Below are 144,179 nucleotides of genomic sequence, written 5' to 3'. Positions count from 1 at the left end.
TTTTTGTTCACTTTGATAGTTATTAAACATTATCTTTGTTACATGTGTGTGTCTTAAAGAAAACTACTGTACAGTACGTGGTGGCTTTGTCATTGAGGTGCTGAGATGTTTTGGACCTTGGTTTTTATTGTGAGAAATGTGTATGTGTGTCATTGTAATTGCAGGCATCAGTGGCTTTTTATATTGGTGTCCGAGGAACCTTGGAATTCTCTGCTGTGTGTGTGTGTGTATGTGTGTGCATGTGTGTGTGCACTTGTGTGTATGTGTGTGCTGTATGGAGAAAAAAGGGCTAAGCAGCCAGGTGCAGCAGAGTGTATCCATCCTGTCAGGGTCCAGAGAAGACAGCGGGATAAGGAGTGGTCAACACTAGGGACAACAGCTGCAGTTTTCCTCACTTGGCCATGCCTCAGTAGACTTGAGCAGTAGCCACATGGCTCCTTGGGAGCCAGTGCTGGCCTAGCTTCCTTTTGCGTCTTCAGTGAGACAGTCTGATAACTAGTAATAGCTCAGAACCTACCTATTAGTTCCTTTGTTAATATGTCATGAGGAATTACGTATGGACAAAAATATTGCTCTTGAGTGAAGCCCTTGATCCTCAACTGCATGTGAGGTACCATGCGATTGGCTCTCTCAGTCCAACTTGCTATAAAAATTGATCATTTCCAAATAAATCTCCAGGAGAAAAACTTTTAAAACATTTTAAAATTTATTTGTCTGTTTATGGAGTTTGACTGTGTGGATGCTTTTTGAATTTCCAAGCATTTTGATGTCATCTACAGTATAAATACACATACTATAAAATTCTCTTTTACTGCAAACAAGGTTGTAAAAATGAATAAAAAAATGCTTGCCCTTTATTTAAATAACGGCAAAGCAAATATTTGAATGAATTAATTAATATCCATTACCACTGCAATATATTATTATCAGATTACATTATTGTTTTATTTTTTATATTATATCCATTTCCCTTTAGATATATGGTATGTTTTAAAATATAGTGAAAGCATTTAAATGATATTTAGAGAGATTAGATGGATTGGTTCTTTAGGGCAACATTTTACCATTAGTAAGTACATATTATGCCATATTATGCCTTTTCAGGTGTGCCATGACCAAATATAGCAGCTAAACATAACTGTAAAATAGTAATAACATTCCACTTATACGAAGCTAAAAAGTGCCTGAAGAAATTTCAGTGCTTTTATATGACACTAGTGTCAAAAAAGGGTAGTGTTCTGCATGGATAATGAAATTTGTCCCTACAGGCTCTTAACATAGCAAGGCTTTTGTCTTAAAAGAAATGCATGTAATATATTTTATTTTATTATATTGTTTGGAAATGAGAATGTGAATGTGTGTATGCATGAGTGTACCCTGTGATTGATGGGTACCCCACCTTGTACCCTAAGTCTCCTGGGATAAGCTCTAGGCCCCCTGCGACCCTAAATTCAGGATAAAGCTGTATAGATGATGTGATGACTGATATTGATTGGATTACACATATGTACATACATGGTAAACTGCAAAAACAATCTTATTAAATATGTAAAAAAAAATTAAATAATTAAAAGAAGTACAAATACTTCTGCATATATTAAACATGTTGAGAAGCTTTTAATTCTAGTTTTTTTGTGTTTTTTTTCTGTGTGCAAACAAAAGCGCAGTGGAGCAACAACATATTTTTTTAACAAACATTATTTGTTTAACAAAAATAAAGCTAAAAAAAAAAAACACGTCGGTGGCAATACTAAAAACTCCTATGATACAACAGGAAGTACATACTGTACGTAGATCCACCTTCAGCAGCAATAATTTAAAATAACCATTTCCTGTATGACCCGGCCATTAATGTGAGCTTCACTAGAGCATTGCACAGTTTGACCTTGGGGTGAATCTGCTGGGACATCCACTAATGGCAACTGTGTTAAAACACCCCTAAATGTTACGGACTAGAAAACTACTAAAACTTCTGCTTTTTTAGTGGTCTGCACACCTGCTGATGATTAATAAACTTAGTATTAGGTACTTAGTATTGTCTGCATTTTATTATTTAAAAAAAAAAATAAAATAAGTGCCAAAAGGTCCTTCAGGAAACTTGGAGAACTATTCTTTAAGACTGCTTTTAAAAATAGAAGAAAGTCTGACTTTTTTTAAACAAAATTTAAAGAAATGAGGGGACCTTTGGCTCAAGACCTTTGCATAGTACTGTATATATATATATATATATATATATATATATACAGTATATATAACATAATGCTCATGTGTGTGCGTGTGTGTGTCTGTGATTTTGTATTTAAAATTTTCTTAAAAATCAAGATATTACAGTAAGCAATCTGTAAACACATAAAAAAAATAATCCTGAAGACTTTTACTTTGGAATATTACTTTAACTCCAAGTGGTATGGGTTGTATATGATTTATAACATTCTGAAATCTCCTTACCTGAGTGTAGGGAGAAGAGTTATAGTGCCTCCCTCCCTCAGCAGTCCCCTTAAGAGATGGAATGAAACATTAATCAGCAAATTGTGCATTACTTTTCTAATTAACATTCAAGAGGTTTTAACTTTGCAATGTTTCATTAGCTTGTATGCAAATAATTTTGAGTGATTACCTCATTTGGCCAGAGAGCACAAGATGTATTGGCCTGGCAAGGGAGCATTGTGTATGTGTGTGTGTGTGTGTGTGTGTGTGTGTGTGTGTGTGTGTGTGTGTGTGTGTGTGTGTGTGTGTGTGTGTGTGTGTTGTGTGTGTGTGTGTGTGTGTGTGTGTGTGTGTGTATACATGTGTGCGTTTTGGAAAGGGTGACTGCATAGTATGATCAATGGTCAGCTCCTCTATCCCATGGCTCAATTTTAGATGCATTTTATATCAGCGCACAGGAGACATGTTAACTCGGGTTTCAGAGCCAATTCTCCTGTCACATTGTGCTGCAATGATATATGCCTGTACCTTGATTGCTTTCTTTTGCTCTTGTGAGTGGATGTGTATGTGTGAGGTTATAATTTGCTTTCTAAATCAGAAGTTCAGTTTTCTTTTTTTTTTTACCTATGAACCCTATGTCCTTGAATGTTTAGTTGTAGTATATAGCTAGTATTTAGTATTTGTATTGCAGTTGTCACCCCTGTGTGTGGTTCTGGGCATGTAGAAATGAGCCCCAGCATGGCTGACTAGTGCTTTGCAGTGAGTAATGCTCAGAAGCTGAGCAGCCAGCAGATTGTTGGAATGCATCATTAGATGGTGAACTGTGGGGGGGACCAGTTGTGAGCTGTCTCAGGCCCCCTACATTAACCTCAGATGGGCTTTTTGGCACATAAAGCTATAACAACGTTATATTCCTACACAGTCATCATTTGGCGCACCATATTACAAACCTCTTCTTAGAGTTTTCTTCTCTGCCATTTTCTTACTTATCATTACATAATATTCTTCCTTTTTTGCTTTCTAAAGGCCCTACATTGCAGTTTAAATAGCTTTTACATTTTTAGTCTTGTTAGTGTATTTTAAAAGCAAAAACCCAGATCAAGGCTCTGGAATATACTCGATTTTAATTCACAATTTAACTTGTCACTTGTATATAATGTGATTGGGTGCAATGCTTGTCAGGGTCTGAATGTCACAACAAATAAGGAGCTAGTCCTAATGAGAAAGGACAGTTTGCTCAATATTCTTGTTTCTGGCACACATTAAAACTGTGGTCACTTTTTTGGGAAAGTCCCAAAACTGAAAGGTTTATTAAAATAGGAGGATATTAAAACCCATTATGTGCATGGATATGCAGCAAATTCCCAGTGTTATATTAACACCCAGTGTGTTGATCAACAATAGGTTGATTCTTTATGGTATGAAAATTGTATAATATATTGTTGAAACCAGAATTTAACATACAACTTGGCTAAATATACTTACACCCAGTTTTTCCAGACATTCCTGACATTCAATCCTAGTAAAAATTCCCTTTGTTAGGTCAGTTCAGATCACTACTTAATTGTAAAAATGTAAAATATCATAATAATAGTAAAGAGAAAGATTCATTTCAGCTTTTATATAGTGAGAGAGAAAACAGGTTCATTTTCTTTTTTACTTTTACATTATATTCTGTATCAATTATTTTTATATAAATATTTTTGAGTTGTGGAACAAATCACCAAAGTTTTTTTTAATTATTTCTTATAGGGAAATTTGCTTCTATATATGAGGGTTTTGTTATGCAAGCATGATTCTGGAACAAATTATGTTCGCAAAATTATATATATATATATATTATCATGTTATTATGTAGGTCAGAAGATTACATACACTTATTTAGCATTTGTTAATATTGCTTTTAATTTCTACAAGATTACCAAATTACTACATAACTCTTACAATAAATTTCTGGAATTTTACCCCTTTCCTCCTGACTGAACAGATGTAATTGAATCAGCTTTGTAGGCCTATTTGCTCAAACATGCATTTTCAGTTCTGCCCACAGATTTTCTGTTGGCTTGAGGTCACGGCCACTCCAGTAGCTTGACTTTGTTGTCCTTAAGCCATTTTGCCACAACTTTAAAAATTTGTTTTGGGTCATTGTCCATTTGGAAGAACCATTTGTGACCAAGCTTTACTGTCCTGGGTTATATCTTAAGATGTGCATTTAATATGTTCACATAACCTTCGTTGCCTCATGATGCCATCTATTTTGTAGGTATTTTGTACGAAAGACTACTTTTTTTTTAATTATTGACTACAGACTAACAGTTATTAGGGTTTGCAGTATACTTCTGATACTTACTGTACATTATTTTTGTTTAAAGTTAACCAAGACATTCCATTACTCAATCTTCCTGTGATTAGGGCAAAGATGTTACTCTGTTTCGTTCGATCTGTCCTGCATCAATAAAAGAAAACAGTCAAGAATTGCTAAAACGACTAAAATTGGGTTTAGTACTGTCCAACACATTATTAAACCTTGAGGGATAGTGATGAACCATCATCTTTGAGGAAGAATTGTGGACAGAAAAACTTCCTAAATGAGCATGATTGGAGATCACGTAAAAAACCTTAGTCAAATCAAATCTTAAAAAAAAAAAAAAAAAAAAACACAGTAGAACTCACTGCAATATTAATAGTAAAATTAAAAGCATTTACACACATACAAAGTTAAGATAACTCAAGGTGACCACAGTGAGGCTAATTCCACTTAGAAGAGAAGCAAGTTCCACAAAAATTCTTTGATTTTCTAGGGAGCATAAAGAATGGACTGTGGAGCAATAGAAATAGGTCATGTGGTCTGATGAGCCCAGATTTACCCTGTTCCAGAGTGATGGCACATCAGGAGAAGAAAGAAGGTTGAAGTGACACATCCATCATGCCTAGTACCGTACAAACCAGTGGGGCAGTGGTATGATCTGGGGTTCAGGGAGTGGTTCATGGAGCATAAGAGATCTTTTTCACACATGAATTGGCCAGCACAGAGTCCAGACCTTAACCCTATTGAGAATCTATGAGTGTTCTTATATACAAGGTTGCTTCTGAAACAAATTATGTTCGCATAATTATATATATATTATCATGTTATTATGTAGGTCATAATTGACTGAACAGGAATAACTGTGTCAGTTATGTAGCCCCATTTGCTCAAACATGCGTTTTCAGTTCTGCCCACAGATTTTCTGTTGGCTTAAGGTCATGGCCATTCCAATAGCTTAACTTTGTTGTCCATAAGCCATTTTGCCACAACTGAAAATTTGCTTCAGGTCATTGGTAATTTCGAACAACCATTTGTGACCAAGCTTTACTGTCCTGGTTTATATCTTGAGATGTTGCTTCAATATGTCCACTTAACCTTCCTTGCCTCATGGCGCCGTTTATTTTGTAAAGTGCACTATTCACTCCTGCAGCACAACAATCCCACAACTTAAGGCTGCCACTACCTGTGATTGTGTTCTTCAGCTTGCAAGCTTTACCCTTTTTCCTCCAGACATAACAATGGTCACTATGGCCAAACAGTTTCATCAGACAAGAGGATGTTTCTCCAAAAAGTAAGACCTTTGTTCCCATGTGCATCTGAGAACTAAAACTAAAGTTTGGCTTATTCCTTGCAGTTTTGGAGCAGATCATGTTGATATTGGTGGATATACAGTAGATACATTTGTACTTGTTTCCTTTAGAGTCATCACAAGATCCTTTGCTGTTGTTCTGGGATTGGTTTGTACATTTTGTCCCAAAATACATCTCTCCTTCCTGAGATGTATGATGACTGTGTGGTCCCATAGTATTTGTACTTGCTCACTATTGTGTGTATAAATGAATGTGGTACAGTACCTTCTGGTATTTGGGAGTTGTTCCCAAGCATGAATCAGATTTGTGAAGGTCCACACTTTTATTGTGAGATCTTGGCAAATTTCTTTTGATTTCCCCTTGATTTTAAACAATGAGGCATGTTGTTTGAAGATGAAACTTAAAATACATCCATAGATATACATAATTGACTCAGGCAACTGAGTGTATGTAAACCGTTGACCAACTAGATAAATTGAATAATCTACATTACCACTCAACTTTTTGGATACACCAATTTAAAGTTTGCACACAAGTTTGGATTTATTTTTTATATTCTAGAACAATAGTGGATTTTTTTTTAAAGACTAGGAAATAGCAGACATGGATACAGTATTGCACATTATACAGTATACACAGTATTTGATTATGCTTGGCTCGTGGTACAGTGGGAAGCATTGTATTTTGCATGGTCTCCTTGTGCCATGTACAGTAGGTTTCCTCCAGGTTCTATGGTTTCCTTCCACTCCCTCAACAACTGGAAATGTATCCTTGGCCTTCCTAAATTGACCCTGCATGTGATTGTAATAGGGTTTCCTTTAACTGTGCACATATCCTAAATCACACACAGGGTGGATAGACTAAGGATCTGAACACCCATAACAATATAAAGCTGTTAATGAAGATAAATGAGCGACTAAATAATTAAAACCATTAAGTTTTTATAGCAAAGCAACGATATCGGCCGAAAGAGCATAATTTAGTAAAGGGATTGGACTGTTATAGCATCTCATTTTATCAGTAAGAAGTTCAACCACAAAATTTTTGCTTCCTGCACTTTGAGAAATTGTCTTTCATAACCCTATCTCCTAATACTCCCTGCAACCCTCTGGCCTCTGATCTATGCTGAGCACTTGTGCTGGCACCCTGCACTCAGCCAATATCATTACATGACAAGTGCCGATACGTCCACTTTTGTGTGATGCATGAGTGTCTGGTGCGGCAGTGCTCAAAGAGAATGGCTTTTCATCAGAGGCTAAGGAAACGAGAAGTCATTGCTTCCTGACAGTTCTCCAATATGCAAACTTTATGCATTTATTTATTTATTCATTTTGCATTCTTGCCAAGTATTTCTTCTATGAGTGCACATTTTTTTTTTTTATTGAGAAGATTTAAAGTTTACCTTTTTGCTCTTTGTGTACCCCATTTCTCTATGAACTTGAAAATGAATTAAAAGGTACTAAAACTTTCCCCAGGATTTCCCAATTATATTTGAAGTCTAGCTAGTCTAAGTGCTTAATTAGCTTAATTACTATTTTTCTCAATTAAAAAATTTATTCACAGATTAAAATAAATGCAGATTTTACAATAGTACTGTACATGCAACAGAGTTCAATAAAAGAGAACCTGTAGAGAACATGCTTGCTTCCCTGAACCGTCATTAGTATAATGAAACTCAGAAAGGTATTAATTAATTAAATTATTTAATTAATTTATCAATTTATTTATTAATTAATTAATTTATTTATTCCTCCACTCATTCCACCATCAATACTACTTTTTCTTTTTTTTTTTATAATTGACTACAGACTAACAGATTTTAGGCTTTGCAGTGTACTTCTGATACTTACAGTATGTTTAGAGTTAAACAAGACATTCCATTACGTTAAAGTAAGAGCCATCCCACACAAAGTAAAGATAACTCAAGGTGACCACAGTGAGACTAATTCCACTTATAAGAGAGGCAAGAAAAATTCAAATGGATATAACCAACATAAATTAGATATAGATGGTTAAGTCATCCAGACTCCAAGCAACTCTGTACAAAATATTTTCTAACAGCTTGTAATACAATCAGAGATTTGCCAAGCTGTTCACACACACATACTGCAGACACACACAGACTCCATATATATCTCGATGACCAGTGAGATCTCCAATGCTACCTCATTACCATGAGATCAGTGCTGTGGGGAGCATGACAGGATATTAATTTCTACTCGAATAAAGAATAGTAATTAGGGTTCAATTAATTTGTAATTAATATTTGGAATAATTAAAACCGCAGTGGTCAATGGTCTTGATCTTGAGAGTGTGTGTTTGTAGGAGAGAGAGAGAGAGAGAGAGAGAGAGAAAGAAAGTAAATTGCACAGGTTGAAGTAAAAATTATAGCAATCCTCATATCAAAAGTAATCTAATATGAAAGGTAGTTAAGTTCCATAGATGAAGGGAGCTTGAAGATAAAGAGTATCTAATGAAAGCTATAGTAAAAGCAGAGGCCCTATTAGAATTATAACAAATTCTGAAGAAGGAAGGTGAAGAGCTTGCTAATTTACTTAATTCACAGCTATTCCACACTTCAGTGAATTCACTAATTCCTAATTTAACTGTAATGTCATAATGAAGATATTTCACATGGAGTTTTTGAAAATATTTCATATGTAATTAAGTAAATTAAAACATGTTTAATTAGATTAGGGAAAAAATATAAACACTTCCCACCTGTTTGTAAACCTGGAAAAAGATTTTCAATTCAAGGGAGATAGAAACATCTGCTCTGAGGGAGTGAATGGATTTTAATGGGTTTCTTAGAAAGTGGAATTAAATCTCTAAAATTGTACAATTTGTAGTATTATTTGTTTATTTGTTTTACGAGATAAACATTGAAATTACAAAAATTGAAACTCCTTGAAATCCTCAGCTTTCATCTACTGTATGCCCAGAATCACCCACATTTAAGCTCACCTCCTATCTAATTTAATGCAATTTTGGCAAATACGCTCATTTCAGGGAAAAACAGACTCATCCATACACACAGTCTGCAATACAACACAATTAAACTTAATAAAACAAAGTTTTAAGTATTTCCATTTAATTCTAGTTTTAATTATAAATCATAATCACTTTTTATAATTTTGCTTAGAACAGACTATATAATCTACGCAAAAATGAGTACACACTTACTGAAGTCAAATCTGGAATGTTTTCTTAGTGCGTTGTTTTTTCATGAATCATTTTTTTCTCTGACATTTTTCCAGCTTTCTGTCAGTCACTTATATGTTTATAAGATTTGCTTAGTCACGGGTAAAATTGGTTATAGCTCTGGGTTATAGCACATGTTATAGCTCTGCTGTCATTTTTTTTTGAATGGCTTGCCATTGTTAAACTATTTATTTATTTAATTTAGTTTGTTTTTGCTAAATTTGTCAGACATGATCATTTTGAGATAGATGTCATCAGCTGGATAGTATGCTAGCTAACATTGGAAATGTACTAAAAACTAATTTGTTAATTGTTTTGCAGAGTATTAAAAAGAAATGGGTTTAATTGTCAAATTTCTATGCTAATTGAATAATGATGAGCACAGCATTGCATTAATGTGACATTTTCTTAGCTGAGTCATGGCTGCATTGTTTTGTGAGAGCTTCTCTCAGTCTTATGACTTATCCTGATTTGAGCACACAGCAGACGCCTTGTTTGAGTGCAATTATCTCTGTGTAGTAGATGGAGTGTAAATATCACCATGCTTGAGTTGGCTGAGTAGTTGAGAGGAGGTGACACAGGGAGATTCTTGACAGACTGGGCAATCAAAATCTAATGCACTAATTTCACAATCTGCAGGGTGTGCACCAGGCCTGTGCGTCATGACCAATTTCTTTACCCAAGTGGTAGTACTTCAGTAAGAGTCTAATTTAAATGGTGCAGGCTTGCTGTTTTTAATCAGCACGTCTTGCCACATGAAAGAAAGCTTGCGGTTTGAGTTGCTTTCACTTTGCTCACCTGTCAATCCTATGTGGCACCTGAAGAAGCGACCTGAGGGAACGCATTTTAAAAAGAAAAATAAGACATTACAAAAATGTGGCAATAATAAAAAAAGGGTTTTAAATGTTAATGTTTTCATTACGGTATATACTGATCAGCCATAACACTAACACCACATTACATTAACATATTAATGTTTAAAGCTAAACTAGTGAGTGTGGCATGGTTAGCACTATGGCCTTTTCCTCTTGGTGCTCTGGTTTTCTTCAGTTCAAAGGCATGCAGATTAGGCTAATTAACGTGCCCAAATTTCCTATAGTGTGTGAATAAGCATGTGAGTTTGTGTATGTGTGTGCCCTGCCTCATGCCCTAAGTCTCAAGAGATACGTTCCAGACTCCACATTTAGCAGACGCTTTTATCCAAAGCGACTTACTTCTTTTTTTTTATCTAATTATACATCTGAGCAGTTGAGGGTTAAGGGCCTTGCTCAAGGGCCCAACAGTGGCAACTTGGTGGTTGTGGGGTTTGAACCTGGGATCTTCTGAACCGTAGTCCAATGCCTTAACCACTGAGCTAGCCACCAGGACCCTGTATACATACACTGCATATTTCTGAGCATAGAAGTAACAGATCACATAACAGCTTTCAAAGCACCACCCTAGATGCATGTCTTCAAAAATAAGATCGGATTTTTTTTTGGGAGTGTAAGTAATGAATGTAGATTTATTAAGTAACAGCTGTGCTCTCTTATACACAATGCCCTGCAGCTCTCATGCTCTCTCCTACCTGAATGCTGCTAATAACACAATCTATCAAGGTCACCTATAACCCCCTCCCCACAGAATGTTCCCAATCCACAAATGCTGGATGATCAGCAAGATCAGGCTCTCTGATGAAAATGTCAGAACAAATAGGTTAAACCAAAAGGATTTGTTACTGATGATTATGTTGCCTTTTTTTTAAGCCCCTGCTGGATTTTCACTGAAGCAATCAATGAAGGTGAATAAGTAATCAAATAAACATAGTTTGTCTTGATTTGCAGAACCGTACAATGGCAGCTTTGTCTGCAGGTGTTTGTGGGTAATCGTGGTTAACTGGTTGTGAGGTGATGTGCTTGGAGGGCCCAATTCATCCAGCTATCAAAGTGATGGTTAGCCATGTCAAAGTTATTGTGAGGTCGTCTGAGTACACAGGCTTGAGCTGCTCTCCCAATAGACTTGTGTCTGTCACAGCTGGAGAAAGGCCTGTCAGCCCCTTCAAATCTGTTGTGGCCTGATAAACACAGCCCAAAGCTCTCAACCATTTCCTGCCACCAGACTGTCTTTCCATGAATAGATGTGCTTGTGAATTTAAATATACATAAATAGAATGACTTTTATTTAAAAACAAACAAACAAACCAATGAATGAATGAATGAATGAATAAATAAATAAATAAATAAATAAATCTCAGGCAAGGGAAAATTAATCTTGAAGGGCAAAAATCAATTGTATAAATATGTTATCATTACCATTTTTTTCTTTTTCTTCATTTGATGTGTAGTTACTTCACATAACATCCAAACAAAATCCCACTTTTTGCCTTGTGTGAAACAGTACATGTGCAGAAATGCATTTGTACATATCATAGTTGCCAGTGCTACCACACATTGGTATAATAATTCAAATATGGCATGTGTTTTTTAGCTTAAGTAGCTTTCTAAATAATGGTAAACCCCATTTTGTTATAAAAATATACTAAACATATAAAAATGATATACTGTCACTTGAATAAATGGGAAAATCACATGAAGCTTTAAACACAAATTTTTAAATCACAATTCAACTTCAACCAATTGATTAACGTATATTTTTTATTTGCCTTATTTTCCTGTTTCCACTCCCCAATCTTTTTCGTAATCAGAATCTGGAGCTATTATCAGAATCAAAACTTGAAACTGAACACATACTTTAAATATACTTTAAATTTATGCAAAATAAAAGATATGTAATTTAGTTAGTAATTTAAATATACATTATTAAAATAATTCTTATTTTTAAGCAATTTATTGGTTTGTATGGATTTTAAACAATATATATATATTTTTTTTTTCATAAAAAGTACATCAGTGTCATATAAGTATTTCATCTAATTGACTTTGCTTCCTCAGACCATCACTGTATATTTTAATTATGTTTATTGTACATTGCCGACTACTAGAAGATGCTGTCTTCTCCTAAACTGGCATCAAAATTCTTACCACAAATTGTTAGTAATATTGCCACTTCTGCAACCACTTTAGTGAACAGTAGTCTTGACCACAGCCTTTGATGCTCTAGCAAAAATTTCTTAAAAAATAAGCATGCTATGGAAGAATCAGGGCACATCTATCAGGTATGACATTAGCTAGCTAATCTACTGTAACTGACCAGATTTTTTGATGTTTAAACAGCATGAATGCTTTATTTAAACGTAGGATTTCAGGTGTTCTGCAGCACTAAAAATGATTTATTTACAGTATGCACTGCAATGACCTATGGTTAGTGCTCAGGAAATGTGTAAAGGGCATTTCTACTAAATAACTAACTATATAGCTAGAAACAAGCATGAATTAACACAAACTAACTAACAAGCCAGGCAAGCAACTAAAACTGTTAAATAACTAGCCAAATCACATTACCGTTCTTTGTTGTTCACGTCACTATAACTCACTTGGTTATCTATAGATAAAAGTCAACTTGACTATGTATGTATACTCATTCATAGGCTCTTTCATGCTTTGAGGGATCTGGACCAAACTTGCCAAAATAATTTGCCTTTCTCCTGGTCAAAAAATGTATATAGTTTTATCCTCTGCTACTCACTCATTTCCAAGATGGCGGACGAGAAACATTTAACGAACAATAGATAATATAAAAATATTTAATTGACACAATATTTTCCTTATCTATCCACCACAAGATTTCAACTAAGAAAACCACAGAAAATTTAACAATTTAACATAATTGTCCAAAATGCATTCCTCAGATATAAAAGGTTTTTCTTTTACTATTTTCACTACTTCTTAATGATTACTATTGTTGAGTATATTATATAGTTTTAGCTATTTTTATGTATTAATATGTCTGTAAAAGGCTGCATTTAATTCTAAACCAAATTCAGTTTGATTCCATGAGTACATATGAATGTATGTATATGTTTATGGTATTTTAGCCATGTGTCCTTTAGTACCATGATGACACACTCACCTGTGACATATGGATTATGTTAAACATGTTTGTCAGTATTTGTATGAAAATAAATACTCTTTAACAAAATTCAAATAACCTCACTTATTTCTACTTTTCTTGCATTTTTTGCTTCCCTGCATTTTAAGGCCTGCTTGCTGCACCCTGTTTTGGAGTGCTATTTGGATGCATATTTTTGCACGTTTCATGAGAGCAGCAAGGACAAAGAGGCCATTACCCATGCTGCACAGTGAGTGCACCTACAGCAAGGTGTTTTTCTTTCAGTGAAATTGCCCAGATTTCCAGACTTCGAAGTGTGAAGTGACTTGTGAAATGAGGATTGATGTGTCCATTTGTGGTGAGACACAAGTGAGGGGTGTGTCTGCATTTTTTCCTCCTTCAGTACAATACCTGGGTGCCATTCAGTGATGCTGTGGGCCAGTATTAATTACTTGCTGTGTCCACTACAAAGGCAAAGTAGACTTTTCTCGTACATTTTGTCCTTTTGGTCAGGTCACTTTGTATCCTTGATATGACCTAGCTAAAAAGAAAAAATCCTCCTGTGATCCATATAATCAAATAAACATTCCAACTAGGTAAAATACACACGAAAGATGCCTTTTTTATGTACAGTATGTATAATAGGACACCCAAATAGCTTCAATAAAGCTAGACATAACCAGAGACCGGAAGGACTAGTCATAAGTAGCCATTTAGAAAAGATTGTTCTAGCATTATTTAAAAAATAAAAAGGCTTGGCCACCTCGTGAAACACCATTTATCTTAAGGTGCTTCTGGGAGAAAAAGACATTTTTGGAACACTGGAATTAAACATGAGCCTGAAATGAAAGAGCAGTATAATTTTAGAAAGTAGCTTTCAACCTTTAATTTTATCCACCTTCAAAGAGCTCTCTATCTTCCTCTTACAGAGCAGGGCTCTTTACATGACGTTAAAGCCTTGTCTTCCGTCATATTTGATCCAGGTGTACTGTAATTATTCAATCTCAAAGCGTTTGTTTACAATGCTGTGTGTTAAACTGCACATTGGTACATTTTTAACAAATCAAACCAAAGGAAAAAAAAGTACATATTGTTGTAGATTTTCTTTTTTTAAGCACTTTTAACTGTGGGCCTCTCTGCTTGTGGTGTATACAGTATTCAGCACTGTGCACAATTGTGCACTGTATTGTGGTGTATGTCAAAATGACACAAACTATGATTGATTCTAAAGTGCTGTAAAAAAATTCAGAATGGCTGTTCATTTTGATTTGTGGTCAGAGTGGAGAAGGGTCAGATAGTCTGGCCTGAACTGTAATTCATTCTGATTTTTGGTCTCCTGTCAGGATTATAGAGGGAAATGCGTAGAAAGTGGAGGTGTGGGGTGGACAGAGGAAAAAGAGAGGAAGGAATAGAACTGAGCTCAGGTTCAAAAAAGGAATAGACAATGACTGCAGCTCTGCATGATGTTTATTTTATCAGACGGGCACAGGTGGGCTGTGTTCCTGACTTTGGTTGGGGCTGGCAAGGAGATAAGAGTGGTAATGACACCAGGTGGGAATATCTCAGACCACTGAGGGAGAAGACACACACACACACACACACACACACACACACACACACACACACACACACACACACACACACACACACACACTTCCACAGCAATTTCACTACACTGTTTCAGCAGGATTTTGTTTCAGATCATACACTGCTGACTGCTCCTCCCCTGTGGTTATTGTCTATTTACACAGCTTGTGTAGAACAGGAATAAGGTAAATGCCACACAAACGAGAGCCGAATGTTATTGCATTTGAATCTGCTTTGTTTCCATGTCAGAACAGATAGAGCCACTTGAAAAGATTTACAAATAGCAATACTGTTTTTTTTTTGTTGTTTTTTTTTGTGTGTGTGTGTGTGTGTGTGTGTGTGTGTGTGTTCAGACAGTCTTTGAAGTATTAGAATCAGACACAAAAACAAGTGAATCTTTTATGTGCAAAATTCAACATATCATCCTATTTCATTTAAAGGCATTGGTCTGGTATGACTGCTGCACATAAATAAAAAATAAGAATACTAATTTACAAAATAAACTACGTACAACTAATTGCTGTTTGTAAAATTATTTATATATATATATATATATATATATATATATATATATATATATATATATATATATAGATATAAAACAATAGTAATAGTGTTACTAAATCATTAGATCAGGTTATAGGCTTGTATACTTGTCATAATGTAAGTCATGAGTACTTACAGGATTTACTTGTAACAAATAACCAATGACAAATTATAATTAACAAAATACTTTAATCATACAGTATAATAATATACTTACAAAGTCTTTTATTTTGTATAAAAACATTTTTTTCCTTAAAACAAATATTTAGTGACATGTAATTATTTGCAATTTACATTCATGTTGAATGCTTTAATTTCTTCACTCTTTTTTATTTGTATTGTTTTTTTAAGGTCTAAACAAATGATTGAATAAATTTCTACCATTAGTTAAGTGGACGTAATTCTGCTTTTCCAATAAAATTACAGAGTTCTATTCCTCAACGAGGAGCCAGAGCCACAGGAGTGAACATGTCAGTGCACTCTTAAGTGCCAGGCCCAAGCACTATGGGTATGATTGCATCAGGAAGGGCATCTGGCATAAAACTGGTGCCAAATCAAATAAAGTTCGATGTTTGCATCTTTGGCAACCCTTAACAGGAGCAGCTGAAAAAGAACAAACAAGAATGGTGTAGGGGGGCATGGTGTTGCAGTGGCTAGCATTGCCAAATCACAACTCCAGGATCCCCACTTTCATCTTAAGCTCAGGTTGATGTCCGTATGGAGTTTTTTATACTTTTCCTGTCGGTGTGGTTTGTGTGTGCTATTAATTGAATTTGTGTGTGTGTGTGTGTGTGTGTGTGTGTGTGTGTGTGTGTGTGTGTGTGTCAAAACGATGACCTTGGATGTTTCCTGCCTTGTGCCCAATAAGCCACGGAAAGCTCCAGATGCATTATAATCCAAACCAGAAGTCCAATTTCTTACTGATGATGAGTAAATATATTTACAGCATTATGTGTTTTATCCCTAAAATAAAAACAGTAATCCCAATCATGCTGCTAGCTAAACAGCTTTGTCAATACGTTCTAAGACAATTTTAAGTTATTTTAACATCTCAAATCTTTTTTACAATGAACATTGTCACAAAAAAATTTCTGGACATTAAGTGGAAAAAATTTATCCCCTTTAGCTTTTTACTCACTCACTCACTATCTACAGTGTACTGCTTCTTTCTGTATTCAGGGTTGCGGGGGCCTGGAGCCCATCCCAGGAGGCTTAGGACATTAGGCGGTGTACACCCTGGACAGGGAGCCAATTAATTACAGGGCACACATCCACTCACGCACATTCTGCCCAATTAGCTTAATCTGCGTGTCTTTGGACTGTGGGAGGAAATCGGAGTACCCGGGCAAAACCCACCAAGCAAAGGAAGAACATGCAAACTCCATGCACACAGAGGGGGGAATCGAGCCTGGCTGGGAGTCGAACCAGGACCCTGCAGGTGCAAGGCGACAGTGTTAACCACTACACTACTGTGGTGCCTATACTGTAACTTTTTTAATCTTTTAAAATAAAAGAAGCTTTTTGTTAACTCTAATGATGTTTTGAACAGACATTTGTGACTGCTACATTCAGCATGGGTATGCTTGCAAGTTGTTTCGACTCTCCTCTGATGTGTAAATATCAGAACTTAGCTTGATTAGAGCTATGCTCCCAATAAACTATCACTGAGCACCACTGTTCCCAAAGACCAATCAATGATTGTTGCTTTTCTGACCAACTAATAACTGATGACTTATTCTACTCACTGGTTAATGGTGCTTGTCACATCTACACCCTTCATGGCTCTACATTTTAAACGGTCTGTTGTTAGGTAATAAAGGAAAGGTATTCAACTAGTAATGAATTTATTTCATGTCAATTTTTTTATGATTATTCACTACTGGTTCTTCTTTCTATAAGAAATAAACTCTTGTCTATGTGATAAACAATGTTATCAGAATAAAAGTAACAATAACAATTTTAAGTTTCTTCAGAAGAATGTCCTATTGCATGTAACTTATTGTAGTTAATAGGCATGATGTAGTCCACGGTGTCATTAAGTGACATGTGTTAGCTACTTTCCACTGCGGACTAGATCTCAAGTTTTTGAGTCTTTCGTAAAAAAGAGTAGCAACTGTTCCTCTATTGCATTATTGCAGCATTCTATCAGGCACCACTTTACTTATAAGCTACAGGCTCAGTGAATAAACTTGCAAATATGCAATATCAAGATGGTGTATAAAATTATAGCTATAATTTAAGATTGTGTTGGACCACATTAAACACCAAAAATGGCAGCTCTCCAACCAACAAGCACACCTGTCCTATCAAGTCCCTTTAAGATGAAGCTGCTGTAAATATCTGATGGTAAACATTCACTTATTAAAAGAGTTGGCTCTAAGGTTTTAGAGGTGAATTACCTTTTACAGGAATTCTGTGGGTGTGTAATGCGGTTTGAAGGAGAGAGTGTGTTTACAGCTCTGAGAATGACTGCAAGCCATTTTCATTATGAATATGAACAGTGTTTATTTTCTGGCAGCTGACCCTCTAGCAATAATGCAGAGCTGCAGTAAGAAATGATAATGCAAATGCTAACATTTGGAAATGTTGTGTGAATGTGTTTCTAAAAGATCCAATGTAGCGCTGTGAGAATAATTCACGACGATGCAACAGATTGAACAGAAAAAAGTTTCAGTTGATTATATTCTACAGGAACATCCTAAAGTCACAAGCTGCCCCAGTTTGCCAACAGGTCATCATTTACCAAGAGTGTAGATTGTACTAGAAATATGAATAAACATTAGGAGTCAGAATACACAGTTCTGGGTCTCTGTAATGTGCAAAAAAATAAGAGCTTTTCCAGGTAAAATTTAAAATAATTCCTAAAAATATTTCTCATCATTATATGATGGTGTCCGTTGAATAGCTGAATAACATTATTGACTTTTCTATGTAGGATAGAAAGTGAAAAAACATTTTACTAGGTAAAAACTATTTATTTCTAAACAGTCAAAAGCCAGGTTAGTAGGTATGCATTAGTAATAATCTTGACAAATTGGAAATGAGAACAAACATCAAGTTTAATCACTGTATTTTTAAGAAACACGACAGAGTGCTGAGTGCAGCGCTCCATTCTCTTTACTGAATGTAAATTCTTAAACTGTTTATACACAAGACTTGCATTTCCACTACCATACATCACCTTGGGTTTTTATTGACAAATGCATAATACGCTGACACTGAGAGAAAGTGCCACTTTAATCAACCAGGATAATTGCCACATTCACTGAAGTCGCCTTTGTAAGACACATAAAAATGACATGTTTTAGCTAAACTGTGCAATCAATAAATTTAATCCATGAGATCAGGCAGGTAATCACAGAACACTTTCAGTGATGGATCTATGGCATATGTTTTACCATCAGTGACATTTGTAACCTGAATAAGTGACCTGATTTAGATAAAACAGCCTGTTAATCACAAACTGAAGTAAAACAGAAGCACAAAATTAAAGGATAAAAATAAAAGTCCATATTGGGTATAACTTAAGCTGTCTTGTATATTTAAAAGCAGCATTGGAGTAAAAGTACAAGTATTTTACCAGAAAATGACTTTGGTAGACATTATGTATAGTCACCATTTGCAGTATAAATGTAAAAATCATAAAGTATCGCATTTTTACTGTACTTAAGTATCAAAAGCAATTTTTTTATATTATATGTATTTAAGTATTGGAAGTAAAAGTAAAAATGTGGGTAGTTAGAATTCTGGTTATGAATTCTGATTATATGATTATTTTTTGTGCCTTCCATAATACTGTATATCAGATGTCATAGACGTTTTTAAACATAAAGATTTCATTAATTCCAGCAAAATAAAAAAATATGTTCTGTACACACGTGAACAAAACTGTTGATACCCTTAGGTCAGTGAAAGAAAAACTCACAGTGGTCACAGAAATAACTTTAATCTGACAAATGTAATAATAAATAAAAATTCTTTGAATGTTTACCAATGAAAGTCAGACATTTAACCGTGCTTCAACAGAATAAAAAAGAAAAAAAAACTCATGGAACAGGCCTAGACAAAAATGATGGTACTCCTAGAAAAGACTGAACCAAAAGGACAAGTTAATTCCAGGTGTGTCCACTAATTAGCATCACAGGTGTCTACAATCTTGTAATCAGTCAGTGGGCCTATACATGTATATAGGGCTTCAAGTAGACACTGTGTTGTTTGGAGACATCTGTGTAGTTAAAAAATCTTAATTTATTTTCCTTAATGTAGGCATAGGAGACACTTCAGGAAGAATCTTTTTTATTCAACGGGTTGTGGGTGTGTTATGTTATCTTCATGAAGTAAAAGTACAGATAATAATTGGGGCATGTAATAGCGTAAGAGTTGCCAGGAGTATACATAATGTACTAAATAAATCAATACAGACCTTTAAAAATTCTACTTAAGTACAGTAACGAAATATTTATACATTGTATAATTACAACACGGATCATAAGTCAGGTGAAACACATAAAATGAGTATTGATTTGTACTGGAGACACAGTCTGATTGTGACTTTCTTTCTCTAGGGTCGTTCCTAAGCTCATGTTAGTGTGGGTTTCACAAAATTTTTTTTTATGTCTTTGTTGGTTGCTTTTTTCTCCTACCTTTCATAAACATAATGAATGTGGATTGGCTAAGTTGCTTCTAGGCATGAATGTGTGTGTGTGTGTGTGTGTGTGTGTGTGTGTGTGTGTGTGTGTGCGCATTATGTCCAGCAAAGACCAGCCATTCAATTCAAAGTGTATTCCCACACAATGCACACTGCAATCCTATTTTAATCCTAAAATTATTAAATGAAGATGGAATGAATGCATGAATAAATTAATGTATGAATAAATGAATAACCCCACGACATTGTTGGTAAATTATAGTTTGCTGAAGTGCCTTATACTTGATAAATAGACTGCTTGATGATAGATCACTACGTGGATTTATACTGCATTGATTATTTTGCCTGTAGAACTTTGCTAATCACATAACCTGCTTCTATTCCCTTGACAAATATACCCCCTTAACAAGAAGATAATAATCTATGCTATGATAATATTTCCTCCAAACTACAGCTAACACACAAATGCAAGCATAGTCACACTAATACAATCATGTCGGTGGGAATGCATTGTTTTAATGGCTATTGGTGAAATGGGTTGAATAAAAGGGGCAACATTCTTCACTGAAGCTCTCCCTGGGTATTAATTATTGTTGAATTTCAATTAAGCCCTTGTATTTAGTAGCGCAGAGTTCTTACTACAGACTTGTTTTAGAACATTAGGATGACCTGCTGCATTCATCCAACTCGCATCTTCATCTTGTAACTCAGAAAGATGAGATAAATCACCAATCTGTGGAAGCTTTTCACTCTTTTATCTCACTTTATCATTCCCTCTGTCTTTTGTTTTTTTTTTCTCTTTATCTTACCACTACTTTTTTTTACTTAAACCACGCCATTCTTCTTTATTTTTCATGCTCTGTCTCTTGTGGGGTTTTTAGATGAGTATATTTGCATCTTAATAAGGGTTGAATGTTCAATACTTCCATTGTTTAAGTAGCTGAAATGGGGCGTTTGTAATTATTCTGCCATTAACATTCATAGGACACTATTTCCCTAAATCCCTTTCTTAAGTAACTACAGAGCCAAATAGAGTACTGAGGTCCTCTCAGACAGCCATTAGAGACATTAAGCCCTTTCACCACTCAACTTATCACTCCTCTGTTTGTTTCCCCGCTGGTTCTTTACTCATTATCCTCCAGCCAAAGCTCAAATGACTGCAAATATTTTATAGATATTTTGTCGTGCTGTTCTTACTCTTGTTTTCCTCGCTCTGGTTTTGCAACAGCTTTTGTTCGAAAACAAAACATATTTAAATTTATCACAAACTGGCTTGTCCAGAATGTCATAATGGTTTTGGTATAGGTTTCCTTGTTCTCCTGAAGAATACTGTATGTTTGGCCCATGTTTGTATTGGTTCTGAATTCTGGATGATGAATAAAACTTCATTGTGATGCTTATACTACTCAAATGAAAATAATGCAATAATTGGAAACAATCTAATAAATCTCATTTTTTCGTTTGGAGGGTATGTATGGAAGGAGGGTGGTTAAAGCTTACTTTGATTGCCTTTTTTCTGCACCAAAATCGAAAAGAGGCAGAAAATCTTTTGATGATCAGATACACCACACAGAAATGTCCCCGAGTCACATTGTGTCCTTGTCTCATCCATTGTACTTATTTGGATCCTCTCAGCAGCCAATACATGTTCCTTTGTTTCACTTACAGTCAGGAACACAGATCATTATTTCCCTTTATAAAGCTGAGCTTTGCGGATAGCACCACCGTTCTTCACAGACAAATGTCAAACCGTTTGCAGATACTGATTTATAGTTGAGTCTGTACATGCTTGCTCCTGCAGCCAGGCCTCTCAGTTTGCCCTCTGATTGACAGCTCATTTTTGTCATGGCTAGGAGAACATCATTTGTTTGTGGAGTGGATGCTTTTCATCCTGTGAGCATTGCCATACAGTGAGTAAATAAATCATTGTTGAAAAATATTAAAACTCTAGACTCGCCTCCTGGCCTTTGATGGATAAGTCAGGGGTCTGTCATGCTCCTCTACACATTTCTCACCCCTCTCTGCACTACGCCTCTTTGTTTTGCCTCTCTAAAAATTCATACCTTCATATATACTATAAATCGTTTGAAAGAAGCCTACAGTGAAATTCTTATCAGCTGTGAGAAAACTATTTCCAATTAAACAAAGCAGCATTCTTCTGTTCCACTTGTGTTTCTATGATCTGTTATGAAATGCAATTAGTGCCCGCTTCCATCCCTTAACTAACCGTAGTAAACATTATCCTATTTTTGCTATTGTATTTAGACATAGCAAACAATATGTATACAGTATCTCACAAAAGTGAGTACACCCTCACATTTTAGCAACCACATTATTGTATGTTCTCAAGGGTCTCTACTATGGAAATGAAAATTGGATGTACTTTAGGGTAGTCAATGTGCAGCTTGTATAGCAGTACAGATTTACTGTCCTCTAACAATAACTTAACATTTACACTTGTCTAAATAACTGGCAACGAAAATGAGTACACCCTTAGTGAACATGTCAAAACTGTGTCCAAAGTGTCAATATTTAGTGTGAGAATCATTGTTATCTAGCACGGACTTAATCCTCCTGGGCATGGAATTCACTAGAGCTGCACATGTTGTTGCTGAGAAACTCTTCCTCTTCTCCATAATGATATCACGGAGCTGCTATATGTTAGACACATGGCGCTTCACCACCTTCCGTTTGAGGATGTCCCACAGGTGCGCAATAGAGTCCAGGTCTGAAGTAGTACTCGGCCACTGACAAACACATGAACATGGATGAATAGGACATGTGACTTTGCATGGTTAGGGATGTACAGCTGTTATCACTTAGGGTCTACTCACTTTTGTTACCAGCTATTTTGACAATAATGGCTGTATGTTGGGTTATTTTCAGAGGACAGTAAATCTGTACTGTTACAGATAAGCTGCACATTGACTACTCTAAAATATATCCAAGTTTCATTTTTATAGTATTGTCCGTTGAAACGATATACTAAAATGTTTGCTAAAATTACAGGGGTGTACTCACATTTGTGAGTGGGTGCATACGATATTGATAATAAAAGCATGACCCTGTAATGTGCAGTAAATTTGCATACACGTGAATGTTTAAAATCTCAGTGATTCTCCAAACAGGTTGTTCGAAAACAAAACATATTTAAATTTATCACAAAGTGGCTTGTCCAGAATGTCATAATGGTTCTGGTATAGGTTTCCTTGTTCTCCTGAAGAATACTGTATGTTTGTATTGGTTCTGAATTCTGAATGATGAATAAGACTTCATTGTGATGCTTATACTACTCAAATGAAAATAATGCAATAATTGGAAACAATCTAATACATCTCATTTTTTCGTTTGGAGGGTATGTATGGAAGGAGGGTGGTTAAAGCTTACTTTGATTGCCTTTTTTCAGCACCAAAATCGAAAAGAGGCAGAAACTCTTTTGATGATCAGATCACGTGAATGTTTAAAATCTCAGTGATTCTCCAAACAGGTGAGACATCTCAGCTCTTAAATTTAACCCTTTTTTTCTTAATAAAGGTAACACATTTCACATGAAGTTATTTTTAACTAAACTATACTTTCACTCATTAACTCACTCATCATCATCTGTATAATGCCTTATCCTGTATGTAGGGTTGTCGGAGGCCTGGAGCCTATTCCAGAAAACATGAGGCGGAGTACACTCGCTCATTTACATACTTTGGGCACTTTGGGACAGTGGTGGCTCAAAGGGGCTAAGGCCCTGAGTTACTGATCGAAAGATCGGCGGTTTGATTCCCAGCTCCACCAGGTTGCCACTGTTAGGCCTTTGAGCAAGGCCCTTAACCCTAACTGCTCCAGGGGCGGTGTATCATGTCTGCTTTGACCCCAGTTACGTTGGGATATGCGAAGAAGGAATTTCACTGTGCTGTAATATATATGTGACAAATAAAGGCTTAACATTTAACAAATAGGCCAATCAGCCTAATCTTCATGTCTTTGAACAGTGGTAGGAAACCCACCAAGCATAAGGAGAACATGCAAACTCTTGAAACAACTTCCAAAACATGTTCAGAACACAGTGCACAACACCGAATTATAGATGATGTTTAAAAGTTTAAATACAGACCAGGAGTGTGCGGAAAAAAAAAGTAACAAGAGAAAGGGAATGTTGTTGCGGAACCATCAAAAACTTAAAAATACCTGCCTCTAAGAACACATGACCCAAGTGATAGGTGTTGAAGTATTTTTTGAACTTGTTTTAATTTGCAAATTAACAGAAAACTACAGCTATGTCTGTATAGCTACTGTATGTGTGTTAGGCGTATGGGGTTTAAGTTGTTTTGGTGTATTTACAGTCATTGATCTGAGACCATTTGGAATGCTAAGCTCATACTGTACAAGCCAAACAAATTGTATTAAACATTGGAAAAAAGTATTATACTGAGTATCATAGCACATGGCCCTTAATCCTAGCTTAAGTGAGGGATAACACATGACAGGCCATGCAGTTAAATAAAAATACTCCTCCTGAAGTGGATTATTTTTGTATAATACCACAGGCTATTATACAAAAACAATCAACTAGGATTAATCTAAGCCATGTGCTATAATAAACATCGTTCAACAAACTGCATAACCATATTTTTAACTTACAAATTATACAATGTAACTGACCTTTAATTACCGAATGTAACTTTGTTATAATGCAGGATCATATACCAGAGCTCTGTATAAATAAATGTATCATCCATATGTGCATTCCAGAACTGTTCTGGGAAGACTTTCTGATAGGTTTTATAGTCTGGCTGTAGGGATTTGCTAATTCATCCACAAAACATCCGCAAGGTCGGGGATCAATGATGAGTGAAAAGGCTTTGGGGCACAGTCACAAACCCAAAGGTGTTGAAGGGCTGAGGTCAGGACTCTGTGCAACTCACCTGAGTTCTTTGAGTATAACTTTAAATAACTATGACTTTTTATGGTTCTTGCCTTGTCAAACAGGCATTAGCATACTGGAAGAAGACTAAGACCCTTAGTTTATTTAGTACCTTAATAAAGGTAAGAGAAATGTTGGTGCTTTAGAAGGGAAACACCCTAAACAATTGTATGTAAACAGAAGGTGGGTTTGTGAAATGGACACACTCTGAAAACTGTCTCAGGGTTTCATTTCCCCTTTGTCTTTTATTTGAAGCAGTCCTTGAATGGATCCATTAAGTAGAGTATTGATTAGACAGCGAGAACATTCTGTCTTCTCCTTCTCGCTGATTGGAATTTCTCTGGAGAGCCATTGAATCATATCACGGCAATGTAATTGAAAATGAGGCAATGCAAACAGGCACGTAACAACAGGATTGTAGATCTTTTGGATATGATTGCAACTAAGCTGAAACAGGAATTTTCTCATGCCCTAAAAGTTTATGTTTATATTATATAGCCAAGCAGCCCTATGAAAGTCCCTAAAACTGTCATCAATTCTAAATAATCAGTTCTACAATTAATGGTGCATTACTGTGTAGATAAAGAGTAATTATCTTGTCAAAATAAATATTTTGTCAAAGTCTATGGTACATAGATGTTATGCAAATTAGTTTAAAATGATTATATTTATTAACACTTCCAATTGTAAAACTTTAGCATAAGTGTTACATGATGCCAAGCCAGAGTGTCTGGGTTTTGATTTTATTTATATAGAATTTATGGCTCTTTTCCCCAAGTGTACAATCACTTTTTGCATGGGATTAAGAGTTGAATATTGTCACGAAAGTTGTAATAATACTGCATAATCTCTCCTATCAGAAGCAACATATTGGTCAATGGTTGTTTGGAAGTCTTTTGCTCTTCTCTCTCTCTCTCTCTCTCTCTTAGTTTGCATGTGTTTATGCTTTACTTTCCTTCTTGATCTGCTAAAAATTTGCTCATGTTGTTCCTTCAAGACTGATCACAGTAGGTCTGAGCATGTCAGAAAGTGGTTCTCTGCAGGCAGAGCTGACTATTGAATTCCTTTACCACAAACTGAGCCAAGGCCCAGAGTAGGGAAACAGAGTTAATATTACAACTTTCTCACTATGAAAAGTATTGATTGGAACAGGCAGCCACTGTGCTAGTCTAATGCAGCAGGGAGAAAAAGTAATAAATTACTGGATTTTATAGCTGTGGCAAATGGACACTACAGCAGCATGAGGCTGTGCATGGGTAGAATTGCTGCGTACGACAACTGATGAGCATGCATGTCTGCTGAAACAGTATGTTCCACCCAAATTAACCAATTAACATCCCAATGGCATCCCGTTTGTAATGAGAGAAAATTCTGTGGGAGGTGATGGTGAAGAAACCAGCACTGTCACAGTGTGTTAATCATACATGTGGTGTGTGTGTGTGTGCATCTGTGTGTGTCTTTGTGGGTTATGGAGTGAGTGAATGAAAGAAAGTGAGAGAGAAAGAGAGAGAGAGAACTGTCACCTCTCGCCTTGCACATAATGAGCTTCACATGAGCTCTGTTGCAGAAAGGCTAAAACAAAGCTGACAGAAATCCCATCAACCTGTCTAGAACAGTCAGCCCTGTAATTTAGATGTCTACACATTAGAGTTTCGTGTGTGTGTGTGTGTGTGTGTGTGTGTGTGTGTATAAGAATAAGCATTGAAAACTTAACTTTGATTTAAATGTCTGAAAGGCGTACAAGTATAAAACGTGCACAATTTTTTGTAAATAGTTTGTGTGTGTGTGTATGTGTGTGTGTGTGTTTGTAAGTGAGAGAGAGAAAGAAAGAGAGAAAGTGCAATAGGCAGATACATATAGAAAGATTGCATAGCTAAGTCAGGCCTCAGCAGGAAGCACACCTGCTGGCTGAGTGAACAATTACTACATCAATGAGGAGACCGCGAGATCACATGGAGACTGCAGCTTCACGCCTGCAATGTGACACTTGAGAGAGCGTGGCAAAGTAGGAGTATGAGATTATAACATACACGTTCACCCATGAGTCACACACGTCCCTAAACACATCACTGTCTGGAGGCTTCACTTTCACTACAGGCAAGCTCCTGCACAGCTGTATTTCCTCTGCTCAGTTGATGATGCTGTTATAATCAGTAGCAAACTTTTACCATAAATAAATAAACAATAATAAAAAAAAAATGTCATAATTACAGTGTATATGAAAAAAATTGAGAGTGGATTCTCCTTGCCCATGAGCTATTTTTAAGCTCTAATGCAGTAGATACTGAATTTTTAAAAATGTTTTGCAGGCCATGGACAGTGCATGGTTACCGTCTGTATCATAAAAAATTTAACTGGACATTTTACTTTCTATGCCACATGGTGTTCACAAAATATTATTGATACATCATAGTGCTTAAGGGGTGGTCTGGAATCAAACAGATTATTTCATATACTACTTTTCTCTGTTTTTTTTTTTACTATAAACTGAATTATTACTCAAGGTGGCACGGTAGCATAGTGGTTAGCACAGTGACCTCACAACTCCAGGTTGAAGGGGCAATTCCCGTCTTGGGTATATAAGTTTGCAGGTTTTATGTTTTTTCTCTGGATGCTCTAGTTTCTACCACAGTCCAAAGACATGCTGATTAAGATAATTGGCATTTCCCTATTGCCCATAGTGTGTGAGTGTGTGAGTAAGTGTGTGAGTGAGTATACACATGCCTCTGTGTCCTCTAGTGGATCATCACCCATCAAGGGTGTACCTTGCATAGTTCCCCAAGTCCCCTGGGATACACTTAAGGCATCCAGTAACCATGAACAGGATAAACTTAAGAATAATTCACATTAATTACAGCTTAATTATTCTAAATTGTACCACAACAGAATAGTATGAGTCACTATTTGAACTTGCCAATGGATCTGTTCCACGATGTGGACATGAGCAATCTGACTGATGGTGGCTAAGCTTTAGCCCTTTGATCCTAAGCATAAGGCATGGTGGCTGACGAGAAAGGCTGGTCGTCTCTCACCATCCCTCATTGAGCTAAATGTGTTAGGAACTGATATCACTAAGAGCCAAGAGGAACAGAATAAGTGTGATCAATCCAGTCTGCTCTGAACATGGTCCAGCCTTCTGTCCGGCACACAGACACATGGTACAAAGTAACCCTGCATTTGTATGAAATAGACTAAACTAAGATGTTTTAGCCACTTCAGCACAGTTTGACACAACAGCCGTTTGAGACACTAATACTGAAGCATTTATGAATCCCACTTTTATTTATTTTTATTTTAGGAGCACATGTTAGAGGTCAATTAACATCATGTCAGTTGTCTAATCGAGCTCATGCTAGAGATGCTAGTTAATCACTCACTCACCTTGTATTAGCTTTAAAATAGTGTTACCAGTGGCATGTGTGTATACCGATCATAACACTAACACCATTGACAGGTGAATTAAAAACATTGGGGATCAAATATACAGTGGGTACAGAAAGTATTCAGACAGCCATTTGCTAAAATCCTTTAAGTTCTTTTTTTCGCAATAATGTACACACAACACCCCATATTGACAAAAAAACACAGAATTGTTGACATTTTTGCAGATTAATTAGAAAAGAAAAACTGAAATATCACATGGGCCTAAGTATTCAGGACCTTTTGATCTAATACAGCCATGAGTATTTTTGGGAAAGATGCAGTTTTTCACACCTGGATTTGGGGACCACCATGCTTTACTGTTGGGACAGTATTGGACAGGTGATGAGGAGTGCCTGGGTTTCTTCACATACACCGCTTAGAATTAAAGCCAAAAAGTTCTATCTTAGGCTCATCAAACCAAATCTTATTTCCCATCTTGGAGTCCTTTTTAATGTGTCTTGCACTGAGGAGAGGCTTCTGTTGGCCAGAGGTGTCAAGTAACGAAGTACAAATACTTTGTTACTTTACTTAAGTAGAACTACCAAGTAGTAGCCTACTACTTTACTGAAGTAATTATTTTTCAGCCGACTTTTTACTTCTACTCCTTACATTTTCACGCAATTATCTGTACTTTGTACTCCTTACATTTTAAAAATAGCCTCGTTACTCCTATTTTATTTCAGCTTGTCAGCTTGTCATTTAAAAATACACACATATAAACATTTTTTGATTAATCACTTGGATTAATTATCCATTCTGACAGCACTAATGTTTATTGTAGAAAACCATACAAGGGTAATTGTTACTAAGCCTGCCCTGGGTCACTATGTTTAACTACTGTTAAAAAATAGAACAAAAAAACAACAACACATTTTTCTTTTTTTTTATGAGGTGTTAGTGCAGTATATAGGCCTGTGGCACAGCCTAAGCTTTTATCCCTAACGCCCCCCCCCCCCCCCCCCCCCCACGTAACTTTTACTTTTATACTTTAAGTAGTTTTGAAACCAGTACTTTTACACTTTTACTTGAGTAAAAAGCTTGAGTTGATACATCAACTTCTAAAGAAGTCTTTTTAAACCCTAGTATCTATACTTCTACTCAAGTAATAAATGTGAATAATTTCGACACCACTGCCGTTGGCCCACTCTGAGCTCTTCAGGCAGTTCCTTTGACCTCATAGGTCTCATTTGCTCTGACATGCATTGTGAGCTGTAAGGTCTTATATAGACAGGTGTGTGGCTTTCTCAATCAAGTTCAATCAGTATAATCAAACACTATCACTATATATCAAAATATATTAAATATATGAGTGTCACAGCAAAGGGTCTTAATACTTAGGCCCATGTGATATTTTAGTTTTTCTTTTTTAATAAATCTGCAAAAATGTTAACAATTCTGTGATTTTTGGTTCACATGGGGTGCTGTGTGAACCCATTGGCTTGTGGGGACCAAAGGCTAGTCTGTCTGGTCCAATCTCACAGAAAGCTAATGTAACAAAAACTGCTAAAAAAAATGAACCAATGCTGGCAATGATAGAAAGGTATCATAACACCCAGTGCATCACAGCTTGCTATGTATGGGGCTTAGCAGGCAAAAAGTTTAAGGATGTTGATCTGGCCTCCAAATTCTTAAACTGATTGAGCATCCATGGGATTTGCTGGACAACAGGATTGATCCATGGAGGTCCCACCTTACAGGTCTTACAGCACTTAAAAGATCTCTTATTAAGGTAAGAGCTGTGTTGGTGAGAGATCCTAAAACCTATGTAGTTTTAATGTTAATTGTTTTAATATTATGCCTTATCAGCATAAATAAGAAAGTAAACACAGTTTCTCTCTCTCTATCTAGATACTGCTTATCCTGTACAAGGTTGCATAAGGCCTGAAGCCTATACCAGAGTACTCGGGGCAGTAAGCATGATAGATGCTTCCCTCTAGACGGGGTGCCAATCCATTGCAGCGCACAAGAATGCACACACTATCGGTACCCACCAAGTACAGGGAGAGCATGCAAATTCCACTTACACAGATGAAAAAACTCTTGACTCTTGACCTTGGTGGTACAATGTTACTGTATGTTAACCATTATGTCACCATAGGAAAGTACACACACACACACACACGGTTATTGAGGATTAATGGAGCTATGAACAGTAGTGGAAACAATTACTTTCAATATTTGGCCATCATTAGATTGGATCATTTATTTTAATCAGCCTATGTTTATGATGTATCATAATAACCAGTCATGGTGTTTATGCAGTCACAATTTACACTATATTGTTCTGACTTACCATGATCATACAGGTTCCTTTTTATCGTGAGCTATAACGGACACTTGGGCAATGGCCTTAATATTTCATTCATGATGCGTGAAAGGATGTTTGCTCTGCTCTGGTATTTATGCTTTGGTAGTTTGTTGCAATCATTTGGAGCAGTGTCCAGTCTGCTTGACCCTCAGTAATTGTTGTCTTTGTGATTTCTATGTTTTTTTTGGGCAGTTCTTCAGCTACAAAGATTTTTAAAAATATGTTTGGGGTAGCAGAGCATGGTTTCACGTTTGCTATACAGTAGATATTTTATACAGTGCTATTATCTGTATCTAATTAATGCACCATATTTCACAAACAGGAACTGGGTCTTTTTAAAGAATGAAATTTTAGCTGTCCATAAAAGGTACAAAATATATCGAACTTAGTTTGTAAGAATTTAAATCCATACAAATTCACTGTGTAAATGAATAAATAAATTAATCATTTTTATTTTTATTTTTTTACCAATACTGCATGCTGTCTAAATCAAATGCCTTGTGAATATTTCTGGCAAATTCCCCCTTCAAATCTCTTTTGAACACATGATAAATGATTAAATACTTATATTTAATATAAGTTACATCCTGTTTGAACTATAGCAATATGTTTTTTTTTTATTTAACAGTATACTGTATTTAGTGCAAACCCCAGCTGATAGTTATCATGGTGTCTCTTATTTCATATACTATATGAATATATAGTGAAATATATATTTTCCCTTATGACTAATGCACAATATTGACTAGAAATGTCAAAAATGTAACTAGTAATGCACATAGACTTTCTAATAATGCAATAATATAGTATTAGCATAAGTAGCCATCACTGATGGAAAAACAGGTTGTAGAATTAGTTAAAAAGTTACATCTAAAAATAAGCTGATCAGCTTTATTGATTTATTGATATTATTATTTCAGGTTGAGCACACATACATGTCTGCTGTTTTTCTGTAGGGCAAAACAAAACAGCATAAACTTACACCTTGATACCTTGCAAAAATTTTATTTAAGTTGTATTTCTTTTACCTTCAGCCGAATACACTCCCGGTTTGTTAATCAGACAGTGAACCACAGATACAAAATTAATAGCTCGGATCTTGTCTTAAAACTATTTCAGCGCTTTAAAATTCACTTACATCACTTTAGCACTGGTATTTCATGGTAAAAACATTAGGTAATCCTGTTAAAAATATTGGTGATGGTCTTTGTTTATAGCAAGTAGCTTATTTGCTTATTTTTAAAATAGAGTATTAAATCCAGCGCATCACAGTCCATAACATCACTTTTATTTAAAATTTTTATTTCACGTATGGCGCAGGTTAAATTTCAGGCAGTACTGCAAAAGTTTCCATAATTTCTGACATGGCCACAATTTGACACATGCACTGTACCCTGTCTACTTAAGATTTCAATTTCATTTATGATGCAGGTTTAACTTTAGGAAATTACCAAAGTACTACCAAACTTCCAATAAATTCTGTCCAGCCAGCTTTACATGATGCTATAAACTCTCACTGGACAAACAGACAGCCATATAGAAGTACAGACAGAAAATTTTCTGAAACCAATTTTTGGTCCATCAATGTATGAAACATAGATAAGATATAATATAACCAATGTTTGGCCAAAACCTTTCTTTAATTTACTGTATATAAAAGACAATTTTACATTGGGTACAATTTTTATTGGGTACAATTCCCCCACTAGCATTACCATTCTCCATAACTTCTATTATATGCCATATAACCACCAGGTTCAGTAAAAAGGCTATATGGTTACCATTCCTAATTGATTTATGGAATGACAGAAGAGATCTGATTCCTGCTGTAAAACATGGTAGATGTGTCCAACTTACTCTGGTATCTCTTTCATGGATGATAATCTAAGAAACAGAGACATGCATGACATTTATTGGGAGGATATCATACTGATCAGGTGATTCTGAGTGCGGTGGGAAAAGGAAAATCAAAAAGCTTTTTACAAAGTGATCAGGTTTGCATGGTTGCTCACCACATCAAGCTTTCTTCATGTAAAGTAATATCCCAGTAGACTCTTTCAAAATGCATTGTTTCAGATAATGACTAGACCAGGATAAAACAGGGAATCGTTAAATCCCATTCAACTCTGAAATCCGACAGCTTTTCTAAAAATAATCTGTGCTTAAATAGTCAATGTGAGCACTTTAAAGGTGTTGTATGTCTCCTAAGGCTCTTTTTAGAATAGAATATAACATTATTTATTCATGAAGATCAGCTTCATTCTGAATCGATCCATAATCTTACTATCATTTGTTGGTCAGTTGCATTTGTAGTATCTGAAAACAGAGTGTGAAAAATGGTGGAATTGTCAGCAGTATTCTTTTGCATGTAAATGTGCATTTATCACCATAATATAACTCACACTAGCACCTTCATACATGGTTAATTAGTTCAGTAAATCAATCTCAGTCACTCACTGTTGAATTTGAAATCATTGTTGAGGTCATTGATGTCTGGAGTGTTACATTGCACTGCTAAGTGCTATGTTGTACTGCTAATGTTTCTCATTGTGTGCTGTATAAGAGGCAAAGTGATTACATGAATACTTATGATGTAGATTGCTTTTGTAAAGCCTCTATATTGGGGTTTGCACTGATATTATAGCACTATCAGGACAATAGCAAACATGTTTATCTCCCTGTCTCTGTGTTTGTGGCAGACAGTAACAGGGGCAGTGGTGTGTGTTGGGGGGGGGGTGGGGGGGGATGGGATTTGATGTGCTTAGTTATGGGGGGATGGAGAGGGATGTCCTTCATCCTTCACTGTGCTGCTTCTGGTGGCATGGAGACAGAGTTAGTACAGATGAAAGCTATTATAAACTGAGCTCTATTTTGTGGCCAGCTGCCGGAATGGCTTTGTCTCTGTATCTAAGCTAGGGATTGTACCTACTGTATCACCCAGGATGTCCTGCTTATAAAGATCAATTATTGAAAGTAATTTAATAATAAGAAAAAGTGTAGGTTATTTGTTAACTGAACTATAATTTGAATACTGTGACATATAATAGCAGGTAAAATTATTTAAAATATGCGCAGATTCAACAACTATTCGTTATTTATTAATTCAGTTTTATTTAAATCTCAAGATTATACAGTATAAATACTGTCTTTTTTAGACAGTTAAAGATAGGACTAGCTTGGGTCTGATGAAACTTGCTATTTTTGACCTGGAATACAACTGTACTATCAGGAAAGAAAAATAATATTGATTAGATAACCATTCAATATATGCAGGTAGTCAACTGCTTTATTTTATTGCCACATAGCCTTGTTGAGCCTAGACCAGGTTAACTGATGCAACCCTGTACATAACACTGCCTCCAGCGGCCTATACAGAATGCATGCTGTAGGTGCATTACTTTCGCTTCAAGTCTTATCTTGATGCTCCCATTGCTTTGGAATTGGGTCAATCTGAACTCATCAGGCCACATAACCTTTTTCCTTTGCTCCAAAGTCTAATCTTTAGTGTCTCTAGCAAATTGAAGCCTTTCCTCCCAAATAGCCTCTCTAACAACTACTTCTGTTTAGTCCATGTCCTGTAAGTTCTCATTATATGCTTTACTTCTGCTCTAAGTTTTTTTAAATGCCACTTCAATATGTGTTCAAGCGATCTCAGATCATAGACATTTATGATGTTTCTGACTTGATTTCTTCTGTGAAGTTCACCAATACTCATCACTATTCTTGCAGGTTTTTTTTTTTAGATCCTTGTTAAAATAATGTAGATACAATAAGTCTGAGACTGGTGTCAGTTGTCAGTTAGGGAGATCTGAGTGGACAGCACAGTGACATGGTGTTTACTGTTACATCGCACCTCACACAGGATCGAGGATTCAAGTCCCACCTTGGGTCTGTGCATGTGGAGTTTGCATGTTCTCCTAATGCTTGGCGAGTTTCCTTCGGTTGCTCTGGTTTCCTCCCACAGTTATATTCACAGGTGGAACAGGCTAATTGGCATTTCCCGTTCCACAACTGCCCGTAGTTTGTGTGTGTCTGTGTGCTCTGCTATGGACTAGCACCCTGTTCAGGGTGTATTCTGCCTAGAGCCCCAAGTCCTCTGGGATAGGCAATATTTGTGCACGTGAATAGGATTAACAATCCTGTCCATGTGTTTTCATTAAAGCCTGTTAAATAAATAAATAAATAAATAAATAAATAAATACGCAAGCAAGTAAGCAAGTAAGCAAGCAAAGCAACAGACAGTTAATTTGCACTCTGCTGTCATTTTTACTTAATGCTCAGTAGAAATTTCACATATCACTACACACTGAAATTTGCTGATAAGTGACTGAATCAACACATATCTGACAAAATTTTATCTGAGCCATTCAAAAAAAAAAAAACTGCTCAGGCCTCAGCTGAAAAGCTCTAGGCAGTGTTTTGACAGAGACAGAGAAGCTAAAACTGACAGACGATATAGAAATAAACTAAAATGTAGCAAATTCTGCACAAATATTTATGTGCAGTTCATTAATTTAAATGTACTGTTGAATTGGTTAATTAAATATGAATTTAATTTGACAAAGAAAATTCCTTTGAGATAAAATAAGAAATTTATTAAAACTAATAAAAAGGAAGGTAAATATTTCAGGCAATAATAATTTGGTCTACATATATATGAACATTTGTACATGAGAAATGATTTACAGTGTAAAGAAAATATGCAGATGAAGAAGACGAATTAGAATGCAAAATTAAATAAACCCACTCTGGAAGCTTGTGCAAAAGATGCTAAACATTCTTACAGACTGTAAAGCATATTTTGTGCATATTTTCTTTGCATCACAAATATTTTGGCAAAAATGTTTGTTCATATCAGTGTGGATTTTTAATTATTTAGCAAAACAATATAAATTCACAGCATATTAATGTGCATTAAGTATTATTTCGCAAGCCATTATAAATCCCGCCCTCAAGAATATATAATCAGCAAAAAATAGCATGGTTATTGGACATTTTGTGTGCCTATGGACAATAATTTGCAGGATTAGGTGAATGTCTTGACAGATGTTTAAAACCAAATCTTGACAGATGTTTAAAACCAAGCACAGGAAAGTAAAACAGAAATACTTAAGATCGGGTTTCCAAAACATACCTTAAGTTTGGTGTAATAAAGTACTTATACCTCACAACACTACCTATATAACCAAAACAAACCAAGTGGTTGTTCCTTTAACTTCAACATAATGGGAAAGTCCCAAAGCAATCACTGCTGGGATCAGCTTCTGCATGTTGGTGGCTATATTTGTTTAGTCTTTTCATATTTGCTCAGAGGAGCTTATTTCAAATGAGATGCTGTCTTGTTTATTGTTTGGATGGTGAAGAAGAGCTTCGATCCCCAAGGCCAGGAGAATTAACATGGAACTGGCTGCCATGCCTGTCTAATCCAGGATTTTACACAGAGAAAGAAAAAGAATGACAGCCAAAGCAAGGGCAAGCCAAAGATAGCATGGAAGTATTGCCACCTTTTTCTTTTTTGATGTAACTGCCATCTGTTTCTGTTTTTCTTACATATTCTCTAATTAAAAAATAGTACTTTTGGTGTCCTTATGCTTTTTAGAGGACAAGGTATGCCTTTATATGTTGCTGTTTTGAGATATATTTATACAGTATAATATAGACCCATCTATTAAAATAAAAACAAAACAAGTCTATCTATTGAAGGAAATATTATCCATTTTAGAGGAACAAAAATGTATAGTTTCCATGTGTCAGTATACTGTAACTCACATCCTCTTTTCCTTGTGCAAGACTGTTGGCAGTTATGAAGGTTTATAACTCACAAATGTGATAATTCATGCCGAGCAAGTTGTTTTTGAGACTAGTGAGGTGATAATGTCTCTATTAATTCAGAGGTTAGGGCATATGTAGGAGTATTACATGATGAGCAATAGCAATATTATTGTCAGCCTCACTGTAATGAGACCATCATGCACCAGTGAATTGTAAACTATATACAAGAACTGTTATTTATCTGGTAAATAAATAAATGAATAAATTATGTTTTGATAAATGTAGAATTGTAATCAGAGTGATGCTATGATACTTTAAACTAACCTCTATGCAGACAAAATAAAGATTTAAATCAACCATGCTTATTTTGCTTATTTTTGCTGAACACACTGCTTAATTAAAATCATAAGAAAATTCACTTGCAGTCCTGTGCAAAATCTGCTTATGTTAGTCATTGATCACATACCCAGTTCAGCCTGTAATTCTTATATTATCACAGTCTGAATTTATTTTTAAATGACACAATAAAATAGTTGTACTGGACATAAAGAATGACACTGGCAAAGAAATGTTACTGGCCATATATATATATAGGGCAGTGGGTGGTCATTGTGTTCCTCAGTTCATGTTCTTGGAATTGTTCAGCTCAGTCAGGTTTGGCCAGATGTTAATATACCACAAGGGCCTTGCTGTACAGACAGGGATGTACATGATATGATTCACCTGAGTACAAAGCCATCTTACGAATGCAGAGCTGTATGGAGTAAAAAAAAAGGAAATGCCTCTGAATAAATGGTTAGAAAATGTCTTTTTCAGTATAAATTAATGGATGAGAATGTCTTTTGTGAGCCTGTAAAAGAAGAGAAGAAGACTATTTAAACCTTGTTCACTTTTCACCCAATATTCTTTCTCCTAATTTAGTCATAGCCTCTTCACAATGCAGCTGCAACACTTGGAGAAAAATATTAACAGCCCTATCCTGTGTACTTGAGCTAACAGACACACAGAATTTTCTACCAATTACTTTGAATGACAGTAAAGAGAAACAATTATGCATGTTCAGGCCCTGTGCATTCTACTCATAAAGTATACGAGGGAGATTCAAGTAGATTCAACCAGAACTTCTGATTGTGCAGTATAATGGAACAGAGAGAGTAAAAACTACCTTTATTTTTGAAAATATAATACCCTGCTACACTGATACACTTGATGGTATCCAGGCAGTAGTGATACCATCAAGGTACCATCAATGTTTTCTCATTATGCCAAAGCCATGATCGGACTGTTTACTACACGTCTGAAATGCTGGCCTCCCAAGAACAGGTTTAAAAAGCAAAACATGTGGAAATGGCTTGGAGCAAGATCTGGACTGTACAGGGGACAATAACTCCTAGCCAAATTCCTTTAATGCGAAAGTGTTGTAGACAGATGCATCTCCATTGCAAGTTATTTATTGATTTTCATTGATTAGGCATTCCGGCCACATAAATATATGATTTTCACGCAATTGACTCCGGGATTGCCCTTTCTAGATATACAGCCTTCTTTAAAACGTTTGCACCATTCAAAAGTTTTACAGCAGCTAAGCGTCTTATCACTGTCCTCTGCTTGAAGTCGTCTGCAAAGGTCAATCAGGTGTATGCCTTCATTCACAAGAAATTTTACCACAAGTCCTATTTTTACCTCTAGTATAAAGGAAAACATTTGGTGTTGACACTGGAAGTGCCATATAATAATATAAATATCACCCTCACCATGATCATATTAGACAGAATTTTGAGTGATTTTCTCATTATTATAGTTTTACAACTGTGATTATAAAATTGCTAGAATTGAGCCTATAAACATGTACTACCTGCTCTGTAATTGTGTTTTTTTTCTCCCCACACAGTCATTATTTAAAGTGATTTTGACTCCTAGTAAATTACACTGGAGATCTGAAATTATATTTGGTTTGTATTGACACTGCCTTGTTGTTTTAATTTCTTAGTGGCAGAGCAGCATATTGTATCCTAGACTCTTAGTAAATCACTTGAAATTAATTTGTACTGTGTTTTGGATTTTTACAAAGAAACATGATGTCATAACTTGTGTCAGTGCCATTAAGTACTTTGTTAGTTTTCAGATCTTATGATGCCTGACACATATGCCCCACCCAGGTGCCCACTTTAAATAGGAGTCCCTATTTTAAGCTGTGTGATCTCTTTAATATAACATCTTTTTAACATATATAACAAAATGGACCATGAGCACTGCATTTAGGTTTAAATTAGCAGAAGACTAAGATGAATACATTTAATATATACTATAGGGTCAAGAAATTATTTTTTTGTTTCTAAATAAATAGATTAATTTATAAAGGCTGACATCAAGACATCTATAACGTGTAATGAAAAGAAAATGCAGCATATTCCTGTAGTAAAACAGTGCTTTGGATTTTCTACATTTAACAAAAATAGGCTGGAGGAGATATCATCTTTAGCAACAAAACCATATTGTCAGTATTGGTAAAGTTAATTACTGTGAATATGAATTCTCTCTTTAAATGTCCCGTTTTACAACATGATGACATTGACAACATAACATTCCATCCATCCATCTGACTATTGACCATTATATTTATTCCCTTTTTACCATGGTAGGACCTCTAGTCAACATTCTAAATAATCTGCAAGTTTTTGGACTGGGAGGAAAGAGGAGAACCTGGAGTAAAGTCACCAAGCACAAGGGGAATATGCAAACTCCATGCATACAGACCTGATGCAGGAATCAAACTCAGAACCTAGAGGTACACGGTAACAATGCTACCCACTAAGCCACCATGCTGCCACCGCTAACATTCCAATGCTGAAACCAGATTTTTAGCTTGCTGATGGCAAGCACTGAGCTTACTTCCAAATAGCCTTTAACCCTTTGCAATGGACATTTGCTAGTATGCTGTAGAAAGCAGGCCCTAGGATGGTTAGAAAGAAAGAAAGAAAGAAAAAGACGTATCATGACCACGCTTTACTACATCTAGCATCTAGCACATGGGGCACACATTTTGTTTTTGCATTTTGGGTTAATGTGTATGTATGGGAAAATTTGTTCCCATGTTTTGATTAATTTGTGCACATAAGGTACTTATGATTCAGGACATGAAGAAGAATGTCAGACAGGAACACTCTTTATATTTTTCTTTTTTTTTTAAATCGTTTTAAGCATCCATTTTTTTTTTCTTTTAGGACATACAGTAAAGGAACTTGTATGCACATACAGTATCACGTGGATCTGACGTTCAGAGTGAGCACATTTTATTTATTTATTGGAGTTATTTCAGCTATTATTTGTTGGAGTATTTAAAGAGCACAATTTACTTATTACTCATTTTATGTACGTTGTACACAGTTTAAATGGTTTGTGTGCAGATTCCTCTAGTTCATTCGTAAAATTTACTAGATTCCTAATGTTGAACTCCATTGTACTGTATTATCATAATAGAATTCTACATGGGATGGATATGTGATCAAAGCCCCACAGGGGTACTCCTTTATGAGCATTAGGGTTGTACAATTACTGAATAAAAAAAGGGATCAATGATGAATAATTATCTGGGAAGATGGTTTGTTAGAATGTAAATATTGGTGTTCTTTTGTTTCTACTAAAAATGTCTAAACTGCATTCCCCAGTCTATGTTTGCTCACAGTATGCGGTTCATTCTATTTCATTGCTGTAAATATGACAGTTTACATTGACTTCCAGTTCTTTATTTCCTCTGTGCCTTTTTAAGCCATGCCCCGATGGTGCCCTTTGTGTTATAGTTGTATGGTTGAGTATTAAACCAGGAGGACATCTACAGTATCTCCTCTCAGTGCGAACATGTGGGCTCTGTTGACCTTCATAGACGTTCATTGTGCTTCTCATCTCTCAAGGTGGGAACTCTGCTCCTTTATTACACCCACTAGCCTTTGTACTCACACCTTCAACCCCAATCCTCCATACTGATTCTTTTTCTCATCTCCTTTTCTGCTTATTCACCTGTAAAAACCCTATAGATTGCTCTTGTTCATTCAGTTTTTTTTCTGCAAGTCTTGAGCAGTGGAGTTAAAATGGCAGCATCTTTTCCACCACAGAGTCAGAAATGACGTGCATTCACAGTGCCATCTACACAACCTACAATCAACCTTCTTTGGAAAAAACCTTCTTCTTTTAGTGTTTATTAGCCTAACAAAACACTCCCGCATTTTTTCCTTGATTGTGTAATTTTGTTAAACTATTTTTACCACTTAGGGAACTACGAAAAATGTTAAACCATTGATTTTACAGGACCATGCCCTTTCCCCAGTAATGTACCCCCTAGAGAAATGATAATGTATACTTATTTGAAAGCGGTATTTTGTCTTGCCTTAACTGCTCCTGCCCTTAGCTATCTTAAGAATAGTGACATGAAATTGATGTACTCTATCTCTGCTCGACTTCAAATGATCAACATGATCTACGTCCAGTACAGCAGCCCAATTTACGTCACTGCATTTACACCACCATTTCTCCTCATAATGAAATCCTCAGGCACTTCTATTATTTCAGTCTCTCTCCATATCAAGAGGCTTCGCTTTGTTTAATTGCCTGAAGGTCAATGATAGTGTTTAAGCAAATTACCTGAAATCAGATTCAGTGACATTGGGTCAAAGGCTCACATTTTCATAGTTTTCATTTTTGTTTGTCAATTACTGTACATCATTTTGTATAAATTTCACAGTTCACTTAACATTAAACACTAAATACAGCTGAGAATCAAAGTCGCGTTATTAGTGCGTCTGTTGATTTTTATGCATATACAGTTTATATCAGTATAGTGTCTAAAGTATACAGTATGTTTACACACACACACACACTGCACAGCCATATTAACCACCGACATGTTACATGAATAACATTGATTATCTTCATACTGTACATAAGCACCTGTCAGTGAGTGGGTTATATTAACCACCAAGAGAACAATTAGGTCTCAAAATGTATTGGGCGCAAAAAAATAAGCAAGTACAGTATAAGGAGCAAAGGCTAGCCTGTCTGGTTTGACCTACAGAAGAGCTACTGTAGCACACATTGATAAAAAGGTTAATGCTGGCTATGATAGAAAGGTGGCGAAACACAAAGTGCATTGCAGCTTGCTGTTGACTGATCAGACCAATGACCAAGGTCTTTTGCTGAAAGCACCTAAACAGTCATGTGAGGATTAGAATTAAACCATGAAGCAATGGAAGATGGCCAGGTCTGATGAATCATGTTTTGTTTTACATTTTGTGATTGGACTAGAGCGTGTAAGTGGCCTACCTGGTGAAAAGATGTCACCTAGATAGCCTATGAAAAGAAAGCAAGCTAGCAGAGGTAGCATGGTGCTCTGGGCAATCTCCCCCTTTGGATACTGGCATTCATGTGGGTATAACTTTGACATATACCACCTAAACAATATTTGACATTGACATATACCACCTAAACAATATTGCAGACCAAGCACACTGTATTTTAGCACACTGCTAATTACAGTAGGCTCATTTAAGCAAGGTGTGTGTGTGTGTGTGTGTGTGCATGCGTGAGAGAGAGAGGAAGTATAGAAGAAGTATATCATGCCTGCAGGTCTCATTTTCAGGCTCATTTTTCATTTTTAGTTCCAGAGAAATTAGAATCAATCACTTGAGTGAGAGAGCAGGGCACCTGGACTAGCAGGTGTGTGTCCTATTATTGTTACTTTTAGCTACTGAAGACTTCTTTATCTCCTGACAATGGAAAAATGTCAACTCAAGTCCTCTATGTGATTGCCTATGCTTGCAAACACATGAGTGAAACTGCCTTTGACAGCGTTCTGAAATTTGAAGTGAAACAATGCCATGTCTTGGCAAAATGTGAGGGTGTTGCTTGAAATCATTTGCATAGTAATTAATTGCATGTTGTCAAAAAAAATGAAGCAGGCATGTTGGAAAACAATCAAAATAAATTAGACAAATAAAGACAAAACTATCAGCCAACTGAGACATTTATGACTAAATCTCCGACCAAGAAAAAAGCCTGTTGTTTTGACTTACAAATCATACAGCAAATGATTAAAAGGTACTTAATTTATTTGCATAGCGTGACTTTGCAATGCAACAGTTTTGTCATTTAATTATATCCCAATATAATCTGCAATTTAAAATAAGCTTTAAGTAAATTGTGTTTTAGAAATAGTTTTTCATAGATTATTGTCTAACTAAATATCATCTTGCTTGTTTGAAGTAACCATAGCGTCTTTTATTATCCAGTATCTTCACAGCATCATTTTTCTTCTAGTGATAGAACAGTCGATAGGTGCATTTACATGGGCTTCAATATTTCATTAATAATCATATTAATTATTCAGAGTAAAAATGCAACATGTCACTTCAGTCAGATCAATCTTGACTGAAATGAAATTTAAGTGGGTTTGAGAGAGGTGGTGTAAGCCTTTAAAAATCCATTTAATAGATAAATATTAAGCATGTAAATTTTTAAGCCAATCCTTTCTGTCTTGTCGAATAAATAAATACATTCCGCTAATTAACATGATAACAGGTGATGTAACACGTTTCCATGTAAATGTCCATCTTACCATATTAGCATACTTACAGTAGGAACATCTATGATGGAAACCTCTAATCGGAATTTCTTTAATAATTTAACTGAATAAATAATGTCCATGTAAACCTAACTAATGACAGGTTATGTGTATCTATAGTCTAGTTGCGCTGAGAAAACCTGGAAGAAGAAGAAAACAAACAGTGGCAAAGGAAATGCGCAATCCCATCGAGCATGGATTGCCCAGACCCATGATGAAAGCGCAGATGCCAAGACTGAAGGTGAGCAGCATCCTCCATCTAGTTTACTTCTCTCCCTGTCTCAGCAGGTTACATGAGATGGCAGCTTTGCCCAGCAGCAGAAAAAGATGTGCAAAGAAATAGAGGGAAAGGCAGAGAATGGCAATCAGCCTGTGCTGACGTTGTATTGTCTTATTCATGGAGGACTGTTACATTACCACACAGAGAGAAGAAGAGAACCAAGCAATCTCCTGGTGGTGCCCTAAGGGAAAGTCAACATTGTGATGCCATACATCCTCTTGGTGGTCACTTCAGTGTGAAAAAAATAAATTGGAAAAGATCCGAGATCATTTCCACTGGCTGGGCCTCGTAACCAAAATAAGGAACTTGTGCCTGTGGTTCTCAAAGCTGCATTATCATCCATCTGCTTATTGTCAAAGTGCCGGCTGAACGTTTTCCAATGTACCTGACTGACCACTCCCAAGTTCAGCAAAGGGCTACATCTTCATTCCGTTCCGGGAAGCCATTTCTAAAAAACATTGCGAGAGAGCTGATTCTACTCTTTAGCCATGTAGGTCTACCAAAAGAGCTTCTCGCCAACAAAGGTACTATGTATATGTCTAAATTAATTGCAAATATTTGTTGGCTGTTGCAGGTGAAACAGATCTTTACCTTAATATACCATCCCTAAACCGACAGCTTGATAGAGAATTTTAATCATATCCTGCAGATTCTGTGGTGAGTGGTGGATAAAAGCAGCTTCAACTGAGATCAACTGCTCCCATACATCTCCTTTGTCATACTTCTGAAGCATCTACATCCCTTTTGAGCTGTTAGTTGGTCGGAGGCTGCTGCTTAATGTAGCAAAAGAAGCCTGGGAGAAACAGCTCTTGCTACTGTACTATCTCTGCCAAAGTGGCTAAAATGCATTGATGTGGCATTGAGGAGTCCATCCCCATATTCTTAGAGCACAAGCCTGATGGTTCCATAAGGCTCCTATGTATCAACTTTCAGCAACAGAACAAATTTCAGAGTTTGACGTTGTAATGTATTATCATATTGCAAGGTATTATAATATAATGAAAAGATTCTTGTGCCCTGAGAACAGCTCCCTCACTGTGCTTCCTGACTCCATGTGTTAACACATTCTATGGCCTGTATTCAGATGATATACATCTGACTGTTGTTTGCTACAACACTTTTGTTTAACCTGGAGAATGCAAATGTATTTCCTATCGCCTGTCTGTCTCTGTCTTTTAATGAGAGGTTCTGTTGATGTTTGGGACACAGCACCTAAACAAGATCTTTAAAAGTATTCTCTTTGCTGAGAATAAACAGAGATCCTTTGACATCATGCCTGTGTGTGTGTGTTTGTCTTTCCCGGTCCCACCGGTAAGTGTATCAAGGTGTGGCGGACACAACATGCAATAACTTTTCTTCCCTTGATTCAGCTTAAAACTTAATTCAGACACTCTTCTTATTTTTAAACCTTACAGACATGTACCCGCTGCCCCAAGTATGACCTTTTCAAGCAGCTGGGAAAAGCCAGCATAATCACCATGCTGGATCTGACAAATCCAGCACATGCATTTCTACTTGCAATCAACCAAAGCTAAGGAAAAGACTACCTTTAGCACTGAACAAGGTCACTGGCAGTATAGGGTCCTCCGCTTTGGACTACACAGAACCACAGCCACCTTCCAGCAGCTCAAAGACATCATGCCATGCATCACAGAAACAGCTGCCTTTTTGAGGGCCATGAAGCTATTATTGGTGCTCTGTGTCCATCTTCTCCTCTATTGTAGCACTCTCTTGATCTCCACACTTACTAGGGCTTCAAGAAGAGTGTGAGCACTGTGACCTACTCCCAATCAAAGTGCCTTGTGCGCGGCTTGCCTACTTTAAAGAGAAGCCGCGGCGCATTTCTGGGGTTCTTGCATGTATCTGGCAGACGTGCTCGAGACTGATTATCCCCTTCTTTCTCTCGCCGAATCGGGAAATTCCTATGCCCGTTTCTCAAGTGCGCTCTGGCGCTTCATGTGAATGGGCAGGAGAGACATCCTCTCTTGCTTTCGCGGAGATGGAAATAGCCACCTCAGAGCGCTCTTCTAGTGAAGACAGTATGATGAGTTACTCAAAGTAGTAACGTGTGCGGTCGAGCGGCTGCATATCGACTGGCCCCAGCAGCAAGCTTCCCCCAGGCGCTCAAAACTAGATGACAGGTTTCTGTCGGGTGGCCAGGGGCCGGAGCCTTAACGGCGCTCTCTCCCCTTCTTTAGCGACCTCCATGACGAGTTAACTCTTTTATGGAGCAAGCCATATTCATCCCGTGTTTTCGTGCCATCGACTTCGATTTATTCAAATATCGTTGATGTGGAAGCGCAGGGTTATATGATGATGTCCCAGATAGAAGAGACACTTGTGGGCTATCTCTCTCCTGGGACATCATCCTCCCTGAAAAAGCCAACACTTCCTTCCAAGCCGTGTAGACTTTCGTCTTTCCTCGGGGGAAAAGCTTTTTCAGGCAGCAGGACAAGCTGGTGCTGCACTGCACACCATGGCGGTTTTGCAGGCTTACCAGACTGACCTGCTGAAAGACTTAAGCACTGTCGGGGCTCTTGATGATAGGGCATTTTTGAAATTACGCTGAGCCACAGACTTGTCTCTTCGTGCAACAAAGAAGACGTCCCGTGCAATCGGCCGTTCTACGGCTGCTATGGTTTCCGCAAAGAGGCACTTGTGGCTGAATCTTACGGTCATCAAGGATAAGGATCGTCCATTCCTCCTTGATGCCCCCATCTAGTCTTCCGGCCTGTTTGGCGACGCCGTTAACTCAGTCGCCACCAGGTTTAGGCAGGCGAAGCTATACGAACAAGCCTTCGGGAAAATTCCTTCCCTGCCGTGCTCAAGAGTCAGGACTGTCGGCCACCCAGTCCCGACCGAGTCTGACTCTCGCGAGGCTTGAAGCACTGAAGAAGAGTGTTTTGAGCTGGGCACCCCCTCGTAAAGACTGGGGTGTGGCGCGCCGCGCTTTGCAATCTGCCCCAATGAAGTCGGACCGGCGTACTGTCTTCTTAATGAAGAAGAAACCCTCACACTCATTCGCCCAGGACCGTCAGGGTGCGTGGGGGTGGAAGCTACTGCCAAGTATATCTCCTTGGGTACTAAGCACTGTGGAGAGAGGCTACAGAATCCAGTTCTCACATCGCCCTCCGCGTTTCAACGTTGTTGTCTCCACTAGAGTTACAGACATTGCTGGAAAAAGGGGCCATTGAACATGTTCCCCTACCAGACAGAGAGTCAGGCTACTACTGTCGGTATTTCTTGGTTCCCAAGAGTACCCAGGTTGTTGGGGGCTGTGTCCAATTTTCGATCTTCGTGGGTTGAAGCACTATCTAAAAAAATACAGGTTCAAAATGTTGACTGTCAAAGTGATTCATTCTTAAATCCAACCAAGGGATTGGTTTGTGGCAATCGATCTGAAGGATGCATATTTTCACATAGAAATACTGCCACAACACAGGAAGTTCCTGAGGTTCGCTTTCGGGGGTTAGGCTTACCAGTATCGGGTCCTTCCATTTGGTCTATCTCTCACCTCGCACATACACAAAATGCATGGATGCAGTTCTGGCTCCTTTACGACTAGGCCATCCGTATTTTAAATTACAGAGATAACTGGCTAATTCTGGCTCAGTTTCAGAAGCTAGCGCCTCGACATCGTGATGTCCTAGCTTATTTCTGTTCCTTAGGATTGAGATCCAACGGCACATGGGACATGGGACACATGGGACTCTATCGCAATGCGGGCACAGCTGTCTGTCACTCGTGTCGAATCCATTCTCAACACTTTCAAGGAAATCAAGCTAGACCAGATAGTGACTGTTCATCACTTTTAGAGATCCTTAGGTCTCATGGCAGCTGCGTCCACGGTGATACCTTTGGGCCTATGTGGTTCAGACCCCGGTTTCTGACTCTGGTTCCCACTCTAGGTCCATCTTGTTGTCGCAAGATGCTAATGACAGACGCTTCCCTAACGAGCTGTGGTGCAGTCTTGGATGCTGTCCAGACCAAGGGAGCTGGAGAGGTCATCTTCTCGCGTGGCACATTAATTGCCTAAAAATGATGGCTCTATTTCTGGCCCTGAAGTACTTTCTCCAGCATTTGAGAGGCTACCATGTCCTAGTGCGGGTGGATAACACTACGGTAGTCTCGTGTATAAATCACCAGGGGGGACTGTGCTCGCACCGCTTGAACAAGCTAGCGCACTAGGTTCTGCTTTGGGCACAGGACAAACTTCTGTCCCTCAGGGCGATTTACATTTCAAGGCATATGAATGTGGGAGCAGATTTGCTGTCCAGACAAGCTGTGATACACAGGGAATGGAAACTCCACCACAAAGTAGTCAGTCAAATCTCATGTAGCAGAGGTGAACCTCTTTGCCTTGCAAGAGACAGCACAATGTCCCCTTTACTACTCTCTGACTCCTCCAGCTCCCCTGGGTCTGGATGCTATGGCCCATATGTGGCCCAGATTATGCTTTTATGCGTTTTCCCCGGAGTGTGGGTCTTGGATCTAATATCTCTCCTCGACGGCTTGCCGTGGGCGATTCCAGTGAGGAGGGATCTTCTGGTTTAGGCACAAGGGACAATACTTCATCCCCGGCACGAGCTCTGGAACCTTTACGTCTGGCCTCTGAGGGGGACCAATTAAGAGATGCTGGTCTTCCAGCCAGTGTCATTAAGACTATTTAAAGTGCTAGGGCTCCTTCCACTAGAAGAACTTATGCCCTCAAATGAAGTGTATTTGAGTGCATGGCAAAACATGTGTACCCAGTCCACTGCCGAATTGTTTCAGTGCTGGAGTTTCTGCAAGAAAAGTTGTCTTCAGGCTTATGCCCTAGTACTCTCAGAACGTACGTAGCCGCTATTTCGGCTTGTCATGTTCTGACCGACAGGGTTTCTGTGGGAAAGCACCCTTTAGTTGCCCGTTTTATTCGTGGAGCTAAGCAGTTGAGGCCACCCACCAGAGAGACTGTCCCTTCTTGGGACTTATTATGGGAGTTATTGTGCTCGGTTATTGTGCTCGTGGGACTCATTGACACCCCTTTCGAACCATTCAAGTTAGTGCCCGCCAGGCTTCTGACTCTTTTCTTATGGCTATTACGTCCTTAAAAAGATTTGGAGATCTGCAGGCTTTGTCAGTCTCCCCATCCTGACTAGACTTTGCTGCTGGGCTAGTCAAAGCTACTCTGCATCCTTACCCAATCTATCTTCCGAAAGTTCCATTCCCAACCATGCACCCAGTGGTTCTCAAAGCATTCTGTCCTCCGCCTTTTACAGCTCCGGAGTAGGAAAGACTTCACTTACTTTGTCCAGTACGTGCTCTTCAGATTTACGCCCACTGAACTATCCAGTGGCATAAGTCAGAGCAGCTTTTCATATGTTACGGGGGCCGCAACCACTAGACAAACGCTGTTACATTGGGTGAGAGATGCTATTGCCCTAGCCAACGAGGAGCATGGTCACACCTCTAGGAATTAGGGCTCATTCGACCAGGGGGATTGACTCATCTATTGTGCTGGCAAGAGGAGTCCCCTTGCAGGAAGTGTGTGATGCGGCAGGTTGGTCCTCTCCGCACACATTTGTTAGTTTTTATAGTTTGGATGTTTATGCTACTTCAGGCTCACAGGTTCTCGAGGCCGCCTCCCAGAGCTAGGTCTGAGACCTTCTTGGCATTTTGCGCACACGCAACACAACCCTGGGGGTCCAGACACTTGCAGTGCAGTGGCGTTGGTATTCTTGTTCTCATAGCGTTTTCATGCAGCATCGAGTGTAGCTTTTAATCGTCTCGGGTTACTTAGCTGTAACTCTGTTCCCTGAAAAAGCGGGAATGAGATGCTGCGCTCCAGTGCCACACTGCTTGCGTGACTAGACGCCCTTTCAGACAGAAAAGATCTGAGGAATGTTTCCGGTTCACTCCTATGTATAACCTGCAGGTGCACTTTATTAGATGATGTCACCCGACCGAGGTTATATAAGCCAAAAATTTTACCCAACTTTGTTTAAATAATGTGCACCTGACTCTTCACTCTGCTGTTCCTGTGTCTGTGTTCTGGCCTATTGTGTTGCACTGATTTGTGCTAGTCCTTAAAGCCAAGCCTCAACTTCACATTTTTTTTTACTATTTATTTATTTTATACATTGTTATAAATATCTGATTTTTAGAAACAAAAGGGAATTTAGAGGGTTTCTCACTGTTGTTGCATTGTTGAACAATTGTTTCATTCTGTTCCCAAGCACAATTTTTCCTTCTCCTTAATCCCCCCCACAGGCTTGCGTGGACATTATAACATTGGTTTCTGATCCCGGGCACACTTGTGTATTTACATACAGTAATTGTATATAGTAGGTGGCGGTAGATACAGTAAATAGTTAACTTGTCTTCTGTCCAAAAAAAGAAAGAAGAATCAACTACTCAGGTCATAAACAGTGTGAAACATCTGTTAATGTTCTGTGTAGATTTTTAGGACAAAAACCCCCCAAAGCACTCTCAGCAACATTCATACAGCCACATCTTTTGCGCAGCTCAGAGGGTGACGTGAGTGTGCACTGTGCAGATGTGGCAGGGGGCACTGAGGAATGACTTTACAACTACATTCTATAAGGTAAATAACCAGGTGCTTTCTAGATTTTCTTCTGATTTTTACAGTAAAAAAGAAAAAAAAAAGTGCTAATTTAACATTACTTTGTTTGGTCATAGCACAAAAGCGTTATTTATTTATTTTAAATAGTTACCTTTTTATCACAAAAATATAGTGCTTACATACACTGTGAATTATTCATATTCAGTATATGTCCAAAATAAGTAAGTAAATACAAGAAATACAAGTACAGTGAATTACAAGAAATGCTACAAATAAATATAATGCATGCTATAATAAAGGTCAACGAATGGCACAAATACATATAATATATGATAAATATCTTATCAAGTATTTAATGTTCTCCCCAGGATCATTTGGGTTCAAGAGAGGTCTGGTGTGGCAGCATGTCCTGGAAAGACCCGGAATTTTACTATCAAGAATACAACATTCCTAGTAGGCACTGGATCTGTTGAATCTGAAACCTCACCATGCATCAATTGATTTTTTTTGTGTTTAACATGCTTTGTGCAATGTGTTTATATTCTGTTTTTGAAAATAAATATATACTGTAAAATTCAAGATGATTGTGGGTCTTAGTGATTTGAAACAGAGACAAAATACTGGTTAAAGAGTGCAAAATGTTTTATTAAAAAATCATTTAAGTAAAATATTCTTCAATGAGTGTTGTAACACAAAAAGTAGCTGTCAAATACAAGAAAAACATATACATTAAATTGTAGCGTATTTCCATATTTACTCGAACTTGCATACCAAGAAGGTGTGTGTGTGTGTAACTGAAATAAAGACAATGGCAACATAAAATTAAACAGTCTGTCCACAATTTATCAACATTGATTTTCTTAACTCTGCATCTGTAAATTTTAGATTTCATCTAGGCATTAAGAGTCTCCTGCATCCTGTTTTGCCTCTTCCTTTGGTTTGCTCGTCTTGTTCTACTGTCAGAGTTTTCATTCTGTGTCCTCCAGTGCCTGGAGGAAAGTACAGTATAAAAGCAAGAAATTAACTGAAGGTTGCAACCATAGCAGCTTGCGCAAATTAAATTCTTCCGACATCCAAATTTTGTCACAGCAATCACAGGCAACCTGAAATTGTGTGTGGAGCTTATGTGGAACATCAGCATCTCACTTTTCACAAGTTTCTCTGAGATGTGTTTGAGTATAAACAAAAAGGTTCCACATAAAATAATGAGTAAAGAGTAAAATAGTGTAACTGTAATAGCTACATAAGCTCAACACTTGAGTTCATCACATTCTACTTTTTTGCATTTTAAAAAGGGGAAATTATCTGGGGCCCTCTGGGGGATATGAGGAGCATTCAAGCTACCTTTGTTGTAAGCTACATAAAAGGATCATCTTGTATATCTAATTATATGCATTATTACAAGCATATAATCACCAGAAAATGCAGTGATAGGATGGGACTCTCTTCAACAACAGTAATAATATTATTACTTAATATGAACCTGCTGTGTTCACAGGCTCTTCGCTGGACCAGTTTAGATGATAAAGGTAGATGGTGTTGTGGGACATTCTTTCTCACTTCAGTAGTGCACTGCGTGCTGTATGCTGCCTGAGCTGCAGTTTTTTTTTTAGTTCTGCCTGGCATTGCTTAGTGCTGCTGTATGCTTTTATGTACGTTTTTATGTGTAAGTTTTATGTCTGCTTAAATTTCGAGCAAACACTATACTTCAGCATTGCTTTTCACAGATTCTTTGGCAGTCACATTTATTGGTGCACGGAGTCAAATAGTAATTACGTCATTTCCTCTTTTTAGCACAAGTGCGTAAGCACATATGTAAGCACAGGTGCGTACATATGTCCCACCTACCATGCTTGGGAACACATGAATCGTTCCCGAGACCACCTCTGCAATCAGTCTAGTGACTGGTTCCTGAGCTCAGAATGATTGCATGCTCGCAAACAGAAATCAACTGATTTTGGGGCCAAGTGCTCTCGGAAACGGTTCCCGGACCCTAGTGAGAGAATGCCCTAAAGCCCCTTTGGCCCTGATTCCCAGTTAAATTAACTCTGATTACACTCACCAGCCACTTTAATTGGAACACATAAATCAGCTCATTCATTAAATTGTTTAATTACTCAATTATGTGGCAGCAGGGCAATGCAAATACAAGTAAACAGCCTCTGTTAATGGTCACATTAAAACATCCGATCTGGATAAATGTGATCGAAGTGACTTGACCATGGCATGTTTAGTTGATAGATGGGCTGGTTAGGTATATCAGGAACAGCTTCTCTCCAAATGGTTTATACAGGATGGTGTAAAAAACAAAAAACATCCAGTGAGCAGTAATGCTGCATATGGAATTCCCTTTTTGATGATCAAGGGCAAAGGAGAACTATCTCAAGCTAACAAAAGAACTTGTGACTAATAATTTGAGGTTGGTATGCTCCACCAGAAAAAGACATAGATCATAAATCTTGGGTTACAGCAGGCAAATGCTCACATACACCAATACTGACTTCTGAAGAACTGATGCTGGCTGGATTTTTGTATTATTATTCACATAATTCTGCGTAAACTACTGTTGTCATATTCTGCTAGGTGTAGGACTGTAGGCATGGTGTGGAGGCATAGACGCAGAGGGGAATGAGGTGTAACAGTCTTTAATAAACCAAACAAACATGAACAAAGGAAGTTGGCTTGAACTTGAGCATACTATAAACAAAAAACTCAAACATACACAGACTAGGGATTACACATGGTAATATAAAGTACAGACAGGGGATACAAACCAGACGAGAAAAGACACTAAACAGCCTAGCAGACTAAACACAAGTGACAATACATGCAAGGGGCTAAACACACACAAGACAGGCTTGGCTAGGCTTACTAGCTGTTATGCACATTAGCTGCTAAGCTAGCTAGTAGCTAAACAGACTAATTGCTAAACAGGCTAGTAGCTAGAGACCCAAGGGGCGGAGAGACTAGGTACACAGCAGACTAGGTATAAAACAGACTAAGAACTCTTAAGGTTAGTGGCTAAACAGACTAAGAGCTAAACAGACGAGGAGACTAGACAGACTAAGATCTAAGCAGGTTAGTAGTGCCCTGGTCAGTATTTATGCAGACTAAAAACTACACATGCAAAGGAGGTTACTCACATATGAGGGTAAACACACAAGGCTAATTCTCCTAGAGGCTAATCCTGCTAAGAGACAAAGAGACATAAACTAAATCAAGACAGATATAAAATTAACTTAAAGCTCCATAAACCAAATGACAACTAAACAAACTAAAACGGAACATAACAAGACCCACCTAACAAAACTGAAATTAATGTTTGACCCAGTTTCCCAGAACAACCAGCTATTTATTATTTGACTATAGAGCTACCTCGTGTAGGTAAGCGCCCGCATCACCTGACCGAGGTGCCTTCTGGGAAACTGAGTCTAGCAACAAAAACTACAAACCAAACATACTGCCCTCTAGTGGTGAACCCTTACAAACTAGACAGTCTGGCACCAGTACCCGTATAGTCAAGGTGTGAATAATTGTGGATAGTTTTGTCATTGAGTCTATGCTTGTAATTCTAATATAAAAGCCCTGTGAACTTTAAACAACCTTCAGGCATCAGGCTCTACCCTTGGAAATACTATGTTGATTTATTTTGAGAAAGAATGTATTCTGTTGATTTATTGCTTGCATGTCTGTGATGGCAGATTGGGTTTTCTTATTGCTTATTTTTCTCCTCTTTTTTCTCTGTTTTCCTAAAGAAAGAAAACCCTTGCGACTTCCAGTGAAATTAGATGACAGGAAACACGAGAAACAACACATTATAATCCACACTTGTATGTTTGTATTATAATCTACACTCATAATATATAATTTATAATCATTAGGTCTGACCCATAATAGTTTGGCAGCAAGGTAGCTTAGTGGTTAGCACTGTCGCCTTGCACCTCCATATCCTGGGTTCGATACCCATGTCGAGTCTGTGTGAATGGAGTTTGCATATTCCCCCTGTGCCTGATGGGTTTCCTTCTTGTTTCTTCCCACATTTAAAAAAAAAATTATAAATACAGCTTAGGGTAATTGGCTTTCCCAAATTGCCCACAGTGTGTGAATGTTGACTGGAGGTTCTACCACATTTCGTACAAATGGGAACAAATATAATGGTCACTATTGGCCATTGCAGTACTTTTTTGAATGATACTGTTTTCATTTGAATATTGCTGATTTATAAATAACCCTAATAACATTAATGTACATTTATTTTGGGTTTACGGTTCTCTATTTTACCTCTTATTCTCTAGAAGATTTTTTTGCAGTGTAGGCTATTGTTTAAAGTTTAACAAAAAGGAAAAAAATGCAGGCCCTGCTGTTTAAAGATCACAGTCTAAGATTGCAATGTGATATGCTTGTGGTGAAGTGCAATGCATGAAAATTACAAAAGCAAAAAAAATGGTCTGGCTCATCTACTGTGGATAATCTATTTCTACCAATCATAAAGGTTTATGAATTGAGACTCAGTTGATTTGGCATGACCTAAAGTTCATTAAAACTGACATTGACTCTCTCTCCCTCTCTCTTTCAATCTATCTATCTGTGTGTGTGTGTGTGTGTGTGCGTGTGCATGTGTGTGTGTGTGTCTGTGTGTGTTTGAGAGAGAGAGAGAGAGAGAGAGAGAGAGTGAGATCTGGCCCTTCACAGTCTTTGCTCTGGGCTCTTCTTGCTGTGAATTTGATTAAAAAGAGACTGAACCGCTGAACTGAAGTAGTAAGGAATGAAGTCAGCCAAATTCTGTCGACATAATGCTAATATAAATCCCTTTTCGCTCCTCTTGAACTCCCCCAGGCTTGTAGTACTTAGCAATGTTGCAGCGAAAGCGTTTGGTTGAAATAGTTGTGTGGTCCTTATGCTAAGAGGGACATCACAATTACTGTAGTAGGATAGTGTCGGCCTTTGTTCACATCCTCTCTATAGTTTTTCACACATCTGATGTGCAATTAGGCTCTGGGACCCCTTGCTGAAGAGTCCACTAATTCAGGAGAAAGAGGCGCTCACTTCCTATAAAGAGGCCACTTAGATCAGCTTTACCTACAGATCACACTTGTTCCCTTCTTTGGCAGCGCACGTCCCATGGTTTACAGAAATGCACCTGGCTGAAAGCACCATATAAATGGAATTTGTTTCTTACAAAGAATTACACTTTTAAGCATAATAGAAAGACAAAACACTCATTTCTCTTTCTTTCCGAATGGTACACAGTGTGCTTCTTTAATGTCTTTCATTCCGGAAATCTAATTTCTATCTATGGTTAGTTGAACATTGCATCTCATCTATCATGAGAAATCACACTGACAGCTGTCCATATTTCATGTGATAAGTGTTCCAGTTCTGCACAGGTGCAAGCAGCACTTTAAATTCCTCACTCATTCAGCTTGGTTAGTGCTGGATTTAAAATTTTATTTTCTGATTTTTTTTTTGTTCTAACTGTCTGAATGTGGGGAATCCTTGAAGAAAAAAAGAATAAATTTAAACAGGATTCAGTACAGTTCAATTCAACTTGCGTCGCGCTTTAACAATACACAATGTCAAAAACCAGCTTAACAGAAATCCAAATGTAAATTTAGATCCCTAGAAGCGAAAGGCAACACTTGGCAAAAGAAAAAAAAAGTCTCAGAGACAGCAGGAAACCTTGAAAGGAGCCAGACTGGAAAGGGAACCCATCCTCTTTTAGGACAGTGGGATTATAAATCATTACAGTACAATATACACTTATAGACATTAAACTTAAACAGTAAAATGTGGAAAGCAGTCTGAAAAGATGTTCAGTATGGTCATATGATAAATTAGAGTCCTGGGATGCACACACACACACACACACACACACACACACACACACACACCCACACACACACACACACACACACACACACACACACACACACACACACACACACACACAGTGAGAGAGATGCGCACACACATAGAGAGAAAACAAAATGTCCTTGCTGAGATAAGGCTGACAGGAGATCATCACTTTAGCAGGTCTCTTTAGAGGTCTGATTATTGACTAATTAGAATAACTGCAATTATCAATATCTGTCCCCACAAAGCTAGACATCCCCGGGTTCGTCTAATTCTCACAATTAAGTGTAATTAGCTGAATTATAAAATGCTTCTTTTTACATTTAAATGGCTTCTGTGGTTCTCTGTTTGAAAGGAGAGTTGTCATTATACACCCGCTGCTGTTTGTTCTGAGCAGCTGTATGTCTATACTGACTGAAGTATGTTAAATCCTGAATCCAGAATGAGCTTTTTATCACAAGATAGCCAAGGATAATGTATAATTAATTGCCCATTTTACCTGTTCGCTATTTAAGGTTTCATTGAAAAGTTTAATATTTATGCCCGAATCTGGACAGCGAAGTAACACATTCCAATGCAGTCTATTTTTAATCATTTAAAATTTTCCATTCTTTTTTAGACAGCTAAAACTAGTGCAAGTGATTAAAAGTCAGACCTTAAAATCTTCAGAATTATTAATAAATCTTCTCGATTTAAATGCTTGATATCTGCAGGGCAATTCATGTTAGGCACAGAGCCCAGATCTCTCCGCAGGAATATGATGTCACTTGGTGTCTTTTCTCCCAAATAAATATATTTAATTGTAAATGATGAGGATGATGACATTTGGAGCTGCCTATCTCTCTGGCTGTGAGGAGCCGCAGAGCCAGCTCCAACATTGCGCCTGGAACCTCTGCCAAAAATGTGATGGCCGCCTCATTTATCAAACGTGACGGAGATAAATTTCACAGCAGAGAGTCTGGTGTCCTGGCGAGAAGAGCTGACAGCATCAGTGACATTAAATTATTTCATGAAATAATTAGGCTTGTGTGTAGGTAAAGATGCCAAGCTCTTTCCCAGCTGTGGAGAGGGCACAAATACTCCTCTCAAGCAAAAGTTCAACTTTGTCAGGTGTTTAGAAATATCTACATACTTACACACACTTGTTTACAACATGTATACAGTTATAATTTAAAAAGAAACAGGAAACTATATACACAGATCTATATAAAATTTAAAAACATTACAACCACTTAGGATTTGGGTCTCTGGTCAACGTTCCAGTTTGGGTGCCATGGCTTGCAGGGTTGGTCCCTTTGGATTGGACTTATCTCATGGATGCTCAGTTGATATGGAGAGCACACTTTTTGCCTGCTGGGCCTCGAGCATGGCAGGCTGTGGTGCATGTTATATACATGTTATGTAGCGTTAATGTTATGGCTGATTAGTGTATAGAAACATATATACTTAAAACATTTTAAGTTAATGCCTAAAACATTTTTATTTGAAAAATACTGTGGTTCTAGATTATTTTTCATTTTTCTTAATCGATTTTCAAAAGATAAACAAAATAAAAAAGTCCTAAAATAAATATTTACATCCTTTTTTTGTTTAAACAACATCAGTCACACTGTCTGTGTCACACCGTCTGAGTTTATGGTCCATGGGCTTTTGAAATCTATTGCCTTTAGAGTGTGACTGAGTTCCATGTGTATCCCCCTGACCTGTTAAGAACCTATATTTTTAAACAAATTAATGTAGGATACAGTATGCTGACATTGTTACTGCAAAAGTAACATTTGCCACTGATTTTGTTTGTTTACAATGAGATATTTCTAATTAGATTCTAACTAAACTTATTGGTCGTTAATAACTGTAGCAGAATATACAGTACAGTAAAAATATCTTAATGATCAGAACAGCGTTTATTTAAAATAAGGGAAAAAAGTGGAAAAGAATCTTTCTTACATGTACAGTAATAGCTTAAATGCAGAGAGAGGTCACAAACTGGAGAATTATACATGGGAAAGTGCTCCCTGAAGCACAACCTGATTTTATTGATAAAACTGTAAATGTGGGCCAGATTGGTGGGCAAAAAACTTTTTTTTTTTTTTTACATCTTTTGTACAGATACCTGTAAATCCAATGCCACCTTAGCTTTGTCCATATTTATGTCCTTAAAATACACTGCAGTCATTACAGTATAATTTACTTCACTTATTACTTATTACTTTCTGAATGACTGACTCACTGACTTTCTTTCTATCTGAATAGCTTTATGTTCTGAATGACTTACTGACTGCCTGACTTTACTTTCTGAATAAATGACTCACTTTACTTTCTGACTGATTGATTTTACTTCTGACTAACTAACTTTACTTTGATTTGATCACTTTATTTTTTGAATAAGTGATTTCCTTTATGTTTACGGCATTTGGCAGTCGCTCTTGTCTACTCCTGAACAGTTGAGGAATAAGGGCCTTGCTCAAGGGCTCAACAGTGACAACTTGGTTCTGCTGGGGTTTGAACCTGGGACCTTCTAATAACTAGTACATCACCTTACTCACTTAATGACTTACTGACTTAAAAATTTGTGACTTAGAAATTAAGGGGGTTGAACCAATTGACTGACTATTTCTAACTTACAGATAGACAAATTGACATAGTAACTGACTGACTGACAGCTATATGTAAGCTCAGTTTAGCAGCTAAATCACTTGTATAATAATTGCTTTATATATTGTTTGTACTGCATTTAAAAGGTGAAAGGTCCTGGTCGTTTAAAGATTCTAGCAAAAAGCATCAAACGCAGAGACTTGATTATAATATAAACAGGCGTTGTGAAAGGATAGTGCTGGCAGATTGGCAGGATGAATGTTCAGTGAATAGCCTAGGGGAAAGGGTAATTGGAATAAATGAAAGATTTGCATTAAGAAAAGGCAAAGGTGCCGCTTGCCTGCCTAATCGCCTTTTTTCTTTAACAAAGAGCCTCCTTTCCTATTGAGATTAAATTAAGCAGTTAAGTAGGTTGCTGTGTGTCACTGGTGCTCTAACCTCCTTTGCCCACAAGCTGAGCTTCATGTTTGGTGTGCCTGCAACATGCATTCAGCGTTTATATACTAAAGGACACAGAGAGCTAAAGCTATATAAAAAAAAAATCTTTAATTTATTCTTGTTAGATGGATTTACACAGGAATCATAATCTCAGAGAGTAGAAAAACATAGCAAAAAAAAACATAGTAGAACATAGCAAAAAAAAAAAAAAAACGAAAAATATTATGGAAACATGTAATTGTATGTTAGCAATGAATCATGTAATGAATCATGAATCAATTATTTGTTAATCAGTGTTAACAAACCAGTTTAGTTAATTAAATTGGCAGCAATGTTTAATACTGTTCAATACAATCACATGTAACTATGCAGTGGTTAATAATTAAATCTACTATGTACAATAACAATTAAGTCAAGTAACTACTAATGAATGCTGGGTAATTACTTAGTAACTAATAATAAAGTAAGTGATATTTAATTATAAACTGTGCAAAATTCACATAAATAAAGGCTGTTTGCAATTTAATATACAATGCCTGGGTTGGTGTTTAAAGACTGATTTTGCAACTATTCCAAGTAATAATAATAATAATAATAATAATATATATATATATATATATATATATATATATATATATATATCCTACAGTAATTAGAACGGCACAGTGTCACAATAAGTGCCATTGACTTATGACAACTAGTTGGCTCTGAATTAAAACCACCCATTGGTGTAAACTTGTGTGCATGTGTGATACACTGTGACAGAGTGTTGTCTTATTCAGGGTCTAAGCTATTGTTCCTTGGACAAGCATCAGGACAGTAACCCTGACTAAAATGAAGGGTTTATAGAAGATAGATGAATGAATGAACAATCCTTTAATAAATGGGTTGTGCTTTCTTTCGTTCCGGACCACCAGGGTATTTTCATTTAACAGTAATGGAGTACTAGCAAATCTGTCACCTTGTGACCATGACCCCAGGTAGATAGTGTATGCAAAGACCACAATACATCACACTTATACTCTTTCCTATTCTCCGTGTATTTAGTAGTTGATGGAGTGTGTTCAAAGTCACTCCATAGCATTTTAATCCTTTGATTTTGAATCTTGTTTTTGGTATTGCTGTTGTTTCAGTGAATGCACAGCAGCATGGGAAGGCTGTATTCAAAAATGGTGACTTAATTCAAATGTGTATATCAGTATGTATATGGAGAATGCTGAGCATAAGTCAATCATTGATCTATTAACTCATTGGCAAATAATCTATTGGTTAATGAACAGTATAAATAAAGGGCCCAGATATCTTCATGCAATGATTTTTTTTATAATGCCTCAATGTATTCGAAACTCTCAGGATGCCAGTGGACATAATCAAGATAATAAGCAAAAGGCCATAATGCATTAATTCTGAAAACAACTTATTATAAAAATGGCATGCCATATGTACTTTGTAAATATTTACCTTTTTAGAGTATCTGTGTGGTATTTTATTCCATAAATGATGATTCAAATGGCATAAATTCTTGTTCACATGGAAACAAAGTCTGGTCTTTTATATTGAGGCTTTTTTACTGAAACATTCTCATTCGTCATATCATATAATTTTTGCATTATAATATTCAAAGCCCCACTAATGACATCACCCCATCCATACTTTATTAAGCACTGGGCAAAATATCCCAACACATAGAAATGTGTTATTTATTGTTGACTTTATTGTTGGCAAATTTTTACTCCTACGGTTTGTCTTTTACGTCTCAGTTTACATCTCAGTCATGGAATTTTGGATCTTGCTAAGAGAATGAAACACATAAAGCTAAACTGTAGCCCATGGGTGCTAAAGAAGAAAACAATAGAACCTCTATTTCCACCTTACAAAAGGCGCCATAGCTAGAGGGTAGACTTGTATTCCTGATTACACAGCACAGCTCCACTTAACCCCACTAGAGACTCCCTGCTTTCCAGGAGATGGGCTTCTGGCAGGGGGCCTCTTTGATTCCAAACACCGCATATGAGCTCCTGTCGGTCCCTAAGGGCCTCTCTGCACGTCCAGTCCCACTGTGCATCACATATGCCCCTCAAAAACCTGAATTATAGCAACAGTCTGCTGATATGAACACTCTCCTCTAGCGTATTCTTGTTTCATTTCACACATACATGGTTTAACCTTGAAGTAGTTTTGTTTTTACAGGATTGCTCTGCTGATTGACTTACTTTTTAAACTTGGCGTTGACATTGCCCCTATTCCTCTTTTGTCCTTTTGTTTGCATGAACAAATGCAGCATGCTCAAAATATGCATGGTTGAAGTATATGAAAAGAAAACATTACATATTCAGAAGCAGATAGTAATGTGCTCCCAGTTTGTCAAGATGGTTTACCTAGACTTACCTTTTTAGTTTAACCTTTTCATCCAGAACTCAATTCCAGCATTTTAAAAGCAATCATCCAGTAGGTGGTCTGTTTAACTTGCCCACCTGCTAAAGGTCAAGACTGAGTTAGCCAAAAATAGGCTTCCAGGGTAGGCAGGGTTCAAGACTTTTTCTGCTCAATCTTCGATTAGCCTACTCACAGGAGATTAAAACTAAATGGGGACCTAAAATAAGGCAGTCATTAACATATGCTCCTCTATGTTTTTTTCCCCCAGATTAGTTATATCCCTCTGATCAGAGAAAAATTGCAGACTAAATTACTTACTGTCAACTCTATTCAAACAACTCTATGTTGTTATTATCTATTAATCATCCACACATTCTTTTGCAGTCTATTTTTTAGATATTTATTTATTACTGATTCTTCATCTGATTTTAATTGCCTAGTATCCATTTCCAGTCATCACCATTCATCATCTATACCACTTTATCCTGTATACAGGGTCGCAGGGGTCCTGGAGCCTATCCCAGGAGACTTAGGGCACGAGACGGGGTACACCCTGAACAGGGTGCCAATCCATCACAGTGCACACGTTTACATACACACACTCTCATGCTCATTTCACACACTACCGGGACTCAGGGGACACAGACCGGCAAGTATCGGACCCGAAGGTGCAAGGCGACAGTGAGTCATCTAATTTCTTAAGTATTCATTTTGAAAGACAAAAAGCAAGCAAGCAAGCTAGCTGGCTTCAAACAACTTAATCAGTTGCCTTAGTAAATATTGCACAGGTGGCAGGTAACAAGGTTTAGGTTTATTTCAAGTATCTGTAATATACTTGTGTATTTTTTGTAGCAATGGTAGAAACTAGCAAGCTAAGCTACCGAAGCAATGAAGAAGCTAACAATGCCTCCCACAATATGTTTAATTAATGTCAAACTTTATTGCTATCAATCTCTGCTAGACTTGCACATTCATGTTATCAACACCATCGATTTCAGTTGTGTTTAAAATACTCTAAAATATTAATTTAGCTGTAATTTAGTCCAATAAATATCCAGTTTCTTTGTTGAGTATTTGCACTTTTGTATTTAAAGCACAGTTTAAAACATTTACACTTATTTAGGTATAATCTCCTGCCACAACATCATGACACTTGAAGTTTTCTAGAAATCAGTAAATGAGCAGTTATTTTGCTGTATGTGTCATGAGGTAAAAAAATTAAGCAGGTAAGAAACACAGACATGTCTTCATTTATCATACATAAATAAAACAGAAGCGCATATAAAGCTATGACTTGAAATAAACTTGAAATGAGCAATACTGTACTGGGAACTCAACACAGCTACACAGCAATGAAAGAAGGAGATTAAACAGGTGCAAGACATCAAACTGAAGAAAATTGGGCACTTAAATATTATAGAACTACTGGGGAAAAAAAGAGACACGTGAGAACCATGAATGTGAAGAGTAAGTGAGAAAGCAGAACACAGACCTGTCAAAACAAGAGTCTCGGGAAACAAAACCGGACCAAAATGCAAATAAACCACAACAATTAAACATGGCACCCAGACAGTTACCATGTTAACCAAATGTTAGAAATCATCTGGGTTTGAAGAGTTTTATCCAGGTGTAGACATGCATATTACACTTGGTTTCACCCATTGAAACCTATATCACTTGGACAATTTCAGCTAATTTCAGAAAAAGGGTTGTATTGTTATGTATGTTCCCAAATGTATAATCAATGTATCTTTACAATGATCCACTCACAAATGCCAAGAGTTTTACCCTATTATTTTTTAGTGAATGTGTGCAAATCACATTACTATAGTTTTTTTCAGAATGTACCCCATGCACATAATTGCTAATGTTTAAAGGAATTTAAAAGCAGGTTACCATGCAATTGCTCCTCTGTACATTAATTATGTAAAAATATTGCCCCCCCTCTTGACAAGACTAATTGTTAGGTGTAATAATTGTAGTGTATTTTTATTCAAAGAAAATAATTTTGCAGCTAATACAAATGAAAAATAAAATGCAGATTATATGAATAAATAGCAGTTACTTGGACAATCAATATGTTGGGTTCTTTCAGTGGAATTAAATTGAACATAATTTTCTCTCCCTTTGTCTGGTAATCATCAGACATTTATCTAGAATATGTCAACATTCCACCAAGTAAAGGGTTTTCCTTTGATATTCCATGAGGACATAGACAGATGCAGAAGGTGTGCAGTGAGATTAGCTCCTCTGTTAATCCCAGACATTGTGTGCTGAATGTGACACAAGAGAAAGGAAATAGAAAAAGAACTCTATGAATCACAGACTAAAAAATCCTGTCAGTGTCACTGTCATCATCCCCATGTGGCCTCCAAACTAACTAGGTTACCTTTGATCACTGACTCTGCATTCTTTTTGTCTTCCTTTTCTCTCAGTTTTAACATATCATCACCAGGTTGTCGAATAAAAACAGACACTTCACCCATCCCATCTCCCATGAATGCCTCCACTGAGCCCCTTAGCAATGCGCTCAGACACTTAGGGTACAGGAAGTTCGTCTTATCTTTACGTTCCATTGTCATTATTTTTATCTGCATCAAATTAGAGTTGAGCAACATTTCACAATAGGCTTTTGTCTATGAATATAGATTGAGCTGAGACCAAGAAATGGTCCTAAGGGGGTATTCGCTCAAATAGGATATGAAAGCTCTTGTTATCGGCGCTACAGTGTTTTCCCAGATAAGAAGCCTGACTGCTGCAGGGCTTATGTAAAAGGTTAGTGCTATAGTGTATAGACTTGATGTGTGGTATAGGCGTGCTATTCATCAATTCTTGGTGATGTGGTCAAATTAACAGGAATAATTTGACAAATTGTGTGTGTGTGTGTGTTTGGGCGTATCCCTCCTGGTACTCTGAATAATAAAAATATCCCTAAACTGAATAAGTCATAACATTACTTTTTGTCCTGGTTTTCCTCCTGGTCTCCGTGACTCTTCTGTAATTGCCTTGTCAGTATTTGTGGTTCTTCATAAACTACTGGCTGGTAGATGGCTTTTTGTATGCCCTGCCCTGGAAACAGATGTCTGAGTCAGTGGCCTCCATTAGGCTGGCTAACACATGGGGATAACTCATTCCACCAGACCAGCCTCCGGACACCAAGTCCTCACATCTGTTAAAAGAGAGAGTGAGACAGGCGGCAGGAACAAGAGTAAGAAAGAGAGGGGAAGTTAGGAAGGTATAATGAACTGGCATGTTGCCACGTTGCTCCTTTATTACTTACTTACTTTGATAAATCCTCTGCGGTGACATCTTTAAATCTCATTTCGATCATTATTTCCTCACAAAATGTAGCTGTTATCTTTTTTTATTATTATTTTTTTTTACATCTATATATTTTCTCTAACTGTACATGCATGAAATAGTATTAATTTTATCCACTGCTTTCTAAAATAATGTACTTGTAAGAGTGATAAGGATGAGTTCTAATTGCCATTTCCTTTGTTATGACATGGTGTATATAGAGAAGATATGTAGTAAGAATGGGCAATATGTTTTTACAGGTGGAGGAAAATAATATGGCTTTGTAATCACAGTCAAACTGACAGTCAATACAAATAAGGTTTTGTCAGTACATTGTTCGGGACTTGCTCTTTTAATGCTATTACAATGATTTTTAAGCATTAAATGACAAAAACAAACAAACAAACAAACAAACATAAATTAAATCAAAATGTTTAGTTGATTGGAAGTTATAAGCAGTTATGTGTTATTGTTATGTCACAGCTTCTAGCGTATTTTTTTACTCATTTAACCCTATTTCCTTTAAAGTGGGCTATACGCATCACTTAACAGAGCTAATCAAAGCGATAGTTTACTATGTGTACAAAGAGTATGTGGAAGACATAGGACAGATTGCAATGCACCTCAAACCACCAAAAGCCCCCCAAAAAAGAAAGGAAAGCGTGGCACTGCATGGCTTACTGCAAAATCTTTTTACTTATACTATAAAATTGAACCTTTAAAGATGAATAGACAGCTCAATGCATGTTCATTCCTGCGGGAAGATTAAAATCAGTTTGTCTCATATGTTCCAAAACTGTGGCACTAATAAAAAACTCAAGATAAAACATGTGTTATTAAAGCAAACAAAAATCTGCAGCAGTCCGAGGTGAGGACAGGTAAAATACCCAAACTGAGAGCCCAGTGTTTTGCACTCAAATTTAAATGTTGAGTATAAGTGAAGTTATGAGCAGTTATGTGCCAGATCATGTCACAGCATCATGCTTAATTGGCTCGACAGAATTTATGGAAATTTTTGCTGTACTTATGTTTCTGCCTGAAGTTTAACCTGCACCATAAGTAAAATCTACATATTAAGTAAAAGCGATGTTATGATCAGATAGAGTCAGATTTTATAATCTACTTTAAGATATGCTCAATATAACAAACACATTTCACCAATAGATTTTAATTTATAAGTTTTTTATTTATATTTTTGTCATCTGTCATTTAACCTCTGATCACCAAACAGGAAGTTTATTTGGTTGACAACAAAAGAAGTACAACTTAGCAGGAACAAGGCATAACATTTTATTTCTTTGTATGAATAAGTTAGACAGAGAGTTCTGAAAACCTGAAATAATAATATTACCGATCACATTAAAGCTAATCTTTTTATTTTTGTATTTAACTTTTTAACTATTAAAAAAAAATAATAATAATAATATATATATATATATATATATTTCCTGTTATTGATGGGTACTTACACATGTATGTTAAAAAGAGCACACAATATCATTGCTTATTAAGTTAATCAAGTCTATCTGCTGCCCAGACACTGCCCGGGGTGCCCTTTTGGCTAGTTTCCAAAACTTTCTTGTTTGTAGAGTGCTAATAAATGCAAGACAGGTCTCAGTGCAGATGTTCAGACAGTACCGTGGGACTGGGAGCATCACCTTGGCTCATCACCTCAGCCTCTAGCAGTCTGCTCTGTCCACCAGAAGAGTCAAGCCTCAATCAATTGTGCTCTTTACTCTGAGCTGTGCCTCCATTTAATCTAATGCTTGACTTCTTCATTGAGACCGTGATTGGCTAAGGGGTTGGTTCCGGCTGTCATCTGAAGGCACAGATTGTGGCAGATTGAGATGGCGTCATGCTACCTTGCCCCGCTGAGGTTGGCGTGCATGTCACAGACGCCAAGCCTGGCAGCCTAATCTGGCCCCGAAGACAATGTGCCTCTCTGAGAATGCTAATGAGAGAGGAACACCTGTTAGCCACAGACAGCCCCCACAGGGAGCCATGGGACAGACAGAAAGAGATAGAAAGTGTGCTAGCCCTCACCAGACTCTGGGCCCCCATTTGTTCTCCGCTCATTTGTTTTGTGCTGACATATTAGGATGATTGCAGTTCTAGGGGTCTAGGGGAGGAGTAGGCAAGGTCCTGTCTGATGGTTGAAATTTTTTTTTTACTCGTGCAATGCAAATGTAGTTCTTAGTCTGGTTGTGCCTGTTAGTAAAAATATTTCTACTTTTTGTTAGTGATGTCATAACTATACGTACTTGCAGAAGCAATGCAATCCTCCTTTCAGATGTTGCCTGTTGGTTTGACTGGATTGAGGGGTGCAAACATTTTATTAAAGATGTGAAAGGTAATTAAAAACTAATTTAGCCATTAAATGATTACATTATTATTATTACTATCAAGAAAAAGCAAACACAGGGTTTAATCACTGTCCTTTTAGACACCTTTTATTCCATGAAATGTTAAATAAATAACAGAACAACCGTACAGTAACTGTACCTTGCACTATTTGTTTCTTTGTTTGATTGCACTATAGTAGATTATATTATATTATATCTTATAATGGAATAATGGAACTGAATGTGCAATTAACCCATTTCTGTTTCGTCTATGTTCTCTCACAATTCAATCTAATTTACTTGTCAGATATAGATGATAAGTCACTGTAAGTACCTTCATCGTTTCCAGTCTACCTTAGGCTCACCTGATTTCTTTAGGTTGAGAACACATTGCATCAGCTAAGGTGTGGAATTGCTGGAATGTTAATAACCAGATGTCCGGATATGCATGTATGAGTTTGATCTCCGCTCTGATTTTCAAACTTTCTCACCAGCTATGTAATGCCAGCTATTGTTCTGCCACACAGTCTAACACACACACAAACACTTGACTGAACTACTTGCAGATTCTGTGACTCTTTTTTCTATGTCTAAGGCAGACTTTGTATTCAATGAGGTGTCATTTTTCTTTCCCTCACTATCTGCTTTTCGCTTTCCTTAGTTCACTCAATAGTACATTACAGTACAAATGAGGCAATTAATGGTAGTCGAGGCTTTCTTGTCCCTAGACGTGGAACAGGGAGGGTTTGGGTGGAAGCTGTCAGTTAGTCTGGTGCTGTGACAGGACATCATGGATCAACCAATTATTTCACTCAGATCCTTTCATATGTCTACTTTATATGAAAAGAAACATAGGCTGCAGTCAGTACACATGAAATACTTCTCTTATATAAAATATGAAGGATTGCAGAGGATTGCTCTGGTTGAACTGATTCTGAGCGCCCAGACATGTCTCTGAGAATCTTTAAGAGCTTGAAACATGCTGGCAAAATTTTGACATGAGAACATTTAAGAGTTTAAACATGTTGACAAAATAAGGATGCTTTATTTTTCATGTTTATTTTGTCACTTGCTGAAATGACATGAAGCTTTATGGCCCTAGAGATTAATATAATAGTATGAATAAACCCACTCCACCTTCTCTGTCTTGTCTCTGACTTACCTTCACATTGCATTGAATTCCAGTCATTCCTGTATGGTCTGAGAAAAGTCTATAAGACTGGTGTGATTTTATATATTTATATCACCGTCAATATCCAACATGTTTATTAAACAGACACATATAATTAGCCTGTAGTGTGCATTTTTGTGATGTGTTGGGTAATGAGGACTCAGCTGTTGACAGATGTCTTCACAAGCATGGTGCAATGCTGAGACTGATGACTCACTGACAGCTACTGCTCTTCATTCAGCTTGGCAAGAAGGCAGAGCTAGGTGCTAATCTCAACCCGACTGGCATAGACAATGAGATACTTTCTCTTTCATCAGAGAGACACTATCGATAAGACTCTTCAAAATTGCCAGGGACTTCTTTAACTTGAACATAAATTCCATGGACAGTGAAATAATAGATACATAGATTTCAGATTATTTAACTATGATATAGATATAGATATAATTTTATTCTGCCTGTTTAATTTCAGTCATAGATCATTTTATTCCTAAAATCTCCACCAACAAAAGACATTAGATCTAAGTTGATATATACAGTAGGTCAACTTGCTTGCAAATTGGACAAATAAGTTACATAACACACACACGCACACACACACACACACACACACACACACACACACACACACACACATTATATATACAATATATAAATAAAAAACAAATATAAATGACATAATAGTGGGTTGTGATTTCAACAAAGTTTACAACAGATTCACAGACATACTGGCTAAGTTTGCTTAACCCCACTTTGACAACCACTATCTTAAACAATGAAGTATGAAAAAAAAAAATGCATATTAATTACCTTAAAATTGTATGGCTGAATTAAATGTAAAATCACTTAAAATAATTGGTAATGTGAATGGAAAAGTGTTCATTCTTGCCATATTAGTTATTTTATTGCAACAATTTAAAATTTAATACTTTTTTTCTTTTTCCCTTGGTTGCTACTGGTTGCCCCATAATCAGGCGGTCCTACTGGTAACTTAAGCAATTGTCGCGTCTTTACCTGGAACCGGCTGCTGTTAAATAATATTGTCATTTTGCAAACATTTATACATGCGCTCATATCTTCTTTGCTTTTGCAACAGGAGGCATCACAAACATTGAAAACCTCTTAATCTTACTGGCAATATGAGCCAACCTTTTCCCATATGATCAATTTGTCAGAGTGCCAGTAAAAGGAGGGCACCTTGGGGCTGACTGCTGGTCATTTCTCTGTCTCTGACAGACTTCTCACCAGACCGGAGAGAAACAAATGTGTTCCACTCAGCTAGCACCTTTCCACAACCCTGTCAGCACTGCTCATTAGTCAAACACTGCTTCCCAGAAAATATGACACGGATCACTTCTGCCATGTCTGTGGTCAAAACCTCACTCTCAGAGCTGGCTGGGTTTGGCAGTGCTCTCATACAAACTGCTCTCTGTAGACTCTGCAGGGATTTTGAAGAATGGCAAAAGAGAGTCTCAGGAAACAGAATTCATGCTGAGAACTTAAGTCTCCAGGTGTTTTCTAGATGTCTACAGTATGTAAATAAGGAGTGATGCTATTTCATCTGTTGGCATAGCTCCAAGCTTTATGTATTAGGAGGGATGATCAGGCAAACCGATCAATCATTTCCATTATAAGTCTTCAGACATTTTTTCACGTTTACATGTGAGTTTGCAGTTTGTTAAGATTTAATAAAATATTGAAGCAGGTAATACCATACTAAAGGTGTAATCATGATGTTTGGCAATTATATTATACTCAGTGGTACTTGTCTCATAAAATACTCTCATATCTACTTTGAAAAGATGTTTTTTAAAAGTCAAAGCCAAAAAAGCAGTTCATGTTGGTCTCGTTATATAAATCAGCACTGCATTTGTTACAATGTGACATGATTGCCACGGATGAAGGGCATAATTGCAGAGGTTAAGACTTCAGCTCTACACTGCACCTCCCTCAGCTCCAAGCTTTTGGTTGGCGCTGGCACCGGTCTAAGTAAGACCCCCGCCTCCGGACTCAACCCAAGGTCCATGCCAGATGCCGCCATGCCTGCATTCTCCACCAGTGTAATGGGTTCGACCCACGGACGACACCATTAAGCACAAACATGAGGCACGGTCTTACGAGAAGTGGCAGTGCGGACAGCAGCTCCTGCCTCCATCCGGAGAGCTTCTGTGGCTGTTGCTTTCACAATGGAGCCGGATTATGATGATATTCCCGCTGAAGAGAAAAAGGCCGCAAGGAGGCTCACGTCATGGTCCTTGTTTCCAGCCAAGGAAAGCCAGACATCAGAGAGGACTCCCGTCTCCACAGGGAAAACTGGGAGGGGTCGGTCCGGGCATCTGCCAAGTGCAGAGTCAGCGTGAGCGGATGGAGGCAGGAGCTGCTCACCACGCGGGCCCACACTGCCACTCTGCCCTCTGTCCACCGCTCATCAGCCTGTGCCCGCATACCAGTGGGGTACTGCCCAACAGACCTGCATGTGCACAACCTTCCTGCCCTATCTTTCCATCCTTTCCCCTTTAACCCTTTCCTTCCTTATTTACTTAAATAAATTTACCCGTACTTTTTTCCGTAAGACCTTGCCTCGTGTACGTACTTTATGGTCGAACCCATTACACTTACTTACACTGAATTCTTTTGACAGGGCCTTGCCACCCATAGTTGATTGTTTGCTTCAGTTGCACTAACAGGGACTGCAATACTCAAGCTTTTCATGCTGAGTTAATCAAAATGACCACAACTGATTGCAGTTGGATGGTGTGTTTGCCATTGAGAAGGTGATTAGCCATACCTAATTGAGTTTACAAGTCATTTTTAGGAGGGGGTGATGTTTTTCAAATTTTAGTCATTCTGTTTTTTTTCTTATTTATTTATATATATATATTTTCACATGGTGTTATACCTTTCACTTGGATGTATTTGCACAGTGTTTACACTGAGAAAATACAGCTAGATAAAACAAAAACTATATCGGTAACAATATTTGATTATTTTTAAAGGGGTGATTCTTTTCTTTACCCACTGTATAGCCCAATATAGCTGTGAAGTTAATAAGGTTAATCTACACAAAAGTCTTCATACATAGGGGAAATTATATGTCCCAAAAGTCTTCATATGTAGAGGAAATTAGCACTTTTTATTAAAATAGTTCTTGGATTGGTTGCCGAGACCCTGTGGAGCGGCCTCTGAGATTCCTGAATCTATTTCATTTTTACCTGTGGGGGGAGGCTGTGAAGGCTCCCGTGAAAAGATATAGCACAGAGAAAATTTAAAAGACCACATTCAAAGTGCAAGTACTGTATATGCATAACACCAGATTTGTTAACACAAGTTCATCATGTATTGAGAAGGGAGGTAGAGGATGATTTGTAAATAAAGATACAATTTGCTAAAATTGTTGATCTTCTCTGTGGACTTTTAGGACACCCTGTGGTGAGAAGTGATGAGAATCTCTTAAGCATTTCCATCATGTTTTTAAAGTGCCAAGGAACTTGAAGGCTTTGCTCATCTTAACCTGATATGCAATTTGATTTGCTTTGATGTCATGCTGGCATGAGTGTATGGAATCAAAATGATGATAATTGCTGAGCGCAGCCTAAATATTTATATGTACAGTGTACCTGTGCAAAACTAGCTGGGATTTATTATGTGTAATGTTACTTACTTGCTATGTACTATAGCCTTTGGCCATAGTTTTTTTTTTTATTATTATTATTTTTTTTTTCTGTATTAATTTTTAAGTAGTCTAAAAACAATGCATTCAGCACAACTCACAATTCACTTTACAAATCTTCACTGAACTTCTCAGTTATTTCCTTTTTAGTAGCCAGCATTGCAAAATAAATAGGGGATAAATTTAGTATATATGAGGCTAATGATAAATATATCACTCACTCACTTATCTTCTATACTGCTTTATCCTGTATTCAGAGTCGTGGGGATCTGGAGCCTATCCCAGTAGACTTAGGGTACGAGGCAGGGTAGACCCTGGAGAGGGTTCCAATCTATCACATGGCACACACACATACAGACATTATAGGCAATTTGGGAATGTCAATTAGCCTAACCTTCATATCTTCAGATTGTGGAAAACCCACCAAGCACAGGGAGAACATGCAAACAGAGACGGGAATCGAACCTGGCCGGAAATCGAACCTAGACCCTAGAGTTGCAAGGCGACAGTGCTAACCACTACACCACTGTGCCGCCATAATAAATATATAAATATGTTTTTTTTATGAGAAAACTAGAAAGTTCCTTTTTATTCATTAATAATAATCTGTCCAACAGACTTACATTTAAACTAGTTCAGATTTATTCATACCTTTTTTCCCGTGGGCTTTGGACTTTCTTTTCCTAGGGGTCGCAACCACAAGATCTGGCACAGTTTTTATGCTAAATGCCCTTCCCTTCCCATTTCCTAACCAGACTTGGGAACCTTCACAACTACACTTCATTTTACAGTTTTACGTTTACATCCTGGACCAGTGCACAAAGACACTTTAATAACCTCTGCACAAAGTCACTTTGTTCTATGCATATTTGCACACACAGCACAGTATATTTCAATTTGTACAGCAGATTTTTATTTTTGCACATCATATTTCTATTTTTATTTTTAGTTCTATTTTTTCCTAGCACATTTCTATTTGAATTTTTAGTTCTATTTTTCCTAGTTTAATTTAATTTTTTATTTAATTTCTATCGTATTTCTTTTATTCATATTTATTTCTTATTTGTAAACTATAATTCTCTTCTAGGGTCGATGGCAGTCGTATAATGCATTTCACTACATTTCGTACTGTGTATGTTTGTGTATGTGACAAATAAAATTTTAATTTTTGAATTTTTTTTTTTTTTTTTTTGAAGAACTCCATACAGTGGTTAGGTTTTTGTGGCATGAGTAAAGGGTCTTGCCCAAAGATCCAGCAGTGGCGACTCGGTGGTAGCGAGGCTTAAACCTTTGACCCTCAACCCAGAATAGAACCCCTTAACTGCCTGAGTCATCACTTCCCAGATTCATTATACACTAATCCTTGCCAAAATATTTTACTTTAGAGAGTGTCGTACAAACTATTCGAATTAAATAAATTGTTTGACATTCCTTGATCAATTTTACTAGTTGTCTATTTACACACTTTTTGCAAAGCAGATAGTCCCTCTCAGACAGCACTCTTGCATTTAAAAAGTAAATGAAATTATTTGTTTTTTATGTAATTATTAAGCCAGTATAGTCAAATAGTCAGGTAGCAGTAAATAGCTCAGTCTACCTCCAAAAAAAAGAAAAGAAATAAAGATGTATTAGTCTTAATTGAGTATCTATCATCCAAAGACACCACACTCTGCCTAGTAATGAATACTTAGTGCTTCAAGTCAGGAATTATTTGGGTGTCTGTACAGGCTCAAATGCACATTGCCAAAAGTGGCACAGCACTGCAGACCAAGTGCTGTTTTGCTAATAGCAGTGAATCAGCAAGGCAGCACCAAGCCTCTAACTGCTTATCAAGGCCAGTGTCAGTGCCAGCATGGCAGCTGCTGAACACTAATGCACAGACGTCTTGTGAAACATGGACGGGTCACATGGTGATCCTGACGCCAACTGTGAAACTAAGCGTATGTAGAACGGTACATCAGAGTCACATTGAGGCATCTACTCTACCCATTAAATGCCAAATTTGTCTCATGTAGCCTGAGTAAAATTGAGTTATTTGTTTGGAATTAGGCTTAAACCTGTTCATAGGGCTTTCTCCAGGAAGTACTTTGGACACAGATAAATCAAGTGTTCCACTGGGTTTTTTTGTCTGATGCAGGAGATATGGAGGTTCTGTAGACTTTGCTGTTGATTCAGCACTGTCTCGAGCATTGCTTTTTACTTTGGTGTAACGAGAGCACAGGAGACGGACGGTCCAGGAAGGAAAACAACAGTAAGATGAGAAACTGGAGCTGTAAAACCAGCCAATTTATTTTTCTTCTCTAAAAAAAATGTAAATAAATAAATAATGTGAAAGAAACTGTATTTAAGCTGCTATAGAAAACTTTTGGGCATATTGTAACTTACAGAAAGACAAATGTGGAGAAGTGCATGGCTTCAGGGTTTAATATGTGAAGTGTGTATACCCTTTGACACATAGACAAAAAGGCAATATCTAAGTACTTTAAAAAATAGAAGTAAGCATAATTTTACTCCCAAAAAATATGATAAAATGTGGAATATGCAGGCAATGCCTGCACAAGTTAGATTTATGAATGAGCAAATCATATTATGCTGTAGAAACACACACAAATATGCACACGACACACATCAGCACTTCCATGCCAGGAGAATATGAGAGCAAATGTACACTATGCAGCCCAAAACACTGACACACCAGACTAATTGGAGCTGGCTTTGTGTACTGCTGATTTCCATCATTGTAATGCACAACTGACTCCCAGAGATAACCTCAGCCAATGTGGCAATGGCCTGAGTAACAGTGGCCAAGGTTAGGCCATCAGCTAGTGCTAATGACTCCTCTCGATGTAAAAGAGGTAGAGAGAAAGACAAAGAGTAAAAAAACTGAGAAAGTATAAAAAGCCAGGTGTTTTTATTTCGAACCAAGTGTATGCATAGATCTGTTGGGAATATGAATGACTTGCAGGCACAATTAACGCAGATAATCACATGTGTGTTCATGACAAACTGCATTAAAACTCACTAACAATACATCGTGTTTTGTCCCCAAACCTTTAATAGTTTGTATACAGCTTTACACTACACCACATGCTCACTATTAATTTGAAGTAGACTCACGATTGTAGGTATCATCCAGCTCTCTGCTCTGCTCAAGTGTTTCTGACTTGGTTGGGAGGTAGAGGCTCAGTGGACTTGTCATTTGATTAAATTTCTGTTGACCTAAGCACACAACGCAACACCTACCAATACACGACCAGATTGGGGTTGTCATATTTATTGTATAATCTGATGAATGGGAGCGCTGTGACAAAATGCAACTCGAATCTAATCTTCCTCAGCGTGCTATAGCTCAGGGTCTGCAGGGATCCAGGTGGGAAACTTCATAACCAAGCAGAGCTGAAAAGTACCATGAGTGCTGGATATGAAAAGTGTAAATGTAGTCAGAACAAACAATACTGGAAACGACTGCATTTTCTAAAATAGAAGGAAAAAAATATTTATCTATGTTATGTTGATCCTTCTGAGGATGTATTGCTTCCTGGTTTCACTATTCTCTAGGAGCCTCTGAATTTGGGATATTGCTCAGGTGAGGTATGTCATTAGAAATGACGCATTAAGCAGTTGTTTAATAAAAATAGAGAATGCGGTGGCCAAGTGGCGTAATGGTTATCACTGTGGCCACACACCATGAGGGTCGTCAAAGGTTTGGCTCCTGCCTGTCAAGAGTCTGTATGCCTGGAGATTGGATGTTCTCCCCATGATTGGTAGGTTTTCTTCTACAGTTACCTCCTACACTCCAAAGATTTGCTAATTAGGCTAAGTGACATTTCCGAATTGCAAATATTGTTTGAGTCAGTCTGTGTCTGTGTGTGTGTGCCCTTGCAAAGGATTGGAACAGGTCGTACCCTGTCTTGTGCCTTGAGCTCCAGGCTTCCTGTGACCCGGTAGTACTGTATAGGAAATGAGTGAGTTAGATATAAAATAGACCTAGCTGAGCCAAGCAGTGAAGGAAATAATGAGAGCTGGTATGAATGAGTGGTAACAAACTAAGTGGTTTGTGGTCTTTAGTGTGTGGGTTATAAATTAGCCATGCTGGAACGCTACTCTGTTGGTTGCACATTCACAATATTTTTCCTTTGTTCTCTGATTTGTGTCCCTTTCACCCAATGACCCATGACATGCAGGCATGTGGGTTTTGAAACGTTCATACTTCAACAAATGGATCCACTTTGAATGCTGCAGGGGCATTTAATATCGCAATACAAAGAGATCAAAGAGATGTAAAAAAAATGAAGAAAAAGAATGTTCTCCTTTAAATACTCATGCCATAGAGCCAGGAACGTCCATTATCTATTAGTGAGATCATTAATTTCTTCCAAAAAATATCTCCTTAGGTGAGAATTATTCTCATGCAGTGCTCTTGAGAGTCTCCCTCTTTCTTCCTCTCTCTCTCTCTCTCTCTCTGCTAGTTTCAGTGCCTTGGGTGACATAGCTTTCATATTTCAGCTCTTCTGGGAGTGCACGGCTATGAGCTATAGACGTATATGTAAATTTATCTCCACACCGGTGCCATGATGGAGTCTTTATTGATGTCAGTGCAGTTTTTTTCTTTCTTATTTTTTTCCTTTTAGGATACTACTCTTAACCATGTTCCTTGTCTCCAGTTACTAAAGCTTATCTAGCTTTTAGATGTTACCTTTAGATGCTTTCAGAATGTTTTTAACTGTTTTGTATGCAGTCTTACTAATAATTCTATAAAAAGCCCTAAGAAAGTAGTTGCGGGAGGTCATTTTTCTTGTCTGCATATAAACATTTCACAACATATTTTGCACAAATGTTTCTACCTTAACCAGCATAACAGTTCGACTAACTCTGAGTCTGATATATTCAACCCATTTACATGTCATTAAGTAGTTCAGTGTATTCAACTACTCTTGTCTTGTCCATGACTCTACTTTCCCAGTTTCTCAGTAATTAGCAATTACTGACCCATTTTATCTGTGGTTTTGATATTAGCTCAAGAAATTTCCCTTGTCGATTGTCATCCTAATAGACTTTGATGACAAGGTTTTTGAAAAATTGATCAAAGTACCATGTCTGTGATGGGTATTGTTTCTTTGGCTGAGGAAACAAGAATCAAGAAACAAGAATCTCTTTTAAAATATTTTACTTTCCTTCTGTTTTTATTGCACCAAATAAACATGCCACATTTTACATGTTTCACTGTCGTCAGTAAAGTGGTCTGGGACACCTGAATAACTCTACACTAAAGCGACAAAAAGCCAAAACATTAACTGCCAGATGCTAATCAACATTGATCACCACTGATCAGTTAACTGGTGACAGTATCATGGATACCAAATGTTCAATCATTCCTGCAAGGACTAAAGGCCACAGAAATGCCAATGCAGCACCAATCACTGAAAAAAGTCAATGGTGGCCATGATGGAAAGGCACCAGAACACCCAGTGCACCATGACCTTATAGACACAGTGGCCAGCAGGCACAGAGTCCAAGGCCACTGACATAGTCTCTAAGCTCTCTAGATCCAAGTCCAGTTGAGTTGGAGAAACAATTCTGATCAGCCATGTTTTATGGGTAGACTTAGGCTGCACTACACAAAGATAGACAATTCAGTGTTTCAGAATTTATGGTATCTGTGGCAACAGTTTGGGGAAGGCTAATGAATGATATAATTGTCATGGGTCCACAAACTTTTGGCACACAATGTATTTGTCGATTTATCTGTCATTAGAAAAAATGTGTATGCGTAAATTTCCTTTATAAGCATTGCAGATCACACAGACAAGAGTGTAAAAACATTAAACCACAGATAAATTAATGTGATGGAAACCATGGCATAGCTGTTAGCACTGTGGCCCTGCACCTCCAGGGTAGAGGGTTTGAGTCCTGCCTTTGGGACTGTGTGTGTGAGTGAAGTTTGTATATTCTTTCTGTGCTTGCTAAATATCCTCTGGGTACTCCGGTTTCCACCCACATCCACAGATTAGGCTAACTGAAGTGTTTCCCATAGTGTGTGTGTGTGTGTGTGTGATTCTGATGGACTAGCAACCTAGAAAGGCTACTGCAACCCTGTACAGGATAAGTGGTATAGAGTGAGTGTGAGTGATTTTAAAAGTCTATTTTCCTTTTTTCTACCCTTGTTTGTTTTTCAAACTGTGAAGAAATTGTGCACTCACATCTCTGTGGCCTCACACCTCTAAAGTTAAGATTTAATTCCTGCCTTTGTGTCTGTCTTTGTGAAGTTTGCATGTTCTCCCCATGATTAAAACCCTTAAAACACAAGCAGCACAGATACATGGCAGCAGAGGTTGATGGTGATTAAAAAAAAAATACATGTGCTTATATAGAAGCCTTGCCAGTATGTCTTAATTAGAGGCTTTAGACTACAAACTGCATTAGAACAAAATTTAGGATTAGTTTTATAAAGGGAAATTTTGAGCATTACCAGAATATGGGAATGGTGTCGCAAAAATATTGGTATCTCAAAATGAGCATATTATTATTAGGTTTTGGTCATAAATTATTATATGTGGTCAGAAAAGATAGAATTAGTTTTATAAAGGGAACATTTTTACCCACAATCCCTCAGCGTGGGAGAACAAAACGTCAGACAAACATAGCAGACAAAACGTATGCATACTATACTCGTATATCAACACCTCGCTTGTTTATTTTTAAGTTAAAAAACTTGTGATGGAAAACGCTGGCAGAACAAGTTACTCACAATCCAAGGTTCTACTGTATATGGTACTTTTGATCAAACAATAAATAAATTATATTCCAAAAAAACTCCAATGTTTCAATTAAAAATGTACAGTACTTCTAAGCCTGTGAAATCAATCGTTTTGATTACTGTTTAAAATACCCTTTAAAATAAAAATATTCTCAAAGGAACATCTAACAAAGAACCTTAATTTAACATTGTGAAACATGTTTTTTGCATAAAGGAGCTAGTGGGTCATGATCAGAACATTCTGAATGATCAAATACAGCACACTGACTTAAAAGACAAGTCTTTCTTTTAAACGTGCCAAGTCAAGAGATGCTAAACTTGTTCAATAATGCAAACCATAAGATGACATGCCTCTCTCCTGCAGTTTTTTGTCCTTTAGGTGGCTTTAAAGATAAAATGCAGATGTTGAAATGCATGTATGCTTACATGTGTAAAAGGCTGTACTTAGTAACCTAGCTGTACTTTTTTTCCAACGTGTATGATATATGTACATGTTTGGCATTCCTCAGACCTGCTGTGTGTACAGTAGCTGCTAATTGGTGTCGACGAGTGTGCTATGTTGGTGCGGTGCCTTCCCACGGGTGTGGTAAATCTTTTTATTTACCGACAGGAGGTTGTCTATCATTCAGCGACCAGCCCAGCTCAATATCTCAGTAACCCCAAAGGACAGAGATGACTCCTGCTTCACACATACTTTAATAATAAGCCCCTAGTCCATACTCAACCTCTTTCACCCAATAGTATAAGGTGAAAACATGGTATGCTGAGAGAGTTAATGCAGGCAGCCAAAATTCTATTGGAGAAATTGTTGACAACTAATTATAGGTCACTTTGTTAGTGTGTGAAACCTTTTCTCACACAGCTGCTGTGTTTGCCAGAATCTCTGGGCAAGATATACTGTTGGACAGTGTGAGCAGGAGGGGGAGAGAGTGAGAGAGAGAGAGATAGAGAGAGAAAATAAAAAATAGATGAATGGTGCATACCTACAGTATGAGGAAAAATTAGAAGAGCATATGATCACACATTGCATTTGATAAACTAAACTTTGGGCAATTAGCAGTAACCATTTTTGAATGTGACTAAGTTCACCTTTCCAACACCAGGTGTAAATGAGTGCTACAGTATATGCGAAGATAAATGTGTGAACCCATTTTTGAGTCTGAGCAAACATGTTTTAATACATTGTCCCACAGATTTCACCCATGGTCATAGCACATAAGTCATGAACATACCATTTCTTTACCTCCAAGTGAAAAAAAAAGGTCAATATTTAATTATTTTGAATTATTATTTTGATTTAATATCAAAAATTGCGACAAACCAAAAAATAAATGAATAAAATAAATACTAATTCAATCACACAGGAAAAAGTAGTTTGTCTTGTTATTCATCTTTTTATTAAGTATTTAAATTTTCATATGGAAATCTACCACTCATACCAATGCCCCTTATACTCATAAGATCTTCTTTAATAAATCTCTATTTAAAAAAAAATTGCAGCATAATGGCAGTCTAAGGCATGTTTATATGAGGAGTTATGCCTCCTCACCAATGACCATCTTGACACAGAGAAAGAAAGTGTAATAGACACAGGGCAATAGATATAAGATAAATGTAGTGACAGAGTCAGAGGAAAAGCTTAGTGTGAGTGAACAGGGAACAGTAATGATTATGGAGCACTGTTGTCACATGCCAGCAGTAATGGCAGCAGGAGAGTTCAGTCCTCCTCAGTCACCAAGTTTACATGCACAAGCACGGTTAAGTCAGGCTATGGTTATAGCTTTATTAGACCATTCAATTAGACTATTGTCCTTGTTTCATTATACGAGCCGCAGGTAAATCTATTTACTTATTTTCTATTTATTTATTATGTTTGACTCTGCTATGATAAGTAGCTATATGCCCTCCCATCCTATCCTGTTTGACCTGTTAAGTCACAGACTAAAACAATTAACAAATGAGTTACCTAGGCATATTTCTGTGTACTAATATATGTGCAAGAAGTAGCTCAACTTCTAACTGGTTTATCTTGGTGTGCAATTCTTGGTGTAACATTAAGAAGCAAAATTGAGTATCATTTACATCTTGTTTACCTTTACTTTTTAAAAGCCTGGTTTTAGTCAGACTAACACAAAGTTATTTAAACATTCTAAGTGAAATGCATATGACTAAGCACCTGAGTCACCGCTGTGCCTCTGCACTTCATTGGAACAGTCACTTAACCTTAACATGCAGGTCATAAAGAAATACTGTAAATGCACACTTATATATTTAAATATAACCATTTTACAAGAGTAACTGCTCTGTACAATTTTGCATTTGTTTTTCTAACCAAACTTATTGAAAATCTTGATAATTTCATTTGCACGGCTGAGATATTGGACATCTTTAAGCTTTGTGGCGAATGATGGAATAGTGACAATTTCATTTCATTCTTTTTATATCAGGTGGAGAGAGAGAGAGAGAGAGAGAGAGAGAGAGAGAGAATAAAAAATAGATAAATGGTTCATACCTATGAGGCAAAATGAGAAGAACATGTGATAACACATTGCATTTGATAAACTAAATTTTGGGCAATTAGCGGTAACCATTTTTGAATGTGACTAAGTTCAGAAATTTCATTCTTCATTTCATATCAGTTTCATGTTACACATATACTGTGACAGTTCTTCACACTTGACGTGCTACACACTTCAGTCATGGTTAAGTTAAAAATAAAGAATGAAGCCTTGCAATTTGGTCTGAAAACTCCAAAGACCTTTGTTTTTTGGGACTTTTGTAATTGTAAATGAAAAGTATTTTCCTGCCAGCAAAATTAATTATAATATACATTTACATTCAAATATACAGAACGGACAGACACATTCTTTAAAAAAAAATTCTATACAATAAAAACATTGGGGAATGTGCTCAAAAAATTAACCCCAAATTGATCAGAATTAAATTGCATTAATTTGCGGATGTTTAAATCTAGATGTAATAACTTCATCATAACATTGTGCCTTACCAAACTGTTGTATTATTCATTTATTATGCTTTTTCTGTTCAGTACTGTACATGTTTGCACTGATGATTCTCTAAGATTTGTTTTGAGGGAGTAAAATGCTGCTCATTTTGCTTAGAGGTTATTCTCTTGGTTTTCCAAAACCTTTTACTTTTTCCCTTGATGAAGCTGCCAGTGTGTTTTGGGTCACTGTGTCTCATGCAGCAACATTTTCTCAAATTCTTTTTAAATTTCCTCCAAGTTTTCTGTTAAGAGAGAAAAAAGGGAAGTCAATGCCAGATGCACCAATCTCTCTTAACCATTCCAATCTGTCATTTTCCAGGTGAGCTAAATGATGAATCGCACTTGCTGATACTTTGAGGGTGCATGGGATAAGCATGTAATTGGCATACGTAACATCCCTAAACGCTGTATAAAAAAGGTACATTTTGTGCTGTGTGCAAATCAAGCACAAGAATTGACACTGAAGAAAGATAGTGAAATCAAAGTACTTTGAAATAAAGTTAAATAAAGAAAAAAACACATGATCTTAAACAGTATAAATCAAAAGCACCAAAATGACAAAAGATCTGTGATGCTGTGAATGCCATGTCAGGCTGAGGCTGACACACAGTTCAAGAAATAATGACTCATAGAGTGAGGGCATAACCACAGTCACCTAGTGTATGTTAAAGTGTTTTAAGGTTTTTTTATTTTATTATTTTTTAAATAAAAGTTAAACTGGATAGTGAGTTTTATAAATTATTATCATCCATTTATACGTTTCATGAAATCTGTGCAATATCCAAAAATGCCCTCTTTGGATGGCCAAAGCATTTACAGCACCTAATGTAATCCATTTAGAAGCAGAACACACAAGCATCCAAAGGTTTAAAATAGATTTAATTGAGATCAATTAACCAAAAGGATTTATTAAGTCCACAAATTCAATTATATTATAATTCCTCTAAAAACATGTAATATATATTCATTATATGATCCATTTTTATATTTTTAAATTTTTAAACTGTTTTTGTGCATCCGGTAAACAATTTGCAGACTGTCTAAAAGGATTTCGTTACCTACTGTATCTTTGTGACAGTGCTCTTGACCACAAGAGCAAAAGTAAGAATACATGATGAATTTCAGAAATCAATGGGTAAGAACAAAATAAAAACATTGGTACAATCAAAAATAAGAGAGAATTTAAATTCTCACATGTGACTCATTGTCTTGCTGTCTTAATGAAGGTTCTCCCTATTAGCCTCGATTAATTTCTCTATAAATTGGCAAAAAGAATGTTTTTGTAGACTTCTGAATTCATTTGGTGCTACTATCATAAATTGCATCATTAATACACATTAGTCAGCCCATTTAGCCCAAGCTGTGGCGCTGTCTTCGCTGCACTGGACCAATGAGCTTGTCTGTTTTGGTTCAAGTTTTGGTTTCTTTTTTTCTTCACACTTGGGCTTTTACATTTGTATTATTTTGTACTGCTAATGAATGGTTTGCAGTTTATGGTATTTTTCTTCAAACTGTGGACTGTGACACCTTCAGCATTGTGACATGGAAGTTGTTGGTAATGCCAATTATTGATGTTTTTAGATTTTATTTTATAGATCTCACAATGCACGATGTTCTGCAATCACCTGCTGTTATTTTCTCAAGGTGACTTGTTCGATATCTGTTTGTTAGTGTACAAGTGGTTTCCTTCTTTTTCCGGACATTCCAGATTGTTGTATTGGTCACTCTTAACGGTTGTGTTATGGTTAATTTTCGTTGCACACCTGCATAACAATAGTCACCTGTCAGACAAATCTCCTAATATTACTGATCACATGGAAAACAGATGCACAAATAAGGCCTTGTGTTCCATGTGACGAAATCTCCAACCAGAAGCGTGGCACCAGGATGGGTCAGACAGGTCTGGAGGGCAGGGGGAGTCTGGATCACTGGCAGCTCAGGAATGACATGTGTAGCTCGACAGAGAGAGGGAAGGAGAGAGAGGGGGAGAGAGGGAAGAGAAAGAGCGGAAGAAAGAGCAGAATAGGAGAGATAACAGTTAGGTCTGGTCACAGTCACATAATGTATAATGTGAATGTTTATTTACTGTAGACTGCAAGCAGAGACTCCGGCAGGACTAACTATGACAGCATGACTAAAAGGGAGAGCCAGAAGGAAACACAGACATGAGGGCTTCCTGAGATGTAAAGCAACCAATCACCTCACCGTCAACAAACCTGAGTGATCAATGAAAGTGGGGAAGACAGCATCTAAACATACCAGTTCACCATAATATTCTACGTCCATGAGTCCCCCAGATCTACTCCTTTATCTAAGGCAAATCTATTTATAAAAATGCTTAATTAAATAAATAGGTTTTTAGCTTGGACTTAAACACTGAGACTGTGTCTGAGTCCCGAACACTATTTGGAAGACTATTCCATAACTTTGGTGCTACGCGGTACTGATAAGCAGCCAGCATCCTTTGATCGAAGTAGGCGTGGCGGATATTAAGACACTAGCAGTTCACTCAGATACTGCAGTGCGAGACCATTTAATGCTTTATATATCAAAAGTGATATTTTAAAATCAATGCAAAATTTCACAGGGAGCCAATGAAGTAAAGATAGGTGTGATGTGCTCGTATCTTCTGGTTCTAGTGAGGACTCCCGCTGCTGCATTCTGGACTAGCTGAAGCTTGTTTATGCACCTAGTTGAACAACCAGACAGTAGGGCATTACAATAGTCCAACCTAGAGGTGATGAAAGCATGAGCTAGTTTTTTTGCATCGTTTATATTTCTTATCTTGCCAATATTTCTGAGGTGAAAGAATGCTATCCTGGTAATATTATCTACATGAGCTTCAAAAAAAAGGCTGGAATCTATAATCACAACAAGGTCTTTTACTGTAGTCAACTTTAGTAAGCTGGTTTATCTCATCAGGTTTTGCTGAGACATATAGCGGTGTGTCGTCAGCATAACAGTAAAAACTAATACTATGCTTACGGATTATGTAGCCCAGAGGAAGCATTTTAAGGGAAAAAAAGCAGTGGGCCTAAAACTGAACCCTGTGGAACACCAAACTCCACTAGAGAACATGCAGAATAATCATCACTTAAGTCTACATACTGATACCGATCGGTCAAATAGGATCTGATCCAGGACAGGGCTGTACCCTTAATTCCTACTATATTTTTTAATCTGTGAAGAATACTATGATCAATGGTGTCAAAAGCGGCACTGAGGTCGAGTAATACAAGCATGGTTACACAACCTTCATCCGAGGACAATAGGAGGTCATTTACTATTTCGCTGTGATGAGGCCTAAATTCTGACTGATACAGTTCATGTAAGCTATTTCTATGTAGATATGAGCATAGCTGCTCCACTTCTATCTTTTCCAAAATCTTAGAGATAAAGGGGAGGTTTGATATTGGCCTGTAATTGGACAGCTGACAGGGGTCAAGGTCAGGTTTCTTAATAATCGGTTTAATAACTGTTAATTTAAAAGATTTGGGAACATACCCAGAGAATTAATTATTCTAAACAGGGGTTCTGTTATTGCTGGTACTATCTGTTTAAGAAAATGTGTTGGTATAGGATCTAATATACAGGTTGATGAATTTGCAAAAGAGATAAGTGAAATTAGTTCATTCTCTTCAAGGGGAGTAAAGTATTCTAGGTTCTGATCTGACATGGCTAGTTTAACATTTGCATAAATTACATTGTTTGGTTTCAAAGCCTCAATTTTATGGCTAATATTTACAATTTTATTATTAAAAAAGTTCATGAAGTCCTCACTATTATACGATGTTGTTGTGGAGATTTCTGCAGTGGTCTTATTTCTGGTTAATTTGGCTATGGTATTAAATAAAAATCTAGAATTATTTTTGTTATTTTCTATAAGAGTGGAGAGATACATTGATCTAGCTATGTCGCCACATCTCATTGGGATGGGACCAGAGCATACTACTTCATCAGACATTGCCTTCGCTAATTTGACCATTATCCCATTATCTTTGAGAACCTGTGCTGTGCATTTCAGTTTGCCCGCTCCTTCTGCCATCCCGTTGGTCTCTCTGGCCGGCCATCCAATTAAGTCGGGGTGCGTGACGCAGAAGATCGCCCCAGTCATACTACGGCTCAGACGACACTCCGAGCGAATCTCTTTTCTGGTAAACCGGGTGGCAGAACAGAGCGTAGTGCTGGGCCTTCCCTGGCTTCAACATCACAACCCTCGCCTTGATTGGGCCAACCCACTCTGTTTCGAAGTGGGGATATCAGTGCCCCTTATGCTGCCTTAAGGGTGCCCAAACCCCAGTTCCAGCACCTCCTGCCCCAGTACCCCTTACTACTTCCCCTCAGGGCTACTGGGATGTAAAACCGAATCGTAGGCCCATACAAAACTGGCGTACATCACGCATCACCGTAATCCCCCCCATACACCCACCCAAGGTGACCGGGCGGCGGACTGCCAGGCTACAGTAGGTGTTAAGAGTCTGGACGATCGAGTGCTCTGTGCTCGGCATACACTGGACCCCGAACCTAGTAAGAAGTTTCGTAGGGTCCAGATCGACTTTTGTGCATGAACAGGCAAAGGCACGGCCATTTATACACACAGTTGCCAGGCAACGCTGCGTCCGGCAATCTGCCTAACCAAGCCGCACCTGGCAGTGCGTCTATATAAGGGTCCTGATACCTCCGCACTTCGTGCGAATATTAGGCAGCACCGGTAAGGTATAAGGGCCAAAGACACAGACAAAGGCAAAGACCAAAAAAAGAAAAAAAGTCATAGACAAGTGCTGAAGAAGAGAAAGAGACAGAGCCCCAACCTCTGCCTTCCTAAGACGCCGACGAGAGAGATAGAGAGAGCATCACGCAGCTGTGTAGCGGGCGCTCTCAGGTTAAGTATAAAGTGTACATAGAAACACAACCCCTCTCTCTTTCCCATAAAATCCTTGGTAAGGGTGATTTATTTATTTAGTATTTTTGTGTTATTAGTTTTCTTTTTTTTTCTTTTTAAGTTCCCTTAATTAATAATCCCACACCATCCTCAAACGGGAAGGTCTTCCTGTACGTATCAAAAGCACTCTCATAGCCTCTCATTTCGCTGATCCCCTCTAAAGCCTTGCGTCAGGGCTCTTATAACCATTATAACATCTCGTGGTGCGGCTCTCCATACCGTACCACGTAACACATATGTCCTTGGCTTGAACTAACCGCAATAGAATTGACCTTGGTGTTCCAATACTTTTTAGAGTTACCTTTTGACTGTATGAACCAAGATGAAACCATCAATCCAGCAGTATTTATTTTATGATGCACTGTTAGATAGATTTTTATGATCCTGTTCCAACAAATCCTCTATAGCCTGTACCTGTAAAATCTCTCTCTCTCTCTCTCTCTCTCACACACACACACACACACACACACTACCTTCTTCCTCTGAATAGTAGTGTTTGTTCTTGTAGATTTTCCCTCTCAGTTGCTTAGAGGTTTAACAGTTTTTTTTTTTGCTATATACAGTATACTTTTTTGCTATACATATGTTCTATATGCTATAAGTGCACTTTAGTTTCACACTGCCATCAAACTTTTGTACATTGACTCTAGTCGATTCTCCCTTATATTACACAATACTTTTATGTTATAATAAAAAATATAAGCTCCTGGTAGGTCTGTCTCTGTCCACCATTCGTCCTCTGCAGCTGATCCAGAATGCAGCCACACGTGTCGTTTTTAACCTTCCTTAAAGTTCTCCGACACTACCCCACTTCTCCGCTCTCTATACTGCCTCCTTATAGCTGCCCATATCAAATTTAAAACCCTTGTGCTTGCTTATAAAGCTAAAAATGGCCCAGAACCCACTTACCTTTCAGCTCACCTCATCTCTCAGGGATTGAGGAAGATGTGTATCTAGACTCTTCTGTTTTGGCGTAGGTGGTGGAATGAACTTCCTTTAAATGTCCATACAGCCAAGTAATTGGCAATCTTTAAACAACGATTTAAGACATATCTGTTTTTTCAGTACTTGGGCTAATATCTCCTAAAATAATTTTTGCCCAACCGTGTTTGACATGATGGTACAGTACTTAGTAAGTAACCCACAGTAGTAACCCAGTGTAGGGATCTATCCAATGACGGAAACTACAAAACACTTTTATAAGTCACTCTGGATGAAAGTGTCTGCCAAATGCCTAAATGTAAATGTATAAGCAATAACAGTAGTTTTGGCAGATAATGTACTCTAATCTTAAGGTTAAGTATTTTTGACAAAGATATTTTCAAGCTTTCTGGATCATTCCACATCCCTCTAAGGAAAATGTTATTTCATTTATTAATAATTTATTGAAATAGAATGTATTTTCAAATGGTTTTATTTCTTGTGGTATGCTCATTTATCAATAGCAGTATTGTTTCTATCAAAATATCAAATCCTTCTGAAACAGGCGGCATGCTAATTCTGTATATCAAAATATTAATGACCCATCACACGGCTGTGACTGACATCTTTAGACACGCAGACGCAATCATTCCAGGTTGCTAGCATTTATTTTTCCTGCTCATTTTTGATTTATTTAGAATAGAAGATTGGACTCTCAAAACATGGATTAATCAAAGTTAGATATGCATGGTTTTCTCCCCCATTGGGTCTTTTAAGCAAAAAGAAAGGTAACAACTGCATTAGAGTATCCATGGAGACATATCGCTTATGCCTTCTCTCTCTGGTTATCATTTGCCAGGACTTGCCTTGCCATGACCGCCGGCTCCCTACTGAGACCCCATCATGCTCCAAGTTAGCATTTCCCACCCTTTTCCCCACTCTTCCCAGGGTTCCAGCTCACACTTAATAATTCATGTCCCTTCTTGCTGAACAGACTGCTGCCCTACTGAGAGATCACATGTCCTCTACTCTCCACTTTTTCTAGACACTCAGCAAATCTATTCCCAACCCAAGCGTGTGCCCCAGGCCTGTGTCTTCCTTCCACAAAGAACCCGAAAGTCTCTCCAGCTGAGCCTGATAACTGACCCTGCTTCTTCAACCTTGATGTTGTAACAGAAGCTGTATTATAAAGCAAATGAATCATGTCAAATTCAGCTATTTGTTACACCTTAATGGGAGGTCATTAAATAGGCAACAACAGAGGGACAATTTCCCATGGATTACCCTAATCTGATTCCTTGGAGTGTGGGATGGGCTGAATATAATTTGAGTTCTTTTCACTTTCCTATTCCTGTCTTCAATCTTGTCTGATTTAAGCACGCTTGAGAGATTTGGCATTCATTCACTCAGGATAAAAACAGTTTCCATGGATTACTTTCAGTGAAATTGAAAGTGAAGCTCATTTCTTGGAGCGCTCCTAGCTGATGTCCCACGTGGCTTGATGTGCACAATTTCTGCTTCAGTCATGTTGCTGCCTTTTACTTGTGCTCATGGGCTAAAAAACTCTCTTGCCTTCACTTTAGGGAAGAGGCTTCTTGCTAATAGAAAGGTTTGAGGGCTCAAGAAACCTGCTTCTTTTGAAATTCACCTTTTTATGCCTCCTTCCTTTATTGTATATTCATTATGTTTTATTTCAACCTGCTATACTAATGCACGTCCAGTCAGTAAGTTCTTCTAACTATAATTGTATTTTAAATAAAAGCCTCACAATACTTAGAAATATAATGGATTTATAGGCATATAAACTAATGAAGCACAGAAACCACACTTACAAACATTCCATTGCAAGTTTCACTTGTTAGGTTGATATCTGCTTCCAGATGTTACAATGCCAGCAAGCATATGTGCCCCAAAATAAAAGGGAGTGCAGTACAATTTTCTATTCTGCCCACAATTGATCAAACCACTTAATTAGAGACACAGAAATGTGTCCCTTATTATGTTTTATTTTGTCTGATATTTTAATCGTGTAGTAACTGCCTGTTTTTGTTTGTTTGGTTTTTTTGTTTTTAGCTCAGACTGAAGAGGCAGGACAGCATTGTCTGTGACATTTCCCCTGCCTGGTCATTACCTGCTTAACTACCTGCACCACACTGGAGGTGTAATTAGGTAACCCCAATTTTTTTAGTTACATTGGTATTTAGCCAAAATAAACCTTCGCACTAGAACTATTAAAAAAAATCAATTATTCTTATATATATGTGTGCTCTATATGATCTTTCTATGTTATTACTATTATTATGATTTTTACTATGTATTTTTTAGTTGTGCATGTCATACATTTTTAACCGAGCCTTTGATGCGTTGGCTGGATGATGCATTGCCTCTGCAACATCAAAGGAGCTCTTTGCTCTTAATATAAGCTGCCCTTAATGCAAGGCATCTCTTCAGATTGCTGCTCTCTGAAACACTCAGAAATCCATTTGCCTTGCAGCTATTTGTTTCCTAGCTCCTTCTCACTCTTCTCTCATTTTCCAGGAACATTTAGTACATTTACTCTATCAGTAGAAAAAGAAAATAATGAGCCCCCCATACCTGACAGACAAGACCTGTTCCCAAAAGACTATTTAACATTTTACATATGCAAATTTCTGCACAGGTTTTGGGGAAAATGATGGAAGGGTACCTTATTTATTTATTTATTTATTTATTTATTCTTGACAATTTAAACTAAAATAAATGTGAATAAATGTGATAATGCACAATAGACATTTCAGTTTTGTAAACATTCCTAAATCATGTGTGACAAAGACTAATGCATGTACGTATATTTATAATTCTGTGTTTCAGTGCAGAATTTAAAATAGGGGCCAATGTAATATTCTTCCTGCTCATAAGATATAAAATAGCTTGTATCACTTTAATTTTACCTATTTTGTAAGATATCTAAACTGTTTGGGTGTTGTTTTAGAAAAGATCCTTGAAAAGTGTGTTTTTTTTTAATTCATTACTTAACAATGAGCTCATACCAGTGATGAACCTTATATAGTTAAATTGTAAAATAGTTATTGCCTGGCTTCATATCTCTATTGAGCTTTGTTTGAATAAGGAGAGAGCATTTAATGTTCTCTCAGAGATTCATAAAGATAGTTTATTGGCAGCTTGTGATATATTGTGTCTCCTAACTTATGTGATCAGCAGTAATTTAAGTCACTCATAATGCACTATATGTCTGCAGCTACCAAGTTTATGTTTATGTCAGTTGTTTTATTAAAGTATAAAATTATACTCATAAAATCTCCTTTTTTATCGGCACATTTTTTGTGTATATTAGTGGAAAATAAGCCTCCAATTACAATCTTACTTTGTATCCATTCTCCTAGTTTATAGTTTGTCATATTTAGGATCAGACTGTTTTTATACGACGTCGTTGCAGTTTCTTAGCCTTCTATGTGAATTTCCATATGGATGGCAGCTGAGCTGGCCATGTTTTTAGGCAGTATGACTTTTACCCTGTCTCATCTTTCTGTGTCCCTTCAGCGGTATGAACCAAAACGTCTCCCTCTCAGCAGGCCCAGCTGTGCCCTGAAAAATGCCCTGGGGGCATGGGCCAAAATGTGGTATCTTTCTAATTACAGCAGAATGGTGTGTGTCTAGCACAGTGTCACCATCTGATGCAGCTCTTCTCTGTCCTGCTGGCATGCGTGAAGAGATCATCAGCTGTCCTCTAGGCGTTGTCTACATTCTTGGTTGCCAGGTTAAATTGTGACTCTGATATAGTTTTGTTTAGTTTTGTTTAAGTTGTTTAGTCCAAAGGTCAACAATTGTATGTCTGGAACTAACTGGCTGCAAGTGTCAAATAGTCATTCAGTTTACGTCATTTGTTCAAGCATATTACAGCCACGGTTAAATGTACAGTAAGTGGGTTTATAAAAAAAATAATAAGAAGAAGAACACAGCTATTAAATTCATATACAGTATCTGTAGTAAGAGTAAAACAGATACAGTAAAAGAAGCTAGGAGCTAGGTCAGTAAGTTTGTATTTAAAAAAAATATGTATTTAAAATTACTAGATAAAAGATTTTAAAGCATCTCTGATATAAAAAATTCTTTTGCAAGCTACTTTCAAAAGAACGTTTTAAACCTTAAGCTCTAATCTGACTGCAGCATAGTGCTGATTATTTTTATGGTTGCAATTGTATGTGGTTTGGTGGTTCCTTGGTGAACTAATAGATAGTATTTGTTGCTCTTGTTGGCAGAAACTAGCCACTACCACTGGTTGTTGGTCAAAATAGTGCACTCTCAGTGCTGGTCTCAAGCCCAGATAAATTGGGGAGGGTTGTTGAAAGAACAGCATCCAGCATAAAACCTACGCCAAATTAAATATCTGGAGCGGTTGATTAGCTGTGGCGACCCCTAATGGGAGCAGCCAAAATGTGTATGTGTATGTGGTTTGTTATCTGGCCCCAGTATTTGCAGTTCTGAGCATATGAATATCCTGCTGCTATCATGATATCATGTGATATTCATGGTACCATTTATGTTATCATGATGGTACTATTTAGATACTATCTATCTGGATAAGAGCGTCTGCCAAATGCCTAAATGTAAACGTAAATGTAAATGTAGATGCCAATTCTAACCCCACACCTTCAACACAGCACTGACTTTGAGTTCCTATTATAAGACCACCATAGCATCTCAACAAAAGACCAAAAGAAATTATATGCACTGTAGCATAAAGTATTATGGGCCAATAGTCTCATATTGATTAAACTAGTGACTCATTAGTGGGGCAAGCACAGCAGTAAATCAATGTACTCCTGAATATTGTAAGATATACTGTATGTATACAATCCTGTGCAAAAGTCTCAAACTACCCCATATTTCTTTATATTTTGCTTTCAAACAGCCTGATTATTTATGCAGTCTTGAGAAATAGTTCTCAGGCTTCCTATTTCAGTCCCTTTACCTGACCAGTTTAAGAGGAATAATTTTTTCTTTGTTTGTTTAGCCACAGTGACATATTAATCATTCAAGCATAAAAAGCAGCTAACCTTATGCATAAACCAGTGAGAAACAGGTGCAGATGATGTCAGATGATCAGGCTGGTGATGCTGAATGCTGAGTGGTTTGAACTGTACATAAACAACCAATTTTTTTTTATTATATCTTTAGGCACTTTGTATAATATAATAAAAATATGTAAATTGTTGCCATTTTATTATTTAATATACATATTTAAATGTTATTTATTTTAAAGAAATGAGGGCTGGCTCAAGACTTGTACAGGCACAGTACTGTACATTTTATTCACACATTACATGCATGTATATACTGTAAAGGTTTATCAGTGTTTGTAGATTTGAAAAGAAAAACTTTTTAAAAGATGCTGTGACTATTGCAGAAAATTATACAGTAACTATATATTGTAATAATAAACAAAACAGTTAATATTTTAAAAGACCATATTCTTTCCTAACAAGTTGTGCATTTTTTTGTATTATATTTGTGATACAATTATGTCATAAACACATCATAGTAGAGGTTATGTGCTTTAAGAGGTTCTGTCCAATATAAATGCATCAGTTTACTATTTTTGAAACTATAGCAGCTTTTATTCATTGAGTACGTTTTACAGGAGATGTAGACATGCTCAGTCAACTTTCATATGTTTTTGCATTATCTTTTTTTACTTTTTGTGCTGCCTTTCACCAGCGACAATATACCTGTAATGCAGCCTGTTAACTTTTAACATCTCATAAAGATGATTGTTGGCCTTCTTTTTACTGTGGTTTGCATGCCAGAGGAACTCAATTGCTTTGTTTACACCAGTAAGCAGCTGGTCGCACTGTGGAAATCGCCAGTGTCCTTAGGCAAGTCACTAGAAAATCCCGTGGAAGTTGGGAAGCCATGCATGCAGTATAGGACTAAAGTAAAACATCACAGCAAATAAATTAAAACTGCATCACTCATTTTTTTATTTTTTTTAAATGGGCAATGTAAGATCTGTTGTAGACAAAATGGAAGAGTTAACAGTGTTGCATGGAGATAGTGGGAATTCCGTAAATTCAGTATTACAGAGACATAATTAGGAAAAACTGACTTCTATTAACATTGTAAGCCTTCATTTAATAAAAGCAGATTAGAACAACTGATATAAGAAGTGGAGAAAAGAAAGAAGTGATACTTGTAATGTTTGTAGACAACAGATGGTGTAATCCTGTCGCATCACAGTTAAGGAACAACTGGGCACTCCAAACACTGAGATACTGGCAGTTACCAGTTACTGTACCTGAAGGCCATACTGCCTGCACATGTTATCATAATAGTAATGTATGCCTTGTCTTCTGTGAGCGCGTTCTCCATGTGTCTCATCATTCACAATGTGACTAAATACAGCAAACTTGACACCTATTACTCTGCTGGTCATTTCAGGATTTTATTTTTGCCAAAATCTCTCAGTATAATCCTAAACAAACAAACAAACAATAAATAAATAAAACACAATTACATTCTAAATGTTTTTTTTACTCGTATAATTCTTTATGAGAACAATGAAATGGACTCTCTAACGATATCAACAACATTATAATTCACTGACTATATCAACTACAACATAGATAGTGCTGTGCTTACTATGCGTATGTCTTTGTACTACTTTCCAAACAACAAAACCTGAGTCACTAGGCACCTGAAAGTTCTTCTGAATAAGAAAATGTGGGCCTTCGGCGATACTGCTACAGATAAGGAGAAACAAGTGCGAAAGGAGATGAAGGTGAAAACTAGAGAGTGCAAGGAGGTATACAGAAAGGAAATTGAGCACTATCTATAGCAAAGCAAGGTGAGAGAGGTGTGGAACAGAGTAAGATAAATCCCAGAACACAAATTGCCTAGAGACCATCAAGATCAGGAAAGTGTATGGAGGGCAAACGAGTTGAATTATTTCTTGACAATGGGCTATCAACTCATGATGGTCCATCGACTCGCCCATTAAGTCACCAATATCCCAGTGCACCTTCTCATCACATCCCCTCTGTCACCTCTATAGGAGAATGATCATCAGTATACAGCAATATCATCAACACACGCACACTCCCAATCAAAGCTTAGGAAATCATGTGCAACAATGCAGTAAGCCCCATTGGTGTCTGTTATAAAAGACCTATTGTCTTAAGGCCAATTTATGATTCTGTGGGTTTATCTCCGAGAGCGTGCAAGGACGTCAGGTGCAGATACTCTTACAGAGATGTTTATACTTGAGCATAGCCTGACCGTGTCCTCTAGGAGGCACTGTTGCATGAACCGAACCAGAAATGACTGATTTAAGCAACAACAAAAAAAGAACTGTGATACAATGATAGCTTTCCATGTTTCATTGTAGAAATTATAAATAGGATCTAACACAGAAATGAATTTGTTTTGAAATAAAAGTGCTAGGAAAAAAAGGAAATTCGCATTATTAAATATAAACAAATTGAATTTTCACTCTAAACATCTCTAAAGTGCTTTAACTCAGCAGTATTCAGCAGTATAAGGGTATTTGTATTGAAAGCATTTTAGTTTAATTAGTGTTTAAATCCACAATTCCATTAAACACTGATTGACCATGCTTCAATATTTATTTTTTTCAATTGCTGTGTTTCACTTTGTTTATTAGTATTGCATTATAGAAAATGAAAGACATTTCCTAACATTTCATAACCTTTTAGATTAAACTGACAATTAAGATGCTTAAGATAATTATACACTCTGTTTTATACACTGCCCAACTAATAAAAGTGACCACCTGGACTTAACTAAGCAAATGGGTAAGAGCCATCCATTGGATATCGTCTGCCGTAAATAATATGGTTCAGCTGACAAGTTGTTTAACCTCAAAGATCCAGCGAGTATCTTCTCATTACATTATCAAGAATTATTCTGTGACTGTCAGATCATACGAAAATAGCTAAAACTACTAAAATTGGGTTAAAACCTGGAAGCATAGTGGTGAACCATCATCTTGGAAGTAGAAATGTAATCTGAACTTTTTCAGAATAATCATGATTAGAGATCATTTAAATGTTTGGTGGAAGCCCAATGCTTATGTGTTGAAATGCTTATCTCAGATAAGCATTTCCACACACAATGTAAATAGAACTGATTGGGACTAGACTGCTCTGTCATCTACTTATCAGTGAGACTAATCGGAAGCATAAGGAATGGGCGGTGAAGCATTGGGAAAAAAGGTCATGTGATTTCCTGCCCCAGAGAGATGGGCACATCAGGTTAAGAAAAGTGGCAAAGGAAGTTCTGTACCCATCATGCCCAGTGCATGCCATAGAAGTCTGTGAACAGAGTGTTATGATCTTGGTATGCTTCTCTTGGTCAGGTCTAGGTTTAGTAATGTTATGTGCTCAAAAATGAGATCAGCTAACTACCAAAATATACTAAATGATCAGGTTTTTTCTTCCCCTGACGCAACAGGCATATTCCAGGATCCACCAGTCTCAAATTGTGAAAGAGTATATCATTAGGGTATATCGTTTTCACAAATGGATTGGACACCACAGAGTCCAGACCTTAACCCCATTAAGCATCTTTTGGATGTGCTGGAGAAGACTAAAACTTTACACAGCAGTCCAACTAGAAAGAAAATAATCCTGAAGAGAAAAGAATGCAACTGTATGTGTTAAATAGTGTGACATTGCATACATTTATCAAAATGATGCCACAGAGCGTGTAAGGTCGTCCAACAAAAGAGTGGGTGACTTTTTTTGGCTGGGCAGTGTAGCATTACACTTTACATATTTATATTAATACAATCAAAATATTGTGTTAATGTTCTGTAAATAAATGCAATATACACTTTTCTAATTATATCTTAGTGTGTGATGTGGACATTATTTAAATTATATAATTTTTTATTTATAATTAAAGACACTTCTGAAAAACATATACTCAATTTTATAAAAAAAATAATAAAATTTATTTATTTAAAATTATTTATTTAAAATTTACAGAGCATATTTTTAGCCTTCTGTAGCACAAGCTTAGCTATAAATGTAGGACAGCTGTCAATGCAAAGGAAATGTAAGGGGGTTTTTTTGGCTATTTTTTGGGCTAATATCCACTGCCTCTTTACATTTTATAGCTCCAGGCTTGAACAACAAAAGGCAGACACAGCATGTATTCAGCACCCTGGACAGCTCCAGTGTGTACAGGGGTGGGGGACCCTAAGTCACCAGGCCTGGACACATATAGTCACCTACCATCTTACTGTCGCCCATGACCTATAAAAGGGCCAGGCCCAGCCCGGTGAGTAGATTCTTTTGGTATACTATCTTATGATCGTTTTCTATGCCCACAGAAAGCAGGTTTTTAACAACCCTGCAAGAGTGCTCCGCCTGCTCAACCGACTAGCCTTCTTCTCTGCTTAGCTCAGTGCTTAGCACTCCTTGCATGACTGTAACCATGCTAGGTTGCACTGAGACTGACTTCGCTGTTCAGGCACCCTGCCTGTTCCAGGCAGTCCAGCCAGACCACTAATGCTTCACAGTGTGTGTGTGTGTGTGTGTGTGTGTGTGTGTGTGTGTGTGTGTGTGTGTGTGTGTTTGGGCCGGCTATAGTGGCACGACAATGTGTATTTGCACCATGTAAAAAAAGAGCACTTTTTTCATTGGAATCTGGTGGTCATGTTTTATTCTGCTTTGTCAAACCCCTACACATTATCGATTACACTTTGATTCGATTCGGCATAATTCGGAAATCAACAGTTTACCTATCTATATTTATGTATAGTTGGTAAACGTTGTTTAGTTCAGTAATGTTGTTCAGTTCCCCTAGTGATGTAGTGGCCGATCGGGTTAAGTTCAAATTCACAGTGCTACTTTTTATAATCTATCTTTTTTTTTTTTTAATTCAAAGAAAAACACAAACAAATGTTTATTTTCCATTTTAGTTGCATATTTAATTTAGTTACACATCCTACTCAAATAGGGGAAAATTTTTGGAAATATGAGCTCCATGTTCACCTACTATACATTATTATATGCAATAAGATATTAGTTGTTTTATACAATTTCTCAGCAAAAATGTCACAAAACTAATCAAGTATATTACTGATTACATTTTATATAATAATCCATGTTCTTGCTTTGTAATGGTTTATACAATATATAAAAAAGTCAATGTTAATGTCGTTCATGTCATTGTGTTTGGAATTATAATGTGTTCTTAGGAAGATAGAACTTTTGCTAGTTTTAATTTAGAGTCAGTTGATTTTGGGGTATTTAAGCATACTGTGTAAACTGTATAATACTGATTTTTTTTTTTTAAGGGAGCAAAGTATTGAGAATTATGTGTAAGTGTACAATAATTAGGTGGGTAAAATTGTGCATACTGAACAATTTTTATGTACATAACTGACACAAATTTTCACCTATCAGCATTCGCCCCACCTTAACACATCTCAGGGCATGCTCACTTCCTCTGATCTCTTTACCCATAATTCTTATTTCTGTTTCGTGTTGGAAAAAAAGAAAATACAATACATCTACCACTGAGTCTGACATTTGAAATAGTCCAATAGTTCTAAAAGACATTAAGCATTTTTGCTGTACCAGAGAAACAAAACCCATAAAATGAAATTACCGGTAACATCCCAACAACAACACAAATCCCTTGAAATATGTCGACTACATGTAGAATGTGTGGATGTATCTGGATCTGATGGGTAACATAGTGAGAGTCATGTTCCTTTAACCTAAAGGTCGATAATGTCCTGATGTCCTGGATCAATGTTTACCTAAAGTATTATTCCTAATATGTGCTGCTCCAATTTCTTTATGTAGAATATGTTCAAACAATATAAATTAATTCGAAAATAATGTATCTATGTTTAGTTACTAATAAATACAGTCAGGTTAAAAACAGTAAATAGGTAGACATTGACAAATGTGATATTTTAGCTGTCTACCACTGTATATAGGAATTTAATTTGAATAAAATATATGAGCTCAAAGTGAGCTCAATGTATCACACCTAACATCATAACAGCCCAAAAATGTAGTACAAATCTGCAGCTTTTACAGTAACAGTAAAACAAAACATATTACACAAATGTAATAGCCCTTTAAATGTATTAGCAATTATATATGGCTGTGGGTTAAGGCTATTTCATATGTACCACATTCCACACCCATTTTAAGGGACTAAAATATTATAATATAAGGATAATTAGCAGCTTAGCTACTCCTTGGACAGGGGCGTATTATTCCATCACTATTTAATTAACAAAAAAATTGCAGATTAAATATATAGTGTTAAAAAGTATATTGTGATATAGTGATTTAAAATGTAGTGTGGCATTTGCCTTTGGAATATGTTGCTGTTAAAGCTTAATGTGAAATCAAAAGAGATGTCTCAAGTGCCTGTGAAGCAAGAAAGTAGGAAAAAACAGAGAGGTAGCAAAATCATTAGTTCTTACCAAAAAAATTGGTCACATATTTGTAACATTCTTAAAAATAAAGAACATACTTCCTGAGTAGTTATCTCAGGAACACCAAAAAGCCCCAAAAGACCACGGAAACAACTATAATAGATAACAGAAGAAGTGTTGCTCTTATTTTTCCTTCTTTACAACAACATTCTCCAAAAGCAACCCTATAATAAGCCACAAAAAGAGAAAGATTTTGGACAGCACTTTATCATGTAGATGACTCAAAACATATTCCCAAAGCAACCCAAGACAAAGGCAAAGAAGTGAAATGTTCTGCAGTTGCAAACTACACAGTCAATGAACCAAATGCAATTCAGCATGCACTCCACTTGCCAAAGATCAAATTAAAGGGCAAAAGTAGGACCACCTATAAAAAATGCTATAATCCCGATAAAATGTGTTGAAATACCCTTAAAAAAGTAGAAGTAAAAGTCTGTATTTTAAATGTATATTATATTCCAATGTCCATATTTTGTCACAGACAAGAAAAAACAGCAACTGTAAAATTGCAATGTAAAACAAAAATGCAGATAATGTTTAAGAGCTTTAGTTAATGTTTACATACAAATTAAGACTGAAAAGATGGTATGATTGTGGATCATTCTGTGGATGCAGCCTGACACACCTTGTTGACGAGAGAGATCAGAAGAGAATGACCATACTGAGACCTGAGCTGAGAGAAAGTCCATACTTTGAGCTGATAGAAAGTCTACAGCAAATTAAAGCAAAGCATTCTTTACATCTTAGAATCCACATCAACATATCCAGTAGATAACCTACAACAGCAGAAGGCCACACTGAGTTTCACTCCTGTCAGCCAAGAAAAGAATATGAGGTTATCATGGACACATACTTATCAAAGCAAGACAGCTGAAGAGTAGGAGGAAAATCACAGTGTCCAGTCTTCAGCTGTCTAGTTTAGGTAAGTGTGTGCCCATGATATTGGGCACACACTCATACATATTCTTATTATTTGCTGACAGAAGTGGAACCTGATGTAGTCTTCTACTTTATCCATCTCATTTTTTGGTGTGTGATGCATTCTAAGATGTTAAAAGTGGTTATTTGATATAGACTATCTCTGAGCTCACAAGTTGTTCCTTGTCATTCATACCATTTTGAGTCTTGTGTAAGTAAAAATCCTTGGAGATCAGCAGTTTATAAAATACCAGCCCATCTGGCACCAGTTAAAAAGATCAGACTTTCTCTATTCTGACATTTAAACATTTACTAAAGCACTTGACCTGTATCTGCAATTTTATGCTGCTAGATGATTAGCAGATTTATAAATTGCATTCATTAGCAAATGTACATGAGCTCATGTTAAAGTGACCAGTAGGTGCTCATGCAAATGTGCTTTTTTGTACCTGAACCATCATGCGTGTTATGTTTGTTTTACTTTCTTTAAAATTAGAGTTAATTTACATACAAATTACTTTTTCACACAAATTACACTGTAGTAGGATTTACTAGAAGCAGACAAAAAATATCTCACTCAGAAATTCTCTGATTGGTTGTTTTGGTCCTCATTTGAGTGTTACTGTTTTCTCCACTTTACCATGGTGTTCTTCAAAACGAACAAATTGCATCATACTGTATATGAAAGCATGCTAAGAATGTTGTCACAGTCCTAGGCTTCTGTCTGGACTAAGTACAAGTGGCAATGGGGAGGAGGACACTCAAGCTCTGTGCAGTCATGGGGAACCAATACTAACCACAGTATAAGACAATCGATTTGCATCTGAAACCAAGAGCAGTGCAGAAAGGAGGCTTTTTTTAAATGTTACCTTTTTCTTGAAGACATCAAAAATTGTCACCACTTAATCTATCCAAAAAATTTCCACATGTTTATTTTAAATGGTCACTGTACTCTAAGTTTTGTGATGTATTTGGCCAGTGTTCATTTGCACATCTGCATTGTATCACATTTACCTTTGCTTTAAGATGATACATCTACATAGGTACACATCATGTACTACCTGGTCAAATAATTATTTTATGTATTTTTTTTTTACTTTTATCATGACAGTAAAGTGGTGGCCAATCCATGTGTGTTAAATGATTCCTCATTCTCCCAAAAAAAAAACTTTCACAATGTGAGTTCTGGGAATCAGGACTCAAATATCATCAGGGAAGATAATACAGTATGTTGTAGTGTCCCAAGGAAATAAGGAAAAAAAGTTGTAAATGACAGAAAGTGCATCATAATGATGGGACTCCAATTTTTAAGCACTTTCCTCAAACTGAGCTGCATGGCAATGGATGATTCAAAGAAGCCCATTATGGTTGAAGAACAGCAGACGTTCTGTTTCATGGGTCTACATTTATCGATCTGTGTCAGTGGGAGCATTTCCTAAGAAATCAATTTCCCACTTTTTTGTTTATCACTGCAAAAAAAAAAAAAAATCATAAAAAACAGTCAAATGACTAGCAGCAACGGCTGCCAAACAAAAACCATAAAATTAAGGTAAAATACTCTAGTTCATATTATGTGCAAAATCATTAAATTTACAGAAATAATTTAAAGAGAAACACCGTTATTTAACAAATCTTTCCTAAATTTATACATTAAACCGCCTTTAATAAACTAACAGCACTAGGAGTTCAGCAGATAAAAACGTTTATTTTACAGATTTTACAGGGAACGAGAATACCAACGCCGCCGCACTGGACCCCCAAGGTTGGGTAGCGTGTGCGCACAAAAGCCAAGGAGGTCTCAGAGCTAGCTCTGGGAGGCTGACTCGAGGACCCGTGAGCCCGGTGTAGCATGAACATCCAAACTATAGAATCTCACAAATGTGTGGAGAGGACCAACCTGCTGCATACACACTTGCTGCAGGGGAACACCTCTTGCCAGCGCAATAGAAATCCTATCCCTTCACAAGAAGCGCCGATGCTCGCTTGAGAAGTGGATGGAAAACTTTCTGATCCGGTGAGGGCACGAGAGAAAGGGGGAATTCCATCTCGTGCGCGTCTGCCAGATTACACTGTTTAACCCCAGGAATGCGCCGCAACTCGTGATTCTCTTTAAGAATGCGAGCCGCACGTGAAGCACTCGAAACAAAGGTGTGGAGATCGCACTCCGAAGTGATCTATCACGCGGAGGTACGGATCTAACAACACCATACTCATAGTGAGTTAATACTTTTAAATTCGCTTGCACACATCACACGCAATCACAATACGGTCCTGAAGACAAAAAGATCTGAGGAATGTTCCGGTTCACTCCTATTTATAACCTGCAGGTGCGCTTTATCAGATGACGTCACCTGATCGAGGTAATATATACCAAGATTTGGCGTGTTTAATACACACATGCTTCACAACCGGCAACACAGAAATATGTTCCCATAGCATTTTCACGCAGCATCGAGTGTAGCTTTTGAAAGGGAACTATAATTCTTATAATGTATGCATAAAAATTACCCTTTAGTTCAGAATCCTAATGCCTTAGTGCAAGTAAGTAAAATCTAAAACATACCAAAATAGACAGTCCAGTGTATCCAAGAAAAAATGATCCTCTTCCAAACAGGCAATAAACAACTGGATCCTTGGTGCATTAGGGTGATTTGGAAGAGAGAAGAAAGGAACACATTAGGATTTTAGATTAAAAAAATAAATAAAAAATTCTGTTGCCCAAGAAACTGATTACTTGAAAAAAAGTACTCGAAATCATCTTTAATACTAGATATTTTAAAGAGAAACTCAAGAACTTTTCAACGGGGGCCTTGTTTTTTTGTGTGTGTATGACAGAACATAATCATAATCAGTCCAGTATCAAGTTTGATGCTACAACCAGCATTCACAAAAAAACTATGCAATTTAATCCAACAGGAAAAGCATGTACATCAGTATAAACAAATTATTTTTACCACTGACAGACTCATAAACATTGTAAATAAGACAATACAGAAATTATCTCTACACCGTAAACAATTGGACCCAAAATGCTCCAAGGTTGAAGGAGTTCCTTTTTAAATCATCATGAAAAGATTCAAAGTAGTCTTATATTGCACTCCATACTTACTAGTGATGGACTTGTTCCTCTACTGGATGCCTCTTCTCCAATGTTCAATGTTCAAAGGATTCAGCTGCGGGATCGGAGTGCCACCAGTGCAGAGGTTGCTCAGGAATGGCAGCAGGCAGGTGTGAGCGCATCTGCACGCACAGTGAGGGGAAGACTTTTGGAAGATGGCCTGGTGTCAAGAAGGGCAGCAAAGAAGCCACTTCTCTCCAAAAAAACATCAGGGACAGATTGATCTTCTGCAGAAAGTATGGTGAATGGCCTGCTAAGGACTGGGGAAAAGACATATTCTCCAACGAAGCCTCTTTCCGATTGTTTGGGGCATCTGGAAAAAGGCTTGTCCGGAGAAGAAAAGGTGAGCACTACCATCAGTCCTGTGTCATGCCAACAGTAAAGCATCCTGAGACCATTCATGTGTGGGGTTGCTTCTCATCCAAGGGAGTGGGCTCACTCACAAGGCAAAAGTGATAACTAAGTGGCTCGGGGACCAAAACGTTGTAATTTTGGGTCCATGGCCTGGAAACTCCCCAGATCTTAATTCCATTGAGAACTTGTGGTCAATCCTCAAGAGGCAGGTGGACAAACAAAAACCCACTAATTCTGACAAACTCCAAGAAGTGATTGTAAAATCCTGACTTTCATAGTTATTTCCTTTAAAATTTGACTGTAAAAAAATACTTTTTTTTTTACATTGCATAAAATTTTTTTGATTGATGTTGCATGGACTATAGCTCTAGAGAAAGATGGCATGTGGACACAAAAAGAGATAGGAAGAAAGTAGAGAGTAAAAGTAGTAGTAGAGTAGTAGAAAAGATCAAGAGTCTCTCAGAACGTTGATAGTGACAGACAAGAAAAACACCATATTGTTCAATTTTTAAAAAGTATGCTTACATCTTATAAAGTGGTCAACTCCGAAACTATTGGTTGTAACAGTTGTAATGATGAGACCTGACTAGGGAAGAGTAAAAGCTGTGTAATCAAATAAAAACATGCACAGAAGTATCTTTACATCTCCACTTCAGTGTTCAATATGACAGGCACTCCTGGGAAAAGCAGGGCAAACTGTGCCTCACTGGAACAAATAAATGCTGTAGACTTTTTAAAAAGGTAGAGCTGCATGCTGACTGCATGGGGGTGGCACATCAGCCTCATGACAGACAAAAGTTCCTAGATTGTAGCTTAAGGCAATTGTCTGAAAATAAACATAACAGAAATAAAAGGAGAAGGTCTTTTTCCTAAACTGACATAAGCCAAGGGATGTAAGAAGGAAAAGAAAAAAAAATTGACAGCTTGTCTAAACAAGAACTCAAAAATATACTACCCAGGGCACCTAGTAGTATGTAAGTACCACAATTCACTATAGATGCATCTGCATCATGGCCAATAAGTATACAGCCACTTAGAAAGCACCACAGGGAATATAACTACCACAAATTTGATCTGGAAAGTCTTAATGTGTATCTCTTCAGGCATTTGCAAATGTGTCCATCCTAAATAGGAGATAATTGATTAATAGGCAAAAACACTTTACTACAAAAGCGAAAATATGCTCTAATCTAGCTCCAGGTTGTTTGTGCCACTTTGATGATTTAAAGGGATTTTTGGTTTATTCAAGAGATAAACGTATTTTGGTAATCATGAAAAAAATGTGGACAGATATACAGTTTAATGTGTGTTTTTTAGTGGACGTCAATTTACTCTGCCTTAGATAACTAAAAAAAAAAAAAGTCTTAACATGCTTATTTATGACACCTGTTTTAAAACTGATTCAAATCTATACAGTAAGAACATTACTGGGGAATATCGGTTCAGTGGAGAAGGCTGCCTCACAACATCAGGGTTCCTGGTTCAGTTATAAGGTATGTCCTTTACTGCATGTGTAAAATGTTATGAGTTTTCTTTTTAATTGTGTGGGTTCTTCCCCGTTCTGTTTTCTCTGAGCCCCGAATATCATGTCATTAGGTGGATTAGTGACTTTTACATAACACCACAGTATGTAAATATGTATACACAGTGCCTTATAATTGATTGTAACACACTGAGTATTCTAGTATTCTACTAGACTACACAGTCTACTGTCTACTCTAGTATTCTATCCAGGGTGTATTCCTTCCCAATGTCAAGGGCAGTGACGGTCTAATGATTAAAGCTCTGGGTTACTAATAGGTAGGTCGGGGGTTTAAGCACCAGCACCCCCAAATTGCCACTGTTGAGCCCTTGAGCAAGGCCCCTAAGCTTATGTGCTCCAGGGGTGCTCTATTCTAGCTGACACTGAACTTTGACCCCAACGTTCTAAATTAAATATGTAGGGGCGGGGGGCGGGGCATTTAACTATGCTGTAAGCTGTACAGTATGTGACAAATAATTGAATGTTAATCTTAAGTGTTTCGGAGATATGCTTCAAATCCACCAGGACTCTATCCCGGATAAATTAGTTTCTGAAGATGAATGATAAGTGATTTATCTATCTGTTCCCAAATGTGAAAGTAACTACCCTTTTAAGAATATGGCTAAATAGCTTTAAAGGGTTTTAAGTAAGCAGCTAAGAGCAGAATTGTAATATTTTCTTTAATTCTTAGAAGCATCAACTCCAATAATGCCATTAAGAGGCTTTTAAAACTTTAAAGTCCAGAAGAATTTACGTCAGTCTTCAACTCTCTGCTTGAATAAACAATGTTCTTCTAAGGAATACATTACTGTACATTTGTCTATGTGACTAGCCTTATAAGAAGGTGCTAGTTCACATTTTTAGCTAATACGTATATATCCATTGATAATGTTTTGTTTCCATTAATTACAGAAATAAATAGATTACATTTCTTTTTATACTTAATCTTACCTTTCTGATGACTTCTAATCAGCATGTTTTCAAAATTTGCAGGCTTGCTGAGTTCTTAAGCTGGTAAATGTAGTAACCAGATTAGCGGTGTTTTTTGAAACCCTGTAATGCTTTGTAGCTGGTTGTGTTTATTATAGATACAGCTTTACGAGTGGAACTGTCTCAGGCAATAGTCAAGCTACCCTTATACTTTCTGTGCCCTGGATAGACAGTTCCTAATGGACAGGACTTCCCCAAGGAATCACAGACCTAGATTGTGTCAGCATGGAGGAAAACAGGTCCTCAATATCCCACTCACATCCAAAACATAAGAAAGGGCCAGAGTTTTTCTTTTTTTTTCATGATAGACGAAAAGCCCCGATGGCAGATCTTGCAAGAAAGCACAATGTTCTATTTTGATGATTAAAAAATAAATTGCTGTTTTTAAAAAGACCTGGTGTACAGATTCTAAAGTAATGTGAACGAAGAAAGGAAGGAAATATGTTAATATACCATGCAGAATATCCAAATTTAAACTAAAATGCACATAAATCAAACAAGACATGACTAACTTTAAAGGAAAATAAAAGGCAAATGACCTTTCTCTTCTATTTAGTCCAACCATATCCCAAGAGACATACCAGTGTGTGTTAACTTAACCACTTCTAACCAGTTGGATGTGATAAAAGAAACCCTTCAAGAGAAATCCAAGGTCCAACATTTAACCTGGTCTGAAAGTTAGTTTTTACTAACCCTTTCTGTCTCCACCTATCTTACCATCATCCCCTGCTGCTGTCCCTCACTCTGATACAGTTGCACCTTTATCTTAATCTTTCATATAAATTTCTACTTCTTACTTTTCTTTCACTCGTTCAATTCTTTATTCTAAGTCTTTTTCTGTCCCTCCTGGTCACTTCAGCCTATTTACTTCTCCTTCTGTATTTTTCATCATATCTTCCTCCTGCTCAGACAGAAAAAAATGCCAATGTTTTATTTGAGAGGTTTTCAAGCCTGGATCAGAAGGACCACCTGCTCTGCACATTTTACTGTTTTCCCGGCTCCATCACACCCACTTCAATTTAAAAATGTTGTTAATTAGCTCATTAGTTAAATCAATACCCTGGTAGCTGAAAAACATGAAAATGTGCAGGGAAGGTGGTCCTCCAGGACCAGGGTTGAAAACAACTGTTTGAAACCCCATTTTACATTGTTCCTTTAATTTTTTTCATTTGCTGTGACCCTAAGACATGAAAGGGTGTCATATTTAAAATTCACATATTGCTTTAACCTAATGTGGTTAATGAGTCATTCTACCAAGTTGGTGCCATTTTAAACCACAGGATGATAAAAAAAAATTGGTATACAGTGGAACCTTGGATTACGAGCATAATTCGTTCTGGAAGCTGGCTCATATTTCAAAACACTTGTAAACCAAAATTTTCTATAGGAAATAATAGAAACTCAAATCATTCGCTCCACAGCCCAAAAAAATAAATACATAAAAATAATTAACACAAAATATTAAGTGAAAATAAGACAAATTAACCTGCACTTTATCTTAAAAAAAGTAAAAAATAAATCCAGACAGATAAGTGTTTCCATTTGTGCACGCAGGCGCTGTGTGTGTGTATGGCACGGTGTTCAATGACATATGTGGCGCGCGCACACAATCACACAGAGCAGGCTGAGCCTGAGCAGAGAGAAAATGGATTTTTAACCTCTCTAATGAGACTTGCTTTTGCTTTACACACGCGCTGTACACACGCGCATACAGACAAAATACAATATGCTTTACACGCACACACGTGGTCACAGTGTTATAGTAAACACGTGTGCATGGACCCACAAACGGTTGGCTCAGCTGTGATCAGGTGACGCTTGGCGTCAAAACAAGAAGCGCATGCATGCCACATGATACTCGGTACTCGTAAACCAAGACTTGTTCTTTTTCCAAGTCAAAATTTATTATAAATCTTTGCTTGTCTTGTGGAACACTTGCAAACTGCGTTACTTACAATCCGAGGCGTCACTGTATATATACACATTTTACATAAAATACACATTAAGTCTGGTTCCCCGGTTCTCAGTGCTGTTAACATAACCCCATCCAATCCACCTCTAAGTGCTTCTGAAAAGTAGCAGTATTATTACTCTCGACACAATGCTCACACAGAGTGAAGAGAGACATATTTAGAGAAGGAATGATGAGAAAAATACAGAAAGACAAAGTCAGAAGGCAAGAAAACAGAAACCACACCCGTAACCTCAGTGGGAGGGAAAAGTGCAAATGCCTCATAAAGTAAAGGGAGACTTACCATATCATGGATGGGAAATAGGCTCTGTAGCATCTTGTCACCTCCCCTTACACTCGCACACACACACAGCCCCCAGCTACCACAAGTGCTGGCTGTTGATCCACAATGAAGCATTTCAAGGTTTTAGGGGATCAAGTATATAAGAATATATGCAACGGGTCAAAAGGGTATATGTGTGTGTTTGTTACAACGTGAACTGTGTCTTAAAAGTTTGATATCTCTATAAAAAAGTCACTTGGAAGAATGTGTGCTCAGCAGAATCAATAAATTCAAAAATGTTTGATCTTGATCACACTCTTCAGTCTCTGAGGCATATGTTGTACTAAATTTTCCAATAGCGAAGGCCCAGTTTTGTCCCATTCGTTTGTGTCCCTTGTGTTGAGCAGCTTCATGACTAAAAAAAAACAGCTATTCAGAAGTTTTCAAATCAGTTGAGGTCAGGTGTTGGGTGACTATTCCTCCTCCCCTAGGAGGCCGAGAAGGTTGTTGGCACAATACTGCTCAGCTGAGCAGCGTGAGCAAAAGCACCATCACGGCTTCTTGAACAAATACCAATAATCAATGGTTCTGGGTTCTGTTTTTGCTTTTGTGCAGGAAACAGAATCAGTATCTACTTTAGAATGTTCTCTAGAAGATTAGTCATATTATTTACTATTATTTTAAATATTATATTTAATATTATTTTTGGTATAGTACCAAAGGTTGTAATACACAAAGTAGTTATTGGAAATAGACATGAGTACACTAAAGAATAGAATTAACCAAAGGGAAAAGCAGATAAAAAAATAATAAAACTGTTTTCAAAAAGTACTACAATGTTTGGCTTACATTTCATTAAGCTTTTCAAATAAACGTTGGTCTGGTAGTCTGGAATGGGAATGGGAACGTTAACTACACCTACCAATGAAAGTGAAACAAAAGGTTTGAGATGGCTCAGTAAATGAAAGCTTTATTCTAGGCCTAATGTGAGTCACATCACAACTAGCAAGAGGCAAGAATTAAAGGACAAAAATGGTTTCTAGATACAATGAAAAATGTGTACATAATGTTTCTGTCTGAAAAGCAAACCCCTATCACTTGCTAACTATTCTGCTTACTTCAACCTTTTTGGGTTGTAAATCAGGACATATGCGTGCTCTCTTTCTCTCTCTCTCTCTCTCTCACTTACACACACACACACACACACACAGCTATGTACTTTCTCTCTTACACACACAGCTATGTACTCTCTCTCTCTCTCTCTCTCTCTCACACACACACACACACACACACACACCTGAATGCATGCACACACTCAATCTCACTTCTCTATACTGCTTATACTGTACAAGAAAAGTTTTTTTTTGTTGTTATTGTTTAAGGTGTTTGCATTTTTTACACTAAAATTTGCACACATATTTAGTGTTTTTGGTCAACTTTTTTATTTATTTTTTTACATGTTACCACCCATCCCTTTAAAATAACCAGGGTGTAAACATCCCTGAAGCTTTTTGGCTTCAGCATTCTCTAAAAATTAATTTAGTTTAGTCATGATAACCACTTCTGTGCATAGATTAAAGTTTAGTTATGTGGCCACTGCATGCGGATTTTCAAGCTTTTTTGAATAAGGTTATTTAGCAGTTTTTAAGTTAAACATTTTGTTATGTTCAACCTTGTTTGTCAGAAATTAATCATTGTACAATATGAGTTAAAGTCTAAAAATGGTGTTCATAGTATTTTGCTGTCAAACCCATATCCCTTCCTATCCTCCAACCAATTCATTAGGCATACCTGGTCATCTGTACAATATCTAATCAGCCAATTACATAGCAGCAACTCTAATACATTTATGTATGTAGACATGGTCAAGACAATCTGTTGAAGTTCAAACCAACTATCAGAATGGAAAAAAAAAGTTAAAGTGGCATTGAACCTGGCCATACAATCTGTATACTACAAAAAGTATTTCTGAACGCTGCTGATGTACTGGGTCATATCTAGAGTTCACAGAGAATTGTCTGCAAAGAGAAAATATCCAGCGAGCGGCAGTTCTCTGGGCAAAAATACCTTGTTGATCAGAGATCAGAGGACAATGGCCAGACTGGCTTGAGCTGATAGAAAGGCAACATGAACTCAAATAACATCTTGTTACAACCAAGTATCTTTGAACACAATATGTCATTGAACCATACAGGTTACAACAGCAGAAGACCACACTGGGTACCAATCCTGTTACCCAAGGACAGGAAACTGAACCTCCAACTCTCATGGGCTCACCAAAATTTGACAACAGAAGATTGGAAAACAACACTCCATTTCTGCTGTGACATTCGAATGAGTGAATCAGCATAAGCAACAGAAAGGCAAGATGTTGTGGAATGGGATATCCTATAATTCTGCAGCAATCATAGGATGCTATCATTCCTATATGGACCAAAATCTTTAAGTAATGTTTCCAGCATTTCTTTACGCTATGCCAAAAATAATTAAGTTAGTTCGTAAAGCAAAAAAAGAGTCCAGCACAGTAAAAGCAAAATAACCTAATGAATTGGTCGTTGAATGTTTATATGTGGAAGAAAGATATAGCCTCTTGAAAATAAAAACACAAGTGTGTCCTTGCAGGGAATAGATGGCACCAGAATGCACTACAGAAATAATGCAAGCTTAGGGAGGCAGTTTGATGCTCTGGGTAATATTCTGCTGGCAAATTGTCCTGGCATTCATGTGGATGTTACTTTGACATGTATCGTTGCACCTTTATGTTCCCTCTAAATGCATGTTCCCTTTAAACAAGAACACTGATAAGTGCCATTATCATGCAACCAACAAAAGGAAATTCAAATGCTGTAATTCCTAATGTCCAACATGGGCAGCATAATTGGACAAGGCTGAAAGCAAGTAAATACATACAACTAGCACAAAAGCAAAACATATCCACACACTTATTCTGTGTTCAGTTTCTATCCCTGCTTCTTTTCTGTCTCAGATGAAAGGGTAATTATAGAGACCTGTTTTGTGAAAAGCAGTCTGAAATCCAAGGTTAAGTGTTGGTCAAGGATTCTCAGCCTGTCAAGGCCAGCTGTTGATATTTATGCAAATTCACAGAGACTCTACTCTAATCACAGCTGTAGACATTATACCTTTTTATATCTTTTTTTCCAATCAAGGGGCCTGAGGACTTAATTTTCTTCTACCTCTAGGTTGTCGCAAAACATTTACACCTGTAACACCTTATTAGACCTCTGTAGATGAAGTGCTAACTGAACTTGGATTGACCCCTGCCTTACCCTCATCAAATCCTAGAAAAAAAAGTCATTATAAATTATATACAAGTCATCATAGTTAGGTGTTCTTAATTTCCTTATGCTTGAATTAGTCAATATACATACACAGTTTTTGATTTTTGTTAACATCATTCTATTATTTGGTATATACTTACCCCATAAGGGCAAAGATGAGGTTGTTGATCTGGCCTTCCTATGCTCCAGATCTCAATCTAATCGAGCATCCATTGGATGTGCTGGACAAACTAGTCTCATCCTTGGAGGCTACAGGAGAACTTTAAGAATTAGGTGTTAACATTTTGGTCTCAGATACCACAGTACACCACCAGAGGAGTCATGCCTCGATCAGTCAGAGCTGTTTTGGTGGCATACAGAGAACCTAAAACCTAGGGGGTTTGATGTTGATGGTTTTAATGCTGTAGCTGGTCAGTGTATTGTACAGGATCTATTCCATTGGAAATACTTCCTGACATTCTTATACATTCATTACAAAATCCTACTGTTTTAAAATAATCTGTAAATATGCCAACAAATAAAAAACAATTATTACATTTCTTTTGCAAGCCCTCTTAATACAGGCAAGCTCTGATTGCTTATACAGTATTTTCTTTTTTTTCCCCCAGTAAATCCGGGTAAGGCCAGTCCTACTCTCCAGGGGAAAAGACTGGCTGTAAAGGGATACATCAGAAGGAAATTTAAGCCACAAGACTGTGTGGTGGACAATGGCACCTTGAGATGAGTTATGCTAATGTTTTCTGGCTCTTTCTTTTCCCAGCTGTGCTCCGATTTCACTGGTTTCAATGTTGGGAGTGTTTGGGTCAGTCCAGCCACAGACACTAATCCATGCACTGCTGTGGGACTAGGAGGTTTGCTAGGAAATGACCCAATCTCTTTACAAAGATTAATGTGGTGTAATAATTTAGAGGTTTCAGAGCTTACAGAACAATAGATATGACTAATTCCATTTCTCTATACCTTCTAAGATTTGTCTGGTGTTGTGGAAAAATAGATATTTGACATCAATGTGGCTAATATCCATATAATATTCTGGGGGGGAAAGCTGGACATTTAAAAAACTTAAGTTTTGACCATTGTCTTTTGAGTTGTCTTTTTTTTTTGTCACATTTGCCAGTGGAGTTTACATAAACTACACACTTCCTTTTTTTCAAAAATATTTGTTTAAATACTGCTGTATGACAAAATAAATAAGAAATAAGAGTTATCCTAACTTGATAATTCTTCTTACTTTGTAGTTATTGTTGTTTAAGTTGTTTTTGTGTGTCATGCATAATGTGCACAGCTTTAGTACAGATACACTATGCTATACTTACAACAGCTATGGATGTTCCATCTTTTCCAACACCTTCCATCTTTTTCACCTGCCATTGGAAAGCATACTGGTGGACAAAAAAATATATTATTTGTTTCTTAAATAGAGGATTTACCCTGGATGGGAAAGCAGTCCATTGTATGGGCCCATGCCTAATCTAATGTCTAATAATTCAACCCAATTAACATATTTTTGGACAGGTGGAAAAAAAAAACAGAACCAGAATTTTTTTTTTTACAAGGGAAAGGGCTAAAATTGGCATCTTTCACATGCATTAAAGAAAAGTGAGGTTTAACAGCCACCTCAGAAAATAGCATCAAATTTAAGCTGAAAATAGAGGAACTTGGCTCATTATAGGGATGTCTTTGAGGGTTTGGCTACAAATTAAAATCTGTCATTTGAATAAGGTATTAATTACTTTGTCATCTAAATTAATCTGTCAAAGAATAGACAGGTGTATAAATGTCTAGAGTAGATTGAGGGGGGTGTGAATTTTATAATTTTCAATCATACTCCTTCTCTATGTAATTACCAGCTGTACTAAATCATCTTACATCTCTCATATCATTTTAACAAAATAAAAAAGGAGCAATCGAAAAGAAATAAAAGCAATAGAGAGTATAGTCCTTTCATAGGGGCCAGTGGGAGAATGCAATATGACCTGACTGCTGGTCCTGGCAGTTTGCACAATGCTGTGCTTCGCATATCATAAACTCTATGAGCAAATCACTCTCTTTATCTTTAAGTACAAATAGAAGCTGCCTCTTTTGAATAATAATAATCACTTCTTCAAGCTTGTAAGGAAGCTGGGGTTAGAGAAGATACCACACCTCTGGAGCAGAGAGGTTAAGGCCCTTGCACAAGGGGCAAACAGTGCCAATCTGACAATGCTAGCCCTCAACCTTCTGATGAGCAGTGTTGGGTGTAACGCATTACAAAGTAAAGCAACATGCATGAGGAATCACAAAGGAGTTTTTATTTTCTGCAATGGAAAAGTACTCTAACTAGTTTTTTTTTAATTAGAAAGTAACACTGTAATGTAACTGATTACTTTTTAAAGACAGTAATTTTGTAACGTAATGTAATTAGTTAGTTTAAAACGTAACCTTCCCCAACACTGCTAATCAGTGAGCTTTAACATTCGAGCCACCTTTGCCCACATTTTCATTGATGCATTCAAAAAGTTATTTATCTTTGGTAATAATGTAAAGGGATTTGTAACACATAGCATACTCAGATTTAATAAAATGTGTAACTGTTGATATGGTGAAGCTTTTGAGAGAGGAGTTAAAACTAACATTTTTCCACACCGGACTCACAACCAGCCATTCAGAGACTGGAAGTTAAGGCCAATTGTCTGTTACAGATAATATTTCATGTAGCTATGCTACATGAGGAAAAGGAATAAAATACTTCAGGACATCCTTATTTTGAGAAAATAACAACAATACCCATCTATAGCATTACAGCACATACTTTTACACCCTATCTTTTGTTTCTCATAATAAAAAAAAAGGATTAATTTATGCCCATGGAAATGTGAAATGTATGAACAAGTATAAATCTATAATTTAGTCCCATAAGCAACTGATGCTTAAGAATCTGCTGATTACATACAGGCCAATGTTGCTGGGTATCAGGGGAGTTATTTCAAGGCAGTAAAAAGAATCATTCCCGAAGATCAGGTGATCCAAGTGGCATAAGCCTGGCCATGTGATGCATGCACACTTGCTGACTCCTATGCAGTTAGTGCTTCCTGTTCTTTTTTTTTTCACCTCTCCCCATGCTTAATAGATGGAACCTTTGAGTATAAGTCTATGCAATACAAAGGGATAATAAGAACTACAATGCAGCTCACAATGTCATAAAAGAGGCTAAGAGTTCCCGAGAGATAGTAATAGTATTACCCTTTCACCTGAAGGAGTGAGGCTTTTTCCACCTTCACAGCTCAAAACCATTAGACTCTCCTCATTTCAGGACTAAAAGCACCCCTGAGCAGCTTAGAAAGAACAGAAAAGCAGAAATGCCATTTAATGCTTGAGACAAGATAGATATCTGTGGCTACACATATATCTATAATAAGGCGGGTTGGGCTAGACCAGCTACATCATTAGCAAGCAGAGAGATGAGAAGATGCACTATGACACTAAGTGAAGAAGGGGATAATCACAGTCAATAAAGCAGGCAAAAGCACACCGCAAAGTGGCAATGACTCCAGCTCACAGCTGGAAACACAGAAGCATAGATCTGCCTGCTGACCTTCATGGCTTTTTCTATCTTTCTGTCCTTCTTGAGCCATCTTAAAATATGGTGCTTTAGAGAGCCTGCCTATGTATCTCTTCCTGAGATAAAAAGATTCAGATTACCCTCTTAGTGGGCAGCCCCCATCAGGCCTGTGTTGGTCTGTGAAGCAATTCAGAATATGACGTATTCAGGCTCTGAAGAGGGCATTTAGAGTGAAAGATATGGGACTTTAGGGAAGGAAGAAGATAGGGGTGGATCCAAAGGATTAAAGGTGGGGCTGAGTGTGAGAGCATGACGGAGGAGATCAAAGATTGTGGGCTCACTCAATGGCAGCAGTATGGGGGCTGAGAGAAAAGAAGGATAGAGCGAAGAAGGCATCAGATGAAAGGATGCTACTGGGGACTCATGGGGCTTCAATATGGATTTGTTGCTCTCTGCAGATTAGGTGCCGATCTGTACTGATTGGAATTCCTACAGCAGTTCCTAAATAACATTAAGTTGTACAAAGTTGTTCTAGTACAACAGTTGCCCTAGTTCTATACAACAGTTGGGTGGCTTGAGATTGTTGGATGGATTTTTGTGAGGGTAGGTCATCCCCAGGGGCTCGTCTAGCAGGTGGCTTTTAATTTCTGTGATGATTTGCATACATTCAATTAGGTTTAGTAATTGGAAAAGGAACAGACAGTGAAGAGATGAAGCTGATTTTGCTCCATTTAAAGGGAGATGAGGGTACAGCCGCTCAGATGAGCTGATGATACAGATATACCTGACACTGACTGATGTGTCTAATCACCAAAAGTATCTCCAACATTAATTGTCCTTTCTTAATGGCACATAAGAAAGGCCTTTGAAATGGCACCTTGAAACTCCTTGAAAAAAAAAATCCATGTTTGTCACCATATAGCCTTTGGCAATGGCATGCCCAACAAAGGGCATCTGCATCACACTGAAAACTAGTATTTCTCCATTCTTTAGCCTGTCTTTCAACTCTTCCACTAAGATACTGTCTGTTGTCATCCAGGTTAAAGCCTTTTTAAAGAGCATTCACTGGGTCAATAAGATCATCTCCTTGTTCTTTCTGTTTGAAAAAGAAAGCTGTGAGTTTAGGAAAAGTCCTAACAGCTTTGTCTTCACCTCTGTCTTCTGGAAATCAGATAAGCATTAAACCTATCTAGCTAAATCATGAACTACTTCTGTTAGATGTTACAGCCATAAAACAGAAGTCATGTGTAAAAAAAAAAAAGAAAAAAAAAATTCTAATCGCAATAATAAATGGAGCCTCCGGATATACAAGTGCATAATTGGCAGTGAGATTCTGCAATGGCAAAAGCTTGAAAACACCAGTGATAATTTCTTAATGGAGACTTATTAACATGGTGCTTTCTGGCAGAGATATTCTTTGGCTGGAGTCCCTGAAAGATCCTTAAACCTCATTGATTGATAAAGACTTCAGTGCTGTAAAGAACCATTTCCATTAGTTAGGGCCATGGCTCCTTCTGCATTCACTCTTGAATAAATATGAATAAATGAGAAACGATGAAGAAGGCGAAAAAACCCAGACTAAATTTCACATATAGAATTAAAAATCAGATAAAGAAATATATGTCCATATCAATAAAAGGTCCATAACAATTCGAAATTGATTACCACTAAAGCATATTAAGAACATGTAAGTCAATAACCTTAATTACCTTACATGTATGTATGGGTTTCTAAAATACCTTACGTTGTACAGTGCACTGCTATATGAACATATAGTGATGGGGCATTACTAACATTACTTTCTTTTGAGGAGCACTTATGCACCTGCTAAATTACACCCACCCGGGTAACATTGTTTACCTGAGACGCTTGTACCGATGCTGCTCATGCTACATCACAGGATAGTTGGTGGAAGTGTCTGCTACAGTACCTTCTGCATAACTAAGCTCACTGATTAGCAGGTATCTCTCTGATTTTCAGGGAAGAAATAATATGCCATTTCTCCCAACCAGAAAACAATTTTGCTCCATAGATGTCTTTATGAATGTGCTGTTATACAAAAGATAAACTGTTAACTTGCTAAATATGGGTAGAAAAATTTACAATTGTGAAAAGTTAATAATTGCATTAATTAAGACAGCTTTTCTTTTGTACTGTACATATAAAAGTTCAATACTTAAACTCAGTTCTGATATGACATTCACTAACCAGGAGATAAATAAATAAATATTTATACAATGACTACTAATATTGGCTTAAAGATTATGGATCAATGTAGGTCCATGTCAAATAAAATAAAAGACCATGGTCTTTAACATGGATTTGAAACAAAACAATAAAGATGCATTGAAAGTGCTTGAATTCAAGCACCACAAGGGGGTGGTGAATTATACGATTTACAGTGAATTATACGATTTATATATAATTTTTTTATACAATTAGTTTATTACACTATATACAAATTATATATGCTTACATTATAATTTTTACTACATTTGTAATTGGTGAAGACAAGAAAAAGCTTATTCTGAGCAACACAATTTTGCTATGGGAACACCCAATTTCTTATATATATATATAAAGAAATTGTATTTCTATATACAATCTATTCTACAAATTTTATTTGTCACATACACAGTCATACACAGTACGATATGCAGTGAAATGCTTGTACGACCGCCTGTGACCTTAAAAAGAAAATAAAAACTATTAAGCTAATTGAGCTGTCTTATTACAAGCTTGACTCGTCTTTTCTATTTCTCCTAAACCCCACTTAGGAGAAACAAAAAGAAATAACTGAGACACAACCCAAGAGAAACATTTAAGAAATATGAGATGTACATTCAAAGTATGATTTAGACAGGAGTTACACAAAGGCCACAGCACTGTGAATCTTCCAGTGAACAGAATCAGTCAAAAAGGAGATAAAAATTGGTCGCTTGGTGTATGTAAGGGCTACAAGAACGGGCCAATGCCAGGTAAAGTTCTCTCACGCTGGATGTCCAACAAGTTTATCTATAGTATAGGCCATTGTGTCTTCCAGTCGGGCTACCAAAATCTATCTTAGCCCTGCCCGTCAGGTTATCATAGGAAGGAAAAATATGTCAATGCTTTTGCATTCTTTCGCAAATGTAGCTGGGTAATTATGTCATTTTTGGGCATTGATGAGCCATTGTGAATATGTGAAATTTTGAAATTGCGTTTTAATTCGCGTTGTTTTTTTCTTTCACTTTGCAATCACGCGAATTGTGTATAGAGAGCGGCAGTACTGATTGGTCAATGATGGATTAATTGCGCACCAATTCCTCTGACGTCATCTTATCACTCATTAGCTAGTGATAGAGGTTGATTGCGCAGAGAATTAAAAAAATACAAATAAAAAAAATTGCTGACCGTTATGTGTGCATGTGTAAAAATAGATGGATTTTAGTGTTGTAGCTATCAAATATTTTAGTAATTGAGTACTTTACCAAAATTTTATTTGATTAATCGAGTAATCGGATAAAATTTAATTTTGCTTAATTAAACAGCAATGTAAAGTATATTAAAGAAACAAAGATTAATTTGTTTTCTTTTTTTTAAAATCTACTTTTATTTTTTTAAATGCATACAGCATTTTATCAAAAATAAACATTGTTATTATTCACAATACAAGGAATAGCTTAAAGTTGACGGAGATGAATTAAGTGCATTACAGTGCCATACATAATTATTTTAAAGCCTTTTTTCTGATGCAAAAACAAAAAAAAAGTATTTTAAATTACTTTAAGTAAGAAAAAACTTAGGCACACAGTTATGCGCTAAAATGCCTCCCTGCCACGGATTGCTGTAGGTATTTTAGAGGCTATTGATGAAGCAGTGAACTTCATGGGTATCAGAAAAGACACATGGAAAAAGAAAGCAGTGTGTGCAAATTTTGATGGTGCTGCAGTGATGATGGGTAAGAAAACAGGAGTAGCTGGGAGACTGAAACAGAGGTTACCCCACATCATAACAATCCACTGTGTGGCACACAAATTAGAGCTAGCCGTGCTGGATAGGCTGTGAGTACCTGGTGAAATTTAAAGATAAATGAAAAAAACATCTTTAAGATGTACTACTATTCCCCAAAGAAGCGAAGAGAACTGACAGAAATAAGTGAACTGCTAAATGAGAAACTGGCACATTTCAGCGGCCTGAAGAGCACACGGTGGCTTCTGGCTGAGATGTTTGAAGGCTGTGGAAAAACATTACACTCCCACTGTTGTTTATATGGAGAACATGGCAGGAGGAAGTGATGTCAAGGCCGAGGATGCAGCCAAGGCTGAGGGTGTGGTGCAGGAGATGAAGACTAAAAAATTTGTTCGCTTCCTACATTTTATGTTCGACTACAATACCATCTTATCCAAGTGCTGTACTGATTTTCAGCATGATAACCTACGCATCACACAGACAAATCAGTTAGCTGAGAGCACCACATCACGCTTACTCAGACTAAAACCAAAACCAGGAGAATACCAGAAAACCTTGGACACAAAGTTCACAGCAAACGAGGATGGTAGCATTTACTACTGTGAAACTCAGCTCACAAAAAGTCAGCGACCTGCTAGAAGAGATGAGGGCACAGACAAAGACACCTTAGGTGCAGAGATTCAGAAGATTATTGACAACACAATCAAGTACATGGACAACAAATTTTAAAATCTGCGTGAAAAGCCTCTCTCTTGTTTCAAGGGTTTTTACCCTACCACTCTTCCCCACCCCAGAGAAGAGCTGGCAATTTATGGGGATGAAGAGGTAGATTATCCTGTCAAACATTTTGCCAGTTTGTTAGATGAGGAAGGGAAGAGAAAATTCCACAAGAATAGAGGGATCTAAAAATGTGGCTTGCAGAACACCGGGGTAGCAAGGTAGATTGCTTGTACAGAGATCTCCTCTCTGAGAATCCAGAACACCTCTCTCATTTCTTGTTGCTGGTGAAATTAATGCTGACACTTAGTCCATCAACAGCCATCTGTGAGAGAGGATTTTCTTGCATGAACTGAGTGAAGACAACACATCGTACCTCTCTTCACTCTGAAACACTGAATGACTGCATGCAACTCTCCATTAATGGGGAAACAGTTGAATCTTTTTGCCCTGACAAGTAAATTCGTTTCTATATGTTTTCTAGAAAAGGTTCAAGACACCTGGATCATAAAACCCCGACAAAAACAAAGAGCAGTGAAATGGAGGCCGATGCACAGGAAGAGAAAGCTGATTAAGGAGATGCAATACCCTCAGTGTCGAGTGTCATTTTCTCATCTGTGACTTCAGTGGAAATTTTAGATTCAGAATCTGACACAGACTAATTCATGTTTTACACAGTTCTTACAAGTTTATAGAAATTTCTGTTTAATTAGAGCCAAATATTTAAGTTGATGATTGTAATATACATTAAAAATAATCTCTTTTTTATTCAGGCTACTTCAATTTATTTTGGGCTAAAAGTGTGACCAAAAATTGAAGAGTGCCTGCCCATGGGCTACCAGGGATTTTGGAATTTTGTGAGCCCTGTACTCCATTCCCAACTGTCTGAAGGTTGAGAGGTGAGCTTGAGCTTGCTCATGGGCTGGTGCTTACCTGACTGATGAGGTGGTGTGGATGGAGACTCTGGAACATTCTACTACATTTTCTTTGTTGAGTCCAAGTACTGGAGAAGGATATAATTACCAAGATAACCTTTCCACAAACAAACATATTGGTCTTTATTTATAGAATATAATTAACCGATGTCTCTAAAATTACATGTTCTTGTAACTACTGGTAAAACACTAAACAATACTGGTTATCAAGGTAATAATGCAGTAACAACAACTTACTATTAAAAAAAAAAGGTAAAAAGTAACTTAATATGTTTAAGGTTTTTATAAAATTGTAAGACACTGTAATCTAATAAAAAGATTCCTGCGCTTTGAGATCAGACCCCTCACTGTGCTTCCTCGTGCCTTCTGTGGTAACACCTTCTATATCCTGTATCCAGACGAGGATACATCCAAAAGGCTCTTGTCTGCTAGAACCCTTTTGTTTATTCAGGAAAATGCAAATGTATCTCCTCTCACCTGTCTGTCTCCGAGTCTCTCTACGACTGACATGTTAATGACTGGTTCTTTTAATGTTCGGGACGTAGCACTGTTTAAATGTGCTCTCTTTGCTAAGAATAAACAGAGATCTTTAGACATCATGCCTGCGTGTGTGTGTCTGTGTCTGTGTGTGTCTTTCCTGGTCAATCGGGCCTGGACCGGTAAGTGTATCATGGTGCAGCGGACACAACAAGAAATAACTCTTATTTTCTTAGCTTAAAACTTAGCTCGGACACACTCCATAATTTTAAAACCTAACAATATGTCAAACAACACTGGTTAACTTAGGGCATGCCTAATAATAATAATAATAATAATAATACTGTAACCAGCTGACTAATTTTTATCATTAAAAAAATGAAACATTCAACCTCACAAGTGTTAGTTACCTAGATATGCTAATCCACATGCTAAACCACCCACAGGTAGCATTTGTATTCATTTTACAATTTAAAAAAAAATGTAAGCTGTGAAAATATCAGCTAAGTATACTGCAGTTTTTTTTTTGTTTTTACCACAGACTCTGAAGTTTTAACCAACATTTTAACTCTTTATAAATAATTTTAAATTTAGCGCGAAAAAGTAAAACGAATGGTTATGACTATAACCTCTGTTCCCTGAAGGAAAGGAACAACACATATTGTATAGGATATCACGCCCTCTCGTGTCCTGGCTGAAGCCACCTTTATTCACGCCGTAAAGGCAGGCAAACCTGTGGTGACGTAGGTGTAGCCCCGCCTACACCTATAAACCATTGTCGCCACGGTTGACCCTCAGTTCAATAGCCACTCTTCGCCGAGCGTAACTATGAGGCGGGGCAGCAATGTGTTGTACCTCGTTCCTCTCCTTCAGGGAACAGAGGTTATAGTCATAACCATCCGTTCCCTTTCAGTCAATTCACTCGGTACAACACATATTGTATGGGACATATATACACGCCCCGCCGAGCATCTACCAAAGTTAGCCACAAGAACCCTGATAGCCACTCTACTGCATCTTTGACCCCGCAGAGAGGACACAATGAGCCACCGAGGGGGCCGTTATATCAAGTCGGTAGAACCGGACAAAAGTGTGTGGTGAGGACCAACTGGCTGCCGCGCAAATATCACCCACGGACATTCCTTTGAACAGCGCCCATAATGTTGCCATAGCTCCCGTTGAATGTGCTTTCACACCCAGAGGCAATGGGACACCCTTACTGCTATAAGCTAGTGTAATAGCCTCCACAATCCAATGGGAAAGCCGCTGTTTAAACAGCGCTTTACCCTTTACTGGACTGGCAAAGCAGATAAACAGTTGATCACATAAGCGCATATTTACTGTACGGTCCATGTACACGCGTAGGGCACGTACAGGGCACAAATTATGCAATTTTCCCTGCTCCTGCAAAAGGAGGAGGACAAAAGCCATAAGGGTCAAAGACCATAGAGCTATAATCAGTTAAGACGACCTTCGGTACATAGGCCGCGTTTGGCCGTAGAGCAACCTTTAACCCATTAGCAGCAAACTGCGTACAAGATGGATGCACGGACAAAGCGTGGAGATCACCCACTCGTTTATCAAACGCTAAAGCAAGAAAAAGTGCCGTCTTATATGAAAGAATTTTCATATCTAAAGATTCAACTGGCTCAAAAGGAGGACCACAGAGGGCTCAAGCACTAACAATAAATCCCAAGACGGAACACTGGACTTCACAGTGGGTCGCAGACGTCGCACTTCTTTTAAAAATCGTACTGCCAGCGGATCCGTCGGATCAATCCAGCGGATCTGTGACACTCCGTCAAAACCAACATGACAGGCTGATATAGCCGCCAAATATACTTTAATAGTAGAAAAGGAAAGGCCTTTCTCTAATAGTTCTTGTAGAAAAGACAAAATCTCCACCATGGAGCACTGAAATGAAAGAACATTATGTTCTTGACATTATTGCTCAAATGCCCGCCACTTGTAAGCATATAAACATAAATATATGTGTGCAGGTCATAAGAAATTGGATGCTAATTAACTTCCTTCTGCTAAATCCGGATAAGACAGAAGTTCTAGTCATAGGACCGCATACAGCTAGGAGTAAAATTTTAGATCACACCGTAACTTTAGATGGCCTTTCTGTTCCATCAAATGCAACAGTGAAAGACCTTGGTGTGATTATTGATTCCAGCCTTTCATTTGAAGCACATGTAGATAATATTACCAGGATAGCATTCTTTCACCTCAGAATAATTGCCAGGATAAGAAATTTATTGTCGCTAAACGATGCAGAAAAACTAGTTCATGCTTTTATCACCTCTAGGTTGGACTATTGTAATGCCTTACTGTCTGGTTGTTCAGCTAGATCCATAAATAAGCTTCAGCTAGTCCAGAATGCAGCAGCGAGAGTCCTCACTAGAACCAGAAGATATGACAGGCCCGTAGGGGGGGTTCGGGTGGTTTGAACGACCCACCCCCCACTGCCAAAGGTCCAGAATTTTTTGTTATTATTATTATTATTTTTTTTTAGACGGATTAAAACTGTTTGCCATTATTTAAAATAACACTTTATTACAAAACAATTTACAAAAAAACCCGCGACATGTTACAAGTCTGCGCAGCAACTGACGTGTTTTAAATCTGTCAGGCGGCATCCAGCGGTGTATAATATGGGTCGAAAACGAGCAGGAGAGACAGAAGAGAAAGCAGGGAGCAGCGTCATTATCGCAGAATATTGAACATATTGTAGTGTTTTTCACCGCTAAGAATGAACTTGGAGAGGCGGTGAGCTTCCTCACTGCCGATGCAAATGGCTGGGAGTATTTTATTCAGCTGAGTACATATACAGCACATTTTATTTTATTATTTTTTTTTTTTTCCAAGTCAACAATCTACAAGACACACTTCTAACACTAACACACACACACACACACGCAACCTGGCCCAAGCCACTAACCCAAACACCTATCCCCAACAGGGTGAACACATAACAACCCCTCCCGCAAAGCATGATGGTTCCTAATCGAAACCCCGCCCACGCCACAATATGTTCAAAAAGACTGCCAAACAGAGTAAGTCTGTTACTACCTCAAGATCAAATTGCTAACGCTAGTTAAGTAGTAGCTAATCGTCAACCCCACATCACACACAGAATAGTTCTCTTGTGCCTTTTCTTGAGCAGTCTGAATGGCTATGACAAGTCTGTAACATCTTAAATAAACATTAACAGACAGTAGCCTATCTGATGGATCATCGAAAGAACGACGAGTTCAATGAGTAAACAAACCTGCTTGACCATGCATAGTATTAGGATTTATTAACATTTTATTTTGAATTAATACATTATTATATTAAATTAGTAAATTTATAAAATTATTCTATTAACCATAGGCAATGCTGTCTGGTGTCTGGTATACGCAGTGTAGACAGCATTCGAATGAGGTTTCTTATGAATAATTGTTAAATAAAGCATGAAATAAAATAAGCCCACAAAAAAAATATTTTTATCCATCCCACAGTCTTGTAAGTACATTAACTGATCGTCTTTTCCCCGTAATATTTGTATATTATTATTATGAGATAATTATTGGTAATATTTTTCAAAAGCATGCACATTATGATACCAGCAGACAAGCTAATCTAGCACATGTCACTAAAATGCAGTATTTAAACCTCAAAATGAAATACAAAATGAGTAAATATTCAAATACAAAATACTGAGAAAAAAAGGTCCACTTTTTAAAAAAAAGAACCCCCCCTTGCACTAGGCTGGCTACGGGCCTGTATGAGCACATAACCCCTATCTTATCTTCACTCCATTGGCTCCCTGTGAAATTTTGCATTGATTTTAAAATACTACTCTTGACATATAAAGCATTAAATGGTCTCGCGCCGCAGTACCTGAGCGAACTGCTAGTGTCTTACGATCCGCCACGCCTACTTCGATCAAAGGATGCAGGCTGCTTGTCATGGATGCAGATGGTCTTCTCAGTACCGCGTATTATGAAAAATACAGCTGGGGGCAGAGCTTTTTCTTACAAAGCCCCAAAATTATGGAATAGTCTTCCAAATAGTGTTCGGGACTCAGACACAGTCTCAGTGTTTTATTTAAACCTATTTATTTAGCCAAGCATTTTTATAAATAGATTTGCCATAGGTAAAGGAGCAGATCTGGGGGACTCATGGACGTAGAGTATTATGGTGAACTGGTATGTTTGGATGCTGTCTTCCTCACTCTCATTGATCACTCAGGTTTGCTGACGGTGAGGTGATTGTTTGCTTTACATGTCAGGAAGCCCTCATGTTTGTGTTTTTCCTTCTGGCTCTCCCTTTTAGTTATGCTGTCATAGTTAGTCCTGCCAGAGTCTCTGCTTGCACTCTACAGTTAATATACATTCACATTATACATTGTGTGACTGTGACCATACCTAACTGCCATCTCTCCTCTTCTTCTCTTTCCCCCCTCTTTCTCTTTCCTCTCTCCTCCTGTCTTCCCCTTTCACTCTTTCTCTCTCTCTCTGTCGAGCTACACATGTCGTTCCTGAGCTGCCAGTGATCCAGACTCCCTCTGCCCTCCGGACCTGTCTGACCCATCCTGGTGCCCCGCTTCTGGCTGAAGATCTCGTCACATGGATGCCCCGTGTGTCTCTCTGGGATGCGTCTGGTGTCTGGGAATGATTCTCTCTACCTAGAAAATGGTTCTGGCCTTGACTGGTGTTGGCAACTGTTTCTCTGGGGACTTGACAGTTCGATAGTTCATGACTGGAACTTCTTACAAGTCTACCTGGGTCTTCAATAACTACCTGGACTCCATATTAACATCAATTAACATCAGCTATTATAGCTGAACTGCCTCCCACCCTACACACTGTATAAATGCAGATCATTTACTGCTTTCTGTTTCACCCAAATGAGGATGGGTTCCCTGTTGAGTCTGGTTCCTCTCAAGGTTTCTTCCTATTACCATCTCAGGGAGTTTTTCCTTGCCACTGTCGCCCTCGGCTTGCTCACCAGGGACAAACTGACCATTTTGATTCATACAAATTCACATTTCATACAAACTTAAATAATTCTTTTGACTGTGTAAAGCTGCTTTGCGGCAATAAAAAATTGCTAAAAGTGCTATACAAATGAAATTGAATTGAATTGAATTGAATTGAATAAACCTCTAGTAGACAAGGCCCGAGCACTTTGAATTGTCTCAATCACATTCGGGGGAAGCCCTTTTGCTAACAGATTGGACCTTTCAACAGGTAAGCGTGCAAGTTCCACAGCTCGGGACGCGGGTCCACTACCTCTCCCCCTGCCTGAGACAGAAGGTCCCTGAGGAGAGGAAGTTTCCATGGTTCTGCTGCTAGCGGGCTGACTATCTCTGCATACCACAACTTCCCCGGCCAATGAGGTGCCACCAGGATTAGTGACAGGCCCTGCTGACTTACCCTCTCTGTGACAGGCAGAATCAGTTCTACCGGAGGGAAAGCATACAATAGAGCTGGGGGCCATGAGTGTGCCAGCGCATCGATCCCCAGTGGGGCATTGCGATCTGTTATGGAGAAGAATAGTGGACAGTGAGCATTCTCTTTGGATGCAAAAAGATCCACTGCTGCCCTGCCGAAGCGCTTCCAGATCTGAGCTACCACCCATGGGTGTAACCTTAATTCCCTCACAAGCGGGCCCCCTCTGGATAGAAGGTCCGCCCCCAGATTCAGGTGCCCTGGAATGTGAGTGGCCCTGAGTGACAGAAGATGAACACTGGACCATAGCAATAGAGAATGAGATAGTTTCAGCAGAGGAAGTGAACGAGTCACCCCTTGTCTGTTTATATACGACACCACTGTTGTGTTGTCTGTCCTGATCAGAACATGATGGCCTGTCAGAGCCAGATGAAAATGTCTCAGGGCTGAAAACACTGCTAACAGCTCTAAATAGTAGATGTGAAGCCTGCGTTGTTCCTGTGACCACACCCCCCGGACCGCAGAGCCGTCGCACAGTGGCCCTGACGTAACAGCCTGGGTTCCCTCCAGGGCAGAAGGGCTGACATGCATGATGGTGTCACTGTCAGCCTCCTGTTGAGGTGGCGCTCCGCACATAGGCGGTGAGAGCGCACCCAGCACTGAAACGCACGCATGTTCAATGCCCGAGAGGCACCACAGCGATCATAGACGCCATCATTCCCATTAGCTGTAAAAACACTTGGAAACGAAGTTTGTGTTGCAACTGAAACAGAGCAAGGCAGCACTATAACGTGGCTATTCTGTGCTCTGAGAGCCGTGCTCGGCTGGTAACAGAGCATATCTCCAGACCCAGGAATGAAAACTGTTGACTCGGAGTAAGCAAGCTTGTCTGCATATTTACTGAGAACCCTAAAGTCTGAATGTGAGACAGAACTAGTGCTGTCTGTTTCTCTGCCTGCTCGCTTGAGCTCGCCATTAGCGCCCAGTCGTCTAAATAGGCTTATATGCGAATGCCTTTCTCCCGAAGAGGAGACAGTGCCGCCTCGGTGCACTTCGTGAACGTTCGGGGAGCTAGTGACAGGCCGAACGGAAGCACTAGGTACTCGTAGGCCACGCCCTCGAATGCAAACCTCAAAAACTTTCTGTGGCGCTATATTAAGATCGCTATATTAAAGTAAGCATCTGTGAGATCGATCGTAGTGCACCAATCTCCCGGTCCTATTGCATTTAGCAGTAGCCTCAGGTTAAGCATTTTAAACTTGTACGTTCTTAAAAACGTGTTTAAAATTCTCAGATCCAAAATAGGACGCAGTCCTCCCCCCCTCTTCGGAACGACACAGTACCGGTTGAACCAACCTGAGCACTTGAATCGCCCCTTTTCTTAGAAGAGAACTGATCTCTTCCCGAAGCACCGCTGCGGCGGCGATCGACACCACGGTGTTGACTACGGAAGAGAAGCGCGGTGGCTTTATGCGAAACTGTAGTCGGCATCCCATAACAACTGTGTTTTGCACCAATGTCGAGACTGCGCATGCGCGCCACTCGAGGACGTGGGACGCCAACCGGCTCACATTGATCTCCGAAAGAGGGCTGCTCCATGACAACGTTAACTCGCCGACAAAGTCAGGAAACATAGGCAAGCAGTTTTTAACGGTTGTCGGTTCAGGAGGAAGAAAAAATCCTGCGAACCTTTGCGGTTTTTGAGCCGGCTGCGGGGGGTGCCACTCCACCTCCAGCTTCTCGGCCGCTCGGTGGTAGAGAGCAAAAAATGAAGTCTCGTCCCGAGCGGCTAACGCAGTACCAGCGGAGCTCTGTGCGGGTGGCAAAATTTCATGCTCGTCCTCTGACAAGCCATTCATCTCTAGGCCGATGTCGAGCACGTCATCATCCTCGAAAGCATGCTGCTCGGTGCCTGGTGCTGGCCAGCGCTGTAGGAGAGCCCACGGTCCTCAGACTATTCGAGATACCCCATCTGGTCCGCCCAGCTAAGTGCGGGGACTTCTGACGGAAATTCCTCGTCAGCAGACACAGGCTAGGCCTGCTAATTCGAAAAGGAGGGGCTGAGGACAGGGGCGAACAGCGGACCTTTTCTTTGCTACATTAGCTTCCATGCTCATGCCAGCTAGCGCTGTTAGCACAGCTAAACTGAAGCCAACTAAACTGAGATGTCGCTAATGTTCTGACTCACAGTGAACTTAAAAGTCAGCGCTCCGCGGGTTGACGACTCACCAAAATGAGGCTGTTGTCGCTAACGCCTACAAGAGCAGTTAAGTCACCACAGGTTTGCCTGCCTTTACGGCGTGAATAAAGGTGGCTTCAACCAGGACACGAGAAGGCGTGATATCCCATTCAATATGTGTTGTACCGCGTGAATTGACTGAAAGAGAACCCACCTTCACCATCCTCTTTGTCTTCTTGGTCTTTTTCATTTTTATTTGCGGCAGGCAAAGTCAGTGATGCGCTACCGCCACCTAAAGGTCTGGATAAATAATGATAAAGAGATTTTTGCTGACTTGACACTAAGGCCTGGCGATGCCCTGCAAATACTCACTGGACACTTAAACATTTGCAGGCTTAAAGCATGTGTGGGAGAAATTGTGGGAAATTATATCTATATGTACTGTAGGCTAATAAAAAAAAAATAATAGTAAGAATAATAATCAAAAATAGGTTTGTCCTTAAATAAGTGTATACAGAAATCACTGAACACAAACATTATCTCATTGCTTCACTTCTCGATTAAAAAAAAAATTATATTGTATTTTGGTTCTTTATTGGTAATGACATTTGTACAGAATGTTAAGTAAGTTTGCATTAAGTTAAAATTCATTAAGGTGTAACCCTTTGTAAAAGGTTAACCATGTTGATCAACTAGGAACACCTGTGTGTACTGTATAATAATATAACTGGTGGTTGGATTATTTGTTGTTGTTTTTTTTTAAATATATAAATAAAGAAGCTAGATTTTGAAATAAAACATTTATCTATTACAAAGCAATTTTGTAATTGACTTTAGTTGTTACCAACCTACATATCTTCTTTTCAGAGATCCAACCTACTAACCCTCCCCTCCATCTACCCGTATGTAAAGAGTAAGATAAGGTATATAAAAAAAGTACTAAGCACTCTTTGGTGTAGATGGCATGGTTTGTCAGATAACCCTAGCCTTTAAACCCCAAAGCATCTTTAGCCATTATTTGCATTATGTTTCAATAAATATACTGTATATGAGTCAGGATTAACCTCCCCATCTTGGTCATTTACTGTCCTCCTGGCTTTCTAGAAAAGTTTCTAGATGAAATGGACATGCTTCTTAATATTTTTCCTTTTGCTAACACTCCTCTCACTGTTCTAGGAGATTTCAATCTTCCATCTGATGAACTCCAATCCTCTTTCCTTTTCCCTCTCCTTAAATCCTTCTCTTTAACTCTAAACAGCTGCTCTCCCAAACACAAGGCAGGGAATTCTCTTGACCTCGTTTTTTGCCGCCCTTCCCCAGTCACAGATATCACTACTATTCCTCTTCATAAATCTGATCATTACCTGGTATTCTTCATTATAGCCCTCCCTATTTTATGTAAACCTAACCACCAAAATGTCTCTTTTACCCGCAGAAACCTTCACTCTGTCTCCCCTTCCTCTGTGTCTTTCTGCACATTATCATCCCTCCCAGACCCTTCTTCTCTCTACCACTAGAGACTGCGACTGAAACTTTCCTCTCCTCTCTCTCCTCATCCATAGATCTCCTTTGCCCGCCGTCATCTAAACCAAGGAAGACGTCTTGTCCTGCTCCTTGGCTATCTGATGTACTGCGCAACAACAGTTAACAACTCTTTATCTCTCACAGAACAACCTTAATGACCCCAACCAATCTGGATTCAAAGTGGCACATTCTACAGCGACTGCCCTTCTGTCAGTCACTGAGAAGCTCAATGCTGCTAGATCTGCTAAACTGTCATCTGTCCTCATCCTCCTGGACCTGTCAGCTGCATTTGACACGATGAACCACAAGATTCTATTATCTATTCTTACAAGCCTTGGAATTTGTGGAACAGCGTGGCAATGGTTTGCTTCTTACCAAGAAGATAGATCATATGAGGTAACACGGAGGGGATCTACATCTGCCCCACGTAGACTCTCCACTGGTGTCCCGCAGGGCTCAGTATTAGGTCATCTTTTTAACCTTCCCAAGTTCTCCCACACCACACCACTCCTCGGTCCCTGCACTGGCTTCCTGTAGCTGCCCGCATCAAATTCAAAACGCTGATGCTTGCCTACAAAACTAAAAATGGCCCAGCACCCACTTACCTCTCTGCTCTAATCACACCACGGACTGCACCATGTTCCCTCCGATACTCCAGCACTGCTCGCCTCATCCCACCATCTCTCAGAGATCAAGGGCGGCATTCATCCAAGCTCTTTTCTGTTTTGGCACCTAGGTGGTGGAATAAACTTCCTCTAGATGTCCGTACAGCAGAGACTTTGACTATCTTTAAACGACAACTCAAGACGCATCTGTTTCTCCAGTACTTGGACTAATCCCCCTCCCACAAAAAAAAAACCCTCTTCCCAGTTGTGTTAGACTAATGCCACTTAGTTATTAACCTAGTTAACCCAGTTTAAGTATGTATCCAATGATGTAAACTTTAAAGCACTTTTTGTAAGTCGCTCTGGATAAGAGCATCTGCCAAATGCCTTAATGTAAACTTCTCAAGCGCGCTCTGACGCTTCTTGTAAAGGGGCTGAAGAAATGTTCTCTCGCTTCCGCGGAGATGGAAACTATCACTTCAGAGTGCTTCTCTAGCAATGAGTGAGCGTATTAGGAGTTATTAGAGGTGGTAACACGCGCGGTTGAACGCTTACACTGATTCGCTGTAAAAATAAAATTAAATAAAAATAAACCAAACGCTCAAAGTTAGACGAGTTACCTCATTTATGGAATAAGCCGTATTTATCCCGTGTTTTGTGCTTTTCATGCGAAAAGTTCTGTATGATGATACCCCAGATTGAAGAGACGCTTGTGGCCTTTCTCTCTCCTGGAGCTCATCCTCACTGAAAAAGTCCACACTCCCCACCAAGCCGTGTAGCCTAACATCTTTGTTGGTGGGAAAAGCTTTTTTAGGCAGCGGGTCAGGCTGGTGCTGCCCTGCACACAATGGCTTTGCAGGCATACCAGGCTATCCTACTGAGAGATCTGAGTACTGGTGGGTCTATCAACGACACGGCGTTTGCAGAGCTACACCGAGCCACAAATTTATTTCCCCATGCCACAAAGCAGACGGCCCGTGGTATTGGCCGTTTTATGGCTGCAATGGAGAGACAGCTGTGGCTTAACCTCACGGGCATCAAGGACAGGGATCGCGCTTTCCTCCTTGATGCCCCCATCTCGCCTTCCAGCCTTTTTGGCGATGACGTAAATAGGTTTCAGGAGATGAAGCTATACAAGCAGGCCTTTGTAAGCTCAGGGGCCAGGGGTAGCTTAGTGGTTAAGGCATTGGACTACGGTTCGGAAGATCCCAGGTTCAAACCCCACAACCAACAAGTTGCCACTGTTGGGCCCTTGAGCAAGGCCCTTAACCCTTAACTGCTCAGATGTATAATGAGATAAAAATAAAAGTCGCTCTGGATAAGAGCATCTGCCAAATGCCTAAATGTAAATGTAACGCTTTTCCCCCTGACCAGGTCCCGTTCCTGCCAGGCGTGTTGCGCAAAACGAGAGTGTGGTGAGCCCAGCGACCCCTTGTAGAGATTGGGGAGGGACTCGCCACGCTTCGTAGTCCGCCTTAAGGAGGCCAGATCTGAGGAGCATCATCTTCACTAAAAAAAAAAAAAAAAAAGAGTCCTAAGGCTTAGGTGTCCTGGACCATGGGGGCTGTTTCCACGGTGATACCTACGGACCTTTTGCACATGAGATCGCTTTAGTTGTGGCTAAAAGCCCTTTGGATTTCATCCAAGGGCCAATCCCCAGAGGCAATAAGGTTTACGCGCCGAGCGCTTTGTACCCTTCTCATGTGGTTTAGACCCCGGTTTTTAATTCTGGGTCCCACTCTAGGTCCGTGTTGTCGTCGCAAACTGCTAACGACAGACACTTCCCTCACGGGCTGGGGTCCAGTCTTAGATGGCCGTCCAGCCCTAGGGATCTGGAGAGGTCATCTTCTCACGTGGTAATCAAATGCTTTGAAACTATGACTCTATTTCTGGCTCTGAAATACTCCCTCCAGCAGCTGAGAGGCTACCATGTCCCAGTGTGGGTGGACAACAATCGGTAGTCTCATAAATAATCACCTGGGCAGACTGTGCTTGCGCCGCTGGGAAAAGCTAGCACACCAGATTCTGCTTTGGGGCACAGGACAAGTTCCTGTCCCTCAGGACAATTTACATTCCAAGGCATATGAATATGGGCGCAGACTTGCTGTCCAGGCAAGCTGTGACACACGGGGTTTGGAAACCCCACCCCGAAGAAGTCAGGCAATGGCCCATATGTGGCCCATAGCTCTGCTCTCTGGAGTCCTGGCAAAGGTCCGTCAACAAGGCTTGCGCCGACCAGTGTGTGGTGTTCAAATCTAATATCTCTTCTGTGAGGAGAGAACTTCTGTCTTAGGATAACATTCCATCCCCGGCCTGAGTTCTGCTAGGACTTAGTATAGAAAAACGTATGCCCCCAAATGGAGCCTATTAAAAATTGGTGCATAGTAAAACATGTAGACCCAGTCCACTGCCAAATTGTTTCAGTGCTGGAGTTTCTACAAGAAAATTGATCTCGGACTTATGCCCTAGTATTCTCAGAAGGTACGTAGCCTCTATTTCGGCTTGTCATGTTCTGACTGATGGGGTTTTTGTGGAAAGCACCCTTTTGTTGCCCGCTTTATTCGTAGAACTGAACGGTTGAGGCCTGACACCGCTTTTGAACCACAGCCTGTCAGGCTTCTGACCCTTAAGATGGTTTTTCCCATGACCAAGCCTGCAAATCTCCAATTCTCTTCAGAGAAGTAATGGTCAGCCTTCAACTCTTGTTTAGACTTTGCTTCTGGGCTAGTCAGAGCTATTCTGCATCCTCACCCTAACCATCTTCCGAAGGTTCCATTTTCGTCTATGTACCCAGGTGTACAAATCCTCTGTCCTCCGCCATTTACAGCTCCGAAAAGACTTCACTTACTGTGTCCAGTTTGTGCTCTTCAGATTTACAGTACATCCACCATGCTAGCCAGTGGCTTAAATCATAGCAGGTTCTTATATGATATGGGGGCTGCAGCCAAAGGGCAGCATTGTCACATTGGGTGAGAGATGCTATTGCCCCTGCCTACGGGGCGCGTGGTCACACTTCGCCTCTAGGATTCAGGGCTCATTCGACCAGGAGGATTGCCCCATTGCACTGGCAAGAGGTGTCCCCTTGCAGCAAGTGTGTGACACTTGTGTCCGCACACATTTGTCAGATTTTATAGTTTGGATGTCCATGCTACTCAGCATCCCAAAGTTATGTCTGAACCTCCTTGGCTAATGTGCGCACAATACATAACCCTGGCGGTCCAGACACTTGCAGTGCGGCGGCGTTAGTATTCTTATTCCCATAGCGCTTTCACGCAGCATCAAGTGTAGCTTTTAAAAGGGAACGTCTCCGGTTACTTTGCGGTAACACTGTTTCCTGAAAAAGCGGGAACGAGATGCTGCACTCCAATGTCGCTCTGTATGCGTGACTGGACGTCCTTTCAGACAAAAATTTACCTGAGAACGTTTCCGGTTAATGCCTATTTATAACCTTCAGGTACACCTAATCAAATGACGTCACCTGACCAAGATTATATAGGGCAAAATTTTTGACGTTTTACACACATGCTTCAACAACCGGTCGCGCGAAGAGCGTTCCCATAGTGTTTTCATGCAGCATCTCATTCCCACTTTTTCAGGGAACAGGGTTACAGCAAAGCAACCCGAGACATTTACAAGTACTGTATACTTTATGTGTGGGAAACACGGAAACAAAAAATATGAGTCGCACACAAGACAAATATGAACTATCTCTGAGATTTAGAGGCAATGAGCCATATCTGAGACACATTTGAGAAGACAGAAAACCGGTAAAATCTCATTCAAGTCACAGAGATGGCTTATTTCTGTCTAGGAGAGAGATACTGAACATGAGCTCTCATCTTGGAGTTTCTTTGCTATGGGATGTAATAATGCTAATCTGTAGCAATACTAATGTTGTTAGAGTGTAGAAAAAGCAGAACTGAGTGTAAGTGACAGGCAGTAAAAGGAATAGCAAACGTGTAATCCATTAAATACACTGATGTGTTTGCTTGATGGTATACTTGCAATCTATGTCCAAATAAGCATCTATAAGCAAGCTAGTATGGAATACAACAACAAATTTGCTAATCTGCTGAGTTTAATCTGCTGCGATAATTCTTATCTGCCCTTGTTACTGGTACTGGTGATAAATGAAGCAGTATAAAAATCTCCATACCTCTTTTCCTGTACAGGTTTGCCTGGAGCCTATCCCAGTGAATTCTGGACACCTTGGATGAGGCATCAATTCATCAAAGAGCACACAAGCACACACACACACAATTAGGGGCAGTTTGGAACTAAGGGCAGTTTGGAAACACCTTTGGACTGTGGAAAGCAACCGGAATACCCAGAGGATACCCACCAAGCATGGGAAGAGCATGCAAACTCCATGCACAGATAACCAGTGCAGTATGAAAGCATACTTAGCCATACTCGGTCATCGTAATCATCAGAAATATTAGAATTATTTTTAATACTTAGATGCTGTTACGACCTCTAGGGGTTAGCCGCAACAGAAAGAGAAAACTAGGTGAGCTTACACCAGAGAGATGTTCAATTTTCACCTTTTTCTTTACACAGAAATTTATCTTCAGGGGAAGACCAGGCCAAAACAATAAACAAAACAGACTTTGTTTTAAAACTAAATAACCTGAATTTAAATGAAAGAAAAGAAAATACAAATTGGCTTACCTGTCTCCATAAACAGAGTGATAATATATACAAAAATAAATGGCATCTAACCCCCTACTTTCCGTATGAAAAGAGTTAAATTATTTACAAACTTTTTAAAAAATGCTTACATGCAGCCAAATCGGAATCCATATCATGGTCAAAACAGGCAAGGGTTCAGATAAACAGGAGAGTCAGTTAATACAGAGTTTAACAAAGACAATACAGATTATGACAAACTTTCTTTCTCTCTGGTACAACACTCAAACAAAAATGACAAAACATACGACAGTCAATCAAAATTTTAAAACTACTAGCACACGACAAATGAGAATCACAAGGCTCAAAAAAAGGGCCCAGGCTGAGTGTTTGGGGTGGTCCTTATATCAGGATAGGATGTAGAGTAGGACCAATCCCAAGCTCCAGCTGATTAACAGGCCACACCCACCTAAAACAGACACAGGTCCAACACACAGGAGCAGAGAGAGAAATCTGACAGACACAAATAGCATATCGGAATCATAACAGATGCAATTCCTTTCCAGCCATGTTTGCCTAAGGTCTAGAATCCTTGGACATTACAATTTCCTGAGCTGTTTTGCCAGGCCATTACTGTGGCTGCTTCCAGTTTCTGCTTGTTTGTAAGCCTTTCTGTCTTCAATTTTGTTTTCAGTAAGTGAAAAGCATCCTAAATTGGATTAAGGTCAAATGATTGACTCAGCCCTTTAAGAACATTTAGTTTTTTAAGTTGGTTTCTTGTCCAAATATTTATGGGCATTACTGTACATATATGGGCACATGGACAATCAAACAAACACTTCACCTAGGTTTTTTTTACACAGACTGCAGTTTTCAGGTGAAAAAGAGCTGTTCACTCACTGTCCCAATTCTCCTAACACTGGCATAGCGGAATGCCTGATTTATGTCACCTTGTGCATCAGCACCTTGCAGCTGCCGGAGCCTTTATGTGACCTTGGAGAAATGTTAAAAAATTCTGTTAAAAATTCTGCCATTTTGTAGCCATAGTTAAGCAGGCAGTGTAGGCTTGGCTTATTCAGTATGTGCAATACGTACCCTCTCAGTGCACAAGGCTGTGATCTCGCTCCATAACCCTGCCGAAACACATTCTATGACCAGGGGAAAATGTCCAGTTGTGTAGATGAGGCTCACCGACAGCCCTGGAGCCTCCCATGAGGCTCCCTCGCCTCCAGTTCAGTTCCCTGTTTTGACGTGGGGCAAGCTGATTATCCCCTGTCAGCTTGCACTGGCGTTATGGTCCCAGCCCCCCCAAAAAAGAATTTCTCCCGGGGGGAAGGCCCTCTGCTATGCCTTTGATATGGTCGAGCATTCTGTCACGACCTGCTAGATGTAGGACTGTGGGCTGAGGTGTGGCCAGGCATGGGCGCAGACGGGGATGATGACAAACAGTGTCTTTTAATGATAACAGAAACAAAACAAGAACAAAGGAAGTTGGCTGTACTTGGTAGCATACTATAAACAAAACTCAAAACACCGCCTAGCGGACTTAACACAAGGGACAATACATGCAAGAGGCTAAACACACAAGGCTAATCCTCCTAGGAGACACAAAGACAAAGAGACATACTAAATTAAAACAAATATGAACTTAACTTCAAGCTCCAGAAACCAAAAGACCAACTATAACTAAACAAACTGAAAGAAAACATAACCAGACAAAACAAAACCCACTTAACAGAACTGAAATTAACATTAATGCTCGACCCAGTTTCCCAGAACAATCAGCTATTTATAACGAGATTAATGAGCTACCTCGTTCAGGTGAGCACCTGCATCACCGAGGTGCCTTCTGGGAAACTGAGTCTACCAACAAAAACTACAACACACAGTGCCCTCTAGTGGGCAACCCTCACACACACACACACACACACACACACACACACACACACACACACACACACACATATACATGTATAAAACATACAGCAGATATATTTCACATATTTTATATCCAGTAATTGTACACATAAACGCAGTTTGCCCTAATTACAGTATAAATTTCTCTTGCCATTTCATGTGGAATTCACGCTGTTTAACTGATGCTATTTTGTAGAGCAAATAGGTCACTGGTCAGTGACAGCCAGATATTACTTGCAATAACCATATAGATACCAAGAGATTATAATTATATTTTGCCATCATAATAAATAGTTCATTTTTCTCCTTTTTAAATAGATACATTAGTTTTGGGGATGTACATAGGATCATGCACAGAAAAGTGATTTTAGCCATTGTTTACTTGTAGTTATGTTAGTGTTGTGCAGCAAAGCCAGAAGATCAGTCCCAAATACGGTGACTACAGCAACAATATTGCTGAAACACTAAAGCCAGTCTGACACCTGGCATCCTTTCTAATTTGATAGAGATGATTCAATGTGTTTCATTAAATGAGAGAAAGTGAGAAAGAGAAAAATACAATATGATGAGATATTCTCAGGAGACAGGCCTCATGAGGATTTAGCTTCCCTGCTTGCTGATCACATCTAAATGGCTTTTGATATGTGTTTCTTTATCACTCTCTCATCTGTTGCTGTCATTCTAATGACTGAACACTGTTTTACTTTTTCCACTGCCACTGAATACCACTGTGTTCCAACCAAAAGCTGAGTTGAAAGCACCATGTGTGGTAAGGCAATGTGTATGTAAGCTTGTGCTCTTCCCACAGCTGGTTTTCTGATCAATCCATCTACTTGCTGCAACGCTTGCTTCTTTCTTCTGCTTCTTATCATCTCAAACTTTTCAAACATACCGTACCTCTCACGACAGACACAATCATCTCAACTCACAGCTCCCACTGGGATAAAAAGTATAGCACCACATGCCAATATCGTTTCTGCACTTTGGAAAGTGAGTGAATTAACATGTTTGACTATTGGGCAGGCAGTTGGGATGCCTCTTCCCAAATATGTGAAGGTGCAGGTGGTTAGAATTATAAAAGATCATCTTTTTAATAAAGGGAATATCAGCAGCTCATCTGTCTTCATCCATACCCAGTTTGAGAGCACCTGCTACTCCTTAGTAAAATTACATTTCCACATGCACACATGTGGGTGCACACACGCCCCCCCCCCCCCCCCCCCCCCCCCCCCACACACACACACAAACACACACACACACAAAGATTTTGACATAAAAAAAAAAGTTTTGTTTTTGTGGCTTAAATCAGATTTTGTGTAAATTGATGTCTAAGTGATCCATAATTGCAAGGAGTAAGCTTACTTTGTAATCCTGCAAGCCCCTTCAAAAGGGATTGCCACTGCTAAACTGTTATAGGTAAATCTCTAAAAATAATATTGTGTGCACAATATCACTGATAAAAATGGCTGTTTTATATATAGTGTAAGTGGCAGGCAGTAAAAGGATGTTAAAATGTGTTATAATGTTTAATCCATTAAATACTTGGTGTTGTCAACAGCAGTGGTTGGAGACAGCAGATCTTGTCGGATTTGGAGCTACTGTGACAAATATTTAGCAACAGTTGCTTTTTACTGAGATCTTACTTAAAATTTTACTGAAATGATATAAAAATGAAGACAATGTCAGAGGTGAGAGTCAGTACGACCACAAAGAGGCATTTGGCAGACACTCTTATCCAGAGCAACCTACAAAAGTGCTTAAGTTCCAATCATTGGATAGATCCTTACATTGGGTAATTAGGTTATTAAGTACCATCAGTCAAACACAGTTGGGAAGGGTACTTGGCTATGTATCGAGTTACAAAGAACTAGCTCTTACAATATCTTTACTGTTGTAAATGTTATAAGTGCCGCAGTGTTTCTATGATAAGCCCTGTACATTTCCAACGGGTTTAGAAAAGAAACTGGCATCTCAAGTTCACTCACCTTAATAAGTAACACCAAAAAATAGGTCTTTTTTGTCCTGAAACCCTGGCAGCAGCTTTGAAAAGGACATGGATGGCTTGCCAATAAGTCCAGTCCAGTGCTCTTAACTCTTTTTTAGAAGTAAAGCTCACTACAGTCCTGGAGGGGCTTGACTTTTCATCTACATTGTTCAGCAGCTGCAGCAAGCTCAAAGTATTTTGGTAATCATTTAGGGCTGCAGTAATGAAGCCTGGTCTAATTACATCCCACAAGTCATATTCAGGAGATCTTCCTCTTTTTCACTTCTTCCCAAGACATCCATTGCTCCTGCCTTCCCTAAATAACAGAATTTATGCATCTTATAATCTGCTCTGGTACTTCCTATGGTGCTGAGCTGGAGTAACCTTAGGGGGATTTTTGCTATGGTCTCCTATCTGTTTTGATAATTGTCCACTACTAGTGTGGAACCTTTGCCTACATGATTGCCTCTGCTTGTGCCCACATCCTCCCAGTTAACCAGCTGAGGGCTACTATGGCTATAAGTATACTCTGGCAGCTCAATTTTCAGCTCTTAAGATATTGGTATTAATTATATTAAATAGAAAAGTATTAATTAGTTAAGTAAGAGAATTAATAGTAGAGAATATTAACTTATTAAGAATAGTAAGAGAAGATTAACTTACAGTATATAAGAAAATGGCTTAGCCTCTGCAGATCCCTCAACAAAACTAGCCATTGTACTATTAATTCTCTTAAGTTTATTGAAAGGGTTTTGCCTGAGCTTCTCTGTGTTCTTAAGCAAAGTATTATACTAAAATATTTGGCTTCTCTGCAAATTGTGATAATTGGTTCATTGCAGACGTTAAAACATTTCAGAAAGGTTCCTTTTGGTTATAAAAATGTGTCTGAACTTAATTTGTTTGACCTCCATTTGAGCCATGCCAATAAATTTATTCCAACAGCTACCCTTCTCAATGACTAACATAGGAAAAAATGGAGAGATGGTTAACCTGCCAGTAAATCCATTCCAGATGTTGCAACTCTGTGGTATTATGCAGTCACACATGCAGTAGATGGATGTTATAAAACTAGGCCAGGACAACATTTGTAAACTTTGGAGCACCAGAGTAACCCAGTAGCCATAACGTTGTGGAGAACTGAGCCAAAGGCATTGGTGAACTCCAGAAACACCACATGGCGGTCTGTTTACTCCCCTTTGGCAGGCTGGATATGATGCCAGAGCATGGTTTTGTGTTCCAGGCACCCAGATCATCCTGGAATTTTTGCTCCTCTATAGGGAAGTCAGTAAAATGGTTTCTTTCCAGGTACTCTGACAGCCTGTGTATTTTTGGCCATCAATGTTTAGGAGACTAATCTAATGTAACAGGCTGATGTAAACAGAGTGCTTTGCGATCAGGATGCGTCTTGCTCTACTTGACTTATTATCTTCAAGAGGACTTGCAGCACATCTGCTGCATTTTTGTAGAACCTGCATGGAATTCCATTGGGCCCTGCAGGAGGGGTGAGTCCTGCTCAGTGCCTGGGTCTTCCACTTGCTCACACCTGGGAGGGCTGATGTTCAGCTGGTATTCTGCTGACTGAAATGTGGCTTGTCGGGTGGTATAGTAGTCTCCTACTGCTTTCAGGTTTCTAAAAAAAATGCTTAACAGCAAGCACAGGCTCACTAAAGATGGAGAATAGAAAAAGACAGTGTGATTCGTTTCTGTTCATCATGGCTGCCAAACGTTGTTACAGAATTTGAGTTATTGTGAGGTCCTTATAGGTTTTTCCCCCATTCTGTATAAGCATAAGAGACTGTTTTGTGTAAAAATTTTAGGAGATCAGCAGTTTTTGAGATACACTAATGAGCAAGTTGGGGAACAACCATAGTCAAAGTTTGATGTAAATATTACCTTAAAGTTTTGACCTGTACCTAAATGATGTTATGCATTGCACTGCTGCTTCATGATTGATTAAACAGATAATTGCACAAATAAGCTGGTCCTCCTTTTGAAGTGACCAATGAGTGTAAATACAATTTAATTCAATTTTATTTATATAGCGCTTTTAACAATACATAAATAAGGCAGAATCCAGCTGGAGCCGGTCCTTCTCTGGATGCCTCAGGATCCTCACAGGGTTGGCCTTTGTCTACTGAAGCTGGTACAATCTCAAGATGCCACGGGATGGGTAGAAAAGTACAGAACAGATAGAGAGAATTAGCGTAGTTGTCATTTAGGATAGGTGTACTGAAGTATGAAGTTATGGGATGAGTTACACGTATGCCAGATTAAAGAGATGCATCTTGAGTCTCCTTTTAAACTGGGAAACTGTGTCTGAGCCCTGAACACTGTATGTATGTATAAATATGAAAAAGCCCTACCCCCTTTTGTAGATTTTAAAATTCTGGGAATTACAAGAAGTCCAAAGTTTTGTGATCTTAAGGAGCGTGGTGGATTATAGCATATCAGAAGACTAGTTAGGTATGTGGGGGCTAAACCATTTAAGGCCTTGTATGTAAGTAATACAATTTTGTAATTAATTCTAAACTGAACAGGTAGCCAGTGCAGTGATGAGAATATTGGGGTTATATGATCATATTTTCTGGATCTAGTGAGAACCCTGGCATTTTAGACTAACTGAAGCTTGATTATTGAGGATGCAGGACAACCACCTAGTAATACATTACAATAGTCCAGTCTGAAGGTCATGAATGCATAAAATAGCTTTTCTGCAGATTTCAGATACGGATAAGATGTTCCTAAATTTAGCGATATTTCTAAGATGGAAAAAGGCTGTTTTTGTGATATTGGAATTATGATTTTCAAAGGACAAGTTACTGTCTAATATTACGCCCAGGTCTTTTACTGTTGAGCTAGGAGTAACAGTACATCCTTCTAAACGCAGGCTGAATTGTGAAAGCAGTTGTGTGCTGGTTTCTGGGCCGATGAGTAATATCTCTGTCTTGTCTGAGTTTGGTAAAAGAAAGTTATTGGTCATCCAATCTTTTATGTCCTGGACACACTCGGTTAATTTAGACAACTTAGGTATTTCGTCTGGTTTTGTTGAGATATATAATTGTGTATCATCAGCATAACAATGGAAACTAATCCCATGTCTTCTAATGATGTTACCCAAGGTAAGCATGTATATTGAGAACAGCAGAGGTCCTAAAACTGACCCTTGTGGGACCCCATATTTCACTGGCATTACACCAGACAGTTCTCCATTTAGATCTACAAAATGGTATCGATCAGACAGTTATGATCTAAACTATTTTAATGCCTGTCCCTGAATACCTATGTGATTTGGTAAGCGATCTATGAGAATATTATGATCTATAGTGTCGAATGCAGCACTAAGATCAAGCAAGACTAGTATTGAGATGCAGCCTTGGTCCGAAGCTAAAAACAAGTCGTTTGTAATCTTAACTAGTGTAGTTTCTGTACTATGATGGGGCCTGAAACCTGACTGAAATTCTTCGAGGATGTTGTTTTCCTGCAAGAATGTGCATATTTGAGCTGATACTACTTTTTCTAATATTTTTGATATAAAGGGGAGGTTTGAAATCGGTCTATAATTTGTTATTTCATTTATGTCCAAATTAGATTTTTTAAGAAGAGGCTTAATAACTCCCAACTTGAAAGGTTTAGGGACGTGACCTAGATATAATGAGGAATTAATAATGTTTAAAAGTGTCTCTCCAACCGTATGCATCACTTCTTTCAAAAATCTGGTTGGGATTGGGTCTAACAGGCACGTTGTTGAATTAGCTGAGGTGATAAGTTTATAAAGCTCTCCCTGTCCTATACCTGTAAAGCACTGAAAATCTAAATGGGAACCTTTAGGCTGAACTAGATCATGAGATGCTATTAGAGGTTGAACCTCCGATATTTTCTTACTTATGCTATAGATTTTTTCATTAAAGAAGTCCATAAAGTCTTGTGAAAAATGTTGTGGAGTACTCTCTGCAGGCATCTTAGGTTTTGTTAGGCGAGCCACTGTACTAAATAAGAACTTGGGATTGTTTTGGTTTTTTGCTATCAGTTGGCCAAGATGCTCAGTCCTAGCAGTTTTTAGAGCCTGTCTATAGCTGCACATACTTTCTTTAAACACAATTCGAAAAATTTCTAATTTTTTCTTTTAATAGTTTTTCTCCATTTTCGCTCAAGGTTACAGGTTGCTCTCTTTAGGGCGCGAGTATGACTATTGTACCAAGGAGCAAGTGTTTTATCTCTGACTTTTTTTAATCTGATGGGAGCAACAGTGTCTAATGTACTGGGAACAATAGTGGCCATGCTGCTAGTCACTTCATCCAGATCATCTGCATTACGGGGTCTAATAAGTAATTGGGATAGACCCGGCAGATTACTGGTGAATCTGTCTTTAGTAGTCAGATTCATATTTCTAACAAATCGATAACAAGGGGAGACACAACTAATCTGTTTTACGGCTAGAGCATATATCAGGAGGTGATGATCTGTGAAATCATCACTTTGAGGTAAAATCTCTATATATAGGTATAGTGAGGTATATTTCTATATTAGAGAAATCTTTACCATGGGATATAATTAAATCTAGCGTATGATTACAGCGGTGAGTTGCTCCATTTATATTTTGTTTAACCCCAAAGGAATTTAGTAAGTCCATAAATGCGAGGGCTAAAGTGTCGTTAGCATCATCTACATGAATGTTAAAGTCTCCTACTATCAACACTTTGTCAGAGTTAACCATTAGGTCTGATAGCAGATATCCAAATTCTTTAAGAAAATCGGCATATGGCCCTGGGGGTCTGTACACGGTGGCCAGAGTAAAATATAGCGCGGGTTTATTATGTATTTCATTAAGTGCAACATTAATGATGAGCACTTCAAATGAGTTAAACCTGGGCCTTATTTTTTGAGTAACAGTGAGTACATCATTGTAGATAGTGGCGACACCACCACCGCGACCAGTTAGACGGGGCTCGTGCTTATAAAAATATCCTGACGGAGTAGACTCATTCAGACCAATATATTCATTTGGTTTAAGCCAGGTTTCAGTGAGGCAGAGTGCGTCAAGGCAATGATCTGATATAATTTCATTAACAATAAGTGCTTTAGGCGCAAGGGATCTAATGTTGA

Source organism: Clarias gariepinus, chromosome 10 (assembly GCF_024256425.1).
Source record: "Clarias gariepinus isolate MV-2021 ecotype Netherlands chromosome 10, CGAR_prim_01v2, whole genome shotgun sequence".
Lineage (NCBI taxonomy): Eukaryota > Metazoa > Chordata > Actinopteri > Siluriformes > Clariidae > Clarias > Clarias gariepinus.
This window is presented reverse-complemented; position numbering follows the sequence as displayed.